The following is a 123,967-nucleotide window of genomic DNA, read 5'->3' as shown; positions in this document are numbered from 1 at the left end:
TATATATAAGAGAGGACCTAGGATCCTTCTTTTTGATACTCGGACAAGAAAGGCAGCAGAAATATCTACCCTCGTCACAATTTAGTAATAACTATCGATCAGGTAGGTACAGGTAATATTTTGAGAAGAGGAGAGCGTTCAATTTGAAGAAAAGCCCCATGGCACTCCCATATCGATGGGCATCGGCCCCTCTTGAATGGTGCTGTGATGTAACAGAAACCAAATTGCTGTTTTAGTATTTCTACCTTGGTTTCAAAGTTAAATTAGATCGATTATAACTACAGTTTTGGGAACTATTATATTTTATACTTATATTATACTTACTATAATCATAATTTTTTTTAAACAGAATAGAAACATTTTCTGTCGTATTATATATACTAGACGTCAAGTTACAAATAAATTAATAAAATTAAATTAAAAAATAATACATAATTATTACAATAATTAGTTTTTATTTAAATTATGTTTACTTAATTTCTTTACTAATACTTATTCTTGTTTTTCTACCCGTCGCGAATATATTTAAGCCAGGACAAAAATATTAAAAACCTAATATTTATTCTGACAGTTATATTGAAGAAAGAGAGGTTTTACGATATTTTTCCCTCGTCTTTGAATTGTCATATCCTTTGTTACTTGTGTATATTTAGATTTTAGATGTCGCAGTTGTTTATTTCATCCCTTTACGCGTTTTACCGGCGAGTTCCCTACTCTTCTTATTAATTTATTTGGTTTTCCCTATTTTTCTTGTATTATTCCGTCGTCCCCATTTTGTTTTTATATTGTTAACGATTATTTTCGGTTTCAAAGATCCTCGTGACCAATTTAATATAATGTATTTTACAATATTCCTCCGTACAGATCTTTTGTAAATCAATTCTAAAAGAAAATCATCGATATTAACAGTAGAAAAACCTACGTTTTATACTCTGAGTCATGTGAAATGCCACTGAATTTAAGAAGGCAGTTCTTGGCAGACAAGTTTTGCTTAAAACTAATGGCATACGAAGAGGGTATGTGCGCGCAGATATGTCTGTTGGCGGCACAAACTCTGACTCATAGATTTTGGTTAAAAAAAAAACCATTACTAGCGTCCAGTTGGTTGAAGTTAAATGAATATAGAAATAAGATATACTGCTCAAGAAATAAGGTACCATCCATTTTCGACACAGAGTATGAAAGTATCAACAATGAGGTGAAGGCGATTACTTACCTGATATCAAAAACATGAGCCATGGGGAAGCCGAAGCTATTTATAGGAGTGTAATTTATGAACATTGGCCAGGCCATCGAACAATTTTCACCGACGGATCCAAATCAGAGATAGGCGTAGGTTGCCCCATCGGTTTTTTGACCCATCGGCGAACTATGAATGCATGATTAGGCTGCCCAAAGAATGTAGCGTTTATTCGGCAGAACTCTACGCTATATCAAATGCCCTTAGTTATATTGGCTCAGTAAATGAAAATTTTTTTTTGATACTTACAGATTCGCTTAGTTCGATTCAAAAATTAGGACAAAGGAAATGGAAATTTAACGATAACCGTGTGATTTTTGAAGTACTAAAAAAGATACGACATCTAGGTAAGCAAAATAAAATAGTCACCATGGCTTGAGTAAGGACACACGCAGGTGTGTAGCGTTTAATGAACGGGCAGGGTGTTATTATGTTCAGGGAGTATAAATGTGTATAATTTGTTATTTAAATATTTCACTAAAATTCAACAAAGAATTCATTTTTTAATGTGTCTTTGTTTGTGATAAATTCTTAGGCCAAGTCCTTTTCCATACCAAGTTAAGAAGAAATTCACTAGTTTCGTGGTCCGCTTGACAAATTAATATCTTACAATTAAGTAAGATTTTCAGTAGAGATAAAAAAGTCGATGGCACGAGCGGGATTCGAACCCACGATCTTCGGCTTGATACGCCGCTGCTCTACCACTTGAGCTATCGTGACCAAGTACGCATTACGACAGAAGCGCAGAAATATTATAATTGCTGCAAAAGTGTAACCTTTCAATAGTGTCCGCCAGATCATAAATGAAGTAAAAGATGTTTTGGCAAGAACTTTACCAAACTTTGGTGAGAAATTAGTCTACAAGCGCCGAAGAGTCTACCTAGAACAGAGGATGCGTTGCAGAGACGGCTTTTCGATCTCCATCCGCAGCCAGTTGGCCTGCAACAACTGAGTGCAGCGTTGCAACATCCGTGGAGTGAAATTCCTTATGAAATTAGTGACAACCTTGCTAACAGTATACCTAACAGGTTCCCAAAAGTTTTAGCTAACAGGGGATAGTCCACACGGTACTAATTGTTTAAAAAATATTATTGTGTTCAATAAACAAAATTATGAAATTAAAACCTTTTATTTTTATTAAATCCCTTAATTAAATTTTCTTTCAGTAAAAAAATGCTCGGTAAAATAAATACTACAAAATTGGCACTATCCCTATTCATTTTGAGCAGTTTATTTGTTATTTTTCTTGCATAATAACAATATGAAAATACATAATTTTTTAGGGTTCACAATCTTTATTAAACGAATTGAGAGTAAAGGTTTTTATAATGCGCTTCGCCCAAGTTCATCCGATGCCTAAAATCTCCCGAGAAATTTTTGTTCGACATCCTCAGATCCGCTCTGTTCCATCACTTGCGTATTTCTTACTTTCCATTTCTCAATCTTGCTTCGGCATCTGTGAAAAGTAGAAGCATTTAAAATAAAGCCTGTTAAGTTCAAAGTACTGAATGTTCAAAGTTGTGGCCACAGGACTACTCGGAAAGGAAGAACAATGGCTAAATTTTCTTAACCATAGTCAGGCAAGGATTTGAACTGTAAGAGAGAGAAAGAAAGAAAGAACAAAAGAAAGAAAGAGAGAGAGAGAGAGAGAGAGTGAGAGTGAGAGAGAGAGTGTGAGAGAGAGAGAAAGAGAGAGAGAGAGAGAGAGAGAGAGAGAGAAAGAGAGAGAGAGGGGGAATGTGTGTACTGTGAGATATTTTAACATGGAACCAACATATTTATTTCACGGCGCACAGACCATTAGTTTTGCATGTACTGGCAGTCATGAGGGTTTAGTATAACTGTGCTGTAAAAACAAGGAAATAATTTCACCACTGCTTTCATTGCCATCATTTTTGAGCAGTTTATTACTGTGACTTAAAAAATTTGTTAGACCACTTGTATATCTATATATATATATGTGTATATATATATATATATGTATATATATATATATTATGCCTTCTACAAGTAACTTCCACTTTCGCATGTCGCCCAAACTTTTTTTAAAAATAATTTTTCTTTTGTTCAATCTTTCCTTTATCTGTCTTCTCTTTATACGAATACCACAGTAGCAATTTTGCTTCGACCTACTAACCCTTTGACTCTAATATAAGAAATCCCTTTTCAAATACATTCTATGGCAGGTTCAAGTGGACATTCATTTCTGTAAACTTTTCAATGAAATTGTTAAATGAATAAAACGCCAGGCTACTGATTACCGTTGTCCGCGAATTCGTGCATTCCAGCTTGTTGAGTAGGTAAGGTTGAAAAATAGAGATAGCACTCGTTATTGGCAATTATGTTAAAACATTTTTACCAGCTGAAAAATTGACCGAGCAATCATGTCCAGGTTTTTCCCATTAGGGTACTTTTTCTCCCTTTCCACTGTGTTAATTCACTCTCTTCATGAAAATCTGACCATTGTTATAAAAACCGACCGATCTATTTTCTATTATTGAAAATTGTATAATAAATTACGTGGATGTGTTTTTTTCTCCTAGCGATCTGTGTACTACTCTCTTTGATCAGGGTAAAATATGATCGGGCTTTATTCGAGTTTCGTGAAAGGAGGATTGGATTCAGAACGGTGTAAGAGATGGGAGACGGGTGTCTGTCTTTTTTTATCTCATCTCGTTTTGCTTCTGCGGCCGTGGGATAACATCTGAAGGGAAAAGGTGGAATTCTGTCGGTGTTTATCCTGTCCGGACATCCATCTACGTTGGCGGAAATCCGAGATGCTATGATGCTTCCGTTTATCCGTGCGATTAACCTTTTATCCCGGAATAAAAAGGAGGGGAGAGTATGGTGGAATCGGTATTAAAGGCGATAACCCTATAAGGAGACCTCCTATAATCTACTTGCATGTTCACAGGATATCTTACTATATCTTAATCTTCCTACGCACACTAACGTTTTACTAAATGCATCTCGATCGATAAAGTTAACAAATTTATAAATGTATGATGATTTTAAAATGTATTAATCCATTTGGTAAAGAATTTTTTTATTTGGTCAAAGGGCAGGAACTACTGAAGGTCATTATTTTCGTTCCAGTTATGCTGATTGTCATATATAATTGGTAAGTGACATTTACTGGGGGTTTTTACTCATAAAATCATAATTAGGGCTGTGATTTATATGCAATGAAAACAGACAAATATGCATATATATATATATATATGTAAATATATTTGGTAAAAAATGCAATTTAAAACTGAAAATATGCAAAAACTACCATGAGAACAAATAAGGAAACCTCAAATTAAAGCACATAATTGTATTGAAAAGAAAAACAGTGGCCAGAGGAACATAACATGGCTAATATAAAAAATAAAAACGCATTAAAAAAATTTAAATGTAAAAAATCCACCGTCTCATCCACCAAGCCCCAAATCGGTACATTTTCGATGAAATCTCTGATTTTATGGAATGTTTCAATGTATATAAAATCCAGGTGAGATTTCCGGAGGGTACTTTCGTGGGGAACTCCTTGTGTATTTATACAAAAAACACTTGGATTCAGGGTGGTAATTTATGGGCGGGTATGTCAGCTCTACCTAAAGCACGACATAAATCGGTATCGAAACCGGACTTTTAAGACGCAGCGCTTCTGGCAGCTTGTGCTGTAAAGGTTTGTTGAAACTTACACTTCCTACCTTTGTTTTCCTTGTGTTTTGCTGTCTTTATGTGCTGTGTTACAAAAAAACGTGTAGCTGTTGATACAAGTTTATCACAACAAACACAGAATAAAATGTCTGCATCGCCCTTAAAAGTCTCACTGGAAAACTCACTCGCTTTTGAACAAGATGTTTCATCTTTGCGGTGACTTTCCGCATTTTAGAAGTAGTCAGTTCACAACACACAAATAATGTTTCACGATGGAAAAACGAGAGACTGGGTAGAGCTGAGATGTATGATGGTAGGGAAAGAAGAGAACTGAGGTCGTAATATTTCCATGAATTTATTTAGTAGTTTTTTTATATCAACTAAAAACCTTAATTAATTATAATATATTAATTGGTCAAGCGGACCACGAAATTAGTGAATTTCCATGAATCCAATTAAACTATTCAAGAGAACATTTAGAGTGGTACAAACGCTATTCCTTTCTCCATTTACTCTAAGAGAAGCAAAGGCGACCGAAAGTTCGTGGAAAGCGGTGTAGACACAAACTTGTTCATTATGTGGAAACGGAAAAATGGGAGCCCGAATCTCTTTTTCGGAATTTTTTTTTGACTTCTCAGAAACATTAAAATTTGACGTGCCAAATACCGATATGCCGGATATGTCAAAAATATGCAATTACAACCCACTTATGCAAACATTTATGGAAATATATGCACAAATATGCAAACTAAATATAGTTTAAATTGATTCCAAATACTTCAAAACATACACAGTTAAAACTGGATGTTTATGCTAAACTGGAAAAATATGCAAATGCATATATTTCACAGCACTATTAATTATATATAATAATAACTTTTGAGTGAACATAGATGTGTTATAGAAAAACAGCTGACTCTGTGGCTTGTTGAGTTTCTTAAACCATTGGACATTTTTTCATAGTTTTTGTTATTACAATTTAGAAATTACTTGTACAGTGCACTATTTTATGAAATACATCAGAAAATACTGTGGACATTTTTTTCGTATTTTCTTGTCTCGAGCTAAATGATGCCAGATTGCTCCTCGCCATAGCTTCTTCATTTCTTTCCTTACTTCTTTCTTTCCAGTTATTGTGAGGGGGCCCTCTGTTTCTTTTGCAGTAATTTGGTGTCCATTGAATCAATCTTTCAGACTAACGCCGGTACCTCTCAGAGTATGACTTACCCAATTCCGCTTTTTTTGGCTATTGTGGCGGTTTTATACCTGAACCCAAGTCTACTTCCTTACCTACACGTTTCTTATGCAGCCTTGGTGGGTCATGCCTTGCAATACCACTACTTATTGGCGGTAAGGTAATGTCCCACAGACCTTTAGCGGAACATCACCTTCCGATCTAACGAAGTTGTTGTACCTAGCAACATCTTCCTAGCTAGAGAGCACCATCTTGTTATTTCTGACAATTGATCATGATCTCTTATTTTGTCCCCGTGGATCAGTTCGTCCTCTCTTCCCACTGTTTACATTATTCAGTCGTAGGTACTCTGGTTGGCATTGCACGGAAGTAAATTTGCACTTGGACTTATTCATTCTAAGTCATACTAAGGACCATTTCTCTTTACTTCTTCTAGTCTGGTCTTCAATCATTCCTTGTAGCTCCTCTTTAATATTTTGGCACTGGAGGCACAACGTCGTCCAATTCTAGGGGGTTTAGTCATACTCCATTTTCATTTGAATAAATCCTTTAGCATTAGCGTGAAAATCTGGATGGAACGAACATCGCCTTAGTCCTCACCTTTTTTAGTTTTTGTATTCAATGAAATTCCATTTAACAAAAATATGGAAGTAAACCTACTTTTGATAAATATTGTTTACATACAACATGGTTATACCTTAACCTATTTATGGTTTTCCCGAATGCTTTCGCTACATTGTCCTTTTTGAACCAACTTTCTGTACAAACATTTGGTTGAATCTGCTTGTTTTCACCTTTCGTCGATCCTCGATAACTTATCTGCCATTCTTGCCGGGCGAATTCTCTAATAATTGGGATTAGATCCTCGAAGTGAACTTTAAAAAGCGAGTACCGCCCCGATTCTGCGGCCTGTTTGGCTAGTGCATCTGCCCGTTTATTAAACGCTACACCTGCGTGTGACCTTACTCAAGCTATGGTGACTATTTTATTTTGCTTACCTAGATGTCGTATCTTTTTTAGTATCTCCAAGATCACATGGTTATAGTTAAATTTCCATTTCCTTTGTCCTAATTTTTGAATCGAACTAAGCGAATCTGTGAGTATCAAAAAAAAATTTTCATTTACTGAGCTAAGGGCATTTGATATAGCGTAGAGTTCTGCCGAATAAACGCTACATTCTTTGGGCAGCCTAATCATGCATTCATAGTTCGCCGATGGGTCAAACAGGGCGCAACCTACGCCTATCTCTGATTTGGATCCGTCGGTGAAAATTGTTCGATGGCCTGGCCAATGTTCATAAATTACACTCCTATAAATAGCTTCGGCTTCCCCATGGCTCATGTTTTTGATATCAGGTAAGTAATCGACCTTCACCTCATTGCTGATACTTTCATACTCTGTGTCGAAAACGGGTGGTACCTTATTTCTTGAGCAGTATATCTTATTTCTATAGTCATTTAACTTCAACCAACTGGACACTAGTAATGGTTTTTTTTAAACCAAAATCTATGAGTCAGAGTTTGTGCCGCCAACAGATATATCTGCGCGTACATACCCTCTTCATATGCCATTAGTTTTAAGCAAAACTTGTCTGCCAAGAACTGTCTTCTTAAATTCAGTAGCATTTCAAATGACTCAGAGTATAAAACGTAGGTTTTTCTATGGTTAATGATTAATGAATAAGATGATTTTCTTTTAGAATTGATTTACAAAAGGTATCATACTAATTTTCTATCTTTTATCTTTAATCACTAATTTATAATTAATTATCTTACAGTATTTACTATTGTAATATTTATTTGTGTTATAATTTCCGCGTGTCGCACGTTCAAATTGAGCGCCATTAAAAAACCAGCTGGTAATTGGAACGTCGCGTTGGAGGGAGTATCGGCGGGTACACTTTTGCAATTCATGTCGAGAGACGTGTTTGTTGAAGTCGTTCAACCTGATGATGAGCTAAAGGGCTCGAAATCCGGATATTTGCAAAACAACTTTCTGTGAGTAGGAACTATCTTTTTATAAAGGATTGAAGATTAGATAGTCCAAGTAAAATAGATAGAGAAAAAGAGATAGAGGAAACGATGGAAGAAGAGAGAGATAGATAGATAGATAGATAGATAGAGAGAGAGAGAGAGAGAGAGAGAGAGAGAGGAGAGAGAGAGAGAGAGAGAGAGAGAGAGAGAGGAGAGAGAGAGAGAGACGGAGACAGAAAGAAAGAGAGAGACAGAGACGGAGACAGAAAGAAAGAGAACTTGACAGAAAGGCGGCCATAATTAAAAAGTTAAAGAGAGAATAGGTAAAAGAAGGTGTTATGAAAGGAGCATAAATAAGTTGGCTAATGAAAATATCACGTCCTTATAATTGTCGCTTGAATGAGTTGGCCTCAATGGAAAGTGCGTACCTAACTAAACTCGAACTCATGAAATAGTATCAAAGGGAGAACGATTCAGACGGGATTGGTTATACTGACAGCTCGTAAAAACTTGGAAAGAATTGGGTGGGAAAACGACAAGAATGACTGAGTCTAGAATTGAGAATAGAATTTATGAAGGGATGCGGGTTTCAAAGCCGTCGATAGTATTATTGAAAAGGGATTGATTCTTGGTTTGGGATTGAAATCTTTGAAGAGATTTGTTTATTAATTTTAAACTAAATAAAACTGGAAATATTCTGCATCAAAAGTTAATTTGGCCATAATAAACCACGTGATTTTCAGTCTCTTGTGATTATTAAATGGTTTTAGAAGTTTTGCCAAGAAATTCATTCTACTGTACAATCAAAGAGAAAATAACGTATATGGGACATGCCTTTATCAAGTTAGTATGAACTTGGAAGGCATGGACAATTATATAAAGTACGAATTTTGTTTTAAACGAAGCCAACCATGTAAGTCGAAAAGGGCCAATTTGTTCATTTAAATAACAGAATAATGGTGCTCATGCATGACATCTGACAAACTATTGATTAGTATATGGCACTTCGACATCGAATTGAATTCCGTCCTTTGTGTTTGATTTGAGGAAAATGATAGGCCTCTGACAAATCACGCGTTGTTCTGAACATAACGAGACCTCGACAACACTTGACTAACATTTACGATCACTGGAATTGCTTGTTGCTATTTAACAAAATATTAGAGGATCTCTGAAATTAACTACATAAAATATATGAAAATGTAAAAATCTTGTGAATACGAGAAAATGTAGAAGAATCTGTTGATATAAATCTGCACAATCTGGATATTCTGAGTACCTATATTACTGTTAGAGATCTAACATCTACTACAATTTCCTTATCATTTTCCTTACGTTTTAATTTGCTTTTTTTTTTCAATTTTTTTATTTTTTTAGTTCCGTTTATAATTAAAATTCCAATAATATGAAATAAGTCACAAATAATCATTTTAATTCGACCACTATATACCGATTACAAACAATTCATTCAAAACCATTGTCTAAGTTTCTTTATAAAGATTTGACAGGTCCAATGAAGCATTAGTTCAATTAAGGCTCTCGAAAGATGACGGTTTCTTAGAAAAGTCTTCGTCACATTAAGAATTGGCGAAAACTAAGTGAACTAAAGTCACCAAAGGAATAAAACGTCCTAAGAAGCTAAGAATGGCAAAAGAGCTTGGGAAAAATCTGTTACCCTGAACTGATTATAAAGGCAGATATGCTACAGTTTTTCAGTAGGAAATTATTAAAATTGAACACTACTACATTAAAAAAAAAGACTTGGAATCAAAGGAAGATACCCATACTCTCTGAGGTGTGTGGAATTGCATGGAATCCTAGGCGAGATCAGGCTGGCATACTGCGAGTACTTAGGCACAACTAGAGAAGAGAAGGACTTCTACAACCACGTCTCTCGACATGAATTGCAAAAGTGAACCCGCCGATACCCCTGCCAACGCGACGTTCCTATGAGGAGCTGGTTTTTTAATGGACCTTAATTTGAACGTGCGAAAAGCGAGAATTACAACACAGGTTAATTATAATCGTTTCCATCAACTAAAAAGTCTGTTTTCAACCTAGTGAGTCCGAGAGTATTTCACGATTGGCCCCTTCGGGAGAATTGTGGTCGGGTCGTTTCCGACACTCCGGTCGGATCTAGTCATCAGCAGGAGCTGTCGATTTTCACTGTTGTGTTTGACATCACTGTTTTTCCCTCTATTCTATTGATCCTGAAGGATTCTTGAATTTAACCAAGACCAAATCATCTACCGTTCCACCGAATAAAACTATTTCAGTAGAAATGTGTAGAGATTAATGACCGTTAATCGATAGTTATTCAGATATCGTGAGATGCGGTCGGGTGTGATGTAGGTTTCAGAAAAACATTTTCTTTANATCTCAATAAAAGATCGAAACGTTGGCACGATAAAGAAAATGTTTTTCTGAAACCTACATCACACCCGACCGCATCTCACGATATCTGAATAACTATTTCAGTAGTATTTCGTGCTATATAATTTTATTATTGATCACTGTGTGGTGTTTATTGACAGTTAGTTGATGATTATGTGGAGATCGTGAGATGCGGTCTGGTGTGACCTAGGTTTAGAAAAACATTTTTTTACCGTGCCAACGTTTCGATTTTTATTGAGATCATCTTCAAGACCTGGGATTAATAAACATTGTTTAAATTATACAAAAACATGTAGGATGTGAAAAATGAATTGATACAAAGAATTAGAAGAGCTAGAAATTTTACACTCAATCAAAGTATTTGTACTCATTGAAAGTGTTTTTTTTCTGTGTAGATGTGTCATTATTGCGTGTCGTGTTGAGAGTGTCAGTGAGATATTGATGTTTTATGTTTATATTTTGTTATTTATCGTCTTTATATTAGTTAACGTCTTATATTAATTATAAAATCTTGATGGAGAGGGATATCTTGGATATAATGTCGAAGGTAGACGAAAGGACTGAGTGTTTCCTTCTAATTGACTACATCTAAAATAATTTTTTAATAACTATATAATTCAAATTAATTTCCTTTAATCTTAAAGCTACATTTTTTATTTGTTATCATATATGTTCGTTATGCATAAAAATAAATGCGAATTGTTTTTTTAAGTTTGATTAGGTGTTCACTTTCAAAAGTATTTTTTTGACAAGGTTATTTATGTAAATTATTATATTTTGCTCTTTCATTCTCTCTCTTTCTCTTTCTCTGTTGCTCTCTGCCTCTGTCTGTTTGTCTCTTTTATCTCTCTCTTTATCTCTTTTTAACACTCTTGTACCTTCAAACCTTACCTCATCTTTCTTTAGATATTTATCGTTTTCTCGGTCTTTCTCTCTCAGCTCTTTTCTAGAAAGTAGCCCGATTGGAAACGTACAAACTATAAGTTTATTTTGTACAGGTTTTTGGCGGACCTCAAGAGCAAAATCACACCCCTGCCTAGTATCTCTTTTTTTTTTAAATGTTCTCTTAAAAATTCTTTGAGAAACAGCTACGGTAGTTAGTCTTTCACACACAATATCTCTCTCTCTCTCTCATTCTCTCTGCCAGTATCTCTCTCTCTCAGTCTCTCCCTCTCTCACTGTCTTTTACTCTCTTCTCTTCTTCTTTACAAATAATATAAAACATTATGATAGCACTTGCTTGTTCGGTTTTTTAAACTTCCAATAATTACTTATTGATATTTTGATTTGTTGATTGATTATCAGCCAGGAACTATTTAAAATGTATTCATTTATTAAGTAGTTGATCTTTTTATTTATTAAATTTCAAGAAAATTGTTCTCTTTGTTTTAGCCATTTTTAGCTCTAAAGCTCATTTCTTGTAGTCGCAGATTAATTAAGATTATTTCTCCTTAACTCTTCAAAGATCATATCTTATACCTTGATAAAGTAAGCCGAACGATGATGATCTGTAAAGTAATGAGTTTCTCGTAAAATCCAACGAAAATTCTCTTCGGCGTCTTATTTTAGTCTTAATTAAACTCCTCGATTAGAAACGAAACTTGGTTACTCTTTTTAATAAGGTTATTACAGCTTAATACCGGTTCAAACGTATTTGAAGCCGTATGCTGTATGGCATAAATACGAAATATGGAAATATATCTTTCTGTTTCTTTTCAAGAAATTGCGTTTGTGAGGTAAGTGTCAACACGTTTTCATTTTTCTCCACTTTATCTCGGGGACGTTGATGGAATGTTGGGAATGGGATGTTGAAGTGTTTAAAGCAGGTGATAAACGTTGTTGTTTTGAGGGGAAAAGGAGATGGCGTATATTACATTATTTCTGTCACAGTCTATTTTTCAATTTGAAATTATATTGATTTAATGTAACTAAATACGTTGTCGTGGGGAGTTGGTAATTAATCACGTTTAGTGCATATCCCCAAGTTTATTTATTGATTATTTTTACTTCCCGGTAAACCGGCAAGTTTACAAATTGACGTATTGACAATGAGTTCAATTTTCGTTTTTTTATATGCAAAAAATTAAGAATATGCAGCTTTAAAAATGACGTAGTTGCAGTGTTAAAATATGCTATTAATTCATTCTGACTGAACTGATGGAGGGTGGAAAATCAGTGGCGGAAGATTTGGGAAATAGGAGGTTTCCACGATAAGGCCGGTTCAAGGGATAGCCCAAGGTCTGTGTCAGTGGGGCAGAAAGAAATAAAGTGATTATTTATGGTAAACGCAGAAATAAAATCTTTCAATTAATTAATCTTTTTGTAAGGTCTTGGTTGAGATAAAAACGTCAGTGTCACGAGCGGGATTCGAACCCACGACCTTCAGCTAAATACGCCGCTGCTCTACTACTTGAGCTGTCCTGACTTCGATCCACTCGAACACTTTTTTATCTCAACCAATACCTTACATAAAGATTAATTAATTGAAAGAAGACATTTGGTCAATCGGACGAACTCTAATGGGTAGAAATAAAAGAAAAACAGACTGGAGACCGGGATGGGATCCAACACAATATCCTGTGATTTTTCTACAGTAAAGTTAAACCAATTTTCATGACAGTCTAGTCTTTAGAGAATTCCAGGTGACACGTTTGTCCCTGAATAGTTCTAAGAAGTTACCAAGTTAGTAATACTCGTAAATAGTAGAATTAGAATAGAATAAACAGAACAATTGAGGAATACGTAAGGAAGGATATCTATCTCTACGTTGCGTGAAGACACTGGCATTTATTTTTGCTAACTTTTATCATTCTTTTCTTTTATTACCAATTCTGTAGTTACGTCTCAAGGACTACTAGGAGTAAACTCATAACTCAGAAATGGTTGATTCTATTAAAATTTTCCTTTCAGTAAAAGCGGCATAAAATAAGCTCTAGAGTCGAATTGTACAATAAAAATGTGGGATTTATTTAAAGTAACAAAGTTAGTGTTATTTCCCAATTAGATGAGAAATGTTTGCTGTTTGCTCCACGAGATTCCGAGCCAAAATAAATATGGGATTTGTATAAGACCATTTGTTGCTAAAGTTTATCGTTCCGAATTAAATGGGTTGACTATAGAAGTTGATGCACCCTTTATAGTAGGTGACGGTTAGAACCAAGATTCTGCCTTGAGAGACTCCTGCCCGTACAAGGTGGATGGGTGTGCGGTAAGAACTGTACATCCACCGAAAAGTAAACATTCGGAGGTAGGACTTTAGGATGAGATAGTAAGAAGGATTTCTTCGAATTTACTCAGCATCCTAGCATACCAGGCCCGATCGAGTGCTTGCTCAACGTCTAGAAAGGCAACCGGGCATTAGTGTTTATTTTCGAACGAAGAGGCGAAAAACGTTTTCAACGCGGTGTATGTTGTGTTATTGCTGTACTGTGGAGTTTCGGTACCTGTCGGAAACCGAATTGTACATTAAATTATAAAAATCTAGCAGTTTTTCTTTGCCTATGTGAATGCTTCATTAAGCAGCGCGAAGGTTCACCTGGCTACGCCGGGGTTAAAATCACATGAAAGTGGTTCAACCATACAGATTTACCTTGACATTTGTGTGTTATAATTAAAGTTTCTAAAACTTTTTGCTAACTCTCAGTGTTCGGGCGCGTCTCCGTCAACGAAACGCCCGATTTGCGAAGTACTTTGTACCCCTCTATCTACAACCCCTATCTTCTGGAAATCCACCAATCGTGATACACTTCTCACCTTTTTTCCTCAAAAACCCATCCCTCCCAGCCATCTCAGGCTCTCTTCTCCGCCAGCTCTCGGAGCGAGCACACGTTCTAGCGCCCTATCTCGCCAAAGTGTTGCGCCATAGTAATTCACCTCCGTGTAAGATCGCCGCTTCTTAAAGTTTTCCTCGCCATGCGAATCCCCACGGATTCCCCTTCAAATCGCCATACGATCTTCACCTCCGCGTGCGTCCCATTTCACGACCGCATGGTCCCCAAACCTCTCATCGCGATTTTCCCTTAATATATCATCTCCTTCTTCCATCTACCATCATTATAATCCCGCGAACGAATCATCCTTTCATTATCCCCCGAAGACTCCATCATCTCACTGGCTACTACCTGGATTGCATCGCCTCATTCTCATCGCCTCTGGGTTGCGTCATCATCATCAACGACACTGCAGGAACCAGGTCGGTATACCGGCCTAATCATCGCCGAACAACGCACGGTATCGCATTCAGGAGACATTCACCGCTTTCCGGTCTTCATCGCCTTCAGAGGGATTCATCGCCTTTAGACCGTCATCGCCTTCACATCTCCAATACGATCATCGGCCATCTTATAAGCCATAGAAATTTCACTAAACAGTGAGTCTTCAATTCCTCCTTTTGTTCATTATTTATTCCTTCATCTAACCATTCCTAAACTAACATCCCTTATTCAATCGGGAATCTTCTATTCCCGTTGCTGCCGAAACAATCTTCTTATTAACTTCATCTCCTCTCTCCGGCGGTGTTCGTCGGCGCCATTTTGAATTTGGCTGCTGGCGAACACTCAGAATCACCAACTTTTATCTCTTTATCTCTGCTTGTATTGCTATCTCTATCTTAATCTACCTTATTATATTTTCAACATCTGCATTTCTGTTTAATTACTTATCTACATTTTAACTGTACAAACTACGCAGATATCTTACACACAACCTTACCATATTACTATTGTTCTATCTCTTTCTCTTATTTCTCTATGTATATCCTTATTGATGACATTGATGGCCACCTTTCTCCAAACTTTCTGTTGATTGGTGGTTTCCGATCACTTCATTCTGACAGAACAACTTACTGAAAATATAGTGGCAACATCGTCGATGCATCTTTTAGCAAAAATTAACCAACATGACCATCAAACCTGAAGAAATAAGGCTAACAAAAACAAAGAATTGTTCCTTTTTATTAACTTTTTAAATAAATTCGTTTTAATTTTTGCAACGATTAGAATCTGCAGTTTTCGGTCTTTTTTTGTATTAAGTGAACGGGGTGTTAGGCTTTATTATAAAATGGACGATAATTAAGAGTATATAAAAGCTGATGCTACAGTTCTAATATCGTCGCTGAAATCTTTGTCATGAAACCAGTTTTCATTGTGCCAGCTAACCGGCTTAACCGGCCCATTACACGAAGGTTATTTTAGCCTGCAATCAAGAGAAAGGTGCTGCCAGTATCAGTAGAAGAATCTTATGTCGGTTTGACGAAATCATTATATTTTATTAGCTTAAAGAGTAAAACAAGGGGCGTCGGTGCCCGCAACGGTTTAGGCGTTGACACGGCGCTCATCACTGTAAGGTAAAGGTCCCGGGTTCGAATCCAGCGGCCCTGCATTCGAATCCGACACACTTACAAATGGGCTTTTTTTTAAAAACACCCGCACCCTGAAGGTTTATATCACTTCTGCTGTTAACTCTCGTTAAAAAAATTAAACAAAAAAGAGTAAAACGTTCTACTATTTCTTTTAGTGCTGTTAAAAGGATTTCGCTGTTCCTTTAAAACCAAAAAGTTTCACAGAACTAGTTTGTAAAGAAGTTGTTTTACCTTTTGTTCAGCACATTCCACTGAATCGCCAAGACGTATAAAGACCCTACGGTTTACTCCACAAACTTATAGGGCTACAATCCAAGCTATCGCGAAAAACTTACTATTTACAAAACGCCACTACAACCGATATGGACATACGCAATAGTCGGGCACCGCTAAGCCTTCCATATCCAACGCCTCAAATCCTTTCAGGCAAAAGTCCTCAGATCAATCATAAACTGTATTATATCTCCAACACTACCCTCCACAACGTCCTTGAAATCTCATTTAAACAATACATACTCAAAAATTTACTAAGTTCCACAATAACCTCTCCCAACACTCCAACAGTGTTGCCCAAGCCTTGTCCAACTAACCCTACAATCCCAGTCGTCTCAAAAAAAAAAAAAAAAAAAAGGCCCCGCGACTTCCGAAGCGAAGTGGGAAAATTATATTGATCATCTTCTCCCCCACAATGTAAATATGTAAGTCGCTGTAAATATATATACATATTGTTACCACAAATTGCAGACTGTAATAAAATATTGTAAAAAAATATTTAATAAAAGATGGCTTTTTCATGCTTCCTAAAAGTTGTCAAGACCTTTCATTAGGACTTAATTTTTCCCACTTATACATTTTCCTTGAAGCTACTTGTAAGGAGCCATAATTAAGATTCGCAATTTCAGGGTAGACACTCCTTCTTTTTGTAATTAATTTTCATCGGCATGAACCATTAAAACTGAAAGTAAAACGTAACACTGATTGCCCTTCATTCTTACATGAAGGGCTCAAACAACGAATAATGCTCATTTACACAAAAAACCAAATGGGCAGAATGAGTAATTAAATACGTAAACAAGGATCAAAAGAGAAAATTGGCGACTGTAAATTTACAAGTCTCAACAACTAATCCAAAAATACCCAGAATATCTTTTTTTTCATTTATGTTTAAATTGGATATTAAATTAGAAACTAAATTACAGCTAAAAAATTTTCCAACAAAGCACGTGGGAAAATGGTCTGCATTAAACGATTTAAATTTAAATTAGTGAAGTATGAAATACACTTGCACGATGGCTGGGATTAATACACTAAATTGATTCTACTAAATGTGAAAAAGGAAAATTTGAAGATAGTATAATTGATAGAGAAACATGTCCATATATTTACAACATCCATGAAAGATCCATATGTAGTTAAATAAGCACAGCTACATTAAAATAGAAAGGTAAATAAATAGATATACAGATGATACATATACAAGATATGTAGATGTAGCAAAAGAGAGAGAGAGAAAGAGAAAGAGAAAGATTATATATATATACAGGGTGAATTGCTACTCGTGCTACAAACTTCTCCAGTAGATTCTTCACCCTAAAATGAACAAAAAAGTTCATATTGTCCATGGTCCGATTNAAAAAGAGAGAGAGAGAGAGAGAAAGAGAAAGAGAAAGAGAGAGAGAAAGAGAAAGAAAGAGAGAGAGAGAAAGAGAGAGAGTGAGAGGGAAAGATAATTAAGGAAAGAAGGAGGACCTCATATAGCTTTTGGAAGGGTTGAATGATGTAGCTCATTAATTTTCACTTTGTCCGTTGTGGTTAAGCAATTACGTGCAAATGATCAGAGTGATAAATACCTCGACCGTTCTGTTGTACGATTGTTGAAAAGTTCGAGTTTTGTCACATTTTATATATTATTAATATTACTTATCTACATGGTCGACTACCAGCATTTTGCAATGAGATGTTGAGAAAACTTCTCTATTTGTTTTAAATAATACATGCCAGTTTTCCTTGATTGGAGTAGTTAGTCGAGTTGGAACAATGTTTCTACAGATCCGATTGTGTCCTTTCCACGAATTAGTTCATGGCAAGTTTTCTAACCCATCCCACTAAATGCAAACCCTAACCCTTCTTTGGACGATGCCCACCCTTAATTGGCCGTTGGGAAGCGGTTTGAATTCCCCAATGATTGTTGTCGAACTTTTCACTAATTGCTACTGTTTTGTCATGACAAACTTTTTAAACACCCTAACTAACAAAGTAATTTAATTATTTGATAAACAAAGTACGTTTTTTTATTTATGCTGATTGATGTCACGTTAATATTAATACTGCAAAACACTCATGTATTTTTAGAAATGGACATAGCGAAAACGGTCATTTTATGGCTTGATCATTGTAAATTATGAGTATTTACAGTAAAGATTCTGGCGATCAATAGCGTGACTCAGGATAGGTTATACGCGTCTCACATGAAGAATTACTTTTAGACCAAAGTGTGCAAACATGTCTTGTGTTAAACAACGTCAAATAATAGAAGTATTGCCGTGAATCCATTGGAGAATGAGTAACCACCATACCACAGTGGCAATGAAGACAACCCCGTCAACTCCATTAGAAACACTGCTAAACCTACCTCAATTGGAAATATTTATAAAAATTTTGGAAATACAAGGAGAAGCGAGGAAAAGCTCATGCAGACTCGAAAAACAATCAATATGGATCGGGACTAAACATTTCGGGCTCGCACCATAATTAATAAAATCAGAAAATGAAATCAGAAATCATTCCTAGAAATAGAAAATAGCTACATGAAACATTTTCATAACATCCTGTAAAGTAATTATTCAGAAATCGTGAGATGCGGTCTGGTGTGTAGTAGGTTTCAGAAAAACATTTTCTTTATCGTGCCAAGTTTCGATCTTTATTGAGATCATCTTCAGGGCCTGGAATTTACAAATATTGTTTAAATTTAACAAATACATGTAGGATGTGGAAAAAAGTGAATTTATACAATGCAAAAAAATATATTTTTTATATTCAATCAAAGTATTTCTACTCACTCAAAGTATTTGTTTTCTGCGTAAGTGTGCCATTCTTGCGTGTCGTGTTGAGAGTGCCAGTGAGATATAACACGTATGTAAACATAAAACAGCATTATCTCACTGGCACTCTCCCCCCCCCCTGAAGGCCCTGAAGATGATCTCAATAAAGATCGAAAGTTGGCACGATAAAGAAAATAAAACCTACATCACACCAGACCGCATCTCACGATTTCTGAATAATTATCGACTAACGGTCACTAATCACCACACATCCTGTAAGTCTGTATAGAATAATACAAAGAAGAATAAATCAGAAAAATGATATGAGTACAGATGGCTCCAAAACGCATGAAAGAGCCGGCATTTTCTATACAAATATGGACAGTCGAAAGTACACCTCGGTTTTTCAAACTAATATGAGTGTAATGAACTCTTGTGTCTTAGAAAATCTTAAAAGAGGTTACATTCATAAATAATAATAAATAATAAGATCAGCTGGCCAATAGGTATCACAACTTTAGCATGTACAAAATTCGAATCAAAATTAGTCAATGAATGCAACCAAAATCTTCAAAATATGGGGAAAACGGAACGTCCTGATGGTATATAGGGTACCAGGACAAAAACGATTTTTGGGTAATAAAAAGGCAGGCACACTGGCCAAAGGAGGACCTGCAAGACCATATATGAAGGCCCTGAATCAATACTTGAGATGACAATAACAAACATAGAATTTTCCATCTCAGAATGAAACCAGACATGCAAAAGGCTGCAGTGCTTAGGGAACAACATGCAATCCCTCACTTCTTATATGTCTGTCATCATCATACCACACGATTGTCACAGTTTCAAAGAATTGTGGATCTGATGTTTTATATAGAAATGATTTTTTCATGTAAATATATAAATCCATGTCAAAATGTTAAGTAAAACGTCCACTCTTTAATTAGTCACATTCATTATGTACTGTTACACAGTTTATTAAAAATAAACCCAAAGCAAGTAGGACATTGTCAATTAGTCAAATTATTGAATGTTTTGCATAATGGTTGTTAGTAATTTTTAATTTAAAAAATTGAGACTGAGGTTATAAGATTCAAACCAACCAACCATAAGTGGAATATTTTACCCTAGTTCATACTAACAACAAACATGATTGCGTGCACGCCTATACATTGACTCAAAACACAAGCGAGGTAGGGTTGTACAAGCCAGGTTTTGTGATATTTCCGTGAAAATTTTACGAACGTCGTATTCAATTTTAGTCTAAATGAACTCCCCATAGTTTCTTAAACATCTTTGATAAAACTTTATTATAATTAATTAATCGTTTGTTCGGAAACCTGATCATCGATGTAGGTTGTCTTTATTTTGATAAATAGGAATTTTGAAAAACTGATAAATGAACTGCTGTGTCGCCATTAATCGATTAATGATATCGGTGAGAATTAAAAAAAAAATGTATTCGAAGTGTAATAATTTTTTATAGAAGTATTTTCACCGATTCACTGCGCAGTCGACCAAACCGTACATTTTTAACGAGCTTGACTGGTTTTCTTCTTTATTTTTGGAATTGAACTTTCGTATAGCAAAAAGAGAAGAAGCCACGATTCTCCTTTTGTCAGAATAATCCTCAACTCCCGGAAAAGCGCTGTATTATAAATCATGAACTCTATTTATAATCTGGAAAAATTTTGCTTTTTACGACTAATGAAAATAGTGGAACATGTTGAATTTATTCGTAAAATTAATTCGTGGATGAGTTATTTTGTTCTAAGCCTAAGCAAAAGACGTTTCCGAGTAAGTTCAGTTGTGATGTTTTCATCATTGATGTGAAACTTTAGTTTTGCAAAGTAACTACCAACCACTCCAAACCACCAACCGCTTCCAAATTGAAGGTTTCTCTACTTATGTATGTTCTTGATATCGTTTTATAAGCAGTTCGTTAAACTGTAGACTAATTGTAATTGCTATAATATAAAAATTATTAGTGCTAATACGTAGCCAACCGGATTAATCAAAAATAAAATCCTTTGAGAAAAAAGAACAAAAAAATTAGGCAAGCACACCTCGTTTCTAAAGCAGGATCAATCATTGAACTTTTAAAGGAAGAAAATTACCATTGATAAGTCAGATTTTAACAAATGTTACTTGTTCTAGTCCAGAATAATTATTTATTTGCAGTTGCATATTTCATGTTAATTACATCCGAGATCCATTATATGTATGACATATCATATATTTAAGTAACATGTAAGTAGGTATTATTAAAAAAAATAAATCTGACAATTGTACTCTCTTTACTCTTTGTCCGAAATTAGAAATATAAATTAATCGTAACCACTCACAAAAAAGCTACTTGGTTTCCGGCCTCGCAACAGTTGCTAAAAGCGATAGCTGGAAAGAGGAATTTAATGAAGTGTGTAATGCTATTCATAAAATTAGAAACTTTCAACGAAAATGTAAACGTGAAAATATTACAAAACCTTATAAAATCAAGATTAAATCATCAAGAATGAAGACGGCTTTGGCTTAAACCTTTGTCACACTTATAAGCTCTGATCTCAATATCCGTAAACCCGGGAACACACTTACCCGATGCTACGCCATGCGACGCTACCCGACGCAAATCCAAAGTCCAATTTTCCATCAGATTGTATTACTCCTGTGCACATCTGCCCGATGCTACGCAACGCTACCCTTCTCTACGCTTTCCGATCTCCACTGTCCAGATTTTCGTCAGGTAGCATCGAGTACAGTCGAAGACAAAAGAACCGGACACTCATATTTTTATTCAAACTACATGTATTATTGCCGTTATATTAATTTCAACATACTTATTTTAATATAAACCAAATTAACCGAGATCAAAAAGTCATTAGTTTTTATTTAAAAAAAATTAATTTTAGTGGTTAGGAAGAAAATTGATCAAATCACCGGAATAACTTTGTTTATAACAATTAAATTTAACAAACAATTTATTGCTTGCTTCTGCTCATAAAATTTAACTAACAATTTATTTCATGGTTTTGCTCATAAAATTACACCATTTTCATTAAGAAGCTTCAGAACAGTACACTCATATTTTTTGTAGTTTATTTCAAACTAAGTATACATAGTTTTACTGTTATATTAATTACAACTTTCTTATTGTAATGTAAACCAAATTAAACGAGATAAAAATTCATGAGTTTTTATAAAAATAATTTTACTATGATGGTTAGGAAGAAAATTGATCAAAACACCAGAATAACTTTGTTTAACCTTAATTAATTGTATTATAAATAATATCGAAAACTTTTTAAAAAATTTCATTTTCTCTATTTTTCAATTATTAGCATCCTTACAACTGTTCGCTATCATGCAAATAATCTGACGCTCTTTATTTTCGTATTCAGGAACAAATTTAATAGTGTTATAAATTATGAAATTCTAATCCCAAACATCATTCTGTTCTCTTGACATTTATGTGTAAATTACTCTTTTTTAATTATATATTTTTCTGAGCCACCAAATATAACGTTCATTTTAACAGAGGTAACACGAGGCGAAACTAACCATAGAATATTTGCCAACAGATTTGCTATTTACATACTAAATTGGTTTAGACTTTAGGTTCGTTCAGTTTATCAGATTTCACAACAAATTTAACATTATTTAGAGATCGTGAGATGCGGTCTGGTGTGACGTAGGTTTTAGAAAAACATTTTCTTTACCGTGCCAGCGTTTCGATCATTAATGAGATCATTTTCAGGGCTCAAAATTGAAAAAAAAGACAAATGAAAAAAGAAAACATTTTAAGCCTTGAAGATAAAAATTGTAACGATTGCAAACGTTTACTTTAAAAAAAAGTTACTAATGTTGTGTTTACGATTTAAGGCAACTATTAATCTTTATACCTAGTTATTATAGAAAATAAAGAAATAAGTGCAAGAGTCCGGGTTTTTGTGTTTTAATATGTATTAGTACATTTAATTTGCCCTCCTATAGACTACTTACTTCGAGCATAAGCCAACTTACTCTGATATACGAATAAAGTATAATATTCTAATGAAAAAATATGTTTTAATTTATTTTTTTAATAATAAGTTTTAATTTCTCACTTAATGATGTACGTTCAAAAAACGTGATGAAATGTTGATAAATATTTATATTTAATACTATCATTCGAGAAAGCCATATTTCTCATCAAATTATGTATTTGGATAAACAAATTCTTAAAATTTTCAACCTTTCTTTATTTTTGTATGATTAAAGCAGTTGTACAGCAATCTCCGAGCAATGTTACCAGTTTAAAATACAAATCAATTTCAGGCCACCAAATATACTGCGAGTGAGTGGTTGGCTGTTACACATAAGCAAACAGCGTTTCCGTATTAATGACATCTGACGGATAGAGTGGTAGCGTTCTTGTGTTATATTTCACCGTATTTGAGATACTTGGTCGGTTTGAGATACTTTGAGATTCTTCAGGCGGAAACATCAAATAACGTCTAACCAGCGTAAAATGGTATGGTTAAACAGGATTTCACTACCTATTTGATCTTTAAAATATGTGTATCAATGTAAACGTATTACATTTTAATATATCGCCTAATATATAACAATATTTAATATATCTGTATAAATAACAAACTATATCTTTTAATTCTGAGTAAAACTTCCATAAAACAAAACCACACAGTGCTCTAATTAAAAAAATATACAATATAACGATGCGAAACGTTACTAATATACTGTTTATGTAAGGTATTGGTTGAAATGAAAAGCAAGTGTCACGAGTGGGATTCGAACCCAGACCTTCGGCTAAATACGCCGCTGCTCTCCACTTGAGCTATCGTGACCTCGATCCACTCGGACACCAACCTCCCATCTAAACCACACCTTTTGAATTTTCCATCCTTTTTGCCATTTTTGAAATGTCGTGTAATCAATTTGATTCTCGGCGACAAATGAAATGACCACGGAGAGCTTTAGTGAAGTATACTTCATTTTTTAATCCATTAAATTCACTAATGTCGTGGTCCGCTTGACCAATTAATATATTACAATTAATTAAGATTTTTAGTCGAGATAAAAAAGTCAATGGCACGAGCGGGATTCGAATCCACGATCTTCGGCTAGATAAGCCGCTGCTCTACCACTTGAGCTATCGTGACTTCTATCCACTCGGACACTAACTTCCCATCTCAACCCCACCTTTTGTGTTTTCCCTCCTTTTTGCCATTTTTTAATTTATATTGAATTTTTATTGACTTTTTTATCTCAACTGAAAACCTTAATTAATTGTAATATATTAATTGGTCAAGCGGACCACGAAATTAGTGAAGTTACAGTCTATTTTTTGAAAATTTCTTTCTAAAAACCAAAACGCAAATCCAAACATTCATTCTTAATTATTTCTAGAGGTATTAAAATTTTCCTTCAAAAATTGATATTTTGATATACTTACTTTAAATTTAACCTGTAACCGTTTTTTTTTACAAAAGCATAAATTTGTTGAAGTATTCGTTTATTAGATATTGCCAAATATCATCAAATTAAAATTACTTTTCGTTTCAATTGAATCTGAAGTGTGGAGCGAGTAGTAAAAAATCTATCCAACTCAAAATTGCTTTTTTATTTTTTATTTTGGTATCAAGTTTCGATGTAGAATTAATTAAACAATACCACGTTGGACAAAGGTCGGTTGTTAATGTTTATTTGATTTATTTCCATTTTTTGATATTATTGTGCCAATAACGTGAATAATTAAAGGTGTGTTGTTGTGAACGTTTTGTTTATTAAATGAAAGAGTAAAAATGATCTTTTTGAATGGTACACGTCGAAATTTTAATAAAAAGGTGTATAAATTTAATTTAACATATCAGGATTTTAAGTCCATTAATCGTTTTTACATTAAGGATGGTAACCGATAAAAAAAGATTATGCAAGCATGCATTGTATTCTTGTTGATGTCTTCAATTTACGACTTTTTTATACATACCCTTTTCATTTTAGCTAATACCCCTGTGTTAAATGGTAACAAAAGGAAGAGATTCTACTGAAATTTGTTGGGGTTCCCACTCACAAGAGCTTGTGGACCACCATAAATCTAATAACATATAATTAGATCCTGTATATTATTTTATTATCCTACGTAAGGAAGTGAATTGACTAATATTTGAAACCCTTTCTTCTTTTATTTTGGTAACGTGATGGGGGTATTTATTTAACCTCGCACCGGCTACCGGTTGTTCCCGAAATAGGATAGGTAGAAAAATGGAAAACTGATAAAGTGGTTGTGAAGTTGAATAAATACCCCATCTCGCGATGACTGATTTACCTATAATAAAATCGAAAAAAATGAACAACAAACGCACAAAATCACATTTGAAAAAAGTGTAAAACAGGGTTTTTGTTTAGGCTCTTAGGGTCCGCTGTGAACGCAAGAACGTTCCGTTCCATGTTTAATATTTTTTGACCTAGTATCGCCAACAAATTTTCATTGAAATCCTTGAATATGTTCCCAAAAGTGTGATGTGTCATTTTAACTCTATCTTCTGAGATGCCCATCCTAATTTAAAAAAAAAAAAAACTTTATAATGATTTATTTGTTAGATAAGGACGACATGATAAGTATAAGGTTTTAACGAATTGGTAGAGATATCAGTCAAATGCCCAGAGTTGTGTCACAATAGAAAAACATCATTTTTTAAATAAGCTCTTGAAACAGGGTTTTTGAAGCAAATTGGTGAGGAATAAATGACGGATAGGCGGCTACATTCATCCGATTCGCACATCTTGGGTCAAGTCGTGTTGATTATCCGGCGGATCCAAACCCAAGTTTCAAAGCTATAACTAGAATCGATAAAAGCCTCTTTGAGCCAAAAACAATTTGCCAAACTGTACTTTGACAGGTCAAAGTAGCCTAAGTAAATTTACGAAGTTCGGAATGTTCCGCCCCGAAGTATTGGGTTGTCCGGAAAATAATGCAGGATTTTAAGTTTTCATTAAAAAAAATCTATATAAAATATTCTGTTTACGTTTACAGGATTNGTATGGGAAATTATTTTGATTAAAGAACATTGCTTTAAAGTAACTAGTTTCTTTTTTTTTGTTTAATACCAAAATCCTGCATTATTTTCCGGACAACCCAATAAAAGAAATCCATTCGATTCGAATAAAGTGTAAAGGAGCACTGATAACGTTCTCAATAAAAAGGTATTTTTAAAAATCTAAGAATTTTTTCGGCTTGGAGATTTCAAAATGTTTTACCTTTATAGACTCATACTAAATATATCATTTTCAAAAAAAGTGGTTTTATTTCGAGCTGGCAAACAAGTGCTCGGAATTACCCTTATATCATACGTCAATTAGTTTTTTTATAAATCAAATATCAACTAAATAATAAATAAACAGGTTGTTTTAACATTTAGCCTTCTGTAATATAAAACAATTTCCGAAGAAAACTTGATTTCCAGTAATTAGTGTTATAATAATGACAATAATGGGGTGCATCGGTTGACGAAAAGGTTGGAGTGTTGAAACGGCGGGATATCAATGTTTCAAGTGTTCAAGGTGGTCTAATGCCAAAAGTGGGTAGGACCACAGATCAAACACTTAGTTCATACAGACCTATCAGTTATCGTTTAAGCAGAAAACATTAGAGAAACTGAAGGATAACCACATTAGAGGCACAGCATTGAAAACACCCGCACAGTGCTGAGCAATATGTATATCAGACAGAGAAGTTCACGGGCCCTGGTTGACTTAAACAGGTTATGACAAAGAAATAGCCTTGGCGTGTTCATGGACGTGGAAGGGGCATTTAACAATGCAACGACCAAATCCAAGCCCTATGTGCGAGGTAAAAAAGGTATTTGTCAAAGACTAAGGAAGAGAATAATTTTTTCTACCCTGGGCGACACTACAATAAGGGCGAGATCATCGAGAGGCTGCCCTCAGGGTGGCGTTCTGTCACCATTGGTTTATAATCTCCTGAAAAGGCTATCTCTGACGAAGGCTTTAATTGCCTAGGATATGGATATGATCTGAGGGGAGTCAAAACAAAATCATAGTCATTTTTACGAACATAAGGGCACTAAGAGGGCTTAAGCCGCTTATGCTAAATTAAGTAGAAATACTTTCGTGAAATCAACAACTAAACAAAATCACACAAGTGCAAAGATTGCCGTTGGCAGATGCAAACGCCTTTGTGGTGAAAGCTGAGGACAGAATCTAAAGATGTCCGTATGGCTATTCACAGCGGTTGTTAGGCGCATGATAGCCGACGGATTAGTGGTTTGGTGGACTAAGGCATTTCAGCTAAGGGCGGTCCAGTCCTCAGTACTGTTCAGAGACTGCACTGGAAGTCCTTCTGAGTCTACCACCACTACACATCTTTATCCATGGAGAGGCCAGAGCCACAATTCATAGGCTAATGCAAGGGCAGGCTACAATAGCCTAATCACACAACAAGGAGCAATTAAAGCTTCCAGGGGAGCTTCAGCTAGACAGAACTTTGGGGATGCCATGACGCCGAAATTAATTTTGAGAAAAATATTTCTAATCAAAATATCTCGTAGAGCAGACAGGGAGAAAGGGATATTTGGTTACAGATGGCTCCAAAACCGAATATGGGTCAGGAGCTAGCATTTCCGGAAATAAACCAAGGACTAGAATTCATATAAGCCATGAAAAATATGCCACCGTTTTTCAAGCGGAACCTACGCCTATTGAAAAAGGCTGGAAATTACCAACAGACGAATAGCCAGCTACTCGGAGTGCCAGGCGGCACTGAGGGCAATTGCCGCATCGACGATGAAGTCCAGAGTCGTTTGGGACTACATTGCATCCTGTCAGACATTGGAGAAAATAACAAAATTACCCTTGTCTGGGTGCCGGGTAGAGAAGCAACAAAGAGGCCGCTAAATTAGCGAAGGAAAGTTCAATGAGGACACCTATTGGCCCTGAGCCCTAATCTATTTAAAAGGACCATCGCAGAAGCTAACAGCAGAACAGCTAAATCTAGAACGTTCTAGGACTAGAATAATAGTTGAACTGTTAACTGGACACTGTAGACTCCGGAGGCATATGTATAAAGTCGGAGTGGCAGAAACAAGCCTGTGCACATATTGCCAAGTAGAAGAAACAACGGAAAAGGTCCTCTGTTGGTGCGAAGGTGTGAATATATAGGCTAATATCACAAATCCTGGGAGAGAAAAAGCCAAGGCCATCAAGGAATCACAGGGAGCCCTTGATAATACTTTGGTGTCTAGCAAAAAGCCTCAAGCTTAACGAGGAGCTCTAGATAAAAAATGGAGATGCACAATAAGCCAATAGTGGTCGTAAAGAGGCCGGCTCCTATGTAATATCTAATCTACCATTTTAAGAACTGATTTTAATAAAACATACTATTTGCTCAGAAATCACCGGCTTATATAAATGATTTAATTTGGATTAAAATAATGAGATTTCTTTTCTTTTAATAAAGCCGAGGTTGCTGAGAGTCTAAAGTGAATAATTGAATGTGCTCCTTGAATTCACAATTCTCTCCGGGCAAAGCCTCCAGGGAAAGAGATTCCGCTGTAATTCAAACTCTCGATTTAATTGGATAGATCGAAACGTCTAATTAAATGTACACAATTGGGAAAAAATCCAATTTTTTAAGCCAATAATGATGACTTGCCAAAAAATTGATTTACGAATTACGTTTAAAAATCTTTTGAACTTTTATTTATTTCGTAGTCTGAATGTATTGTTGATTTGATGAATGATATATGGCCTATAATATGGCCAAGTGATTAGACGCCCCAATCTCTCTACCATCGATTACTTTCCCCTAATTAAACTCACACTAAAATCGTAAAAACCTTTTTTCGTCCAACAACTTAAACTCCTTACATTATAAAAATCCATATATTTTTAGCGGTCATAATTGACCATATTAATTAATTATTATTTTTGTCTAAGATCGTGTGATGAAAAGTCCTGTGTTCGAATCCCGCTCATGACAATAATCTTAGATAAAAATACAATAATAATTTCTAAAAATGTTATAACGAGGTTGATGATAGTAATATGATCATTAGAAGTTAGAAAATAAATGTTTTGCTGAGCATATTAAATTCATTCGTGATTAATTTTTTTCTCTTATATCCCTGTCAGAAAAGATTTAGCAAGCAATATACTTAAAAATTTTCTGAAATGCACTAGTTTACGTAACCAAGTAATTTCTTTCAATTAATTAACGTTTTTAGTTGAAATAAAAAAATGGCAAAAAGGAGGGAAAATTCAAAAGGTGGGGTTGAGATGGGAAGTCAGTGTGTGCACGAGTGTTAGTGCAGCGGCGTATCTAGCAGAAGATCGTGGGTTCGAATCCCGCTTGTGACAATGACTTTTCATCTCAAGTAAAAATTAATTGAAAGATTTTCTGAAATTTTTTTAGGTAAGAATAGACTAAGAAAAGTTTATAAAAATCTATTCAATAGACGATGTAGACGATGCAAACTTCTTTTTAGACTCAGACAGATGATCCAAACTATCCCTTATCAATAAAACACTAATCTATAACACATTATTCAAACCGACATGAACTTACTGTAAAGAAATATGGGCTCTGCCAACGCTTTCCAGTCCAAACTCCTACGATCTCTGCTCCTTTCTAAGATTTGTCCAATCGTAACCTTCTTCATGACCTCAACATCCCTTATGCTTCCCACGGCATCGAGTAAGTTACAACAAATTCCACTCATCACTCACATGGACATCCCAATCCCGTAGTAATCCAACTTTCCTTTTTACTTTTGATTTATTTGTTCTTTGATCGCGTCTACGTTGTAGCCGTTGTATTATGCTATGTATTTTGTATTGTTTGTACTTCGTGTTTGTATTTTTCATTGGTTTGTGGTGAGTTTGTGTGAAACGAGTTGCTTAGTTTGATTTTCCGTCGTAGACCCTAAATAACCTGAAATTTTCTATGTAGTTTTATCTTTAGTCTATCATCTCTTCTATTTTATGTATTTTTCTACACATTCGATATAGCGTTGTCGTCTCAGAAATTATGAAATATTTTTTTTTATCTTTGATAAATATCGAAATATATTTGTTAGTTTACTAAGTTTTGTAGTTGTGCGCTGTTCTTTTATTGTCTATAATTTGTTTTAACGTGAACCATGTAGTGGCAGATTTTGAGGAATGGTTTTGATTTTGTGTCTTTTATGTAGTTTATTGATTGTTCATATATTTATTGTAGTCGAAAGTGTGTGTTATATTTTTAATATTTTTTTTAGTTGGTTTATTCATTAGTTTTTTGTTTTTTTTTTATTGGCCTTATGATCTTGCATATTAGCCATAGTACGAATTCTTGTGTGTTCCAATTGGGGGTTATCGGGAAAAAAGGGCCAGAGGCGACGGTGGGAATCGAACCCACGACCGCGGCGTGAGAGTCTCTCATGCTAACCACTCGGCTACCGCGGTCCCCGGTTCATTAGTTAGTGGCATTTATTTTGGTCTGTCATGGGCGGTTTGTGTCAACTCGTATATTTGCTGTTAAACAGGAGTTAGTTGTCAGTTTTTCTAATAACCTTGTCGATGAAGTTTATATGTAGTGAAATTGAAGAGATCCGTCTGAGTTTATAAAACAACAATTTTTTACTCCTATCTTAATCGAAAATTGATCTGTTGTCATTAATTATGCAGTATATTTCATATATTACTATTTATTAAGGCGAATGTATTACTTGGTGTGAGTTGTTTTATTATCCGAAAACGGTACTGATGTAGACAGTTATTTGGTAATCTCAGTGCGTAGATAGCATTTTGATTGAAATTGAGCTTTTGGACCGACTCTTCCCTTTGTCTCCCAATTAAGCTGGATAGGATACAGAGATAAGAGGTGAATGCTTGGGGCACAGAACGTGGCGGGAATCAGTATTCCACTTAATATTGACATTAACTTATCAACAATATCAGAACTTCTCGTCTCTGCGCGAACGCGCATTGTTATTGGAAAAAAGATAACGTGAATTGTTAAAGGAAACGAAAACTATATTAAATTTAAGCCCTTTTTCGTGAAAATTGAGAATTCTTGAAAAAATCAAACACAGAAAAGTTACCTTTTGTAAAACAAAAATTAATCTTGTTAGGTACAACTGTATTTTCAAACTTAGTCTAAATACAATACATACAAGACGTTTGTCAAAATAGAAAATTATAATAACCTTACCTATAAAGAATAAGTGATTTAGTTTAAACCCATTTTTTCATTGAAGATAAATTTCACAAAGCATGATTTATGAAATTACATCATTACTAAAGACTTTCAGGAAACGCTTCTCGCACTGCCATAGTGTACAGATTTTTAATTAATTATTTTCCGAAAAAAAGAAAAAAAATTCTTGTTAATCAGGATAGTCAGTTCTTGGCAATGTTGGGACTGAGTTGGTCTGAGCAGAAATTTGAAACTCTCAACTTCAAGATTCATGCTGAACTGGCATTGGGTCACTGATTGGGTCCGTCTTCACTTGCCTTGCGGTTTTGTTAAACTACTTAAACGCGTTTCGGCATTACGCCATCTTCAGTCAGGAACTTGAATAAATCACCGACTCGCAGACCTACCCGCATCAACAAGCTTTAAGTCCCTGGATGCAGATAAGAGCGATACGGCTTAAAATTGTAAGTCCGGAGTACATCTCTACTTTTATTTTTTGAAAAATCTAAAACCCTTCCGACATTTCAAAGAGAGGAATTCGGATTTTCGCGAAAAATTACAAATTACAGTAAAATATTCAGCTCCACGTCGAAATTACGCTCCCGATTTCTTTTTGCCGTAACTTTTTAAATTTTTGACCAATTTCAAATACCACCATTGTTTTCAGCGTAAAAATTCCTTTACAATGATGTGTCAGGATGTATTAGGTCGTATTTGAAATTTTGAAATTGTCCTGGGCCTGAGGATCCTGTATAATTTTTCTCAAAAGAAAAAAAAATTGAAACTACACTAAAAATATTAAATACAATGAACATGAACATCTGTTTACAATATTGGAACGATACGTGTACCTTGTAATCTTAACAAAGGAATTTAGCGTTTTCTTTTAAATTTGTCTAAGACATATTTTCAATATAAAATTATATATTGAAAGTTTGTATAAAATATATTTCCGCACAAAATTTTATTTTTTAACATAATTGTTTAATTTCAATTTAACGTTGAGATTTCTGATGATTTTTATTTTAGTTGAAACATTCTGTTGTTTAAATAATACTATTTATCCAAAAAACTGATTGCCTTAGGGCAATTCTTCCAATTTTTAAATCCATATTTTAAATATAATATCATAATATTAATAATTTGCATTAAATATATCTAGATAAATATTTCTGTACAAAAGTTTATTTTTTAACGTAATTTTTTATTTTAATTTAACTTTGAGCTTTCTGATTTTATGATTTGTTTTTGTTTGATCATTCTCTTGTTTAAACAATAGTGTTTAACAAAAAAACTGATTGCCCTAGGGCAATTCTACCAATTTTTAATATAAAATTATAATGTTAAAAATATTGAGATAAATATTTCTGTACAAAATTTTATTTTTAACATAATTTTTAATTCAATTTAACTTTGAGCTTTCTGATTTTATTATTTTTTTTTAGTTTAATCATTCTCTTGTTTAAACAATAGTGTTTAACAAAAAAACTGATTGCCCTAGGGCAATTCTACCAATTTTTAATATAAAATTATAATGTTAAAAGTTTGCATTAAATATATTGAGATAAATATTTCTGTACAAAATTTTATTTTTAACATAATTTTTAATTCAATTTAACTTTGAGCTTTCTGATTTTATGATTTTTTTTAGTTTAAACATTCTGTTGTTTAAACAATAGTGCTTACCCCCCAAAAAATGATTGTCCTAGGCAATGCTACCAATTTTTTAATCCATATTTTTAATATAAAATTATAATATTAAAAATTTGCTTTAAATATATCGAGATAAATGTTTCTGTACAAAATTTTATTTTTTAACGTAATTTTTTATTTTAATTTAACTTTGAGCTTTCTGATTTTATTATTTTTTTTTAGTTTAATCATTCTCTTGTTTAAACAATAGGGATTAACCAAAAATAGATTGCCCTAGGGAAATTCTACCAATTTTTAAATCCGTATTTTAAAATATAAATTTATAATATTAACAATTTGCATTTAATATATCGAGATTTAACATTGAGCTTTCTGATTTTATGATTTTTTTAGTTTAAACATTCTCTTGGTTAAACAATAGTACTTAACCAAATAAAACCTTTTTTAAATAAACTGTGTTAAAATTGAACGTTCTGGCGATCCGCAATGTTTTATTTTAAACACACATTTTTTAAAATGAAAATACTCGTTTAAAAAATCCATCTGAAGTAATTTGTCCAATTCTGTTACGACTTAGCCAGACTCAGTGCTGTTCAATTAAACTAAAAAATATATATAATTGAATTTTTTAATTTACATGATTGTTGATACAATATAAGAACATACGAAGCGCAAGCTTTTTGTCGCTCTTTTCCTTATGTGAATGTAACATAAAAGCAATTTAACTTTGCTTTCAATAGGATGAAGCAGCCTAGTCTAGATTTCCAACGATTTTCCAGTAAAGCAGGTTTTACTTATAAGTAAACCAAAATAAAACTTAAAATTTGAAGGTTTGCTGCATATTACGCACAAATGTGTGTGACTAAAAAAAATGCTACAAAAATAAAACTATTTACAAATCTGTGCACGATTTCCTTTTTCTGTTCAATTTTTTTACAGACTCGTGTTTCTGTGAGTGTAGTCACGGATCAATACGTGTTGTCGAACACGTACGTTCCTGTAGAGAAATGTACACTTTCGCCTGAGGACAATTGCAAACGATTTGGTTTTCAACACGGCTGTTCTCGCCCTGATCCCGGATACATCCCTGCTTCCTAATTGGCCTAAATTAGCAGGACAAACGGCCAATTCAGAAGTAATCGAACCTTCTTCTACTACTTCTAAAGAAAATTACGAAAGCAACTTTCAACAAGCAAGTTTCATTTGCAGCCGATGTATCGACCCTCTACATTCAATTAGGCATAAATGCAAATACGAAAAATGCAAAATTTGAGACACAGCGTTTATATTTTTAACCATTACTGGATTTATAAGGACTTAAGAGATAGAAAAATGTATCCCATAGTTAGTATTGATCATATTTAAAATTTCAGTAATTTAGTACTACCTACCAAAAATTCTTCAATTAGTTAGAATTGTTTATCATTGTGTAACAGCAAGTACATAAACATATCGACTGAACAAATAAAAGTGTATTATGTTTAAATACTTAAAAGCATTACTTAATACTTACAAATTAATATTTTTATTAATATTAATTTTGTCAATGAATGTCTTTTCATACCGCATTTAAAAAAATATTCTGTCCTTTTTTTAGTCTCTGTTAGTGTGAAAAACGTTTTCATCAAATAATCTCGTGCAAGCTTTGAAAAAAACCAAAAAAAACCCGGGAATCAAAATTTGAAGGGGGATGTTCAGGTGAAAGGACTTAATTCGCTCGGATTAAGATTTTGTTTTGGAATATTCCCCATTTAACCATTAACGACTGCTGAACCACGTATCGAGCTTGTTAAATTTTCCGGTGAATTTTAGTCTCGCAGAACAAATTTTATGAATTCAAACCATCTAAATGAAACACAATATCCATTTCAATTGAAATACAAGAGCAATAAAGGAAGAGAAATAGATTGGTTTCAGAAATTTTAAATAAAAAATGTAAAATTAAACATGGAGATAAATGCGTAAATAATACCACAGATTTTTATTTACCTCTAATTGTAATCATCTACTTAAGACATACAAGTTAATCACTAATTTAAAATTATTTTCTTACAGTATTTGTTAGAATAATATTTAGTGTAAACACTTGGGCCCCTTTATACATATTTTTTTTAATTTCCAAAAAAGCGGAGAAAGGTTGCACGATTTATCCTACATAATAGAGGCGTGTCATGCATTGGCTCTCTACAGAGAGCGTGTAGGCATGCCGCCGGATTTAAGAATGGTTCTCGAGCGCAGCAGTCTGTTTCTGGGTCCCATGTTCCGTTTTTTGGAGTTCGCGGATTTTTTTTACTGTACATAGTTACATTCTATGTGTTTTGTCATTATGAGTTTTGTTTGAACGCGTATATTTATTTGTGTTCATTTACACAAAGTATTATTATCTTTATTATTTTTATAATTTCTAATACTTTTGCTGAATTGTATTATTTTCACTATTGTGTGTTTTTCCCTAAATAAATGTCTACTTTTGCTATATTAGTAACCCATTTATGTTTTAGTGGTCCAAGGTGACCAAGTTACTTCATTCAATTATTTTTTTAAATGTAAGGTCTTGGTTGAGATAAAAAAGTCAGTGTCACGAGCGGGATTCGAACCCACGACCTTCGGCTAAATACGCCGCTCCTCTACCACTTGAGCTATCCTCTCGGACACCAACGCTCCATCTCAACCTACGACCGTTCGAATTTTCCCTCTTTTTGCCATTATCAAATGTCGTGCCATCAGGATTGGATTCTCTGTGACTTATGAAGTGGCCACGGGGAGCTGTTAGTGAAGTGATACTTCTTTTACTTATTAAATATTAATCCATTTATGTTTAAGTGATCAATTGACCAAGTTATTTCCTTCAAGCAATTATTCTTTTTTTTATGTAAGGTCTTGGTTGAGATAAAAAATTATAAAATTTGAAAATGGCAAAAAGAAAGAAAATTCGAACGGTTGTAGGTTGAGATGGAGAGTTGGTGTCCGAGAGGAGCTCAACTGGTAGAGCAGCGGCGTATTTAGCCGAAGGTCGTGGGTTCGAATCCCGCTTGTGACACTTGCTTTTCATTTCAACCAATACCTTACATAAAAAGTAGTAACGTTTCGCAGCGATATATTGTATATTTTTTAATTAGATCACTGTGTGGTTTTGTTTTATGGAAGTTTTACTCAGAATTAATTTAATAAGTTAAAGATATAGCTTGTTATTTATAGCGATATATTAAGTATTGTTATATATTAGGCGATATATTAAAATGTAATACGTATATATTGATATACATATTTTAAAGATCAAATAGGTAGTGAAATCCTGTTTAACCATACCATTTTACGCTGGTTAGACGTTATTTGATGTTTCCGCCTGAAGAATCTCAAAGTATCTCAAACCGACCAAGTATCTCAAATACGGTGAAATATAACACAAGAACGCTACCACTCTATCCGTCAGATGCCATTAATACGGAAACGCTGTTTGCTTATGTGTAACAGCCAACCACTCGCAGTATATTTGGTGGACTGAAATTGATTTGTATTTTAAACTGGTAACATTGCTCGGAGATTGCTGTACAACTGCTTTAATCATACAAAAATAAAGAAAGGTTGAAAATTTTAAGAATTTGTTTATCCAAATACATAATTTGATGAGAAATATGGCTTTCTCGAATGATAGTATTAAATATAAATATTTATCAACATTTCATCACGTTTTTTGAACGTACATCATTAAGTGAGAAATTAAAACTTATTATTAAAAAAATAAATTAAAACATATTTTTTCATTAGAATATTATACTTTATTCGTATATCAGAGTAAGTTGGCTTATGCTCGAAGTAAGTAGTCTATAGGAGGGCAAATTAAATGTACTAATACATATTAAAACACAAAAACCCGGACTCTTGCACTTATTTCTTTATTTTCTATAATAACTAGGTATAAAGATTAATAGTTGCCTTAAATCAAAAACACAACATTAATAACTTTTTTTGAAGTAAAGTTTGCAATCGTTACAATTTTTATCTTCAAGGCTCAAAATGTTGTCTTTTTTTTCTTTAGTCTTTTTTTCAATTTTGAGCACTGGAGATGATCTCATTACTGATCGAAACGCTGGCACGGTAAAGAAAATGTTTTTCTAAAACCTACTTCACACCAGACCGCATCTCATGATCTCTAAATAATGTTAAATTTGTTGTGAAATCTGATAAACTGAACGAACCTAAAGTCTAAACCAATTTAGTATGTAAATAGCAAATCTGTTGGCAAATATTCTATGGTTAGTTTCGCCTCGTGTTACCTCTGTTAACATAAACACGCACAGCATTAATAACAGGTCAGATACATGCAAACTCAATCGTAGCTACGCCAACATCATAAAGGAAATAAACTATTAAAATTTATTTTTTTATTTCCCTTTCCTTTGTTATCGTCCTTAACAATTAACTTCCTTTCCAATATTGACTAACCCCGAATCACAAATCCAATTAAGGAAATCACCATTCTCGACTTCCTTTGTGTTAACTTTTGATCAAAGAAAATTGTCCAGATTTACTGCGTCTCAAACGGTGTCACAATCACATAAAAACAGCACCACACTTTATGGGAATATGGAATATTTGGTTCAAAGTTTATACATATTTACATGTGTGGTGATGGTAATTAATGATTATTTAGAGATCGTGAGATGCGGCCTGCTATGATGTAGGTTTAGTTTAGTTAAATGTAGTTTACAAATTAATTTAAATTTATTAACCTAATAAATTTTAAAATTTAAATCTGTCTATGTATAATCATATCTGGCTATGTATTTTTTCCAATCAATATATGTTTCGTAATTCACCCAGGCCCTGAAGATGACTGGAATAAAGGTCAAAACGTCGCAAAAAAAAAAATGAAAAAGTTTTCTTCTAAATTACCTCATTCTTGACCGCTCCTCACGAATCCAACAAAGTATTAAACAACAGTCACTTTAAAAAAAAACTCAACAATAAAGTCTTGTAGCATAGAAAGCAAATTATTGCGCAGAAATAAAAGAAAAACGTTAAACCCTAATGTTAATTCAAAAGTCGTCGATAACAATTTTCATAAAACGTTATATTTGGTGGCTCAGAAAAATATATATTTAAAAAAGAGTAATTTACACATAAATGTGAAGAGAACAGAATGATGTTTGGGATTAGAATTTCATAATTTATAACACTATTAAATTTGTTCCTGAACACGAAAATAAAGAGCGTCAGATTATTTGCATGATAGCGAACAGTTGTAAGGATGCTAATAATTGAAAAATAGAGAAAATGAAATTTTTTAAGAAATTTTTGATATTATTTATAATCTAACGAAACCATTTGGCTGTTCCTAATTTGGCCCGCCTATTCTCGTTTTCTATTTTGTCATAGCTAAACAAATAGAACGCTTCAAATTTTTCCATTTGTCATAATGAATAAGAAAAATAGAAACACATTCGAAAATATAGACTGGTAGATGGTGCATGGTAGCCAAAAATTGCTCTCTTCTGCGAGTTGCACTAAATCCGAGTTTTGTAAGTTCATAGCAACTGAATTGAATTTTTCGGTTTACAAGTTACGTTTAATTTAGAGACAAAGATATTTTTTCTACTTTTATAATGTTTATTTTATATGATGGAATTTTGGAAATATATACATCAGTTTAAAATGATAGGTTTTGACAGACAGTTAATTGAACCATGTAATTAATCTATTTTATATGTACATTAATATACAATTTTTATTCTTCAGCAAAACTGTACAATTGATATGCTAACATTTATTGAAGAAATCATTCGAATAAATGAAGAGAAAAAGATAAGAAAACAATCTACACATTCTACAATTGTCTTTAAATAAACACAGTAAAGATTAAGTACAATGGAAAACTAGAAGACAGAACAAAAAATTAATGGGCATGTTAGAAAAATATGATAAAAAGTTGTATAACAACAGTAAGTAGCAATTGTTTTCCTGTTATTGTTTTTACGGCATATTACTCGTTATTTTGTGGTTGTGTTTTCCAAAATTTGATTAATTTTGTCTCTCTCTCTCTCTCTCTCTCACTCTCTCTCTCTCTCTCTCTCTCTCTCTCTCTCTCTCTCTCTCTCTCTCTCGATGTCTCAGATCGCATCTCACGATCTCCAAATAATCATTAACTAACGGTCACTAAACACCACACACAAATTTCACAGTTTAAAAGTAGACTGAAGTTAACGAACTTTGAATTTAAAGAATAGGAAAGAACCTCTTTTGGATGAGTTCCCTGTAGATTTTGTCAAAACAGAATAAACTACTGAGAGTGTAAAAGTTTGTCATCTTTAGAAATAAAAAATAATAGGTGAGGTATAAGTATATGACATAATACAAAAAAAAATCGTAAGGAGAATGGAGTTGAAGATAAAAGTGAAGACGTGCTCTATTTAAAAATAAAACATATTTCAAGATTACGGGGTTAATGAACATCTTTGAATCTCTGGACAATGGACAAGTTCATATAGAAAAGAATGTACTTTTCTAGTTGGGTTATAAAAGATGTAGTATCACGAATATTTTGAACTTGTACTATTGTAATATTTTTTAATATGATCGTACTTTTTATGTCTGAGGTTCACTGACATGTTTAGTTTAGGTCGCTATTGATATTTTCTTTCGGATAAGTACAACTCACCATCAAGCGAGTGCTGACTTACCACAGTTGAAATATTGCCTTTTGAAATTGCTTTCAGAACGTGATCGATCATCATTCCGCCCTTCCTGTCACCCCAGTAATGAAAGGTTCATGTCGTGTGCGAACTGTCTCATTAGATTTACCAAAAAGAACACGCTGGCGTCTTATGTGTAAAGGGTATGGTAATTCGCAAGATTATGCAAGGGTAATAACATTTTAAGGCGTTTTTAAGGGGTTGTTACGTATAAGATTAACTGTAATGGCCTCGCTGAACGGTCAATTTACCAGTGGACGACAGGATAGGATCAGACGTAATTAAAGTGTCCAGAGATTTACGCTCGTAATGGAGGGCGTACTTGTTTTCGTTTGCCGGATTTAGGACGAGCAGATAGATGTTAGAACAGGCTTCTTCCCACTGTCTTCCTCCGGCTCGACTTAATTTACGCGGGAATGTAAAGGGCTGGAGAAACTGGGGCGCCACGTGGCACGAGTCTTGGGGGGTCGGGGCGAAGAAGCTCTTCTCCGCTCGTATTAGACCCGAATATTTTAATGCCCTCCTCAGAAGCGAATAACAAAGCATTTTTTCCCCATTTTAGTCCCAGTTCCAGTCTATTTTTGTATTATTAACACCATCTCATTCTGAAAGCTATGCACTGCTTCGTTTCCTCGTTCGGATCAGCATTATTGCGGAGGATGTCCTCGTTTTTCGCCTACTCCACTTAATCACCGATTAGAGGAAATCACATTTTATCAGTGGTTATCGCAGAACTATTCAAACTCGGTTTTCTTGAATGTAACAATCAATAATCATTCTTTGCAAGACATTTAAATAAATTGTATATTTTCTACGTTGGGCAGGAGTTAGTGCAGTTTGTGATGGTACACATCAAATATTTTAGGAATAATTACAAATGATAAAAAACTTCTTTATACCCATAAATATAAACCACCATTCATACCATGAATATAATATTAATTCCGTGATAATTCAACTAGTGTTTTGCTTTTAAACAAACGTTAGTATACATTGATTTGTTCTTTTGTTTTAATTTTTTTGTTATTTTTTAGGTAAAATTATCATTTCAAGAACAGGCCGTCGTAAAATTTGATATTTTTAATCGTAAACGTTATTATGGGTATACCGGATATAATTTTTTGTCCATGTTGATTTTTAAATATTCTTGGATGACCAGCTTATAACAATAATAATCCGATAGACAGATGATATACTTTATTTTCAGCAAAGAAAGAAACACATGTTGACCATTTAGAAACTTTTATACGGCATGGATGATCCATCTGCCTGGATTTTTGTTGGCTATGAATATAACTAAATTAAATATCAAACTTGCAAAATTGGGCAGTAAATTATATAAAAACACTAAACACAAATAAAGCAATTAACTAAACATTACTGAACTCGTATCTATATTGCTAGGCAGTACGTGTTAGCGTGCAAGAACTAAAGAGTTTTAAACTTCTATCACGTTTGGGAGATCAAGCAGCTGAGACCTGGAGAGCGCTCTATGTCCTAGATAGAGGATTTGAAACTGTGACAATTGGAGTCACTTGACAACAAAATGGAAAATATCCTATTTACTCTTAGATTATAGAGCGTACACATGCAATTTCCATCGTCTTCCTTGCATGGTACAGATGGAGTGAGTGTGATGGTCAATCCTTATTAAAAAGTAGTAAGTACTTACTGTGAGTAGAAAGTATCTTTTTAATAAGGATTACAAAACACTTGTTTGCATCTAAGTTTAAATATCAAGTAAAGTAAAGAGAAAAATCATACCTACTGCTGTATATATAACATAAACTGCTCAAAAATCAGTAAGGATATTTGTAATTTATTCTTACTCTATTAATTTAATTAAATTAACCGATTGTTAGTTGTTGTTCTTGTTAGTTGGATAAAACAAAATAAAAAGTACTTGTTATGCGATCGACCAGTCTTTAATACGATGTTGATTAGGATTCGGGTTGTGGTCTTAATTCAACATAGAGGATGATGAATTGCTTTTATCCTTAGATGTGAAATCATTGTTTACAAGTATACCTCTAGGGATGATAAGTTACATCTTAATGAGGAGACAAAAAGAGTTAGATGCCCTTACCAATATCCCTTTTCACACGATACTGGAGGTCTTACAAATCACTACATTTAATGGATACTTCAAGTAAGAAGATCAAATATATACACAAAAAGAACATGTGGCCATGGGAGGGACTCTTTCACCGGTGCTTGCGGACCATGTAATAAATGAGCTACTGGATTGGATTGGACTTAATTTTGGATTTCACATAAAATTTCTTAAGAAATATGTTGATGATTTGTTCCTGATTATAAAAAAAAGAGTGAGCTGGTGGACATTTTGAAGGCGTTCAATTCTTTCCATCCGTCACTACAATTTACAAAAGAAAATGAGGTAGATGGGAAACTTCCTTTTCTTGACTTAGTTGTCATTAGAGATAATGGTAAATTAATAACTAACTGGTATTTGAAACCAACCAGCTCGGAAAGGATGCTACATTTCTCATCTATCCATTCTTTTCAAATGAAAGTTAACATAGTTTTTAACCTCATTGATAGGGCTCTGAAATTAAGTGATGATCGTTTCCACAGTGAGAACAAGAAAAAAGTACGCTCTATGTTAATAGATAATGGTTACCCAAGATCAATAATAAATAGATTAATGGAAAACAGGACAAGAGCAACAAGGAATGAGAATATACCTGTCGACCAAAAACTTTATCAACTAGTTACTTATGTAGCTGGAACATCAAGTAAGTTAAAAAAACTGTTGAAAGAAAAAAATAGATAATGTAAAAATTGTTTACAAATTTAATAATAAAGTGGGTAAGAATTTTTAAAACTTAAAAGTAAAGAACCTCTATTACAAAAATCTTGTATCGCATCAAATGTGCACAATGTCCCACTGTGTATTACGGCCAAACGAAACAATATTTATCGGAACGTGTGCAGCAACATAAGTATGATTGATGAAGAAAGGCCGGGAACAGCACTATCCAAACATACACATGCTAACATAATTTTGACTTTGATGGAGTCAAAATTGTGGCTTCAGAACAAAATACAGGTCGTAGACTTTTGATAGAAATGATATTTATTCATCAGGATAACACGGCATATAATTTAAACACAGATTTGAATAATTTGAGTGTAATATACAGTGGGATTCTAGAAAAAGACAAAGTTTCTCTCCAAAGATCGTAACAATACTTGCATACATATTTATTTATTCATTTATTTATTATAACAGGCTGTGATAATATAGAATTACTAATGTACTAGAAATTAAGATCTTGTTTTAAAAATTGTGGAAAATGATTGTTATCAGTAGGTGATAATGTGGGGAACCTCCCACCTGATTACGTGATAAACACAATTTTCTAGTCAAACGCCTGTGATATTTATGTACCTAAAGAATATTAATTGTTAAGTAATTGTTACTGTTTAAAAAAAATGCATATATATGTAAGAGGCTATTAAGAAGAGGTTTTTCTTTATTTATTATATATGTATATAGTTTGTATATATACATATCGTGAAATGTGTAATGTGTTTAAGTTATATAAAAAAAAAATAAAAAAAAGACCACAACCCGAATCCCAATCAACATCAAAATAAAAAATAGAATCCAAATGTTAATCTTCATTTTTAATAACGGATTTACTTAAGAATAGTAAACATAAAGATTACTCATTTTGTAAACAAACACCTGTCCTTGTCTTTAATCCAGTTCTATTTTCTTTTACCATGGAAAAGACATCATCTTGAACCAGAAGTTTGCAATATTATTCTGAGAATGAGCCATCGAGGTCACCGGAAGTGGTTGTCGCAGAGGCAGTTGGCGTTTCTCTCCAGGTGTTTATCCCGATTCCAAGAGTTTGGAAGTGCCAATAGGAGGTCTGGTAGTGGATCTCAGCGCATTACGACGCTAAGGAAGGACAGAAATATTGTCATTGCTGCAAAACCGAACCCTTTCCATAGAGCCCGTCAGGTCCTAAACGAAGTACAAGATGTTTGGGAAAGGCCTTAATCAACACAAACGATCTTTGTGGGAAGTGGCCTCACATCGTACGCTCCTTTGAGACGGCCTGCAGCAACAGCCCACCACCAGCAACTCAGGAGAATAAGGTGAAGCGAGCGCATGGAAGATAACACCAATTGGAATGTTATTATGTTTACTGATGAATTGCGTTTTTGTCTCCATAGAGATAGCAGGCGCCGAAGAGGCTACCGAGAACAGAGGATACGTTCGTGTTCCCTTCCGTCCAGTTTGGAAAAGGTGGTGTATTGGTCTGGGCTCGGATTTACACTGGAGGACGAACTCCATATTGTTGAAGTCCCTTATGTTCACGAAATTATCGAGGAATACATCCCTCAAACCAGGTATCTTATTGATAGGGATTTTCGATTTCTGGATGGCAATGCCAGACCTCATAGGGGCAGAGTTGTTCATCAATATTTGGAAAACCTGGGAATTTCCCATCTGCCCCTTCTTCCACTGTCTCCAGGACTCAATTCATGTGGGCCATGTGGGATGCGTTGCAGAGAGGGCTTTTCGATCTTCATCCGCAGCCAATTGGCCTCCAACAACTAGTGTGCTGCACTAGAGTGCAGCGTTGAAACATCTGTGGAGTGAAATTCCTTATCAAATTAGTGACAACCTTATTAACAGTATGCCTAACAGGTGTCCAAAGGTTTTAGCTATAAAGAGGACATTGTAAACGGTATTAGTTGTAATAAAGCTAGGGAAAGTAAATGCTACAAAATTGGCAATATCCCTATCCTTTTTTGAGCAGATTAGATTGGTGTGGAATCAGACAATGAAAAAAATACTTTCTAATAAAAACTCTTTTATCATAACACTGCAACCACCACACTTTGCATGGAACGGCATACTGAATTCCACAAATTAAACGTTTTAGAGATTAACTTCTGGTACAATAAAATCATACCTTATTCTATTCAAGGCAACTTTCGCAAGGAAGCTTTATTTTTTAGAAGTTGGAGCCAATTGGAGTTAGGACAATACCAAGATATTGGTTCACTTCTTCAACTCTTTCCCTTTGGAAAAACACTGGCAGGCTTATGTCGACAGTGTGATTCCACTTCTCACAATATGATTCCAGGAGACTAACATCTTTCTGAAGCGCTCAATTCTATCTTCTATTTGAACTACATCGTTCGCATACGTTAAACCTTAATAAAAGCAATTCCAACAAGAACTCCAAAATCCAGGATTGAAGACAGGTCGTCCCAAAACAAGGAAAAAATAATACACTTAGGACACATCCTTGCCTCAAACCACAACTCACATAAAAAATTCGTAAAACCTCCTGACCCCCTCAGCGCATTCTTTATTTTGGAAAAAAATTGCCTTTAAGTAACTTATGAAGTGACAGGATGCTCCCAGATTACCGAGTTCAGAAAGAGGGCTTTTCTGTCACCAAATTGGAAAGTTGTCTTGAAATCGACAAAGGAACAGTACACATTTTTTATGTTGAAAATGACAAATTAACAAGAATAGGTAAGGTAAATGAATTGGCAAATGTGGAGAAAACCTTACAGAAGCCTGCCTCGAATTCATTTAGACGATAGTTAGGAAACACAAATTTTTCTAGCCGCCTTAGAAGCATATAATAATATTCGAAAAACCTATTGTTGCGCATAGAGAATAGATTTGTTTCTGATATGTATAGTTCTTGTAAAAGGGCAGTACAATTATTCATTAGTACTATTAAATATTATTTTTACATTTTGTCACTTTACCGAACTGTTTTGAAGAGGGCATGTAGCCTAGGTTTTTAGATCTGAGCAAGGCGTTTGATTAAGTTTCGTATAAACTGTTCAAAACCAAATTATTAAAGTTTTATAACATTTCTGATTTTGTCAAGATCAACATGGGAGTTCCTCAAGGATCGGTATTGGGCCCTATAACTATTTGTTTTTACGAATGATCTCCACTTAAACTTTCCAAGAATACTCTGATTTTGCAGATAACAACACCACAACAGTTTTTAATATGCCTAGAAGAGGCACGTATAATAAATCAAAATACTTTGAACGGACTGAAAAAATGAATTATGCTCCTAACTTCGATAAAACGCAGGCCCTTACACTAGTTTAAGGGACGCGTAGGAACTCCCGTCAAATTCTGATCTAGTCTGCCTACAAGGGCTTTAAAATAGAACCCAAACTTAACGGTACTGTTGCGACGGCTCATTTCTGTAGTATCCTCCAGTTCGTGATAGCGACGGAAGGCCAATTAAATTGTCTTGAGAATGTTAAGTGCATGTGACCGAGGGCATCTTCCATCTTCCAGCATTGCTATGATTCTCGCTAAATCTGGGTTTTATAATAACTAAGTAATGAGTTCTGCACCAATTTCAATAAATCAAAGATTGACTATTGAATGATTTATGTATAAAATCCCATTATAAAAGTAAATGAGAGTTTCTATTTATGTCTAGTTTGTTTTCATCCTTTAAAATCGGTGAAATATTATTGTGAGATTTTCTAAAAAGAAGAAAAATATTGAGGGTGATTACTTTTTTTGCGAACCACGTAGTAAATCTTCGTTCTATTTATCTCAGGCATTTAAAAAAAATACCGTTATTAATCACAAGGTCCTCAAACAATTATTCAAAAAACTGAATAAATTTACTGATCCCAGTGGCACATTTAATAGATTAAAATCTTGAAAGGATGACACACACTGACACATACAATTACAGCGGAATCTCTTTCACTGGAGGATTTGGCCGGCGAGAATTGTGAATTCCATGAGCACATTGAATTATTCACTTTACCCTCTCTCCAACCTCGACTTTATTAAACGAGAAGAAGTCTCATTGTTTAATCCGAATTAAATAATTTAGTATTTTTTTAATCATTTATATTACTAACAAACTGGAAGAAATGTTTTGGGATGTATAATGTGACCATAGAAGAGCTTCAACCACTGAAACCGGGCCTATTAATCAAGTTTCTTGATGAAATAGGACTCATCGATGTGTTTTAGGCAGAGCACGGGGGATACAATAGCTCTTAAAGGGCGCAGTATACTATACCCTGAAATTACATATACATCTACATCTACATAATTTATATAAGCCGATGATTTCTGGGTAAAGAGCATGTTTTGTTAAAATCAGACCGTTAAAATAGTAGATTAGATTATATAGGAGCCTCTTTACGTGTGTACCGCGACCAGTATTGGTCTGGTGAGCATCTCCTTTTTTTTCGTCTAGAGCCCCTCGTTAAACTTGAGGCTTTTTAACAGACACCAAAGATTTTTCATGGGCTCCCTTGTGTATCCTTCAGGCTTTTCCTCTCCCAGGATTAGGAATCTCAGTCTACATAGGCCTTCGCACCAACAGAAGACGTGTTACGCTGTTCCTTCTTATTATTATTGGCAATACCTGCACAAGGCTTGTTTCTGCCACTCCGAGTCAATACATTGCTCCGGAATCTGTAGTGTCAAGTTAGCAGTCCAACTATTATTCTAGTCCTAGCTCGTCCTAGATTTAGTCTTTCTGCGATGGTTCTTTTGTTAAATTGATAAGGGTCCAATAGGAGTCCTCGTTGAACTTTCCTTGGCCAATTTATCGGCCTCTTCGTTGCTCCTCCGCCCTGGCACCCAACAAGGTAATTTTGTTATTTTCTCCAATATCCCTCGGTGCCTCCTGGCTGTCCGAGTAGATTAATATATTGATAATTCCCAGCCTTTTTGTCTCCCTGGCACAGTGTTCAATAGGCATAGGTTCCGCTTGAAAAACGGTGGCTTATATGACTTCTAGTCCTTGGTTTATTTCCGTAAATGCCATTTACTGACTCAGATTCGGTTTTGGAGCCATCTGTAAACCAAATATGGTATTAACTGGGATCCTTTTCTCCCTGTCTGCTCTACATGATATTTTGATTAGAGCTTTTTTCTGAAATCTGAATTTGGCATCAGTGGGCATCCTCAATGTTCTGTCTAGCTGAAGATCCCCTCGAAGCTTTAGGTGATCCTTGATAAGTAAGTAGACTATTGAAGCATTAGCCCATGAATTGTGGTTCTGCCCTTTCCTTGGATAAAGATATGTAGTGGTGGATTCAGCCGTGGGGATTGTTCTCATTGCCTCAGTGATGCTCAGGACACGCCAGTATGTGAACAGTACTGAGGATCTGAACTGCCCTTAGCTGTAATGTCTTATTCCATCAAACCACTGATTCGTAGGCCATCATGGGTACCGCTGGGTATTGCCATCTTTGGATTCAGTCCCCTGCTTTTCTCACAATGGCGTTTGCATCTGCTTTGTTCGCTCTTTGTATGAATTTCTTTAGTTTTTGATTTCACGAAAGTCTCTGGTAGAAACAACTCCCAGATATTTGGCCGAAAATAACACCCAGATATTTGGCCTCTTTGGACAAAGGAATTTCAACTCCATTTAGCGTAAGGGGCTTTCACCTCCTCGTGCCTTTATCTTGGTAAAGGGAACCAGGATGGTTTTGTTAGGGTATATAGAAAGTCCTTCCTTTTTACACCATCTGCTTGTTATAGTTGAGTGCGTATTGCGCCAATATGTAGTGAACTACATCTTCTCTATAGGCATTTATTTACCCAACAGAGTTAAAAATTACGAAGATCATACCAATTTTCAAAAAAGGAGGCAAGTCGGATTTATCCAATTACAAGCCAATTGCTTTGCTGTCGGTGTTTGACAAAGTCATCGAAAGGTACTCTGCATCAGAATGTCTGATTTTGTCCACGAAATTGGATCTGTATATGAAAATCGATTCGGGCTTAGAAACACACTTTCGACATAAGCCGCATAAAATAATTAGTAGCATATTTGAATCTTTCATCTTTTTCCTTCATGAACATATTCTTGGATCTTTCCAAAACATTCGACTTGGTTGACCATTAGTGTTTACCAGTGTTGGGCAAAAATTAGTCATATCTAATGATTGATCACTCAGACCGTTAGTCATGTTTGGTAGTAAGTGACTAATTTAGTCATTAGTCGCCATATGTGATTGATGACTAAATTAGTCATGACTAGTAATTAAATACGAGACATGACTAATTTAGTCACAATATAGTGACTAAATTTCGATAAATCATGTTCAAATGGGTGCTCAAAAAATGAAAAATACACTTCATCACTTTTAAAAAATATTCTAACAGAAATTTATTTCATCAAAACGAAAATCCTTCAACACCTTATTTAACAAAAATCAATCTTCCAATTATAAGTAAAACTCCGTCGTTATGAAAAGTATAATAATAAAATAAAATAAAAAATCCTATAACAAGCTACGCTTTGAAAAGTAAATATGTTTACATAACCGATCAATGGAAAAATATTTCTTTGAATTAAAATTTATTCCACTTAAAAGGAGGGATTTCTACATTATTTGAAAAATACACAATCTAGGGGTGTTGATTGTAATAAAATAGACATGTAGAATAATTATGTAACTTTGGTTTTCGTTTATGATAACAATTTTTGAAGGTTGGCCTTGAGCACGACTCTCATCTCAAAATTTTTATCCGGAGTCGGTTGGATTTTGGTAAGTTGGTCATTGTAGCCAGAGTTGGGCAAAATCAAACTAATTCAATCATGATTAAGAAGTTTGATTGAAGTTTATTCATGATTGAATTAGTCATGAGTAAATTAATCATTATATGATTTAGTCATACCTCATGATTGAATTAGTTATGATTTAATCATATAATGATTAATTTATTCATGACTAATTCAATCATGATTAAACTCCAATCAAAATTCTTAATCATGATTGAATTAGTTAGATTTTGCCCAACTCTGGTGTTTACTTTGCAAGATGGAAAATATTTGAATTCGGGTTGTTCCTAATGATCATTTTGCTTTTTATCTGGATGATCTCCCCAACAACAAAATTCAGTTGGGGGAAGTCTTCCGAGATAGTGAGTATTACATGGTTCCATAGTTGGCCCTCTATTATTTTTAATATATATATTTTACGATCAGTTCCGATTCCAAAAGTTTCACAACGACGTCTCGATCCATCCTAATCCTACCGCTTGTACCATCTTTACACATTTCCATCCCAAGAACCTGCCATATCTCCTTAATCATTCACACTGCATGCCAGCATGGCTTCTCATGGCCTCCGGGTGCAGCACTGGTATTAGTGTGAAAAAAGTACTTTGATCATACTTGTAATACGTACAAATATATGTAGGTTATATAAACAAATTATATTCAATAAAAATATTTAAACCTTTTTTTAAACGTGTATTACCATTTATAAATGACAATACAATTTTAATTACATCTCTAAACTTTTTCAAGCAAATTTAGTCGATATTGAGCAACCTATATAGATATACACACAACAATAAAATTATTTTAAATAATATCAATTGAGCAAATAAAATTTATTTCAGGCAGACAGTTAAAATTTGAAAATGAACCTTGCATGAAGGGGATGAGCCGGCACATAAAAGGGCCGAAGACGAAGTCCTGCAGTATGGATCCAATGAGGGTGAAAGGCATGCACAGCACACCGAGAAGGAGGTCGGAAACTGCCAAGTTAAGTAGAAACACGTTTGTTACAGTCCTCATGCCTCGGTTGCGCACCAGAACCAGGATGACGAGGATGTTGCCGATGATACCTAGGAGAAATATGACGGCGTACAGGGGAATCTGCACCGTCCACCCTTTCCACCACATCTCGTCGCGCACCATCTGTAACGAAACGGCAACTTAAATTAACAGCTAAACAAGCACAATGAAGTTTCCGTCATATCAGGCAATAAACTATTATTCGATTAAAAAAAGATAAAGTAGAAATGAAATGAAATTTTTTATTCAATTAGTAATTGATGATTGACATCATCAATTGTTAATCATCGCTGGTCGATAATTCTCTGTGTGATAGAATAATCAATTAGAATCGATTTACATTTGTGCTGCATCCCGAGATATCACCAAAATGCGAAAGCAATAGGGATTTTTAACGTTCAAAATGTTTATTCTGTATCCTTATTATAATAATTTTATTTACAGTGTAGATTAGTATAAAAAGTTCGTTCAAACTATCACTCCAGAAACCCTGGACCCCAGCCCAACCCCCTGTCAAAAATTCTCATCTTGATCCCTTCTTGACAATTCTCTAAGACTCCTAAAGTTTCAATGGCAATTTCCTTCTAAGTCAGGAATGTGAATAGTATTCAATTAATTAAGGTTTTTAGTTGAGATAAAAAAGTCAGTGTCACGAGCGGGATTCGAACCCACGACCTTCGGCTTGATACGCCGCTACTGTAATCGGATCGGACGACATTTAAAAAATGGCAAAAACGTTTTGAGGGAAAATTCAAAAGGTGGGGTTGAGATGGGAAGTTGGTGCCCGAGGGGATCGAAGTCACGGTAGCTCAAGTGGTAGAGTAGCAGGGTAGCATGCCGAAGGTCGTGGGTTCGAATCCCGTTCGTGACACTGAGTTTTTTATCTCAACTTAAAACTTTAATTAATTGAATGTTATTAGTTGGTCAAGCGGACCACGAAAAATAGTGAATTTAATGTGAATAGTGTTGCGTTTGAAGTGTAATTATTGGATTACTTCTCCACATGTACTGTTATAACATAAAATTCATAAAGTCAGTTGCTTGTAGCGCTCTACTACTGTTGTAACATAACAATTTAATGTGTGGTGTTTAGTGACCGTTAGTTAATGATTATTTGGAGATCGTGAGATGCACTCTCAACACGATACAGAAAACGACACATTTACACAGAAAACAAGCACTTTGAGCCCTGAAGATGATCTCATTAAAGATGGAAACGTTGGCACGATAAAGAAAATGTTTTCCTAAAACCTTCGTCACACCAGACCGCATCTCACGATCTCCAAATAGTAACAATTTAAAAAAATTCCTCTCTCAGTCAACCATCATTAGTAGATTGTGGGAACACCCCGGTTTATAGGGATATGGTTTGTAATAGTTAAGCTAAGTTTAGAAGGGCATAGAGAAAATTATGTGGCTTAAGGCAATGCGGTCTGTTTGTTGTCCGAGGTCGATTGTCCGTTTGGATGACATCTCGGTCTCCGAAAGGTTTGATGATACACGTGCACAACGTTCGCTCGGAGTTCGTTGTATAGGCTCTAAAACCTTGTTACCTCGGCGTAGCTCGGCGAACTTGGTCTGCAGTTTTTGGTTATGGTGGGAACGAAGGGGCTCATTAGTTCAGGAGGTAGCTCGAGGTGGCTCGGTCTTTCCTCTGTTTTGTCGGTAAATTCTCCACACGTTAAAGGCCTGGGGCTAGATAGATGGCAAGACTCATTACACGTTCCCATGATCTGTTGTGGTATGTTGCAGTTGTATCGTTATATTCAGAATTTAATGCATTTTTCAACATCTATAAATCATAATAGAACATTGTACTAACGTTGATCTTTAAATCAAAACTGATTTCAATAAAACAAATTACGCAATGGGCGACTAGTGGCCCGTATAGGTAGTGACGTGCGATTCCAGAAAATATTCAATACCAGTACTCGATACTGGTACCGAAAGGAATATTTGATAGTACTCAAGTATGGACAGAAATTATTCGATATTAACGAGTACTTACTCATATGAGTACTTTGTCGTTAATTCATAAATGATCAACATACTATCGACTTGTGGGTAAAATACGCTCATGCGTTAAAATAAACAAAAATTTGCAGTTTTTTCATATTTTTAAGTATTTTTTCATACAGTGGATACGTAGGTAAGAACAAGGAACGCTGTCAAAAAAATTGATATTTCAATTTTATTGTTATCTAGTTTTGGGAAAATTGATCAACGGGTATTTTCTTTTCAAATGTTTGAAAAGATCAGACGATTTCCCGCACAGTTTACAAGATGCCGACAATTCAGCTTTCTTAGTAAAATAACCTCATGCCTTACTTTTGGCGAACACTTTTTACGTACTTGATGACAAAAACTTTGCTGGCACATGCCGCTTGTAGGCGTTCCTAACAGTTACTAGTCAACTCCCAGTTTGAAGAAAGGTATGTTTCGAACGTAAAATAACAATTCAATATTACTTGAACCTCGATGAAAAATTTGAGTACCGATACTACAAAAAGTACTCGATACAGTACTTGTATCGAATGACAATATTCGATACCAAAACTACTCGGTATCGAAAGAAAATACTCAATACTTTATCATATCGATTGGTATCGCCCGTCACTAGGTATAGGTTGATCAAGCCACAAGCCCTGGTAACAGGGCTTAATATCGGCTTGTAAGTAAGGAAGAGTGGCCGGTAGTTCGTGAGTAGTTGAGTAGTCGTGCAATGGTCGGGGGAGCAGTCGTCCTTTCCACAGCTTTGAGTTTCTAACCAAAAGCTACTAAACCTACATGGCCAATGTAAAAAAAGAAATAAAAAGCTGTTCGGTTTATAACAATTCATTTTAGAATATTTTACATAAATTAAGGCAAACTCGGTGTGGTCATCATGATTTTTGTGTTGATTGATTTGCACTCATAACACTGGCGCTTTTAAAATTTTATATGAAACATATTGCTTTTGAACATTGTATTTTTCTGAACGATGTATGTGATTGGTTCTTGTAAGCTGGGAAAGATGGCTTCATTTTTTAACAGAAATGTTCACAATTAGCAATATTTTCAATTATGTCTATTAAGTTGTTTCCTTTTTTGTAAATTAAAGTTTTAGTCCTTTTACCAAAGATAACTGTTATTTTTTTAAAATTAGTAACTACGTGTAGAAATGTGTAGAGATTAGTGACCGTTAATCGATAGTTATTCAGATATCGTGAGATGCGGTCGGGTGTGATGTAGGTGTCAGAAAAACATTTTCTTTATCGTGCCAACGTTTCGATCTTTTATTGAGATCATCTNAAATGTTTTTCTGAAACCTACATCACACCAGACCGCATCTCACGATATCTGAATAACAATTAGTAACTACCTCACAACACAATGTTTTCGTAATTCTCGAGTCATATCCCAGTGTAGAACGTTCATCGGCTATAATTGTCTTGTAAGTCCCACAGGAAAAAAAATCAATATAAATCCCTGTTGCAGTGTAATAAAATATACTCAGTGTGACGAGCGGTTTCCCTTTTTTCTTGCGCGCGGCTCGCGGCTCGTTCGAATACCGTCGCTCGCTAGAGTGCTCCGAGAGGGTAGCGAGCTACTCCACTCTAGGCCCGTCAAGCCTTTTAGGGTTAAGATTTGTCAGGTTACCCGGCTTGACGGGTGAACACACTTTACTTACTACTAACTCTGGACAAGGAGGTTTGGGGGAAAGATACACCAATTCAGACAGAACAACAGGTCCCTTTATTTGATATGACTGTACAATTCCCAATATGTATAATCAACTAGTGAATAACGCCCTAACCCTGCTTATAAATAGCAACCCTTATTTCTTATTAAACAATTCATATACAAAACTTATTACTGGAAGAACTCATGCTCTTACTCTCTTTAACGAAACCTTAATACTAGGGGCTTAATTATTGGGATCGTAGTACAATACTAAAAGTAGCCCGAAATCGCCCAACTGTTCTCCAAATCTCCCGCAAACCAATTGACAATATTTGTACTCAAAGGACTGGAATACGTGCATCGATTTCGTCGGTTCGGTGGTACGGATCCTGCGAACTACGCTGAGTAATCTGCCGCACCAGTTCCCATTTTTACTCCGTTTGACAGACTCACTCGTCGTCTCCACGGGACACTCCGACTGACTCAACTGCGGATTCTCTCTTCGGGCTCCACCCGGATTCTCTCCGATTGTCCTTTTTATATAGATCCGTTCAGGGAGGAGGTGGGGAACAGTTGCATTTCGAAAATACTGCTATGCTTCCGGATGACCCGACTGCCCTTTGTCCTCTCCAGGTCATTGAGCTATTTCGGATGAATCCGGGCATCAGCTAATCCTCAGGGTTGAGTAATAAGGCCCCTCGTCAGCACAACATCCAATTTTTCTAGGGTGATTGCCCCGGGATCGAATTTCTCAATCGAAAACATTCACCTGTTATTTCGCCAGCTTTTTTTTTTTAGCTGCGTCTGGAGTTCTCGAGAAAGACCGGGTCGGCTCCCGCGATTCCAGGCCACCTCCGGTTACTCATCCCGGCACAATACGCTTTCCCAACAATTAGCTAACCCATTTCTACGTCTAATTTTAATATTTATAACAAACTTAAATTTTTCTGGGGATCTTCACACTCAGTTTGTTATTTGATTGCATATTAAAAAATTACTGCACTATATAAAGGGTTTTCCGTTTCTTGCGATCGATCGCCAAAGCCTGACTGGAATTTCTTTCACATGCCTACTTGCTCATCTCGTCGCATTTCATATGCGATTATCGTTTGGCCGGATATTTCTCCATTCTCACCATTCCAGAAAAAGGTATAAAAAACAAATACAACTGAAAGTAAAAAAAAGTTATTTTTACTTTATCTTAGAGGAATAGTTGATTATTCATCAAGAATCAATCAAACCATTAATCATATTTTTATTGTATCATTGAATAAATTTTCAGGTCAATCTTAAATAAGTACGATTGAAATAATCGCAAACCTTTAAAGCAATTTAAGTTACTTTCAATATCGGTTTGCAAAATATCTTTTCGAACAGAGTCTTTTTCATTTGATATTCATCACAGCAAAAAGCTTTCAGGTAATGTTCTTGTAAATAGCAAAAGGATGAACGTTACACACTTGGTTTTCCTAGATAGGATTGTTTGCTATAAGAGTCCATCCGCCAGCTAATCTGATATTTGCACTTACAGCTTTGTACATTCGTACATTTTTTATCTTCTGTATATTTACAATTTCCCTGTTTGAACAGTACAAATTGCTTTCAGGTTTGTTTAGGTATATTGGGATGCTTTTCGTTCCAAGGCTTCGGAAGAAATACTAATCCCTACTCGGCTTTTTGAACTTTAAAGTATCTCGTGGTTAATAGCTTTTGCACTTGAGCTCTTCATTAATGGCGTTGTTGTTATGCTGTTCTTCCGATTGATTGGCCGTAGAGCTTCTAGAAATTGTACATTAAAGGACTTCTGTCTGATCGTAATGCAACGGTTCAATGGATACCTAACAATCAACCTAATCAACATTCACCAAATAGTTTTCAATACGGTTTTATTTTATCGGGGATTTCATATCGGATACGAATATATCAAACATTTTCGTTAATTACACTTCTAACGCAACACTATTTACATTAAATTCACTATTTTTCGTGGTCCGCTTGACCAATTAATAACATTCAATTAATTAAAGTTTTCAGTTGAGATAAAAAAGTCAATGGCACGAGCGGGATTCGAACCCACGATCTTCGGCTTGATACGCCGCTGCTCTACCACTTGAGCTATCGTGACCTCGATCCACTCGGACACCAACCTCCCATCTCAACCAAAATTTTCGTTAATCATTTGTCTGTAATCGTTTAACTTTTTGTTTGAAATTAAAATTTAATATATATAGCATGTTCCTATTCATCCACCACTGGCCATTTTTATATGAATACAAAATGGACACGACCAAAATTAAGGCTACCTAGACATCAAACTGACGTGGGATACAATCACAAAACTTTGGCTACAAGAACATTGACAGAAGACCTAGACAAGTACGAAGACTTCTAGACCAAAAATCTATTATGGCTGATGTATAAATAATATTTGCTGCTGAGGTGGGGGGGGCTATGGTAAGACTATTGTGCTTCGTCACGTGTAGTCTATAACTCACTATTTAACATCGGGCTTCTATATTCTGGCTTTCTTCAGTACCTTGCTGTTCTTTCATAGTAACGTACAATCTTGAAGTTACTTGATGCTATAAAAAGTCGAATAATATTTTCTAAAAGTGTGGTGATTAGTGACCGTTAGTCAATGATTATTCGAAAAGAGTGAGATGCGGTCTGGTGTGATGTAGGTTTCAGAAAAACATTTCCTTTATCGTGCCAACGTTTCGATCTTTATTGAGATCATCTTCAGGACCTGGGATTTACAAACATTGTTTAAATTTAACAAATACATGTAGGATGTGGAATAAGTGAATTTATACAATGCAAAAATATTTTTTTTATATTCAAAGTATTTCTACTCACTCAAAGTGTTTGTTTTCTGCGTAAGAGTACCATTCTTGCGTGTCGTGTTGAGAGTGCCAGTGAGATATTGCTGTTTTATGTTTATATATTTTGGATTTTGAAGGGGTGCGGAAGGAAGTCGGTATAGAAAAGACATTTTTGTATAAAGCGTCGGCTTCTTAGAGGTGAAAAGAGCCGACGATGGAAAACAATGTGTTGGTAATGGTTAGGCCAGATTATCCTTTCAGGATTATATAGACGGGGATAAATAAGAAAAGGAAAGCTAAATTGTTGAAAAATTAGACTATGTAAATATGTTTGATGTGTGGAATGTGATGAATGTTTTTATGTTATAGTATATGTTTTGTGTGATGAGATAATATATGTATCCTTTCTATATTGAATTTGATTAATGATTTGGCGTAACTGAGACTGAGTTTACATGTATCTGTTCTGTAATTGATGCTGTGTTTATCTCTGTTGATATAAACCATTTCTAAGAAATTACGTTTAGGTTTGTTTTGTTCTGTAATTAATGCTGTGTTTATCTCTGTTGATATAAACCATTTCTAAGAAATTACGTTTATATTTGTTTTGTTCTGTGTCTAATATTTTTGGATTGTTGAAGTCGAAATTGTGTTGGTGTTCAAAATGGTGGGTAGCGAGTGCTGTAGGATTTTGCTTGGGTTTTTTGCAATCATAGATATGTTGCTTTACTCTCTTGTCCAGATATTGGGATATAAGACCGATGTAAGTCGCCGGACAGTTTAAACGATTTATTTTGTAGATTACGTCAGATTTATTTGTTATTGGCGTGGGATCTTTAATTTAGGAAAAAAGTGTTTGAATTGTTAATTATTAACAATTTTTTAAAGCTATTTTAAAGTTATCGGAAGAGAGAAATGTGTTTAATTTATGTGATAGGCCGTGAATAAATGGCATGGAAATGTATATTGATTTGTTTAAAATTTTAAATTTTAATTTAAAATAAAAAATAAAAACAAAAAAGTTGTGGAGGGAACAGGACAGTTGTTTCAGGTCTTTGAAATGAAATAAAAATAACCACAGCAATTAAATACAAATGAACACCTTTTTTTTCTATTTTTTGAAAAAATAAAAATGAGCAAAACAGAATAAATTCCCTTTTTTTAAATTAAAATAAAATAATACAAAATATATATCTTTTCTATATCTAAAAGTGAACAACACTGATCAAAGCCTTTTTATAAAAAATTAAGAAAACAAAAAATATTGTGCCGGCAATAATAAAGAAAATTAATTGACAAAAGTGAGCAAATGAAAATAAAATGTTCTCTGGACAAGTGATAACCCTGCCGCTCGTTGAAAGTTCAAGGCAAATAGTTGTCGAACTCGTATGAAGACGGTTGTGCAGTCCGACGTGCAGAAAGACCTCTTCCCTCCGTAAAAAAGGCTGCTGAATCCAGAAAACGTCCACTTGTCGTCCCCGGGGAAAAATAACGAGAGGGCAAACCACAAAAAAAGACAAGCCACCTTTCTCGTCGCCACGCGTTCCTCGTCTGCCGGAGCCGCCGCGCATCAAGCGAACTCTCGTGCACTCGCGCTCCAATTTGAATGAGGTTATATAGTAATAGTGGATGGTGTCAGCGTTGAGTTGTAGTTGTTGATTATTCAGTTAATTATGTGTTGAGGGTAGAGATTGTTATGGAGGATCTGTTTGTATATCTTTATATTCTAGTGGTGAAATGATTCATGGCTTACGCTCAACACGACACGCAAGAATGGCACAATTACGCAGAAAACAAACACTTTGAGTGAGTAGAAATACTTTGATTGAATATAAAATATATTTTTTGCATTGTATAAATTCACTTTTTTCCACATCCTACATGCATTTGTTAAATTAAACCAGGTTTGTAAATCCCAGGCCCTGAAGATGATCTCAATAAAGATCGAAACGTTGGCACGATAGAGAAAATGTTTTTCTGAAACCTACATCACACCAGACCGCATCTCACTCTTTTCGAATAATTATTCGAAACATTACTTCACTATTCTACCAAGCCAAATAATATCCACCATATTCAATCCCTCCAATCAAAATTCTTCATAGGAATAGTCAATTGCTTCTTTCCGTGCCACTGCTCTGACTATACACAATAACCTGAACATTGTTATTGATTGAACTGATCCATTCTCGCTTCGTAAATTCCATTTTCAAGTTTAGATTCATCCTAACACTACTTAAACCTTGTCTTAACCCTTCACGTGGCTTCGAGTATGTTAAATATTTTATTACAAGTGTTCTCCTTGTGCAGGGATCAAAGTGTCATTGTTGTGACCGGGTACAAATAACGACATGAATACACTGTAGTAATACAAGCTTTGAGTAAATTAACAAAGTAATTATCGATATAACGTTTTGAAGTTAAATATACTTTATTTAATTTTAATCCATATTTACAGTTTTTTTTTGGGGGGATAAGGGGTGAATTCCAAGCTAAAGAAATACTCTACATATCGATAAGTAAATTATATAGGGAAAGGGAGTTAAATCGGAACCAATCTCGTGAAAATCGTCGACAGGCGCCTTCTTGAAATCCACTGAGGCCCACAAGCATTATTCAGCTCGTTTCCATCCGGGCGAGGGAAGGGTCGATGTAATCATTCCGAGAATTTGCGCACCCCCAATGCAGCCTAGAGCCGCCTTAAAACAAAAAAGGAACAACTGAAATAAATGAATGGGAAAGAAATCCAAATCCACTTTAATTAAACTAGAAGCAGTTGTATAAAAATTGATGATCCCTGGGTGCGACCAATTTCGTTTTGATTACGCCCCAGCAATATAGATAAAATTTTCGTTTTCTAAACATGATGATACATTTGCAAATTGATGAACGATAAATGTTTTGACGTTTAATCAACTCGAAAAAAATTAATTACCAATTTAATTGGATAAAAAACTCTATTATCTTATCTTGATGACATTGTTATTATTATTTTATTATATAATTGTAATTAAAAGTAATTTTTATTTTAACATGTGCTATTTCACAAACGAGACAATTTGATTGATTTCGGGGTGCTCCCCTTCTCTATCTTCAGCTGTTATGACTGACCTAAAAAAAAAAAAAAAAAAAAAAAAAAAAAAAAAAAAGGAACTTACATGTCCAATTTGTTCAAGGGCTGGAACCACAATGGCTCATAATTTCCCGATAAAAAGTCATTAAATTAATTTAAAGTCAAAACTTTATTTTTCTTTTAATAATAATTTCAGCAAATGTTGATTAGTTTTATATAGGCGAAGTAGACATTAGAAGCATGGGATATTCCTACAAAGATTTATTTGTTTATGATTTTAGTGTGAAGGAATAATCGGGCTAGAAGCAGCACAACCTCTTCCTTCAAATTATGGAACAATCGGATTAGAAGAAAATAAACTTCAATTTACAAATATTTTTTGCTTTTCAGTTTTAGATAGTCGAGCAACATTAAAAGCATGGTACTCATTTTCCAAAGATTTATTTGCTTACGGTTTTAATGCGAAGGAAAACTCGGGCAAGAAGCAGCAAAATTGTTTGAATCAATTCATAGAAGAATGGGATTAGAAGGAAATGGACTACAATTTATAAATATCATTTTGCTTCTGAGGTTTAGATAGTTGAAGCAACATTATATGCATGGAATCTCAATCTTCAAAAGATTTATTTGTTCATGATTTTAATATAAAGGAAAAATCAGCACAATTACTTCATTCAATTTATTGAAGATTCGGATAAGAAGAAAATGAACTGCATTGTAAAATTAACATTTTGCTTCTGAATTTTAGATAGGACAGACAGCATTAGAAGCATCCGACCTCATTCATTCCAACATTTATTTGTCTATGCTTTTAATATTAGGACAAAATCGGACTAGAAGCCGCATAATTCCTTTGTTTAAATGATGGAAGAATGGATAGCGATCCGCCTCTTAACAAGGTGGATGAACTATACTCTCTGATGTATAGACAGACTCTAAGGACAGCACATCGCGGAGTGACAAACCTTCGTGGTGAAAGACCGATAACTTAATTTTCTACATGTAACACTGTTACAAATTGAAAATGATCTTACATACTAAATGTACCTTACTTTAAAATCTAAATAAACCGTCATTACAGCTAAACCTTCCTGAAAGTTAGAGAGACTAGTGTCCATTTACGTTTCTTGTTTTGAAAATCCCCGCGTCCGGATTGAGGAACACCGTGTCCAAAACTGGGTAGGTCCATTGTCGCATTAATCGATGAAGGAATTGATTATTTTCTAAAGATCCGACAAGGCTGCAGAGATATCAGCATTCACCGTCATACTTGTCTCCCCTAGGCCTCTGTTCCGACTCACCCACGTACACTAGGTCCTAAACCTACCCTAGGCCGTTTTAAAAGAAGTCGACACACCGCTAACTTTAGTTCATGAGGCATTATAATTTTTGAGGTATATCCGGTTAAATAATAATTCATGCATATTTTTTTACGAATGTAACATGATGTGCGTTTGTGTGCAGTGTGGGGATGTTCGACCAGTGGTTCAGTGGTTGGCTTCTCCCATCAAGCTTTATTGGGCTTCTGTAAATTTACTTAATGTAACTAAAGATATATAATTTTTTATACTCATTGGAGGATTTTAACCTCCAACGTTTTTCGTTAGTTTCGTTAATGAAAAATGAATTGATATTCTTATACTAGCTCCTTTGGAAAGAAGCTCTAGATGAAGAACATCATTTGATTTTGATTTCACGTTGCGTGTAAATAGAATAATAATTTGTTCGATTGTTTACTTATAGAAAAAAATCATTGAAGGGGATCTCGTTAAATAGGCCGTTTATAACGCAAAATTTCACTTTGTGTGTGACTGATAATATCATTTGAGAACAGATGGTTCGGAGAAAATTTCGCAGTGTCGATTTGTTTGCGAAATGGAAAAATGTCAAAAACCTGTAACGATCGTCGTTTCTTCTGCTCATTTAACCTTAAAACCTCTCTGGACTCCTTTTTGTGAGATTTAGTACGTCGTGCTTGGTGATTTAGTGATCTCAGCTAGCCGGTCTCTTTTTCCCGCAAATGAAAGGAACGGGCTATTCCATTACAACGGCCTCACCTGACAATAAATATCGCATTTACCGGTATTGACCATCTTTTTGTCGGGAGGAGAGGTTCAATTTCCGCCTGTACGATTAAAAAGCATTAACAGACCGACATGATTCAATTTTCAATGATATAAACCTCCCAATTTGGTAATGAAAGACATTTATTTCTATTTATTCGTGTTTTTACTTATTGTACAACATTTGCATCGTGTTTTCATAATAAACTTAATTATAGTACGTTTAATTATTTTGCTAAAGAATATTTCAACATCTACCCTAGAGGAAAATTTTGAAATACTTCAAACGGTTGAGATGTTCACTTTTGTCGACATAAAATCGATAAAACAAGATGCTTTTATGATTTCCGGCCGTCTTATCTCGATGGTAATATGGATAATTGAAATTCTTGGCATTGACATTGCATTAAGATCGATAAACATAACGTGAAGGCTAAAAGTCATAATTACATCTTAGAATTGCACTCTAATCGAGTAAAGTTACATACATTTTTCTCATACATATATTCTCTCTCTCTCTCTCTCTCTCTCTCTCTCTCTCTCTCTCTCTCTCCATTTATTGCAATAAAAAAGCTTCCATTATTTAGTCAAATGTGAACCATTATTTGAAACCTTGTGCCTACAAATTTATTTTTCTACGACAGTGTTTCACCACACACACGCGCGCGCGCCCATACACACACCTACACACTCACATTGGGCTATCTGAGATAGAAACAAACCAAAAACATTTAACTGATTCACATGAAAGATTTCTAGATGGACATTTTATTTTTTATATGTCGTAAAAACAATGTTATTTTATAATTCCACACTATTCTCCACGGATGAAATCTTGTCATCTTCCTCATGTATATATTTTTTTAAAATTTGTTTGCGAAGGCATAAAACCACTTTAGTTACAATTTTCCTTGAAAAGAATACTAATTAGGGTGGTATGGAAAACAAAAACTGACGCCGGCAAGAGGGTCAAGCAAACGAGTTTTTTTCTTTTATTCTTTCTCTTCAGTATAATTGTCCTTCTCTGTCTGTTTCTCTTTATCAATCTATATACCTTTTTATCTCACTTCACCTTACTCTTGCATATAATATTTTTTAGTCATCGCTTTCTTTTAAGTTTCTTTTTAGTCTCATTCTTTGCCATCGCTTTCTTTTAATGTTCTTTTTAGTATCATTCTCTCACTCTCTCTCTCTCTCTCTCTTTTTCTCTCCCCACCCTTCCATTATTGCCCTCTAATAATGGAGGGCATTTTCCCCCTTTTTTATTATTCCTCTTTCTCTCTCTATTCATATGTTTCTATTTCGTTTTATTACTACTTTTTCTCTTCTTTCTTGCTCTCAACCTATACCCCAAGTAAATTTTGTCGTGGACATGCACTTACGATCGGCGATCAGCTACCATGATGTAAATGTAAACACTTTAAAAAACCGCCGATGAAGTTACAAAGTCTAGAAGTCGACCGTCCCTGATTCATAGTCAAACAATTTCAGACAGACCGGGTAAAGACAAACAAGACCTCGGTCGTCGATAGTGAGACCCTGACGGAAAGAAATCCTTCAATCCCAGTCTACCAGGAGTTTTCTTTCGTACAACCAAACAAATAATGACAAATTCTGTGTGTTGTCACGCTAGAGAGAATCGGACCTAGCAGGAAGCGGCTTAATTAAAGTTCATACGGTCTCATCTATAATTACATTATAAAGGATGAAATTAATTAAAAAAATAGCTCTTTGTAAATGGCGTGACCATCCTTTAAATGTATGCCCTGACATTTTTATTTACGATCGAGTGTGAATTCCTAATTGCGCTTTGCCAGTTAAAAAAAATATTTATACGATGTTCAACTGTTTTTTCCCATATCAGCGTATAAATTGTCTAAATTTAGTGTCTGGTTCAGTAATGGCTAAATATTTTTTTCTTTAGCCCTATTTGATCAAGTTGAAAAGAGCTTCCAAATTTTTTTGGATTTAATAAATTTTGTTGATGTAATCTTTTGATAATCTCTTCAGGAAGTCACCTTCAGAATCATCAAATTGTGTAGTTCGAATAATTTTTGTTGTTGCAAACAGAATTAGCCGATAAATTTTACCTGAACTATAAGGAATATAAACTTTATAGAAGTTACAGATCATGTTTTATCTGGTTCTACAATTCACATATTAAATTTCATCGTATATAAAACTACAGGTGTAAATATTTCGAATGGATGTTCATATTTGTTAAACTTTAAATTAATAAAGCTATAATAAAAGATATTATTTGATAAAGGAGGATACTACTTGCTCGAAGACGGAGCTGAGTTTATACATCTAATTGTCCTAATCTCTGATCGATTTTTCATGTATAGTTATTTATAAATATGCTAATCCACTAATGTTACAATTGAACCATTTTGGTCTTCCTATCCTGTCATTTTGGAAATTCGCCATCTTCAGTGTCGGGTATTTTGTAATGTAAAGCCTCTTTTATAAGGTCGTCAGGGTACAGGTGCATATGTCATAGTGGTTTTGCGTATTGGTGCCTTTAGTGGATTAAATCTTTATTGTTTCAGACGGCCTTTGTGAGCGTCAGTTCTTTTGTTTTCATTCAAAATATGCCAACTGAAGAAAATTGTGTTTAATTTTAGTTTTATTTTCTTTTCGCTTTGTACTATTTTTGTATGAAAGCAGAAGCACTTTCTTTATCTTTTTTTGCTTTTGAACGATGATGAGACCTAACATATGTTACCCGTTGAGCATATTCGCAAAAATTTCATGTAAATAACTAAAATAGAATTATATCACACTTGACCTCATTCTTGGAAATACATATAAAAATAACAAGCATGAAATAACACCAAATGTTGGTGAATATATANCTTGAGATAGAGAATAGCCATTTCGATTCTGCTGGTTTCATTCCACTCCCTAAGGAATTGTTTCATGCCCCAGTTATTGATACTCTCTTTCGCTGTGCTCAATATATATATATATATTTGGATAAGGAACGCATAAATATAAACACAAAATTACAGTAGATAAATACAAGCGTTTGTCGCTAGTCTAAGGAGGCCGAGTCGAGAAGGGAGAGGGTCATACTTATGAGCTTATGCATAGGCCTTACTAGGGTTACTTAATTATATATTTTTGAATACATGGTTTCAAATTTCTTTGAAGATCGATTCAGTCCCAACATTGCCTGCTATGACGAGTATGTCAACGCACCTGTGGTGTTTACTATAATTTCGGGGATTATTCAACCCTTCCCCAGACCACCAATTCGACTTTCACCCTCAACAACATACCATGTGCTTTGCTTATTACACCATTTATGATCATCCTTTGAACTAAAGAATATTGAATGATTAAAACAATGTTTTGTCCGGAGTTAGTTTTTTGAATTTTTAAATTTTGAAAGAACAGTTATTCTTTGTGAAGTGATTTGATTGAATGGAAACTTTTATATTAAAAAAAAAATACTAAGTATAATGGCATAGCTAATGTCGTCTGCCAGAAAGTAATATTCACTAAGAATAAATATTAATAGGAATTATGTGGACGATAATAAGCAATGAATAAATCAAAATTAAAGAAAAAAGAAAAAAAAACAATTATTTTGCATTGTACAATTTATATTATAACAAAATGTGTAATTTCTCTAAATAATAATAATTAAAAGGTAAGGAAAATAACAATAATATAAATAGTTTTCAACTAGCAATAATCGCATCTCAGAAGAACTTCATTGATTATGATATTGCCACTGCGCCATCTTAGGGTTAAATGCAAAAGTGCAGGACATAAAAAGTGAAACATGTCCTCCCTCACTCCTTTAGTGCATATCCCGCTGCCATTCGATTAACAGAACGCCGTCCAAACTTAGCAGCTCGCATAGCAGTCTGGAAAGCAAAGACGCTTCACCTTTAGAACTTTGCCTAAAGAACACCCCAAATTCATCTTTATTCTACATTAATGGACACTTTCTCCTTGAAACGCTCATAAAATGAGCAACGAGGAGTTAGGGTTACTCCTAAATATTTCAGGCTGTTTAAAGACTGGATTTCTTTCTCCTGAATTGTTAGATTCAAAAATATTAAATTTTTGAAGGTTTAACCGAAAATTCCACTGTTCACATGTACTATCAAAAGTTTTTATATTTCTTTGCAATTAGCCGGTATCAGGACTATGTCGTCGGCGTACATCAAAACATTTATCCTTATGGAAATGATGAATGATGGAGTGAGTGTGGTGTTCAATTCTTTTTAAAATTTTTAAAAAGAGTTCCGACTTGCAGTAAGTTTTTTTTTCTCGATTTAGGCAAGTGTTCTTTTACTCAGTCTTTACTAAGAGATGGTAGTGAATCCTTATTAAAAAGATAATGTCTACTCACAGCAATTTGTTTTCAACGATCCGGATTTGTTGTATTTAAATTTAAATTGTATTTTGCTTCTTTAAATTCCGAAAATTTGTTCGATTTAGGCAAGTGTTCTTTAACTCTCGTTTTTATTTCTCTACCGCTTTGTCCTATATATTTAATGTCGCAATCATTGCAATTGAGTTGGTAAACCCTGCTTTTTTCCAAGTTGTCTACCTTGTCTTTAGGTTTTGAGAGGATGTTTTTAAGTGAACCCGTACTTCTAAAAGCTATTCTCAAACCTTGCTTAACAATTTTACTAACTTTTTCCGATAATTCACCAATGTATGGCAAACAACAGAAACCTAATGATTCATTTATGGTGGGGTGGCTGGTCTTATTGTTGATTCGTTTAAAGTTAATTTTTTATTCTTTTAACTAGCAACCTATCAATAAATATTTCTAGATGCCGGTTGTTTTTTTGCTAAGGTTTTAATAGTTTTCAATTCTTTTTTATAGTTAGCCGGTTTTAATGGAAGTTTTAACATACGGTCTATGAGCCAAATGAAACCAGCAGCCTTTTGGGACCATAGCTGGGAAGAATCCGCTGGTATCATAGTGTCTGTAGTTATGGGTTTTCTATATACGTCTATTTCTATTAGGTTGTTTATTATGGACAATTTTAGGTCTAAAAAGTTTAAACCAGCATCTTTGTTAATTTCCAATGTAAAATTTATATTACGGTGTAGAGGATTAATTAGTTGGAGGAATTCTTTGAGATTCTCTAATGTTCCCGACCATATGCATAAAATATCGTCTACATGGCCTTTCCAAAAATGAACAGATTTAATTAATTTGATCTTTGATTTGAAAAGGTTTTTTTCGAAATTATCCATGAATATTTCGCCACAAAGTGGTAAAATGAAGACCCCCATTGGTAACCCTTTCATTTCGTAAAATTTATTATTGAATTTACAATAATTAGATAGTAGGCATATATTTAAGAGGTCTATTATATATTTTTTTACAAATTCGTTAACAGAATTCTCGGTACGTTTTTGCTTTATGAGTTTAGTACGTTTGTGAATAAATTAGTAACGTCAAATGACACTAAAACACAGTTGTTGGGTATATTGATGTTATTTAATTCTTTTATCAATTCTAAAGAATTGTTAATACCGAATGTAGGTTTGAAATTAGTGTGAGTTTTAAATATTTTGTCAATTGTACTTGCAAGTTTATGGCATGGGAAATTATTAAAGGATACCACTGGTCGTGTAGGTTTGTTTTCCTTACGAAATTTGACTGTACTGTATAACATTGCGGGTTTCGGGTTCGTTGGTATTATATATTATGCAGGGTGGGCGACCAAGACTCGAGGGGTTAAATGCCTGGGTAGAGTCGTATCCCATCCCTAAAAGGTCCGGGACTTGGTCGGTTCACGTGTCCTGCATAAACCTCTTGGACTTGTTCACAAACCCCAAGATTTTGGACCATTTTATCTCAGGGAGTGGTTTGGTGATGTCCTCTCCTTCAAAGATTTCAAATCTAGACCTAGCATACCTGTCACACTCTGCGAGGTAGTGCCTTGCCGTTTCTTCTTTTATTTCGCAGAAGCGGCAAAAGGGATCTGGTAGGATATCCATTACGAAGAGGTGTCTTCTCAGTGGGCAGTGGCCCGTCAGAATACCTATCAGCCTCCTAATTCCCTTCCTTGAGATAGAGAATAGCCATTTCGATTCTGCTGGTTTCATTCCACTCCCTAAGGAATTGTTTCATGCCCCAGTTATTGATACTCTCTTTCGCTGTGCTCATAGAGTGAGGTAATACCGGTTGTGGCCCGACAAACGCAGTATTAGAGCCTTCTTTGGCTAGGCCATCCGCCTTTTCATTGCCATGGTGTCCTTTATGTGCTGGTATCCAAATAAGGGTCACCTTATTCTCAAACCTGACTGATAAGATCTATAGTTTCCTCCACCAGTCGTGAGGTTGACAAATCTTTTTGTAAGTTCATTGGTATTAGTTTTTTAACTGCATATTGGTCATCTGGGAATAAAAAATCACTATTTTTTTATGCCTGTTTGAACTCGAGTTTTTAATTTTAAGGTGGGATCTTTTTGTGTTTCTTTACACTCATTATTATTTAGGAATTCATCAACTTTAGGAACGTAATTCTGATGTTCAATGATAACTATACTATTTCCCTTATCGGCTTTTAAAATAACGTTGTTGTTACTTTTTAACTTTTTGTCAATAGACTTAATTGTATTGGGATATTTAATTTACTTACTGTGAGTAGAAACTATCTTTTTAAAAAGGATTAACTCTTATGTTCTTAACACTTCTAATAAGTAAAGTAAATCATTTAAAAAGTTGGAAAACCAATAGAGGACTGAGCATACAACCTTGTCTGACTCCACTGGCTACGTGGAAATTTTTTTCCAGCCCATTACGCTCACTTACAGCGGAGGCCGCAAGTGAGTACAACCTTTACATGACAGCTTTAAATGTAGACGAAACGCCTTAATTCTGAGGAATTATGAATAAATCAGTTTCGTCGTCCTGGTCTTAACCTGTCGGACTAATTTCAGTGGTGGGGTTGTATGCTTCTTTCCCTAAATGATCCAATATGTTTTTCCTTTTTGTCTTTTTATTGAGGAAACGAATATGATGGGCCAAAATAGCGATCAGGTTGTTTATGAATTTAACGATGGCTCCGCCTCATCCCGCTTATAACGATAACGGTTTATTTATGACAATAGTATTAAATGAAACGCTATTGCTCTACTAAATTATGCGTTTGACATCAGCTTTATTGTTAACCAGTCCGAATCTTCATTTTAATGCCCTTTTGCGACACTACCCCCTTTTGATTAAAAGCTGGTGGGAATCGGATAAATCCGCAGGAGTTCTCACTTCTATTGAGTTATCGTAAGCACCTTCGTTAGTCGAAAATCCATTTGGTGCCCTGTCCGTCCCTGGACTAGATTGGACATTGCAACTTATTTATCGATTCAAAATCAGTACTGAAATCCGGCGAGCCCGGATAGAAAATGAGCTCTCACTGGCCAAAGTAGCTGTCATTTTCACTTGTACAATACAATATCTCGAAAGCCGGAAAAATCCCTTTTAAGAGCCCTTACTGGATATGTTAATCCAGTTTTAGTCCAGTTTAATCGTTACTTCACTTTTAGGGAATACCCGACTGAAGTGTTTCAACCCATTTTTCATGCCACGAGGCTCATTTCTAAATTTACAGTTTACATATGGCAATTAGGAATCGTTTGTTTGACATATGTTTGGACTGTTGTGCTGGTATGGACTAACTTAAACTATAAAATGTAGCATAACAAACTTATGAGAATATTTAATTATCGAATAATTAGTTTAATTTTGTCGCCTCTCTGTGGAAAATTAAGTGTTCCTATTCGTGCTGGGGCTCTACAAGTAAAATATTACTTGCCCCAGAGGTTCAAAGGAACAATTTTATACTTACTCGCATAGTATGTTTTAAAATGAAAATATTGATTGGTATAATTGTTATAATTAATGCCTCCAAATAATAATATATAATAGAAATAAGGATTAGTAGTATTTTTAATTATTTATTTAATTTAATTTTTTTCATGGTAATAAAATCACAATAATAATTTAATTTTTATGATTTTTTAAATTTAAATGTTTTTACATTACAACGCAATTATTGGAACTTAAAATGTTTCAAATATGGATCCCTGATATATAAATAATTTAGCACGTGATAAATCTTTAAAATGAAGACAGTGAAACGATACGAGTGTAGGAATAATGTGAACTCTGAGTTTCCTCCTGGAAAGACAAGTAGGGGTTAGCGAAAAAGACATGATCTCATATTTTTCATTTCACTCCAACATTCGTGATAATCATTCTCCCTGTTGCGTTATATTATTTTTGAACATATTTGAAATGGAAGAGTATGTATAGAATTGTATTTATTTAAATAATAATCGAATGTTTTAGGGAAACGAAGATACAAAACTAAACACATAATTCTGTTGGTTTTCAAATGTTTGTTGTTTTCCTGTATGAGTCCACATTTAAATCCATACAAATTATACAGAAGAAACATTATCACAAAAATCTGGGATAAGTTGAATTTGGAAGAAAACACTCAGTTCCTTTCCCGAACTTTCAAGAAATATGTTCCCTCTCCTAAAGGCTTGAAACTAATAATTTAAAAGGTTAAACTACATCTATTCATATTTTTGACCGTAATGGTTTGATATACAATGGTGTTAAATACTTTTTTACATCATAACCTGAACTATAAAAATATAGCTTGGTATAAGAAGGATGTGATCATGTGGAAACTGTTGCTATATACTCACAGTATTGGATGAAATAATTTATATTACTTTATAAATTACTTACGAGGTTAAAAAAATATAAACGTCCATTTGCAATAGTGAGAATAATGGTTTCAAACATAATGAGATTAAGAATTAATCATTAATAATTTACTTACCGACATCAAACAAGATCCCTTCAATCTGTATTGGAAATATAATCTCCAACCAGTTATTCTAGTACAGCTGTACAGCTAGTCCACCTACTCATTCATCGTAAATTTTCTCTAATAGCTTTTTTAAGAAGAGAGAGGGGAGAGAGAGAGAGAGAGAGAGAGAGAGAGAGAGAGAGAGAGAGAGATGATAGGGATGGAAAGAAGGTGGAAAAGTGAAAGAAATAGATAGATAGATAGATAGATACATATATAGGTAGATAGATAGATAGATAGATAGATAGATAGATAAATAGATAGATAGATAGGTAGATAGATAGGTAGATAGATAGATAGATACATATATAGGTAGATAGATAGATGGTTAGATAGATAGATAGATAGATAGATAGATAGATAGATAGATAGATAGATAGAGATAGATAGATAGATAGGTAGATAGATAGATAGATAGATAGATAGATAGATAGGTAGATAGATAGGTAGATAGATAGATAGATGTTCAATAATTTTCATGGGTGCATATAAGACATTTTGAATATTTTTAGTTTCTGAATAATCACACAAGCATAAATAGTTGTATGCTTTAGTTTTTAAATATATAAAAGTAAACTTCACGGAAAGAAGTCAGTGGACGAAAAGTACAGAGATGCAAGATTAGAAGAGATTCTGTTCGAGTAAAAACTACATTTGTTGTTCTCTTCGCATTGTCGATTGGCTGTTGATGCCGCTGCTGATAAAAACGTTCCAATTGATTAAAAGCTGATCAAAACCAACGCTGAGTAATGAGAACGGCTTAGGTTACTTAAGAAAATCCTTTAACTTTGACCTTAAATCTAAAAAGGACTAATGGGTTTTTCCAATATGCCGGGAGAGTCAGAGTGCCTGCACATTACTGCTGTAGCAAATTCTTAAAGCATTGGACCAACTTTTTCTAATGATCTGCAGCTCGAAGGAGGAGGGACAATTTTTTTTCTTTTTAAGTGTGATATCATTAATCCAGCCGAGACAAAACAATCCATTTAAAATAGCCGTCCTTCCTTCTGGGAAATGGTGACTGTTTAAAAAACCTATGTGAAAATTTTTGTAACTATGATATTTCTAACAAACCTATAAGCTATACGAAATCGTTTCCTTCATTTATTATTATTTTTAAAATAATATGTACATAAAAAACCACTTATAAAAAATTGTAAGAGTATAATATAAACAATCTAATTAAGGGTTGATAGGGTATTCAATATTCAACCGTCGTCCATTTCAAATACCACGAATGACACCCTTCAATTTTGAAGGTCACATCGAGCAACTTTTCTCTACATGCCGGACACATACGCAAGCTTTGACCCAAAAGTAAGGTCCGTGTGTCAACTTCGACGGCCTATTTTTAGTCGGGAAGGTCAGATCACTCACCAAGATCACTCTTCTTCGATTCTGATGGTTACATATTGTCTGATCGATATAAACATATACGAACACTCTGGATTAAGGCATGGTCTTGAAGAAGAAAGCGAATTTAGTTGTTACTTCCAAGTTCGACCTATTTTAAGTCATCATCAGGCCCGATGAGAGTATTCACCGAGAATCTGTCCCTTAAGTACACCACAAAACCACAGTATTGCATTTCTCTCAACCAATTGTCTATTGTCTTCCTCCTATAGTTATATTGCTTGTAAAATCAATTGTAAAAATATGTTTTTCGTAAGGCGAAATTAATATAGGCCCTGATGATGACCTTAAAATAGGTCGAAGCATGGCAGTAGCTAAGTTTGCTCTCTTCTTCAAGACTATACTTGATCTACAGTATTCGTAAGTGAAAAAGTGGTCGATACTTCTAATACTGATAAAAAGATATCAACATGTGAGAGCAAGGATGCTAGCATTACTTTTGAATGGTCAAGAGGTACGACTATATTATCAAATATGTTAAAATCAATCTCTAAATTGTAATCAAAATTAAAAGCTGTTCTCAATAATAATGTTAATGAATCTAGATGAAAGGTCCACCACATAAATGTAAATATTTTCTTTGGTTTTATGAGCTCGGCGTAGATGGTTGCAAGATTTGATTTGATTCAATGTTATCATAGAAAAAATGTAAAATTTAATTTTTCCATTTATGTAAAATAAGGTAAAAGAGGTTGAAATATGAAAATGTTTTTTGTCCGTACTACCCCCAGCACAAAAATGTAAAATTCGACTAACGTTACCATATAAGAAAGAGAATTCTGTGATAGTACAAAGATAATGGTGAAAAACACACGGAAGACTGCAACACTCTATTTTTTTTACCTGTCGTATTGCGGACTGAGATTTGAAGGGTAAACTCGATCGGCCAGACCCGTTTCATTGAAACCACTATATCCCCGATAAATGGACGAAAAATACAAAAGGACGAGTGTTTTTTTTTCATCCCTCTGAAAGAAAGACGATCCGGCGAATTGCAAATCGTGGTGAACTAGTAATATAAAAAATTGGCCGCGGTCGTTTCAGCTGTAGCGAAATAATATAAACGGTCGAGGGTGGTTGTGTGAACGACAATAGACTATTTTTTTACAGAAATGCAATGGTGCGGTTTTTGAGGTGTACTAATTAGTATCTAAAAAGAGGCAGCAGATTTTCTAAAGAGGGTTTCTCGGAAAAACTATGGCCACATCAAAAAAGAACTGAAAACTTAATCAAATAAAGAACATAACAAATAATGAGAAGAAAAATCAAGCTTAAGGCAAGCAGAAAGTCTACTCAGGAAGACAACCCTATGGGAGAAAGAGGATATTCTTCAGAACAGAAAGAAATAAGAACTATCACTCTATATTTGCAGGACATGCTACACAGCCACGTTAAAAAATGGGAATCCGTGGTCAATTCATCCTTCCTCGTTTGCACTGATTCCCTGAGTGCGTCGTAGGACTTAATTGACAGATTGTCGGTGAATCCTCTCGTCGGGATGGAAGGGAACGAACGTGAAAATGATGAGACGAGAGCCGAGACGGCTCACACTCCGACCATACTATGACACGCTGATGAAAAATTAGAAATGGGCGTCTTGATTTCCGTGTTAAGAGCAAGGTTGGTAGGTGGCCCTCGTAGAAGGATCATCCTAACCCGACTCAGAATTGGCCATTGGCGGTTGACACACGCACATTACTTTTGGTCCAAAGCCCGCTTTCTTGCCCGGCATGGATAGAAATGTTGCTTCATGTGTCTCACATAATTGAAGGTGTCATTCCTGGCCGCCTCCATGTAGTGAGCAAATAGGAATGCCGCCCGATATAAAAATTGTGCTCGAGCACGACAACCAATCTTTACGCCGCTAGGAATCTAGGTAATTCTGTCTATTGATTCTGTCTGATTTGTTAATTATAATTTTTGATAATGAAATACAATAACATGGACCAAAAAGACCGAAAACAACTATGATTAAGGGAGTGGGAAGCACCGTGAAATCGATACTTGTTTAAAAAAATAAATATAAAGACTACTTTTTATTATGTGTGTTTTTGGTTATCTCCGTCTGTGAAATAGAGTGGGTCAAGATAAAAAACATAAATTTTAATAACAACGTATACGATAGAATAACAACAAAAATATTATCGGTATAAGATAATATAGTTTTTATGATATTTAAAATGTTATTTGGTTTCTTATTATACTTTTTCTTTTGCTACTTTATTGTATAGGTATACACAGTTAATGTAATTTCAATATAATGTTAATTTGATTTCATGTTTGCTTTATTTAAGTGGTATGTTGTATTAAATAAACCTCTTCTCTATGCCTTAATTGGCTAACAGAGTAATTATAAATAAAATAAAATAAATTAGTAGCCGGGAAAAATGATGACAAGTTAAAAAAAGAACCATAATAATTTTGAATTATGATAAAAATATCCTTATTACAGGATTGATCATATTAAAATATCTCCGAAATCATGACAAACAATGAAAAAATATTTATCTAGGAAACATCGGTTGTTCTTTTATGTGAGTACATAAAGAGCTAGTCATATAAAAAATGGCTTTGTACTTAAATTTGAGTTCGGTCGGTAATACTCCCAGCTCTGAGTGAGCTGGTGAAAATATTTGTGTACATCATTAGAAATTCTTAATTTTGAATATGTTTTTTTTTAAATTCAAGATTTTATTATAAAAAAATTATTCACTCTTTCGGTTACAGAAAAAGGTCGGACAATGCGATACCACAAAAAGAAAGGCTGTCTCCGTTCAATATAAAGTGTGAGTAGGCATGACAAACGATATGAATGATTGATCTTTAAACGATAACACTGTGTTTTTTCATTGCATGTAGTTATTTTATTGTTCAATTATATGTTAAATTTCATGTCATGGAGGAGGGTTGACTGTGATGTGTTAAATACCCTTTCCATAATTTGAGTAAATGGTAATGGTACAATATCTACTCATCAACCAACATGAGCACATAGTAATATACATATTAACGATGTATTTAAGGATGAACGGTAGTATTTGTCAATTTGCATGTGTTTTGAACCAAAATGTTTCAGTTATCTATAGCCCCGGGCAGCCAATAACGGCAGGTTCGCTGTAAAAAGTGTAATTTCCTTTTCATTATAGTGTAATTGGCTATTCCTGTTCTTTTTATTCATTCAGAGTTTGATTAACATTGAAATTATTTCCTGAATAAAAATAGCTAGCTAACGGATATAGCCTCATTGTAACACACTATCAGTGCAAAATTTCATTAAAGCAATACCGATTACAGGATCAAGGTTATTATCAAGGTTGTTAAAATTTTTGTTGCATAAAACCTCTTTTTTTAAATATTTTTTTTTTAGCTTGGAAAAAAGGATCTTCGGTGAGTTCATAACAGAACGACAATTCTTTACGTTTCTGCCGAGCTTTCGACGATTATATCGTCATAATCAGAGCCTATTTATTTTAGGAAAATATCGTACTTAGAACATATTATATCATTAGAAAAAATTACAAAACAGTTATTTTTCTTACTTTAACTCGATGAGTGTTGAAATATCTCTTGAGAACAAGAAACTGCATTTATAATAACATTATTTGGGGGCGTCGGTGGCCGCAACGGTTTAGGCGTTGACACGGTAAAGGTCATCACTGTAAGGTAAAGGTCCTGGGTTCGAATCCAGCGGCCCTGCATTCGAACCAGACATACTTACGAATGGGCTTTTTTTCAAAAACACCCCTGAGGGTTGATATGACCTCTTCTGTGGCGAACCCTCGTAAAACAAAAAGTACTCAATAAGATTATTTAAAATTAGGTGAAGCTCAGTATCTAAACATCAACAGTATGGAATTAATTAAAAATAACAATATAAAAAAAAAACCAACGTGGTCGTATAGGTTACCTCGGTTAAAATATACATGTAAGTACATGCCTCTTTTTTTTATTTTTTTATTTTTTATTATTTTTTTTTATTTATTTATTTTTTTTTTNTGCCAACGTTTCGATCTTTATTGAGATCATCTTCAGGGCTCAAAGTGTTTGTCTTCTGTGTAATTGTGCCATTCTTGCGTGTCGTGTTGAGAGTGCCAGTGAGATTTTGATTTCAAAATCACGAGAAGAACGAAGAATATGGGATTCTATGAACAAATTTCAACTACATACGGACGCGCAGCTAAAAGTATTCTGAAGGACATCACCAACAATGAGAAGAAACTCGCATTAACAGTTAGTATATAAATTTGATTAGAAATTGTATTAGTATTTAAATTTGTTTGTTAAAAATTATGTTAATTTCTAATTGTTACTTAAGGTATATTTGAATTAGCTTTTAAGGAACGCGGTTTGCATTAACCAAGTTACATACAATAAACAACAGACTGGATGTAATTGCTTCGGAATTGCCTTTCTCCTGGTGAACATTTCGCGTTCTCTCTCCTCTCGTTCTCTCTCAACTATATGTAATTAAAAATTCTCCACTAACGTTTAATCCTTAGTTATACTTTAGTAATTATACTTTTATTACGTTTGCTGTTAGCATTTGGTTCTGACCATCTTAGTGGACTTTTCTTGTTCGAGTTTTGCAGGATCATGACAATCGACTTTCAACCCCATGGGGGCGTGCTTTACACTCAACTGTACTTGCTCATTTCGCATTAGGGCAATAATGGCACACGAAAATCGCCCACTAGGCACACCGAACAGGACGATTTTCTCTCGTTAATTGTATTCGCGACAAAGCTTTGTTTTCAACTGTCACCTCGAAAAACGTCAACATATAATTAATTATTTGTTTCGTGCTTTTTATACTGACAGCCTGTTGGTGACATTTCTATTTTGAAAGTGGACTATTAATTTTGAAAATTATGCATAATACCTAATAAAAACAACGAAAGTACAAAATCACATTTATTATAAGAGATAAATGTTTACAACTATTCAGGCTAGAATTGGCCACCTTAGCAGTTTTCACAGAAGTTCAAGATTTCATAAATGATTTGCCTTTAATTGAAATAAGAGAGTTCTTGTCTTTCTTTGTAGATGACACAATAGCAGTTAACAAAGGAGAAAATTTAAATTAAGACAATGACAGTCAAAATAACAGGTAAGAGGTAACGAAGTGGTTAAATTGGAATAAATTAGCATTAAACGAACAAAAACGAACGCCTTAATATAAATTTATATTAGAATGTGAATTGAGTAAAATTATGATAAACTTAGCTCCATTGTATACCTACAGAAATCTCTAAAGGACACAGGTTCACACCAAGTCCTAATTAGTTGTTATTATGGGTGCTTTTAAGCCGTAGCATCATATCGAATCTTTATTTGGGGGCATACTCTATTCCTGAAATCTATCTTTGCTCGGGGTTAGAGAGGACTGCCGTTCTGCGTTTCAGCAATTGAGAATTTTAACTGTACCCAGAATTTTTATCTTTCATCGCGAGTTATTTGTTCACATTTCTGAATTGAAAGGTTCTATGTCCAAGTATATCTACAACCTAACGGATGATTATAAGTTGCCAATAAAATAAACAGATTACAAAAATCCCAGTACTCTGCGATACCAGCTGTGGTATGGTATGGTATGGTGAAAAAGGATACTAGGAAGCGGGGTTTGCACTCCCCAGACACTGCAGCCTTCAGGATTATTGTTCCTTAATTCAGTGCAATAAACTCAATCTTTCTCCTTAGAAGTATCAGGTCATTGACTGTCGCTGCTGCAATTTGATTCCCTAAGTTTTTTCCGAACGTTAGGTTAAATCTCCATTGAGCTGTTGCTTCGCATTCGCAGATGATACGAGTGGCTGTTTCCTCCTCCTCATTACATAATCTGTAAATGGGATCATCGTTGTATATACTCATGTTGTGTAGATGTTTTCTCAGATGCCAGTGACCGGTTAGTAGTCCTACCACTCCTCTGAGTTTGGCCCTCTCCAATTGCAGCAGTGCTTTTGCCAGTCTCGGTGAGGGTTGTTTGCTATGTCTAGCACCGCTAGAGTTTATTCACTTCTCCTTTTGTTTTGTTTGGATCCATTCTGCGATGGAGGATTCTATATTTGTTCTTGTTATCCCAATAATAGGTTCGGGGACTATGTATAGTCTTGCAGATCCTCCTCTGGCCAGTCTGTCTGCTTTCTCGTTACCCAAAATTCCCCTGTGCCCTGGCATCCAAGATATCAGGTTGTTGTTTTCCCAGGTTTTGGAGATTTTGGATGCATTCACTGACTAATTTTGATGTGATTCTTTTACATGCTAATGCTTTAATGGCTTTTTGACTATCTGATCTTATGAGGATTTTTTGTCAGTGTAATTAAGATTTTCTAGGGTACTTGCATTGATGGCATGTATTTCTGCTTAAAAGACCGAAGAGTGCTTCCCTAATGAGTTTGATTGCTCATGTTTTGGGCTTGTACAGAAAACGCCTGATAAGGTTCCTTCGTTTGTTTTGGAGCCATCTGTGTACTATATCATTGTATCTGATGCTCTCCTGTGTTCTTCCTCTCCTTTATAGTCCGTTGAGACTTTATAGGAAGTTGTGAAGATTATTCCGTGATCATATAAACGTACCTTTTTCTAACAATGGGTGTCTGATTTTGTTGATTGTGGCTATATGCCCGAATTGTTTAGTTCCTTTCGGCTGTGGTAAATCCCACTGGTGTGATCAATTATACATATAATAAATTACTTGACACATTCTTTAATTTCCCTCTAAATCCTTTGGTACAAAAATACATCAAATATTAACAAATCATTAATAATTTCTTTCAATAGAAGAATATGAGAACGTTAATTATAATCGTTCTAACGCTGTGTTAACTAATAAGTAGTTGTTTATACATACAAATTAACAAATGTTACACTATGTTATTTATTTGTTATATTTATAAATTTATTTCTAAAATTTAGACATTTTTAAATTACGTTTAACTCTGTCAAAATATTTATTATGTGAAAAATTATAAAATAATATACATTTTTTATTGAATTTAAAAAAATTACCAAATTGTGTGTTCTAAAATTGTTTTTAAATTGTAATTGATATTAATAAGCATAGTTTAAGTCACGAAGTAACTCTATTATTTACTAAATTCACTAATTTCGTGGTCCGCTTGACCAATTAATACTTTACAATTAATACATTAAGGTTTTTAGTTGAGATGAAAAAAAATATTATTCTTATTATTCTATTATTATCTTATTCTATTATATATTCTATTATTTACGTAAGATTCATGTAAATTAAAAACTGACGTTTGTATTGTCGATGGAAATTTTTCAATAAATTTCTGTCTGTCCGTCAATCTTTTTAAAAGATTGAGCAACACACTTCTCCGCCATTTATCTTTTCTATATGTCTGTCTGTCTTTTCTCTCTCTCTCTCTCTCTCTCTCTCTCACTCTCTCTCTCTCTCGTACAACCTGAAGAAAATACAACCAATTTTGAACATGTAGACTATTTACCAAAATTAACAGGACGGTATTCTAATAACTCAGGGCTTAAGCAAATTTAAGGTACATACAGGCATACATTGTCCACATCGTAGACTTGCACGTCCCTCGTCGACACCCGAGCACGATTCCGACACGACTGTCTTTTTTAATTTAACTAATGTTAAAAAATAAATCTCCGTCTTCTGGAAGGGAAAAAACGGCCACTTTTCGGCGTGGGAACGACTTTGTCAGCTGTATCCCAACTCGGACGTCGAATGAATTAATAATATGCTTTATTGTACAATAAATAATTTTTTTTTACACGATATATATTTCAAAGCATGAATGACAATTGAATAGGCCGTCTGTCGAGTTGCTGCTAAAGTACTAAATCAATTTATATATTTAATTATTTTTTTTTACACTTTTTTAATAATTAAAATTTGCAATCATACATCTTCTATATTCCAATCCTCGTGCGAGAAATTTTATTTTATGAACCCAATAAATTCCGCGATTAAGGATATTTACTACCTCGGTTGTATCTAATTGTGCTTTCCGTAAATATATTTTCCTAAACTCGCCTAGCACTGGACATTTACACAAAAAGTGCACAGTGTCCTCTGGAACATTGAGATTGCACATTGAGCAAGTAAAATTCAAATCGCTCCTCCAAAGCTGGCAGTTCAGTTGCAAGAGTTCTCCTCTCGCTCTAAACAGTAATGATTTTTCCATAAATATTAATATTTTTGTTTATACAGGGTGTCCCAGTTCCTTCTGACGAAACTCAGGGAATCGGTTCTACTCTTCGTTTGGAGCAAAAAATGCTCGGGAGAAAATTTCCGGAAAGTTTTCTATTTTGAAGATATTCGTCAATTTAGGATTTTTCAACTTTTCACTACCTTACCACATAAAAACGCTTACAACTTCCAAAATGTTGAAACTACAACAAATCCAATTACACCATTTGAAAGAACGCTAAATTTGCTGTAAGATACTTCTTCATCTAATATGATTTACATTGATATATCCAGGTTTTTAAATAACGTTGTAGTAGAGTTGAAAAATAACAATTGAATGTTCGAAAACGTGAGCTAAGGTAAATTTGAAGGGGGGTAGAAATTCAGAAAGTCAGTTATGCATTCGAGAAGAGGGAAAACACTTTGAGCATTTCCTCTGAAATGTTCGTCCTTTGTTGTTAGGTGCTTGCTACAAGAAGAAGCATTGCATTTTATTGTATGAAGCTTTCTGGTATGGTTTTTGTGAGATTACAGATGTGTCATTTTTATTTTACAAAGCGAGTTCTAATTGATTTATTTCTACCCTCCCTTCAGTCCCCTGGATATATCACCGTAAAGTATATTAGATGAAGAAGTGTTTGTAAAAGTTGACAAGTTGTAGGTATTTTTTTGTAACCTCAGTAGAACGTGCAATCATGACCAAAATTTTAAATTTTGTAATTTTGACATGTTCCATAATTGGCAAACATTTTATGTCATTCAGATTATTGCAAAGAAGTATCTTACAGCAAATTTAGGGTTCTTTCAAATGGTGTAGTTGGATTTATTGTAGTCTCAACATTTTGGAAGTTGTAAGCGTTTTTATGTGGTAAGGTAGTGAAAAGTTGAAAAAACCTAAATTGACGAATATCTTCAAAATAGAGAACTTTCTGAAAATTTTCTCCTGAGCATTTTTTGCTCCAAACGAAGAGTAGAATCGAATCCCTTAGTTTCGTCAGAAGGAACTGGGACACCCTGTATATTGGCTATCTTCATCAAGATCAGTGGTTCCCAAAATGGTCCCTACGGACCCTAAGGGGTCTTCCCCGGTATCATTCAGGGGGTCCGTGGAAAATTAATATTGATTGGGGGTCTCTGAACAACGTCAAGGGTCCGTGTAAGGTTTAATATAAAACAATATAATATAAAACAAAAGTACGTTGGTTATCTAAAAGTGCATGTTTAAATAGATTTTATGTGCTCTTTGATTCAGGGTTGGAATTCCTGGAAACCAAAAACAATGATTTGCGACACAATTTAACTAACTCAAAAAATGACGTAGCCTATAAGTCTTATTTATTTGCCAAATTTAACGAAACTAATTTGAAACTACAAAGTGACCAATTAAATTTAATCAAAACTAAAAGCGTAATATCTGCGTGTGTTGCAAAACTTTTTCTTTACAAACAAAACTTGGGAAGAGCAGAACGCTCTCAGTTTCCAAATCTTTCCAAGTTGCAAATTAGGGATGAAGATTTGCTTGCTTACTGTCAACACGCTCTTCATACAGACCTGAACCAAAGATTTGAAGACATTCTTCACTTGGATATTCCCGACTGGGTGTTGAACCCTTTTGCGCGTGGACAAACTCAGATCCCAAACACAGATGAATTCATACTAATACAGGAGCAGCTTATTGAAATATCCACAAATGAGGAACTTAAACCAATGTTTGAACAAGGATAGCAAAATTCTGGTTACAAAAACAGATCCCAATTTTATATCCTGTATTATGGATTATTGTAAAGAAGTTGTTGATTGCTTTCCCGTCTTTCTATTGGGTAGAACGTTGATTCAGTGCCGTTATGAACCTCATCACAAAAGAAAGAAACCGATTAGAAATTATACACTCATAACAGCAAGTAATATTATAATTTATATATTTATTTATAATTTCACAAATACTTCTTCAACAACACTTTTCTTTTAATTTTGTAATTTTTATATTATGCATTTATGTGGCTTTTTCTCTTGGGGGTCCGTGGGAAATTTTTGACTATAACAAGGTCTATGGGTCAAAAAAGTTTGGGAACCACTGGTCTAGATCTAAACTTGCATATAATCTATGGTAAACATTATCCCTAGCTCTAGTCACTATACCATTCCTTAGTTCCGCCTCTAGATTGTTTAGCAAATTTGTACAACTGATCTTCATTAGAGTGCTTCTATTTATTTCAATACTATACTGCCTTCTTATTTCCGACAGATATTTAAACCATGATATTTGTTTTGTTATTTTTTTTTTTTTTAATTTACTGGGGCTTCCGACTCTAGGTCATTTCAGCCCCAAACTAAGTCAATAATCTATTTACACTTTCAAACACTACATTCATACAATACACTCATTCCGTTTGGTCGGTGGAGTGCTTGATATTCCTCCACCGACCTATACTCAAACTAATCTAGATTGGGGTCGATGGAGTACTTTTATAAATATTCCGCCATCGACCCCGAACACACACTCTTACGCTCTCATCGTTCGAGGGGCGATGATGACGTTATATTTCACCCTCACTCCTCACCATTCACGTTAATAAATACATGCACTTAGACACACAACACCTAAGGCATATTACATATATATTAAAAAAACCCAATTTCCCCTAAAAAGCGGGACAGGGGACCCTGAAACTCGCTGCAGTGCTCGAGAAGCTTTCTTAAGTCCAGCGGCATACACGCTCTCTGTACGGCGCAAAGGCATGACAAGCCTCTATTATGTGGGGCACATCGAGCAACCTTTGCATAAGGGGCACCTGCGCGGGCTTTGGCCCAAAAGTAGGTGCCCATGTGTCAACCGCGTATGGCCAATCCTCAGCCGGGTGAGGACGATCCCTCGTCTCCTGCTCAGGTTCTCTGAGGGCCATCTACCAGTCGTGCTCTTGACTCGCAAGATCCTCTCCGACGACCCCGCCCACTGATGCTGCCATCTTTCTTTTATCATATTTTTTACTGCGTGTTTAGCATCAGGGGGCCTGATCGCGATGGTCCGATCCGGAGGGTGGGACGTACCGGCTTTCGCCGCCTCGTCCGCGCGTTCGTTACCCTCCAGGCCGACTTGTCCGGGAATCCAGACAACTACCACCGTTTTTGTTTTGTTATTATCTCATTGGCTGGGAAATTTGTTAATCTACTTGGGGTAATTTAAGATCTTGCTGATGTACTGTAAATGCAGGTTCATTGTATGAATATAAAGTGGAGCGATTGAAGTCTCAATATAAATCATATAATCTGGATTGTTAGCTGGAAGGTAAAACAATTTGTTGAAAAAATAGTTCTGAATCATCTCTACTTCCTTTATACTTAAGAAGCCCCATAAAAAACGTATTGTACTAAATGCATCCCTAAATTAAATGATGGTGAACTACTAATTCTTAAGTACTTGTATTTGTTCACGCAATTTCCTCTCTCGCCTGTAAAAGATCACTTTTCGTTTTTCTTCAATCTACCACCTCCTCTTCGGTTACCATAACCTAAGATTTAGTCAAGTTCACATTTAGGTTCTATTTGTCGCAACAGACTCGGACGTTGCTCGGACCCCGAACGTACTGATTTTGTTGGCATTATTTATGTTGCCCAAGTCCCGATCCTTGCAGTTTATTATTATCCATTGATGATCGCAATCAGGATTAGGACCGTTACCTTTCGTCAATAGACACCTTCCAACATTATTTAAAAATCGATTTATTCGAATGGGAGAACAAGTCTTTCTTTACGTCTTGTCGATAATATCTAAGAGATTAAGTAGGGATTAAGCGGAGAGTATTTTATAGACGGATGAGTGTCGGACTGGGTTTGTGAGATATCCGTCGTAAAGGGCGACCCTTCAACGAGTCATAACCCGGGGCCCTGGGATTTCAATCATCCCTTTCGTGCCTCGAGTCAATATTGTAGGGATGCTTGATTCTGTCTCTCCGATTCCTTATTATTGTACAAACCAGAGTCGAGGAATAACATCGTTATACAGTTTGAAGACGGTTGGTTTAATATTGCTGTAATCATTCCAAATCGGATTCTTTCCAACAGGCCCTTGACAGTAAATGGTTAAAGCGTTTCCTCACTTAACGCATTATGTTGCTTACTTGTATAAAATAACATCAAGATTTAAAACTGAATAAAATAGAAATACCATTTAACTGGGTTTTATGCAATGGAATAATATAAGTTTTATTTCATATATACTAAAGTCTTTAAGATGTGTTTTTTCGTAGTTATTCCTTATTTTATTTTTAACTTCAATTCATAGTTTTGTATATCAATCAGTTTCCTTAATGCTACGTTTAATGTCATGGTGCTGATTTTGTAATGATCCTAGCAGTGTCCAAAGTGTAATGGCGATCGACTATGTCCAGCAATATGTGGTTAAATTTATCCACTTTCTGACTGATGGAATTGTATTCACATACCAAGATTGTCAGACAAATAATGTATTTTCAATAAATGTTTCGAATATCTGTAAGTTACACTTTTTTGTAGGAACCTTAATTTTTTATGTAAGAATGTATTATAACATGAAAGAATACGTTTGGCATTTCTTTACAATAATTAGGACAAAAGTAGATCTCCCGACGGCTCATGTGTAAGCATAAGCGATAATTCACTAATTTCGTGGTCTGCTTGACCAATTAATATATTACAATTAATTAAGGTTTTTAGTTGGAATAAAAAAGTCACTGGCACGACAGGGATTCGAACCCACAATCTTCGGCTAGATACGCCGCTACTCTACCACTTGAGCTATCGTGACCTCGATCCACTCTGACATCAACTTCCTATCCAACCCCACCTTATGAGTTTTCCCTCCTTTTTGCCATTTTTCAAATGGTGTGTAATCGGATTGGATTCTCGGCGACAAATGAAATGAGCGATAATACTTTCGCACCTTACATATCAATTATCATTTTGAGTTTTGATTTGTATCGGTTGTTTGAATCATGTCAGTTCTTTTTGAAGTCATCTATAATTATACATTTTTTATTGTTCAATACCATCATTGCATTGTATATGAACACTCATCGATGTCCGGATTTGGGAGGTCACATAGAACAAATGCTTAAGAATTTATTTTTACCTGAGAGCAAATTTATTCATACTTTCTTCTACTCAGTTCTTTATAACACTAAAATTGATGTACTTAAGTATACACTGCAACTGCCACACATACTAGGATAATTATAAATATGACGATATAGATGGTTCCAGAAATATTTTTTGATTCAACATTGATGTTTTTATGTAAGGTATCGGTTGAAATGAAAAAAGTTAGTGTCACGAGCGGGATTCGAACCCACGACCTTCGGCTAAATACGCCGCCGCTCTACCGCTTGAGCTATCGTGACTTCGATCCCCTCGGACACCAACTTCCCATTTCAACCCACCTTTCGAATTTTGTCTTCTTTTTGCCTTTTATCAAATGTCAAGTAATCAGGATTTGATTCTCGGCGACAAATTGGAATTAATAAATTTTCAGCGGGCGTGCTGTGCCACAAGTTAAAATTTGTAGTAAAGTCGACGTTGAGGAGGCGAAAAATCGCAATGAACTTAATTGGTAAGAACTGGCAAAAATCTCTTAATTTAAATTCCAAGCAATTAGAGACTTTACAACACGAGTCTCACGCGTGGTGAAAGTTGGTTTTACACCGAAATCTAGGTACCCGCGGAAATGGTTATAGGTCAAACGGCTTTTCTAGTTGCTGGAAGGCTTCAGTGAAGAGGACAACAAATACGGATTTTAAGCAAGACTATTTTTATTTTAGTATGTAGATTCATTTTCACCTTCATTTTAAAAAAACAACAAACTTGTGCAAAAAATTTAATTGTCCTAAAAGCTGGGTAAAGTACGTAATTTTATTTTTATAATGTATGTATATATGATGTGTTATGTAACTCTGTTCATGTAAATTTTGTTTTCAATAAATTAGGCACTGAAGATGGCGGAACATTCGCCGAAAGCTTGGTGAAACCCAATAGTGTTGTTCTTTATTCACCTGTAGAATGACCTCAAGAACATCAAATACAACATCACTTTAAACTACGGAGGTCGATCAATGTCAACTAGAATTCTTTTTTTATGGTATTGAGATTAATTTTTTTATGGAGAGGGAAGGTTACAAACATAATATTTTCTTGTGAGTTAAATATTCAGTAAATTATCACGTCATTTACTAATATATATACTTCATTATGCTCATATTCCCGTAGAGAGCAATTTAATGTTTTATAAATACTTATTAATTTTTTAATGTTAAAGGACTTGATTTATTTAATGGCTGTCGCCTTCGTCGAAAACGCAATATATTTTATTGTTATCGGATCTTTCCGTTGTTTTAATTTAGTAAATATTTTGTAGTTTACACTATTAGTACATTTTAGTAAATCTTACAATTAATTAAGGTTTTCAGTTGAGATAAAAAAAGTCAATGGCACGAGCGGGATTCGAACTTTTATCTCAACTGAAAACCTTAATTAATTGTAAGATATTAATTGGTCAAGCGGACCACGAAACTAGTGAATTTTAGTAAATGTTTTTCACAATACAGTGGACAAAATCCACACATGTAAGGATCCGTGTAATCCAGGGATTAAACCGATTACATTTGGGATAGCAGATGTTTATCTCATTCTCTTAAATCTCTATCCCCATTGAGGAACGAACTTCTGTAACAAAATCTTTAATATTTTAACTTTTTAAATGTGCGAACTAGGTGGATTTTAATGTTATTTATGAGAAGTTTCTGTTCTAAAACATTATTCTTTGTTGACTTTTTTATCTCAACTAAAAACCTTAATTAATTGTAATATATCAATTGGTCAAACGGACCACGAAATTAGTGAATTTAATTATTCTTTGTTTCGAGAGGAAATCAAATTTTTTGTTTAGGACTTGGTATGGTATAGTAAAATGGATACTAGGAAGCGGGATTTGTGCTCCCCAGGCACTGCAGCCTTCTGGCTTATTGTTCTTTAGTTCAGTGCAATAGACTCAATCCTTCTCCTTAGAAGTATCAGGTCATTGACTGTCACTGCTACAATTTGATTCCCTAAGTTTTTTCGTATGTTAGGTTAAATCTCCATTGAGCTGTTCCTTCGCATTCGAAGAAGATATAGGTGGCTGTTTCCTCCTACTCACTACATAATCTGCAGATGGGGTCATCGTTGTATATGCCCATGTTGTGTAGATGTTTTCTCAGATGCCAGTGTTCGGTTAGTAGTCCGACCACTCCCCTGAGTTTACCCCTCTCCAATTGCAGCAGCGATTTTGCCAGTCTTGGTCTTTCGTTATTATTATTGCTTTTAACTACGAGTGATGAACACTTGTCCATCGGATCTTTAAGCATCTCGTTGAGTATGGGGTCATAATTTTCAAAGTATGAATTTATTTCGTGAAATAATTTGATAACTACGTCCGAGTATGCACTGCGGATCGTCATCTCTTCCTGGCAAGATTTATTCAATTCCGTACCTACTGCAATAACACATTCATTTCCCCTTGTACATAGTATTCTCTTGAGATTTGAATACAGTCTATATGGACGACACACATACATTTTACAAATTGCAGGCGATATGTCAAAGCCTTTTACGCATCGCGCACAGAGATGGAGAGTGAGAGGGAGGGCGAAGGGTGAGAGGGAGTGAGAGAGTGAAAGATAGAGAGTGTGACAACTTTGATAACTTTATATAGATGTGATATTGGCGGGAATGAGTGGCTTATTAGTGCGGTTTCCAAATGGGCACATACCATCGTTATCCGATAAACACCGATGCTGGGCCCAAAAAAGATGGCAAATGTTGTAACTTAAGATCTCAGATTGTGTTGTTAAAAAGTTAAAATCGTCTTTGTTTCGCGTTAATGAGAAACAACACGATCTGAGATTTTAATTTGTAATTGGTATACCATCAACAGCTATGAACTAACTGCAAAAAATCTCAAGTTTCCGTTTAAATCATAATGTAAATAAACTGAAGGACAAATTTAACGCACCATTCAATTTATTTAGTTTGAAATTAAATCAAAACGATTATTTTTCTACATTAATGACAGGTAATTAGAAGATATCGTTGTCAAAATAAACAGTAAATAATGTTTTGTTTTCTTCCTTTATTTACTTTTGTACTGATTAACCCATTTGCACAAAATGTAAGAATAAACAGTAAATAATGTTTTGTTTTCTTCCTTTAATTACTTTTGTACTGATTAACCCATTTGCACAAAATGTAAAAATAAACAGTAAATAATGCTTTGTTTTCTTCTTTTCTTCCTTTATTTACTTTTGTACTGATTAATCCCATTTGCACAAAATGTAAAAATAAACAGTAAATAATGCTTTGTTTTCTTCCTTTATTTACTTGTGTACTGATCGCTTTCAGTTAATCTTTTTCCTTAAATGGTTTAATTTCATATTATTCTTATTCTTAAACCTTTTTCAATGGCTCCAGTCAGGCATTTAAGTGGGTATAACAGTGTTAGGGTCATCACATTATTAAAGAAGGTGCATAGTCGCCAGGAGGCTAAGGCATTCTACAATAGGAAGTGTTCTTCGGCGCTTCAGAGAAACAGGGCTTCACTGGAAGGCCAGAATAGGGTCGACCTAGGTTTACAGGGACGATAGATTCATCCGTCATCAGACTGTGCGAAACAGCAGCATTACGGTTATCGATATAAGAAATCTGATAAGCCATTCCGAAATGTTTCGATTTCTTCCAGGACTTTAAGAAGAAAAATAACCTCAGGGCTCGGAACCCGGCTCGAGGAGCTTACAACAGCTCAGAAAATGGGTTTGAACATTGGACGATTAGGTACGAGTTCTCGAGTTCTCTTTACAGATGGCGTTGGCCTCAACTTTTCAGAGGGGCGCAGTTTGGTATAGAATCGCTCCGTAGAAAGGTACGCCCTGTGCTGTATGGATCCACTATGGGTCAACGATGGTCTGGGGTGGCATTTCCTTGGACAGCGACCGAATTGGTTGTTATGCGAGGAAGATTCAAGTTCAAAGAGGTACTTGCAGACATGATCAAATAAGATGAAGTACCATTCCCCCCGCCGGTGGGAGATTCTTGCCAATGTAGGGCAATACCATAGATCACGTATTACCTGAAAGGGGCTGAAATTGAGTGCTTGTCGACACCAGCTAGAAGTCCATATTTGAACCCTATCGAATACATTTTGACCTACTTAACCGACGAGTACCACGGCGAAACCCAAGTCTTAACACCCTAGAAGAGTTAAAAATCTCTGTTCTTGATGTATGGGAAAGAATACCTCAGGATTTGATCAGAAATCATTTCCAAGGAACACACACACACACACACACACACACAAACAAACAAACACACACACACAAACAAACAAACAAACAAACAAACACACACAAACAAACAAACAAACACACACACAGACACACACACACAGACACACACACATATATATATATATATATATATATATATATATGGCGAAGGGGCACCAAGTTGGATGACTAGGCTTTTGTTTACTACCTGTCTCTTGATAAATATAGACTTCCCACTTTTCAACATGATATATCTTGTCTTAAGCAGAATTTCGCTAGAAATAATTAAACAATGATTTTGAGGATGTATTCAACATTGAGACATGCGGGTATGATCAACGATGAAATTGGTGAAACGTCGTTATTTTTTTATTACGAATAGTCAATGTTTATGTTAAAAGCCGTAAATTTCAACTAATTTATAAGACCTTACAATAAATTTATTGATTCATTAAAAGTAAACTAATGAATGAAATGTATATTTAACTCTGTGATCAAATATCAAATTAAAATAATAATTATGCTACCTTTATAAATGATTCTAATTAGGGTTTATACAAAAAAAAGTTTTACGAGCAGGCCAGATATTAATGACCTTTGTAATACAATAATGGAAATTTTTGTTAGTTAATATTGATCCGTTTTTATTCTGCGCTGTTGGCTAACCTAATCGCACAAGTAATTTTATAAAATCTTGATCTCCTCCTTGCTCCTTCTATACTTGAACTTCCTAGAAATTATGGCAAAGCACAACTAATTGTTGACATACTAGCCATAGTAGAAGATAAACAACAATAAAAACCCATACCTCACAGATCTGAATTCCATACACAAAAACATACAATTCACAACAGAAAAAAACCGTTATAAATTTCCAAGCCCTAACATTTACGAAAACAGGACAACAAACTACAATTGACATAAAATGGCCACTATAAAAATATATATAATATATTATTGTATNATATCGAGATTTTCTGATATAATATATATAAAATGGCAAAAAAATATAAATTACGGAAATATTAAAAACAACGACATCACAAAAACAGAAAATGGAACACAGTGCAGAAGATAGCATGTACAAACTGATAAATCTATTCAACATGGATCACCCTCCCCTGTATAAGGATAAGCCATGCAAGTTTGACACACTGACACTTAATTCTTGGCCAAAGCCCGCATATGTGTCCGGCATGTAGAGAAAGGTTGGTCAATGCGTCCTACCTAAATGAAGAGTTCAGCTCCTTGGCTCTATATAGAAAACGTGTAGGAATGCCATCCGATAAGAGAATCGTGGTTGAACAGCCAGTAAGAGGTTCCCTATCAAGTTTTTGGAGGAAACAGGTTGCTTTATTGTACATAGGACAGATAGTTTTTTGTACCTAGCGTGTGTTAAGTGAATGTATTTCCACGGCATTGGGTTCTGATTTGACCTAGCTGCTGACATCACCCGGAGCCCAATCCCGGTGGCTGGACGGACGAGGCTGAGTTTTGACTCTGTACTGCAAACTCCCCGGATGGTCATTCTCAAAGTCTGCCGATAATTTATTCTAAATTGTAAAAGCTAAAATTGCCGATCGACTGTGAGAAGTGATAGGCTCAACTCTGTACATGTGTGTAATATGTACATGCATATACAGATTTTAGCTTATATACATCCAAATCCAATCATATTCAAAAAGAATTAAAACAGCACATAAAACCACAAACACAATCGAAAAGCTCGTAAGACAAAATGTTGGCAAAAACATGATAAAAATGAATTTATTCACTATACATTGAATTACTTTACGATAATTTTGAGAAATAAAAATTAAATGATAACGGTTAATAAAGTAATGTAATATAATGTAAAATGAACAGCCTGCTCTCAGTAAGTTTAACTTGTGCTTGAGGGCTGAAGTTGCTCACAAATACATAGTTTTATGTATTATACAATTTATTTGACTACTGTCATTTATTATTTTTTAAATAATTATTTTTTTAATATGTTACTCATAAAAATTTCTCTTCTTTAAATATATGTTTAAAAAAATTAAATTTTTCATGAGAGGAAAAATAATTTAAATAAATTTTTTTATGATAAATGAATCCTAATGCTACATTATGCGTATTGTTATAATGGATGGTTTATGTTAGGACCAATAAACTTTATTAAAGCATTCGATCTTGTATTATACTTGAAGTCCCAAGAGAAAGAGTTTAATCTAATAAATACGAAGATATCATTTTTTGACTTTTAACACCTTAAAATCAATGTAAAGTTGTATGTGCAGTGTTCTACCTTCTATATATATATATATATATAAAAAGTGGAAGGTTTATGGGCCGACAAACAGCTGAGATCATCGCCGGCCCTCCGCGTGTATTCCTTCTCTTTCCTGTCTTTCTTGCGTATTTTGTATTGAACTGCAGCGATTTGAGCATCTCAATCTGGTTACTGACTGTCTGCTTTTACTTGTATATTACGTCGTTATTTTAAAAAGCTAGCCTCTTGTTAGTACCTCAGGTTGTCAATTTAAGTACAGATAAACAACATACAATACATAACATATATATCGCCACAAACATAGAAGTCTGGTCACATTCACTCCCCCAGAGTACTCGATAGTCCTCGGGGCGGGGTAAATAACCCCTTCCTTTCAAGCTTAAATTACATTCATTCCAATAGAGTAAAATATAAACAACATACAATACTAACATAGAAGTCTGGTCACATTCACTCACCCCAGAGTACTCGATATTCCTCGGGGCGGGGCCAAACCCACTCCATTCGCGCTAATAACTTACTTTTGCTCCTCAGAAATCACACACTCACCCCAGAATACTCGATATTCCTCGGGGCGGGGTAAATAACCCCTTCCTTTCACGCTAATAAATTACATTCATTCTAATATATTAACATAAACACCAAACAAACACGACACAAACACTTCAGACACAACACAAGCACAGCACAAACACACATAAACATTTGAAGATCGCTATAGCCCTGAGGTACCGGTACAGCGATTGGTGTCCGCTGCCGTGCCCCAAGACTACGCACAGGTCCGATGATATTCCAAAATATTGCCTATAAACGTCGAGCCTTCTACAATTGAATAGGTGCTCAACTATTACTCTATCCTTGCATAATGGACACCTATGCGGTCGCTTTCCTGCTAGAAGGTGCCCGTGCGTAATTCTTGTATGACCTATGCGTAGTCTTGTCAGTATGACCTTTTCCCTTTTTGACCCATTTTCCGTGAACCAGGGACCGACGTCTTTCTTAACCTGGCACAGTTTGGCAGGGTTATTTCTATTTTTCCGAGCCCAGCGGTTTTTCGATTCTTCTTTTATCGTATTTGAAATTACTAACTTGAGATCCGCTGGGCGTGTTGGTTGGGAAGCGTCGTGAGGTCCTCTGGCTGCTTCTTTGGCCGCCCTGTCAGCTGCTTCGTTCCCGGCTATCCCTATACACCAATACGAACTTCTTCCCAACTGTGTCGATCTCTTTTAATTGTTGTTTTATTTTGTTTACTAATGGGTCCACGGAGCTTCTTCTTCTGAGCTTCTGGACCGCACTGAGCGAGTCGGTATATACTACAAATGATTCGTGACGCTTCTACCTTCTATTTAGTACTATTTATATTATAAAATTTTGAGCAATAAATATTGGAGAAATTGAACATTTTGCGGTACTTCCTCAAACTAAGATACCATTTAGTTATTACAGATTAATATACAGATTGTGCTAATACAAAATAAAAACACCTCGTTAAATCTGGCAGAAGATTTTTTTCTTTTCAATTTTAAATTTATAAAATAATGTTTTTAATATTTTTTATAAAGCATCAATATTAAACCTAAATTTAAATTCATTATATCACAAATTATTCCAAATATTTCACTTGATTAGAAAAGTGTGTAATCCAACAATTACTATTACATTATTTTATTTACGCAAACTAAATTACTATATAATCATTTAAATAATTTAAATAGATGATTTCAGTTTTAAGTGTATTTAAAAGTAAGAAATTATAATCTAACCATTTTTTCCTACTATTATTTTATGGTTAATATTTTTACTTTAACATCATAATTCTTGCAAGGAAAAAGTATAGTTGTAACATCAAATCCAACCCACTTGACGAAAATGGAATATGTCAAAACATGCGAATGCTGAGACAGATAGATCGGACAGGAATGTCATAAAATAAGACAGATACAAAAAAACATGAGATCGTTTAGGGACAATGACGGAAAATCAAATCTCGCGACTCACCTCACAGAACACAATCGCGAAGATTGGCATACCAAAAAACTTGATCTAAGACAATCATGTACACAAATTTTAACTTCAGCTCATGTACATCTTTTACAACTTTCAAAACAAGAAACCAATTATAAAGAGAAAGGGCGTACGATCAGAAATTCTCACCGGAACAATAAAAAACTTAAAACACCAAAGACACCGAAAAAAAATATTACGCACCCACCTCTCACGTTCTTATAAAAGAAACATGACCTCACAGAAATGTCAGAGTCACAATGAAAATGGCTAAACGCGCCTCTCAAAACCGATCTAGCGAAGATAAGCAGGCCAAAATGATCAGTAACGACCAAATTACAGAATATTGTTCGGCTGAAAAATATTTGATAACATTAACTTATGAACATCATGAGTGATGTTTCGATGTCGTGGATTTGAAATCATATTAAACAAGTCGTCAAAGCATCGTTTCACTGAATGATTTTTAAACTCGGCACGATAGTTTTTTTTTTAAGGACAAATAATTTCAATTAGTGAATCGGTCAAAACCGACAAATTAGTTCGGCAAAAGGTTGGAAGCAGAATCTTAATATTGGTCCGTATGTGTTTCTTTTCCCTTCCGTTTAAATTCGTACATTACAACATTGTTGTATATTATAAATCCTTTCAATGGATAATTGAAAATATAAACTTAAATCCAACTTATAAAGTAACCAGGTTTACGAGCTGACCCCACCATTACCAATCCAGAAATAAACGAATTTATGTGAATCGTAACTTCAGATTTCCTCCTTTCAGTTTTGTAACTCCTCGTTGAGTTAACAGTGGAAAAGTTATGGGAACTTGTCTAAATGAAAATAAACTATTTAGTTGTCTTAACGAAATGCAGGAAATAATTATGTGCTCGTTGTTTTCTAACACCGTGGAACTTTAAAATCTGTTTAAGACAGAGTAACTATTTGTCAACTATATTATTTATCCTTTTCTTCCCAGAAATATTTTCCATTCAAAACTTTTGAGGGTGAAGTTAAAATTGAACCCTTTTTTTGATAATTTTAAAATTTCAAATGGTAAATTGATGTTAAACTGTATATTTACACCATAAATAGAAATACCAAGAGAAAAATATAACCGGACACTTCTATTTATTTCAAATTTTATCTTTTTAATAATTTTAACATACTTTGGTAGTAAAACTATTGTTCAAGTGTCTAAGCGAGATACTGATTTGTGAATAGTCTCTTTCCTCCTTGACACCTTTCCAATGCTAGAGAACCTTATGCTGGACATTTAGGGATAAATTTATTCTAACGAAGCCTTCTGATGATTGTTTTTGAGCTCACCCTTGCATTAGGACGACGGTTCCGTAATGCGGCATAAGCAATAAAGCGATCTCTAGTGGTCGTACTTAGCGGTCGACCACTACCATCTCAATAGAAATGACGAATGGAGGAGTGAGTGAGGTGTTCAATCCTTTTTAAAAAGATAGTTCCTACTCACAGTAAGTTGTTTTCAACGATCCGGATTTCGAGCTTTTAGTTCATCATCAGCTTGAAGGAGTTCTACAACCACGTCTCTCGACATGAATTGCAAAAGTCGTTGGTTTTTAAAGCCGCTCAATTTTGAACTTGTGAAAAGCGGGAATTATAACATAAGTAAATATTATATTAATAAATACTGTAAGAAATTAATTATAAATTAGTGATTAAAGATAAAAGATATAAATTACATTAAAATAATACACTTTTTATGTAAGGTTTTGGTTGAAATGAAAAAGCTAGTGCCACGAGCGGGATTCGAACCCACGACCTTGGGCTAAATACGCTGTTGCTCTACCACTCGAGCTATAGTGCTATAGTACATCTATAGTAAGAGCAGCGGCGTATTTAGCCGAAGGTCGTGGGTTCGAGTCCCGCTCGCGGCACTAGCTTTTTCATTTCAACCAAAACCTTACATAAAAATCAATTAATTAAGGTTTTAAGTTGAGGTAAAAAAGTCAGTGTCACGAGCGGGATTCGAACCCACGGGCTTGATACGCCGCTACTCTACCACTTGAGCTATCGTGACTTCGATCCCCCCGGGCACTAACTTCCCATCCCACCTTTTGAATTTTCCCTCCTTTTTGCCATTTTTTATCTCAACTTAAAACCTTAATTAATTGAATGTTATTAATTGGTCAAGCGGACCACGAAAAATAGTGAACTTACATAAAAAATTAATTAATGGAAAGAAGTAATTTGGTCAATAGACCACTAAATATAATGGTTTTAAAATAATACCTTAATGATGGATTAATAAATTAATGATAAAATTAATGAAAATTAAATTAATTAATTTTATTATTTTGTACGTCTAATATTATATAAGTAAATATTTAAAATAGTAGGTAGATCAAAATCTATTATATTATTAACGCATTTATTTCCGTGTTCAATTTTACATTTTTTAGTTTTAAATTTCTCAAACCAATCTAGTTCCCTCCCTTTGTTGAAACATGTAACACTGTTGTTTTTAAATGTTTCTGATATTTTCATATGTATGTTCAGTAGACATCGGTGTACTATCAGAAAAAGTTAGTAAAATTCTTAAACAAGAAGGTTTTAGAATAGGTTTTAGAAGAACGTGTTCAATTAAAAATATCCTCTCAAAACTTAAAGACAAGGTAGATAACATGGCAAAAAGTGGGGTTTACCAACTTAATTGTATTGATTGCGACATTAAATATATAGGACAAAGCGGTAGAGAAATAAAAACGAGAGTTAAAGAACACTTGCCTAAATCGAACAAATTTGCGGAATTTAAAGAAGCAAAACACAATCTAAATTTAAATACAACAAATCCGGATCGTTAAAAACAACTTACTGTGAGTAGAAATTATCTTTTTAAAAAGGATTCACTACCATCTCTTCGATCGAGACTTCCGGTGGCCCGAAACCACTGAATGTGGACTGAAACCACTGTGGGTATGTAACTGACGCTCCATCAGTCGTAAAAAGATTAGTAACACTCAATAAAGGTAAACAACAAGTTATTAATTTTCTGTGTACGTTTGGAATCTTTCATTCATAAATCTTTCATTTATGGAGGAAAATGAACAAATAAATATAATTAAATATACAATGTTGGTTTTTTCTTATTGAACTAAACACACCATTTATAACTTTTGGCGTTTCAATTTATTCAGAGTTGGCCTCGTTATTTAAAAAAAAGAGAATTTACAAACGTTGTTCGTATTTGTCTAGAGTTCATATTTCAAAGAAATAAGTTAACGGAAAACGTTTTACATTGAGCTGCTTTCCTTAAAAATAATATAAATTATTTTATTGTATGGAGCACAAGTCTCAACGAGCTACCTATTTCCCACACAAAATTTGAAATTTTTATGTAGTACTAAATATAAAATAAATAAAATAAAAATCTATAATAAATTATTTGTCAGATATCGGACATAAAATATTCAGATTAACGGTCATTTTTTTAAGCTTCTGTCGAAGGCCATGTTATAAAATGTCTTCGGGACAAAATTCCAGTTGTCGGCTGGACTTTACTTACATTTTTCAACACGCAACTTGTTGAATGTTGTTACGCTACGGGTTTGGCGGGGGCGGAACGTCCGGCGGTTTTGGGCTTCGGCGACTGACTGGAGGGGCGGCGGGCTTACAGGGTTGCCAACGAGCTCCCGCCTCCCGCATGCTTCCCCATAAAACTCATCAAAAAACCGACGACGAAAAATGCAATTTTGGGATACGACAACGAATGGGTTTTATACCTGCGAGATTTCTTTATTGGTTGAGCGTGATCAACTAGGAGTTTGATCGTTTTCGTTTGTTTAATATATCAAAGCCTTTTGCACTCTCGCCGTTTTTATAGCTCGGTCTAATGATTTTTGTTGTCTAATGGTGTTTTTTAAATTAAAAGTCAATGTAACGATGAACTAGATTATCGACCTGCTGGATACAAGAAGTCTTTTCAGAGGATCTTCGGAAGAGGTCAAAACAGAGAAAACTTCTTTACGGTTTTCGCCGAGCTTTCGACAGTTTTATACTGTCATCTTCAGGGCTTTAAAACCTTAATAAGAAATTAAACAACATGGAGTTTCGGGCACAGAAGTACATTATGTTTTTTTCGGCTCAGCATCTCATATAAGTCTAAAAAAACCAATAAAATCCACCTTTTTTTAGTTTTTCAGGTACAAATGATCACAGTACGTTCCCCAATATATATACATATACAATTAACTTATTTTAAAAACAATAAAATAGGATCACAGATCAAATTTCCCCTCGTCGTAGAGATTGTTTTTATCGGTTTTTATTGATTTGATCTGTGATCCTACTTTATTGTTTTTAAAATAAGTTAATTGTATATGTATATATATTGGGGAACGTACTGTGATCATTTGTACCTGAAAAACTAAAAAAAGGTGGATTTTATTGGTTTTTTAGACTTATATGAGATGCTGAGCCGAAAAAAAAATAATGTACTTCTGTGCCCAAAACACCATGTTGTTTAATTTCCTATTAAGGTTTTAAAGCCCTGAAGATGACAGTATAAAACTGTCGAAAGCTCGGCGAAAACCGTAAGGAAGTTTTCTCTGTTTTGACCTCTTACGAAGATCCTCTGAAAAGACTTCTTAAAGGTCAATGCGAAACAAGGACCAACTGGAAAACTCTATTGGATAATTCGAGATATTTGGGGTGAAACTCGGATATCTGCGACATGAATGTTATTTTTTTATGAAAATGATGGTATAGTGAACGAAAAATTTCTAAAATCTCGAATTTAAGATGCTTCTATTATTTTACAAAAATAGCTTTAGACATTTTTTGGACCTGAACTGGTCAATAATTATTAATTTTGTAAATTAGCATTTGCTTAATTTTCTCGTATTTCAACCCGATTTATTCGTTGGTGAAACTTTCCGCCGGGTTTAACCAAAATTTTTCGATGGTTGATAGGGTAGGCGACCGCTATCACTTCAGAATTTTTTTATTGTAATTAAAAGAATACCTTTTTTTCTATCTGGTATGTTGGTATTTTCTATCTCTGTTTGGTACCGGTTTTGCTGTTCGTGCGGTTTGTTATTTTATACGGGATCCCGTTTAATGTAAATACGAGAATTTTGACGATGAAAAAAATGTCTCATGGATTCGATGAGATTCGTATCTTTTCAGAACTTATTATCTTACGTAGTTCGTAGAGGTTTTTGGGCTATCTGCGGACTGGAACTTAGTTCTAAGTTAATGTTGCTGATGATTGCTTCCAGCATTCTGTGAGCGATGTGTTGAGGTTGGTTTATTTAATGATTTCCTCATCGTAGTAACGAAAAGGTTCTAAATAATTTTCTTTCCGGAAGACCCTCAGCTATCAGGCGGGCTACCCTGGACATAGATGTTACGGATCGATTAATAATCCTGCTAATCGTCTGAGAAAAGGATTGGCTTGAACACGACAACGCATTTAAAAATTTCTACAAAATCGGTGTTTATTTAGTTTATTTGGTATAATTTGGAAAGGAAAAGTATAAAATTGAACAAAGCTTGTAGTGTCAGAGTCGTGGAATCTTTTAGCTTGAAAAATATTTTATGGTAGATAGAGGAATATCTTTAATTTCTTCAGCATTGAGATTTAAATGAGTTGGTAATTTGTTGTTGACAGATCTTATATGGGAGCATGGTTGTTTGAGTTTTTTGAGGGGCGGGATCTACCCTGGGTGTTAAAGGGTTAATATTTGGATCAATTTGGTCAAGGTGTGAATCTGTGAAGAAAAGCGATCAAAGTCGGACTATATACCGGTCTGGATTTGAGTGTTTTGTTGTTTGGTCTTTTCTACGGTTGGCTTCATATGTTCTATGGAATTATTCATAGAATCTAGTCTTTTTTGTCGAGGGTCTGATGTCTAAGAACAAGAATCGCAAATCCATGATTACTTCCAGTCCTGTGGGAGTTTTATCCAAGTCTCTCTAAATTTAAGTCGTGTGTACTCGAAATGAAAATTGAGCAGGTGGAAAATTGTTCCATTCTACATTGCTCGATATTATGCTTTCTTTTTCGCTATTAACATTTTTTAATGTTTGAATACTTTCCTCTTTCTAGATCTGTCCAACATGCATTTCATCTTCTTTCCTAATTCACAGTTGGGAATAATGAAGTTAGATATTATATTCAATTTTAAGTACAATTTCCATCCTATAAATAGCGTTCAGGATTTGAGAAATCTTTATTAACAAGAGAAGGCTACCGACGTGCATTTGTAAATGTTAATAAAATTTTTTGGTCATAAATAAAACATTTCAATGGACATAAGTAGACATTTTTTGGCTGGATTAGCCGGGTCCATTTTTGCTCACCGAAGTTTGATGTTTCACATAAAAATTCATAGCATTTCTGGATTTTATCTAAATTTATGGTTATCCCAACAATTAGAACACTTAATTTTTCTTCTGTCAGGCTTTGTGAACATTGTTTATAAATCATTTAGAAAGCAAAATTCAAATGCAATTTGTGAGCAAAAATATTTTTTGGTTTTTCGCAACAAAAAAAGTATTCAGGAACATTTTGGGTGCATAAAACAAATATGTGTAAAATTTTTCTCCCAAAAAATTTAACATATTTTCCAAAACAGGAAATGAATCATTCTGCGTGCGAAGCAAATCAATTTGTGACCGAGCTACATACCAGATCTATCTACCATCGTACATCTACATCCCCCCTCATTCACGAATCACTCATGGGCAATGCGCTCACTGTTTCAACTTACTGTGCAAAATTTACGAGCTGCCTCGGCCGCCCCTTAGTGCCGAGCTTATATTTATCCATTAAGCACTCACGAATTATGGTTTTGAAGCCACTAGAAAGATAATCTAAAAGAAGCTTACACTTTACAATGAAATGTTCAAAACATTCTTTGTTTAGGAACTGGCGTATTATCCTCTTGGTATTACGGTGTGTAAACACTTAATCCTTCTGTGTAAATATAATGTTGATTAACGGTATTTAAACAATAACAAATGAAAAACAATATCAAATTGTCTGGTTACCTGGTAACAAAGTAGGGTAAAGTATTTTTTACACAAACCTGATTTGGGGAGTGTTGAATTTATCGTAAATTTATTTCCTTGTAATAACGTATAAACCAAAGGTTCAATGAAGAGAAATGGTGCTGTCCAGTGGTAGCAATGCCGTCGACATTGGATAAAGTTTAGAATAGTTATGAATTATCAACAGGAACACAGGAAATTGGAGAAAAAAATATCCCCAAGCTGATTAAGCCAAAATTGTTTAAATTAATTATTAACATAAAAGCTTTAGAGGTTGCTGCTTAAAAAGATCAAAATTGTTTTTGTATTGTTAAAAACAGTTTTCTCTTAATTTACTGGAAGTCTCTTTTGTTTTTTGTAGCTTTTTATACAGCTAATCTATACTAAAACAATCCGGCATAATATATATTATCCTGTCTAGAAAAATAAACCGGCTAAAAAAATAATAATAGTTAATAACGTTGAAATACGAGCACAACAAAGGCACGACCCCTTAAAAATATTACCTGAAATATATTTGTAAGGTTCCTAAGACCCATTGCCAAGGTCACCAAAAAAGTTTCGTTGAAATCGATGATTAATTATTGGGCACCTACTTAAAATCCTCTTTTATATTCAAGTGGGGTTCAGGCTGTATAAAAGGTGTTTGGCTACTCGCGTTAAAACTTTGCCAGTAGATTCTACATTAAAAATGGTCCATAAACCAAAAGTCCTAATTAAATATGGTTCAAATGCCTACAGTTTCGGAGTTATTCTACTTCATCTGATTTTTAAGATTTCACGACCTTGCTACAAATAAACAACGATAACTGCGAAACTAAAAGGTTTTGGGCAAATCCGTTGATACCATTGAAAACTACGTTAAATTTCCAATAAGATGTGATCAATCCTAAACGTGTAAACGTTTGTGAAATAAGCGGTTTAGTAGCGAGACTTCAAAAATAATTTTTTTCTTCAAATCGTTAAGGTTTTTAGTTGAGATAACAAAGTCAATGGCACGAGCGGGATTCGAACCCACGATCTTCGGCTAGATACGCCGCTGCTCTATCACATGAGCTATCGTGACCTCGATCCATTCGGATCCGCTCGTGCCATTGACTTTTTTATCTCAACTAAAAACCTTAATTAATTGTAATACATTAATTGGTTAAGCGGACCACGAAATTAGTGAATTTTTTTCAAAGTTGAAAAATTTACAATGGTGATTCTAAACTATTATTTCCAAACTTACAGATCAGCAAATTTCAGAAAACGTACTTCACATAATATCCCTTTCAGTGGTGTAATTTCTTCTATAATTATTTTTTCAAAGATAAACATATTGATGGTGGAAAGGCAAAAACCGTGGCTGACGGATTGGTAAGGTAGAAAATTAAACAAAAAACTTAAGGATATTTTAAATGAATTTATTAAACTTTTTTTAAAATTTGGGTTGGAAACCAAAATAGTGCAAGTGTTTACTTATTTACCAACACGACTGCAACTTTAATTAACGGATTATTGCAATATTATTCTCCGGAATAAAAAAGTTTTAAGATTCAAAACGCTTGTAGTTATCTTTGTGATATCTTGTTCACACTATGGCTACTATTTCTGATATACATCTTATGTAGAGGTTTTGCGGGTTTTATGCGACGGCGGCGCATCAAAAATACATTGCGGAGAGTGGAGAGCATTTGGAATCATAATTAAAAAACGATTAATAAATTCATTCAAAATTTCCTTAAGTTTTAATTTTTTATTATTATTAATCTTTCCGCCTTAACAACCCTTCGACCACGGTTTTTTTTCTTTCATCAATTTCTTCATTTTTGGAAAAAGTAATTAAAAAAGCAATTGCACCACTAAAAAGGACATGACAAAATACCTAACCAACGTACTCAACAACATCACAGATAACACATATAACGTAAAAGATTCTTTTCCTTTCATTAACAAAATTAATAATATCCACATCCCCTCACACTACTCTCTCATATCCATAGATGTTTCACCATTGTTTACCAACATACCAATAGACACAATACTGACCATTATTAAAGATAAATGGCCCAACATAACACCACACACACACAAGTCTATCAAAGAACACGTTCATTACAATGGTCCGACACTGCTGTGTTAACGGATATTTTACATACAATCAATTTTACAAACAACTATTTGGTATAGCCATGGGTAGCAACCTAGGCCCGATACTTGCAGACATAATCATGACACATCTATTAAATACAGTCATACCACAACTTCCTTTCACATTACCCTTCCTCACTAAATACGTAGACGATATATTGACAGCAGTTCCCACAAATCAAATTTAAACTACATTAGATACATTCAATAGCTTTCACCCACGCCTACAATTTACACATGAAATCGAAAACAACAAAACTATACCATTTGTAGATACACTTGTAATAAAACAACCGGATGGCACATTAATCACAGATTGGTATCAAAAACCAAAAAACACAGATCGCTACCTCAACTTTCCATCTCACCATCCTCTTCATACAATAATAAACACGGCCAAAGGGTTATTTCAAAGAATGATTACCCTAAGCCATGAATCATTTCACCACAAGAACATAAATATATACAAACAGATCCTCCATAACAATCTCTACCCTAAACACATAATTAACAGAATAATCAACAACTACAACTCAACACTAACACCATCCACTATTACTAATAATACTACATTAAGTCTATCAAATACAAACAAACCAGCATACATTTCCATGCCATTTATTCAAGGCCTATCACATAAATTAAACACATTTCTCTCGTCCGATAACTTCAAAATAGCTTTCAAAAATTATAAAACAATTCAAACACTTTTTTCCATAATTAAAGATCCCACACCAATTACAAATAAATCTGACGTAATCTCAAAATCAACTGTTTAAACTGTCCGGCAGCACAGTTACGCAGAAGACAAACACTTTGAGTGAGTAGAAATACTTTGATTGAATATAAAAAATATATTTTTGGCATTGTATAAATTCACTTTTTTCCACATCCTACATGTATTTGTTAAATGTAAACAATGTTTGTAAATCCCAGGCCCTGAAGATGATCTCAATAAAGATCGAAACGTTGGCACGATAAAGGAAATGTTTTTCTGAAACCTACATCACACCAGACCGCATCTCACGATATCTGAATAATTATCGATTAACGGTCACTAATCACGACACACTTTTGAGTAACACGTCCCTTCATCGGGACGTTGAAACTAAGTCTAATTAAAGGTAAATTATTTTCTTACTTTCTTAGTTTGGGTGATCGTAAATTTAACTGAATTAAATCATTGAAAACGTCTTTATTCCTGGAAAAGATGCTGATATTCTTTTATGTGGTTAGAGTTGGGTGACTACACTGATTTTTTTTATACATAATTATAATATTAAGGCAGAGGATGTCAATCACAAAAAGAAATAAAAAATAAAATAATACATTTATTATTATGGATTTTCTGGTGGCAAGTTAAACGAAAATAAATTCCTTATATAGATCCATTATATTTAGTGGTCTGATTGACCAAATTACTTCTTTCAATTAATTAACCTTTTCTACGTAGGGTTTTGGTCGAAATGAAAAAGCTAGTGTCACGAGCGGGATTCGAACCCACGTCCTTCGGCTCAGTACGCCGCTGCTCTATCCACTTGAGCTATCGTGACACTAACTTTTTATTTCAACCAATACCTTACATAAGAAGGTCAATAGATCAATACATAAATTAATTGAAAGAAGTTATTTGGTCAATAGAACCACAAAATATAATGGATGTAATAAATAATGCTTGAAATCCATAAACAATTAAAAAAACTGAGCTTTATACTTATTTCTTTCCAACCTTGGCCAAATTACCAAAGTAGTACATTAATTTTATGATGTACTGTAAGAAAAAGTCAATATTTAAAACAAAGTCAAGTGCTGAAGTAAAATGAAAATCCATTATATTTCGAGGTCCGATTGACCAAAGAAGTCAGGATAGAGGAGCGGCGTATTGAGCCGAAGGTCGTGGGTTCGAAACCCTCTGGTGACACTAACTTTTTCAATTGAACCAATACCTTACATAAAGATTAATAAAATGATAATTTTGATTTATCATAAAAATTTACAAAATAAAACTTTAAAAAATATATTTTTAATATAATAAAATTATAATTAGTTTCGAATGTAAGATCCTTACTCTTTGAGTGTCAATTCTAAAAGATTTTGACAAAAATCGAGTTGAAGGATTGATTCTTTTTTCGATATATTCACCCTCGGCTGGTCACAACAGGGATCCAATTATAAGAATGTTCAATGCACAAGTAATTCAGTTAGGGGGAATAAAATTAAAATAATTCTTTTTAAAAGGGAACTTCCGCGGTTTCGTTACAGGTTAATTTACCATAAATAACGAAGTTGTAAGCCTTCGATCTTCTGAACAGACCGGGGAAGAGCAGGAGGTTTTTGGAATCATCAATAAAATTAGAAACCCACGTACTTTATATAGCAGCTTCTAATTAACGATTAATTAATGAGATAAATTAGGTATTAAATACTAAAGACGAAGAATTATTGAAATCTTTTTAAAAAATTTGCGGCTTTTGGAAATAAACGTGAAATATCTCAATTATAAAAGGGCTACTTATACATTTATTGATTAAGAATGGTTTTATATCTGATCAATTAAAACAATTTTTTTAATTTCTAAGTGAAACATTAGAAAAAAAAGTTTTGTCGTACGAGTTTTATCATCGGTTACCTTTGCAATGTTTACGGTGTTTCTTGACTAACGAGTCTTTCCAAAACACATTGATGCACTTTTCACATGCATGAACACCATTACTAGTTTTCATATTAAGGATATTGCCATCAATTAAAGAGCCTTTAATGTCTATGGGGTTTGACTATTTGGCTGGCTAAATGTGACTTTGAAGCTGACGTTTTTTCGCATGTAGGACAAGTGATTTTTGGATGGCCCTTATGGTTTTTATGAACGAGTTTCCACAAATGAGATGTCCTCCCTTAATACTTTGCACATAGGTCCCACGGCATGACTTCGTGCTTTTGTAGCCTATGTTTTCCTAGTGCTTCTACGCTTTCAAAATCTTCGGTGGCTCCTTGACCAAGATCGCACGTCAGTTTCGGTGGATCTTACAGAAAATGTTGGTCGCTTTCTGTTATAGGATTTTCCAATAAAAGTTGAATTTCCGGAGAGGTGTTGAGTACATAATGGACTTTAAGATGACCCGTCTTTTTTGACACTTTGGAATAAGGTCTTCCGCATATGTCACAACAGAAGTCGCCACCAGCAAGCGGCCAATGCTGGCCACGGACGTGATTAACTAACGAAGAGATAACACAAAAAACTTTAAGGCAAACACCACAGAGAAAAGATAAACAATCTGGGTGAACGCCCATCAAGTGTTTCCAATATTCCACTCTCGTTTTCCACATTTTACCACAGACTTCGCAAGTATTTGGATATTGCCTTTGTAGCATATGGTGACTTGATTCGTGCTCCTTCTTAACTGCACTCGTCGGGAAAACTTTCTTTTAATTCACAAGTGAGCGAAAGTTTTCCGGTATGTACTGTCGCCATGTGATTCCATCTTTCCGATCGTGACATGCGAATGGCCACAGAGTTCACACGCAAAATAAAAATGGTAGCTGCCTAATGACGACATATTGATACCGGCTGAATCTCTGTGTGAATAACTGAATAAATCCTCTCTGATCAACCCCCACAACATCTGCTCATGATTGCTTCTACTGCGCCAATTTTATACAAATGATTTCGGAGTGTCCAGTCAGCAGTTCAACTATCATCATATGTTGTTATGTATTTTTTCCAATCAATATATTTTTTGTAATTTACTCAGGACCTGAAGATTACCTGAATAAAGGTCGAAACGTCGGCAAAAAATTAAAAACCTGTTTTCTAAACTACCTCATTTTTGATCGCTCCTCACGACTTCAACAAATTATGAAACAACATGTCACTAAAAAAAACATTACCATCATTGACCAATTTATCGGCCTCTTTGTTATCCATCTGCCTTTTATGCTCTTGCGCCCAAGCAATGGTAATTTGGTTGTTTTCCATAATACATTACTGGTCTTTTGGTTCTATCTTGCGTACTATTTATACTGTCCACCTATCGATCCATCCCAACATAACTCTTACAACTTACGCATATACTTAACCAAACAACTCCAGCCACGTTAATAACAAGGAACTACCTACATCTACACAGGTTAAATATTTAGGAGTTTAAAAAGTACACTGTCGTGGAATTCCCGCACAAGACTCAAGCTACAAGAATTTTAGAAAAATACGAAGATTTATAGAACCGAAATCAGACAACTGTTAAGACCAACCTGACAGTACTTCGATCTATTTGAACATACACATTTCAATATATAGTCCTCAGAAGAATTCTACATGCTTCTTACCAAGTCTCTAACCTCAATATTCAAAATGGCCTTAGCGCTCTTTCGTTGCCGAATTGATCCTTTCCCACTTTTTCATGTCTCATTGAATCTTTCAATCCATACTAACCCTCTTACGTCGAGAATTTGCCGGCTTCGCTCCGTGGAGACGGGCGGGGTTACATAATGATTTAAGAATATTGAACTTAATATTAAATAAAATAAAAAAATTGGCGCCACGCTGTTTATATACACGGAAACAGCGAACCGTAAAGAAAAAAAAATAAATAAAACAAAGAAAATTCAATAACAGTAAAATTAACTTAAAAAAAAAGAACACAATATTTACATAAGGAAACAAAAGAAACACATTTATTCCAATGGAAACTAAAATATTAAACATAGATTAATCTTAATTCTCTACGGGTAACATTTTAACAAACTTACACACTAAATGAACCTAAATTATCATAAAATCTAAATAAACATTCCTTAAAAACTAAACTTTCCTGGGAACCAGTGTCCAGATATGCTTCTTTTCCAGGCGATTGAAAATCCCCGCTTCTAGGAATGTGGAGCACCTTCTCTGAAGTTGAGTGGGTCCGCGATCGCCTTCGTTGATCAAGGAATTGATGATTTTCTTTGATCCGGCCAGGCCGTAAGGATATCCGTCTCGACGCACACTGTCCTCTCTTTTCTTCACTCCTCTACCCTCTCATAAGCCTATCCTAGGCCGTTTTAATTTTGATTAACCCACCGCCAATTTTAGTTTAGGTGGCAATACAATTCAGGAGGCATCCCTGGCCAAACAACAACAATACACTCATACTATATTACGTTTTACGAACGTAACAACCCTAATATGCATGTTCTTTCCACTACCTTTAAGCCTAAGCGGAAATTATGATTTATAATCCTACATTCGCTATGCCGCAGCAAACAGCATTTTTGGCCCAATTCTCTATTCGGCACTCAATGCTGACAAAACAATAATCCTGATAACAATCCAAAAATATTACACACAGAAGAAAAAAACATAAACGTAACTTTTTAGAAACGGTTTACATCAACAGAGATAAACACAGCATCAATTACAGAACAGACACATGTAAACTCAGTCGCAGCTACGCCAATATCATTAATCAAATTCAAAATCGATAACATACATATATCATCACGTCACACAAAACATATAATATAACATACAAAACATTCATCATTTTCCTATTTATCCCTTTCTATATAATCCTGAAAGGATAATCTGGCCGAACCATTACCATACCATTTTTTCCCTTCGTCGGCTCTTTTCACCTCAAAGAAGCCGACGCTTTATACAAAAATGTCTTTTCTATACCCACATCCTTCCCCACCCACTTCAAAATCTAACGTATATAAACACAAAATAGCAAAATCTCACTGGCACTCTCGACACGACACGCAAGAATGACACAATTACACAGAAGACAAACACTTTGAGTGAGTAGAAATACTTTGATTGAATATAAAAAATATATTTTTTGCATTGTATAAATTCACTTTTTTTCCACATCCTACATGTATTTGTTAAATTTAAACAATGTTTGTAAATCCCAGGCCCTGAAGATGATCTCAATAAAGATCGAAACGTTGGCACGATAAAGAAAATGTTTTTCTGAAACCTACATCACACCAGACTGCATCTCACGATCTCCCAATAATCATTAACTAACGGCCACTAATCACCACACAATCCTGATAAAGTACTCGTCACATAGTTCATAAGGCCATCCTTTCAGCACATCCAGGACCCAGTAGGAGCCTTTAGAAATCCCCAGGATCAGAATCAACGACTAAATCCCAACGACAAAGTTGAAAGCTTCCCTACTGAGGCAAGTAAATATTGCAGTGTTAGGAGTGTAATCAATGGATTATTTCTCTACTAATATAATATACAATTGATAAACACAACAAAGTTGCTTGTTGCAACTGCAGGGTCATCGGATGCGCACAACTTTCTGTGTATCTAGTGAGTTAATAAAGTATTGGCCCCACCCCACTTTTCTTAAATGTCAAAAATATAAAGATTAATTGATTGATTCTCAATTTATTTAAAAACTAACGCCAAACTATTACCTTTGTGGTAATTAACTGACCGAATTAAAAATAACATAAAAATAATAAATAAGAGTATGATTTTGAAGTGTTAAAGAAGTATTAGCACAGTTGTTTGTTGCTTAATTTGACTAATTTGAATAATAATTTGAATTATTCTATGTAAAACGTTATACTTACTTAATTATCCATTTCAATCTGGAATAAACACAAACAGGGATGAACATCGTTATTCTAAATTATTTTCTGACCACTTCAGAGGTAATAATAATGGCTAATATATGAGGGCATTGTGTGTCATTACGCATTCGAATCGTTAAATTGTGTTCTAGTGGTTTGAGTTATCGTGGAATTGCAAATCCACTCGATATGAGTTCCAGTTCAGTTAGAAACATGATAAGGAAGAATAATGAGATGGATTCCGCCCTAAACAAACGACGATCTGGGTGGCTACAAATGTCTTCTGAATGAGAAAAAAAAAGAAGAATCCACAAAACAGTGAGAAAACTAAGTCGTTAAAAATCGTTAATAAAGGGAGGTAGCGATGACGTCAACAATGTGTTTAAAAACTTGACCACACATAAGAAGATACATTGACATACATGGACGGAAATAAGAAACGTGATGATCCATCATACCAATCTCTATAAAAATATAATTACAGAAATCTTCTTAAAATTACAAAAATAACTATTGGTAATTTACTTGAGAACTCAAAAAACAGCGAGAATAGGCTGACCAGGATGATCGGTACAAAGACTAGAAAGGATACCGACTTTATATTACTATGAAATTTGAAAAGACCAAATTTATAATAGTTTCATTTAAATCTAACGAAAAATGAAGCCCACCCGCCTATACTACAGTTTCTGCTCCGGAATGGCCAACTGTTTCAAAACCGTCGAATAATAAAACTCCCGGAGTATGAGTAAACGGTTATTTGATAAAAATTTGTGCTCTAGTCTTCTTGATCTGATCGCTGAAAAACGACAACCCATATGGTTTTTCTGAGTTGATTTACGAAGGCCCGGCCTACATGGGCCATAAACCGAACCAAATGTTTTTTCATCTCCATTTGTTTTCTGATAAACTCGTTTGGGTAAAAGTCCTCATGTCGTTGAAAGCTTCGATGTGCTTTCTTTTTACCCCTGGTTCTTCTTGCTGGACTTTACCGTGTAGTACAGTATATAAAAATAGCATTGTTACTACTATCCACTAACTGTTGCCTTATTCAATATGTATTTGTAAATAATATCATTTACAAACTAAAACAGTGCAAGAATAACAGAATATAGTTATACAAAGCTTCAAAAAATTGTGACTCTTATAAAAAGGACATAAATTCACTAAGATGAATTGAATTAAAACACAAAAAGGACAAACATGAAGATGAAGAGCAACAAGCATATATGAGTGAATAACAAATTAATAAATGTAACATTCCAATAATGTAATTTTATTGCATTTGTGGATATGTGTGGTGATTAGTGACAGTTAATCAATAATTATTCAGAAATCGTGAGATGCGGTCTGGTGTGATGTAGGTTTCAGAAAAACATTTTCTTTATCGTGCCAACGTTTCGATCTTTATTGAGATCATCTTCAGGGCCAGGGATTTATAAACATTGTTTAAATTTAACAAATACCAATAGGATGTGGAAAAAATGAATTTATACAATGCAAAAAAAAAATTGTATTCATTCAAAGTATTTCTACTCACTCAAAGTGTTTGTTTTCTCCGTAAACACTTTGAATGAATATAATTTTTTAATTAATAATCTCACGATTTCCGAGTAATCATCGACTAACGGTCACTGATCACCACACAAATGCTAACATTTATGTAGTACAAAAAAGCAGATTTGTTATAGTAGTGTATTTGAGAGGAGAAAGGCAATCAGTGCAGAAATAGGAGACGGTGCTGAATTGCCAAACTAAACTAATCATATTAGGTATGCAAAATAAATTCACCCTCTGCTGAGTCCCAGGGCATGTCGAAGTAGAAGGCAACGAGAAAGCGGACGAACTTACAAGAAAAGGGGCTGCTATAACGCTGATAGGACCGAGCCCGTCTGAGGCATAGAAATGCGCACTATCTATTAGCAGCTCAGGCTGAAGAATAAAAAGAAAATAAGGGAACAATGGAACTCATTGGACACATACAATCCAAGCACCCCCTAACAATCTTTGGAAGGAAAGAGGTAACAAACAGCATGCCTTAAAGGAAACAGGAAAAAACTACCACTCGATCCACTCGGACACCAACCTCCCATCTCAACCGCACCTTTTGAATTTTCCCTCCTTTTTGCCATTTTTCAAATGTCGTGTAATCGGATTGGATTCTCAAGTGGTAGAGCAGCGGCGTATCAAGCCGAAGATCGTGGGTTCGAATCACGCTCGTGTCATTGACTTTTTTATCTCAACTAAAAACCTTAATTAATTGTAATATATGAATTGGTCAAGCGGACCACGAAATTAGTGAATTTAATGATTGAAAATGAAGTATACTTCACTAAAGCTCTCCGTGGCCATTTCATTTGTCGTCGAGAATCCAACCCGATTACACGACATTTGAAAAACGTTAACTAAATTATATAACACACATTAAAACAAAAATAAAATGGATTTCTTAATTTTAAAATTAATTAGTTTATGCAATATTATTACTAATAAAAATATCATTTATTAATGCAATTCTCTTTTCACATATAAATATGTAAACCAGCCTTAGTAAGATGTACATCCTTTTAAGTGGGCGAAAAAATACTGCGGATACTTTTGATCCGGATCCGGAGCAATTATGTGGGCGCAGATGTGAACTTATAAAGATCAATAATCTGTAAATTCCGTTGAAAAAGTAGTTCATTGTTAACATTTGTTGAAAAAGTCACCCGTTAAAATAGTAATAAAACCGACTTTCTTCTTTAATCGAATATGCCGACGAGTCGATACGTATATGCCAGAAAGTGTGGACAAGATCAGACGTTGGCGGAGCTGAACGAAAAAAGGCAAGAGAGGCCGAGGGCATACAGAATTCTTCAAGATGAACGATTCCTGGGGATGAAACCATATTTACAGTAGAACTTCGGAGGACGGTTGAGAATGTCCTAAGTGTTTCGCGTCGAGCGTACTCGGTGGGCATAAAGCAGGGTGTACACACGATACAGCAAACTCCCAGATACGCTTTTGTGTTGAAACCTTTCGGCTCAACTCACGGTTTTGCCGACGACAAACAAGCGACATAAAGATCGCTTCGACCCAGCATTCGATGTTTTTCAGTGGTGTTGTTCAGTGTTTTGCTTTCCGTTCATACCACGCGCTGGCCTCGTGCTCTTGAAGCTTGGGTAAAATAAGCGATTTTGAACTATTTTATTTTTACTTTTTTTAAATTAAATTTTGTTACCTGAAATGGATGCATAAAATGAATAATGAAACCCTTATACACTCTGTCCATAAAAGGCCAGCAATGTGGGACATCAAAAATTCCGCAGAAATTCAGTCCAAGAAGCTCATTAAAAGATAGAATGGACGTGTTTGTAAAATAGTAAATAAAATTCTTCCTCCTTCTTTAATTGAGGCCACAACGAATTGAAAAACCTTTTCTCCGAATGTTCTGATAACATGATATGAATCCAGATATACCTTTTTTTTCTTGATTTTTTTTCTTCGGCGCAATAATAATAATAATAATAATAAATTTGTTTAACTCGTGAGGAGCTGTCAAGAATGAGATAGTTTACCAAAAAACACTTTTTTCAATTTTTGTCAATGTTTCGACCATTATTCGGATCATCTTCAGGGCTTGGGCAAATTACAAAACACATGTTGATTGTAAAAAATACAATTTAAGATGTGAATATAAATTTTGAACCAAGTATTTCATACGCACATAAAGTGTGGTGGTATTCTGTGGTGCCTTATTGATGTTGTGTCAAAACGTTTGAAACGTGAATTTGTAATTTCCAATTTAAATGATTGTGTCAGGGTGGGGACGCTGTAAATTGGAAAATTTTCGTTAATCATAGGCGGTTTTATTTAACCACAGGAAGTCGTGAATGGGAATTTTCTGGATTGGATTTATAATACCGGAAAGGATTTTATTAAGGACGATAACGAAGGAAAGGAAAATATAAAAATATGTTATTTCAATTAAGTGGTCTTTTATGTAAGGTCTTGGACCTTCGGTCGTGGGTTCCAATCCCGCTCGTGACAATAACTTTTTCCTCTTAACCAAGACCTTACATAAAAAGAATAATTAATTGAAATATGTAATTTGATCAATTAGACCACTAAACATAAATGAATTTATAAAAGGTTTAATAGTTTATGGTTTTATGATGTTGGCGTAACTACGGCTGAGTTTGCATGTTCTGTAATTAATGCTGTGTGTCTCTGTTTCGACGGGCCGAAACATGGGAAAAACAATGATAAAAAGGTGTTTTTCTGAACTATCTCATTCTTGTTCGCTCCTCGCGACTTCAACAAATTATGAAACGACAGGCCAATAAGAAACAAACAAATAATAATAAAATTGAAATGGGCACATCATTATCGAGGTTCATGTTTCGAATTGATGCAGTTTGAAACTGCCGAGGAGGGTCGAGCGAACTGGTGACCTAAACCGACACTTCATGAGCTCGAACGTTCGACATAATTTCAAGTGTGAACATTTTGAAGTTTGTGTGGTGTTTAGTGACCGTTAGTTAATGATTATTTGGAGATCGCAAGATGCGGTCTGGTGTGAGGTAGGTTTTAGAAAAATATTTTTTTTTACCCTGCCAACGTTTCGATCTTTATTGAGATCATCTTTAGGGCTTGGGATTTATAAACATTGTTTAAATATTATAAATACATGTAGGATGTGAAAAAAATAGAAATACTTCGATTGAATGTAAAATTTCTAGCATTGTATAATTTTTTTTTCCAGTTTAAAGCTTTTCGATTGGAAGGCCGAGTCGACAGAAACCGCCCCGTGTGAACTTACCCTAATCCGCCCAATCGTGGCATTATTAAAGTTTTCATAGTTTATCAAACAATACAAAATCATCTCGCGGTTTTATTAAAGAATTCCTAATCCGGATTGTATTAATACAGGCCTTTCGGCTAATGGCAAGGAAAAATTTAATTTCAGTATGGAAGGAATTCACCTTTCTATTATTTCCTTACCAATACTCCAGATATTTGAAGACTGGAAGTCAATGAAGTTCGCTTTACGAAACAGGGAACAAAAAGCATGAAAGCGAGCATAATTTATACGAATTTTCGACAATAATGAAATTAACGTTCTTTTTAATTTTTATGTACTATTAGTTGAATTGTAAGTTGAAATGATTTTGCAGAAAAGGTGAAGATTTTTAATTTTTCTATTACTTCCCTAGATTTCGTGGTCCGCTTGACCAATTAATAACTTTCAATCAATGAAGGTTTTTAGTTGAGTTAAAAAAGTCAATAGCACGAGCGGGATACGAACCCACGCCATTTTTGATTTTGATGAAAATATTTGTCGCCGAGAATAAAATAGATTACACGACTTTTGAAAAATGGCAAAAAGGAGGGAAAATTCAAAAGGTGGGGTTGAGATGGGAAGTTAGTGTCCGAGTGGAATGAAGTCACGTTAGCTCAAGTGGCAGGGCAGCGGCGTATCAAGCCGAAGGTCGTGGGTTCGAATCCCGCTCGGGACAATGACTTTTTTATCTCAACTAAAATTAATTGAAAGTTATTAATTGGTCAAGCAGACCACGAAAACTAGTGAATTTATTAAGTTAAATGAAGTATATCTTCACTAAAACTCTCCGTGCACATTTCATTTGTCGCCGAGAATCAAATAGATTACACATTTGAAAAATAGCAAAAAGGAGAGAGACCTCGATCCACTCGGACATCAACTCAAAAGGAGGGAAAACTCATAAGGTGGGGTTGAGGTGGGAAGTTCCTGTCCGAGTGGATTGAAGTCACGATAACTCACTGAAGTGGTAGCGCAGCGGCGTATTAAGCCGAAGGTCGTGTGTTCGAATCCCGACGTGGCACTGACTTTTTTATTTAATCTAAAAACCTTAATCAATTTTTCAATAACGTTGACCTTATCAGTTGACAAACATTTTTTCATTCCGATTAATTACTAGCAAAACATTGCTCAAATGTTCGTTTAATTCACATTTTAATCGTTTAATGCTGTGAGGTCGGGACGAAAACCGGCTTACCGCGATGTAAGTTCCAAGAACTAAGCTTTGTAAAGGTATGGCGGAGAGACGACTTAGTTAACAAAGCGAGATCGTCCCAGACGAGTACGGCCCGGAGGACCCAGTGTGGAGAACCGGTTGCACAGATCGAGTACCAGTCCCGGTGCCATCCCAGCCCTCCCTAAGGATTCATCCAAGCGTATGCTCGGATATTGTGCTTTATTGGCATCTAAGGACCGCACCCTAAATCAGATGTCTCGGGCTGCCCAGGAGCTGAGGGTAGCTGCTCTCTCCGAAGTTCGGACGGCAGTACTCCCAGCTCACCGCACAACAGACTGGACAAAGGGCTTGTTATAAACACACTGGAGCCCATTCGAAGACCGTTTTTTCCCTTCACATCGACGGCGTCAATGTGAGGCTGCTATTAAATCTTTTGATCAAACGTGAGACCGAGGAATCCCGCCGACTCTACATACCTTATCACAGCCCTCTTCAGGAAGGCTGTAGGCCCTCCTCAGTCTGCAAAATCGAACAGGGTTTTCGACGCAGAAAAGGCGAATTCGGTTTCCTTAGCTCTTCCACCAAAACTTTTATCGCTGACTGCATCCTCTCCGACCTCTGCTAGGTCTTTCACTGAGAGGTAAAAAAGCAAAGATCATCTCCGTACTGACTGGTCTGGAGACACCGTCAGCCATACTGATCATTGTAATTGAGAAAAGTGTAACTCTTAGCCCCTGGGGGAGTCAATTCTCATGAACAAAATCACCAGAGAGCACCACCAATCTTACACGGAAACTTCGGTACCCCAGAAAAACCTCGTACATGAAGAAGATCCTCATCCGATTAAGAATAGGCCATGCTGATGCCATGAGGTTGACACAAGTCACTTTTTTCCAGCATGCAGAGAAAGTTTGCTCGATGTGTCCCACCTAATTGAAAGATGAAATTAATTGGCATCATCTAGTCCTCTGTTCCGATTCTTGGAGGAAACAGGGTTGTTACTGGAGGTAGATAGTAATGATAGTTTTGTGTCGGTGTCGTGTGTGGAAAGTCAATGAATTTATTGACGTGAATGTATAGCGTGAGAGAGCCGATGACAGAACAAGGAGTAGCTTGCTCCAGCGCTTATATAAATGCATGATAAAATGCCGACACCTCGTTTTGACATATTTCAGAGTGTGGCTCGTTGATATTTTTATGAATGCGTTTTTATGTATGTTCTTTTGGAAATAATGTAGGAATCCACGGAATCAGATTTTTTTCATTAATTAGAAACTATTGTTTCCATGTTTAAGGAGGTTTTTTTGGCACAGCCGAGCTGACGACCAACTTTAAGACTTAATTAGCATAACCCACGCTGCTTCACGTTTCACAGGAATTAATTTTACAGGGATAAGAAGGTAGAATTAATAATTTTTCTCTAACGAAATATTGAAAGAACCTGAGGTCAATATAATTTCTTAATGAAGAAAACTTTTCTCTTAAATTCCATATTCAACCCTTCCAAAATAATTAATCATTATTAATCGTTTGAATTATTTTACAAATATTTTTTTTCAATCTGCTTTGTTCAGTAGTAGTCATCAAATTATTCAGCCAGGTTGTTTTGCTTGTATTTTCCTTTGACTTCCCAAATGAGCAAGAAAGGCGGGAGGGCATTTTTCGTATTGTGCTGCTGTTGTTTTGCTAAGAAGCGTTTGTTTTGAAGATCCGGAGACCTTTTCTCAAGTGGGCCAAAAAAGCAAAAAATGCTTTGAGACACCGAAATAAAGGAGAAAAGCTGCCGCTTTAATGCAACTGGAATGGGTTTTCTTCTTCCAGTTTAGGTAAAATGGAAATAAAAGTAAAATTCTTATGCAGCACAGTCATCGTTCATCGCTTGAAATTTATTAGAATAGTAATTAACATGATAAATTTTAAAATGGTAAAAATTAAAATCAAGGGATTTATTAAATAGAACAATTAAATATCTGATAATAAAAAATTGAACCATGCTTAGGTAATTTGTACTTGAAAAAATCAAAAGAAACAAATTTATTTTATAAAATATTTGTACAATATCACTTTTATAAAAGGATTTAAAGTCTGAAAAAAAACTGTAAAGATCTAAGAGCATATAATTAATTTGAAAAGCAAATTTCAAAAAAATATAGTTTTATTACATTTTATTTATATTTATAACCACTATTATCACTTTGCAATTAATTCTCTGACCTGTCAAAAACACAAAAAGCAGCGGTCTTCACTTAGTTTGGCTAGACACATTGTTATATCTTCACTATCAGGTTGGTGGCTAAGGGGTAGGCCTCCTGCTCGTATTTGAGATTCTAGCGGTCCTGAGTTCGAATCCCGGCAGAGCTCATGGTTTTTTAATTGATTATAGAAAAAAATGTATTGCAGAGTTGTTTGACCCCTCATCCGCGATACCTGAAGGGTAGCTGGACCCTCTTATACGACAAGAATCGCTTTTTTAATTTTTTATTTCTTTACACCTGCGCCAATTTGATTACACCTTACAGCGTACAATGAAGTAAATGGATAGAAAAAACATTCATAAAACTTAAAAAAAAAGAGGAACTACTCATTAGTAGTCACTCCTAGAAATTAGCGTTAATCACTTTCACTATCATTCACTGTCATTTAGGTGGTCTCGAGGAGAGTGGGTTTCAGCCGTCGGGGAAAATTATTTGAAAGGATGAGGGATGAAAGGTTTTTGACCTGAAGATTTGTGTGACTGGATAATTGTGAAACTTCTTGTAACGGTATTTCGTTACATTGGATATTAAGGTCATTGCTCTACGTCGCCTCGTTTTGCTTCGAATATTCAGTTTCATGGATGTTTTTTACAGGAGAGTAAACATTGCGCCTGTATCGTTTGCAGTTTTGCTTCAGAACCTATTATGAATATAATTTATGTATGCAAAAGTATTTATGATCATGTGTGAATGCTGTCCGATCGATATCAAGCACTTACAGTAAAATAACGGACACTTGTATCTATTACTTTATTTCCCATAATAACTAGCTATAAATATTAACAGTTGACATAAAACGTAAACACAGAAATAATAACTTATTTGACAAGATCTCGCCCGGGCAGATGTTTTGGCCAACGAGGACGTGAGGTCCGATAGATACCCCAGGTTCTGGGTGTGCCGCGCTCTACGACGGTTTACAGCGAAAACCTTCGTAATCGAAATAGGACGACTTGAGACGATCGTTTTAATGATCTTACCACACTACACAACAGTTTTTCAACGGCTTGCTTTACAGGCAGTCAACTCCAATATCCTAGCCTCTAGACTTCTCGCATCAGGTTCACTACTACTGGAGAAGCATCGAGAAGAAAGGGGCTGCTATGTTAACAGATGAGTGCCGGTTTTTGGCAATCAGATGACCGGTATCGTGTGGGTAGTAGACGTGAAGAACGCTTTGCTTCATGTGCCTTGCGTGAGTCCCAGTCTTTTCAAAGACAGTCCGTTATGGTATGGGGTCAAATCAACGTCCATGGCCGCACTGAACTGATTATAATAGAGAATCGATCTTTGACTACAGTCAGATACGTCGACAAAGTTCTTCTGGTAGCTGTGGTCCCATTCGCAACTTTTATTGGGGGACAACTTCGAGATAATGCATGATAATGCTCGACCTCATGGCAACCCAATATCTGGCGTGGACACTTGAACAATAGGGGCTGCTTTCTTAACAGATGAGTTGCTGTTTGGTTTGTGGCAATCAGATGACCGGTATCGCGTGTGTAGAAGACGTGAGAACGCTTTGCTTCATGTGTCTTGCGTGAGACTCTGTCTTTTCAAAGACAATCCGTTATGGTATGGGGTCAAATCAGCGTCCATGGCCGCACAGAACTGGCCATAATACAGAATCGATCTTTGGCTGCACTAAGGAACGTCGAGGAAGTTCTTCTGGAAGCTGTGGTCCAATTCGCAACTTTTATTGGGGACAACTTCGAGTTAATGCTTGATAATGCTCGACCTCAGGTAGCTCGAGTTGACACCCATTAATTGGGGGATGAAGGGATTACCAGAATGAATTGGCTAACCTGTTCTCCTGGCTTGGATTTGTGGAACACATTGTAACTTTTCTATTAAAACTCATGGATTTCTGATTTCGTAAAATTTGGTTTACATTAAAATAAATAAGTTTCCGATTTTGTTTGTCTTTGAATGTATAATTACAATGTAATTTAAGTAAAATACCAAAAGGCTGGGGCTCTTTGCTTTTCATGTAAAAAGTTGTTTAAGTTAGAACAACATATTTAGCGTCTACGGGTGGATTTTGTTGAGGAGACCGGTCCAGATTTCGTAAAGTATGCTTTTCATGAAATAGCCTAATGGAATACTTCGGTTGTGAATCGATTAAGAACTTTTGCTATTTATTATCCAACCTTGAAAAAGGGCGTGGCTGCGTAGAGTTCCTAAGTAGCAGCACTCCATGTGGGCGGCTTTGTAGAGATTACCCGAATCTATTTGAAGGGTTTTGTTTTTGAATGATTTAATATATTGTAGTTTGGTCGTTTCTAATCTTCTGGCCTGGTAGCGGGTTTAGCCTGGAGTTTCGGCTTGTCGCTATTTTCAGTGGTCGGACTTTTGATTCCTGTTCAGTCGCGTTTGCCAGACTAAAACATGGAGGATAGGCAGATCAAAATGATCGGACAAACTGCAAAGTGAAGTAATGCTATTTTATAGAGTATTATTGTTAGTGAATGAGTGTTAGTGAGTGGTTTCGCTCAGGCATAATTTTTTCTATGCATCTTAATTATTATTATGACGAAGTTTCACCGCTGAAAGCTTAAAAAATTGCGGACACCGATTCCAAAACTCTCTGAACCTAATTTCTCAGGGAATTTTCTGGTTGAGATTTTGATCGTCTATTGTCGAGAAAGTTCCAGGTCATCAGGGAGAATCCCGTTCCCGTCATATGTCACAACTTTGCCAGGGGGCGGAGTTTTCTGGTCAAGAATTGTTGTTAAGTTTATGTGTAGAGTCAGCCACCGACGATTTCCTTTATCGCAGAACCCTCCAAATAATTGTCTGATATGAAGTGCAGAATAACGTATATTTTATACAATTATGAAATTAATTTGGAAGAGATATGTTGGGATGAAGCATGTTTAACTTTTTGAATGTCATAGATATTTTTTTTAATTTCGCCAAAAGATTTGGCAACACCACGCATCGCAACGGTTTAAAAAATGCAAAAACAAATCGTGTATCTATAGTACATATGCATTACAGTTTATTGAATAGAAATAGAACTGTAAGTTCTCAAATAATTTTATCCCTTTTAAGCCTAAAAGCCTCTGACCGTCTGATATAGAGAGAAAAGGCGAATCGGGCCAAACGTTGATGTTGTTTTGTAGATTTCAGTTGAGTCGATAAATCATAAGCCTGAATACTTCCATTTTGCAATGAATGCGTCGACAAATGCTAGTAGATAAATCTTAATTCCAAAACGCAAAATAGTCACTTTTTATAAAGGATTGTTATACTCACAGAATTGTTGTTATCCACTATTCGGATTTCGAGCATTAAACGCGCATCATCAGGTTGAAAGAGTATATAACACTGTCGTATTTAAATTGAAATTGAAATTGTGTTTTCTTTCATTTAAATGATCTTTAAATTCAGAAAATTTGTTCCATTAGGCAAGTTTCTGTAATTCTCGTTGTAATTTATGTACCGCTTTGTCCTATATATTTTATATCTCATTTATTACAAGTAAGTTTGTAAACCCCGCTTTTTGAATAGTTGTCAACCTCTAGGTTTGGAGATGTTTTTAAGTGAACACACACCTCTAAAAGCTATTCTAAAACCTTCTCGTTTAAGAATTGTACTACTTTTTCCAAGCAATGATTAATTTTTAATGGTGTGGCTGAATCCGATTGTTGCTCTTTTTAAAGTTAATTTTTTTAAATTCTTTTTTTGGCAACCTATCGATAAATATTTCTTGATATCCATTGTTTTTAGCTAAGGTTTTAATTGTTGGTAATTCTTTTTTATCATTAGCAGATGTTAATGGGAGTTTCAACATATGGACTATGCGCCAAATGAATCCAGGAGCGCTCGGGGCGTCGGTGGCCGCAATCGTTTAGGCGTTGACACGGCGCTCATCACTGTAAGGTAAAGGTCCCGGGTTCGAATCCAGCGGCCCTGAATTCGAATCCGATATACAAATACGCTCTTTTTCAAAGACACCACCCCCGAGGGTTCATATAACCTCGTAGTGGACATACCCTCGTTAACAAACAATTTTATTTTGCGAGTATATATTTCAACTATTCTAAAAAAATGGAAAAATTGAATTCATTTGTTATTTGATTTCAATAGAAATTTTTCAACGTGAACATTTCTACACAAAATTGGTGAGGATGGAAAAATCATTGGTAATCCTTTCATATCATAAAATTTGTTACTAAATGTACAGTAATGAAATAGTATGCATATATTGTGTTGTAATTCACGTTTTTTGCACGTTCAAAATTGATTTTCATTAATGCCAGCTTCATAGGTCGCATTGGCGTAGGATCACTCTTACAATTCAAGTCGAGAGACGTGTTTGTAACACCTTCAACTTGACGATGAGGATTTAACGCTCGAAATCCGGATAGTAGCTAACAACATTTCTGTGAATAGAACAATCGTTTACAAATAGCAAATCGACATACTCACCCCAGGGTTAATTTAGGAAAACTATTAAGGAAAAAGATTATTCTATTAGAAAACATTGACCCAGGGGTTTGAATCTTGAATAACCCTTATCTTAACCAATTTGGCACTGGAATGTTGCCAACCAGTGTGAAAGTTTGTCCACAGTATTCGGACGAGCCGGAGACGAAGTCTCTAGGCAATTTAGACCCCGCTTACACTAATGAAAGTTGGCGCAGTTCACAGAGATTCTTGTACAAGATAGTTAAGCTGTTTTTCAGTAATAATTATTGTTCTCAATCGGTGACTGTCAGTATCACTTATATACACTTATGATTAAAACAAAAAACTATTATGGGTTTGAAAAATATTGTGACACTAATGGTTATATGCGTAGGGGGTTTCCGTCTTTGTTGTGCATGTATTTTCAGGTTAATGCATATTAATCTATTTGTTTTTTATGCAGAATAATAAAATAATATGTCAGGTCGTATTAAATGAAATTATATAATCAAAAGTTGTAAAAACCACAGACGCAATCAGTATAGTACGCTAAAACATTTTTGTTGAAAAACCTGTATTAGTTTTAAACCCCCTTTAAGACCATATATGAGATTTTTTAATTCCATTCCAAATTGATTTAATTTCTAAGACATTTTTTATCTGAATTCGCCTGGGGATTTTTTTTTTTTTTTTTTNTTGGCACGATAAAGAAAATGTTTTTCTGAAACCTACATCACACCAGACCGCATCTCACGATTTCTAAATAAATATCGGTTAACGGTCATTAATCACCACACATTAATAAATTAAATAACAATCATATAAATTAGATAAAAAATAATTTAACTGGCAAGAAGACGACCCGGTTCGTGTGTCACAGATTTGGACCTAACTTGTTTTCATGACTCTAAACTCCAAAGTATCGGACATGTATCTGCCACTTCATGTGAATCGGCCCTGGTTTCGAAAAAAAATTATTTGAAATTTTCCGTTTTTAATATTTTTATTTCGCCGTTCTACTTGCTCAAATCATTTAAGTGAATATATAATTTTACAGTATTTATTTGTAGATTATAATAAAAATGTAATGAAAGCTATGACCAAAAATGGATAAAAAACCATATGTTTTTCAAGCAAAGGAGGTCATAATTTTTGTTTTTTGTAAAACTGATATGAAAGTACGTTTTATCACCTTTGGCGTTATCGGAATATCTGACCGAAACGGCTAAAAAACTTTAAGTTCAAACATACTATTTGAAAGTAGTCGTAGAACCTCTAGAGACCCCTAAATATAAATTTTTGTTTCAATTTAAATTTATTGATTTTTTGACCCCCAAATTTTTCCGATTTTTAATAAGTCGTTATCGGAATATCGAAAGATCGAAACGGCTATATGTTTTCACCAAAAAGTGTTTTTCAAAGTTGAAATTTACCATTTATGAATATACATTTTATAGCATTTTTTACGTAGTTTGCAATAAAATATAGTAAAAACTATCAAAGTTTATCAATAACAAAAAAATTCTAAAAAAACAAATTTTTTTCAAGTGAACTAGTCATACATTTTTTTTTCTTAAAACTAATATGAAATTGCGTTTTACCACCTCTACAGACTTAAAGAAATCTTTGTTTGAATTTTTATTTATTGAAGTTTTGACCATAAAAGTTTTCAAATTTTTAAGAAGTCGTTATCGGAATATCTGATCGAAATAGCTAAAAGGATTTTAACTTCAAAGATACTATTTGAAAGAAGAGAAACATAGCTGTTTAACGACGTATGTACCACAAAAATGTATAAAAGATTTCTGTAAGACAATATTCAAAATAGGAAAATTATTTGTCATATTAAAACATTTCCATAAGAAAAAAAATCCAAATAGGAAAATTAATTGTCACAAATTAACCTCGTTTTT

General features: G+C 34.7%; 1 protein-coding gene, 1 non-coding gene and 1 pseudogene across 2 annotated transcripts; all 3 read right to left on the bottom strand.

Annotated features, from left to right (window-relative positions):
• Positions 1-2,546: 2,546 nt before the first annotated feature.
• LOC106670045 (cholecystokinin receptor type A-like) lies at positions 2,547-79,488 on the bottom strand. Its single transcript, XM_014400039.2, has 3 exons — positions 79,410-79,488; positions 49,833-50,106; positions 2,547-2,696 (listed from the first exon to the last, which is right to left on the bottom strand). The coding sequence occupies exons 1-3, from the start codon at positions 79,413-79,415 to the stop codon at positions 2,665-2,667; spliced, it is 312 nt and encodes a 103-aa protein (XP_014255525.1). The 5' UTR covers positions 79,416-79,488; the 3' UTR covers positions 2,547-2,664.
• LOC112127284 lies at positions 65,227-65,358 on the bottom strand (annotated as a pseudogene).
• Positions 79,489-104,296: 24,808 nt separating the features above from the next.
• Positions 104,297-104,370, bottom strand: Trnas-acu. The gene has a single exon. It is a non-coding gene; the product is annotated as a tRNA-Ser (tRNA).
• Between the last annotated feature and the right edge of the window lie 19,597 nt (positions 104,371-123,967).

Source organism: Cimex lectularius, unplaced genomic scaffold (assembly GCF_000648675.2).
Source record: "Cimex lectularius strain Harlan isolate CLEC.00 unplaced genomic scaffold, Clec_2.1 scaffold38, whole genome shotgun sequence".
Taxonomy (NCBI): domain Eukaryota; kingdom Metazoa; phylum Arthropoda; class Insecta; order Hemiptera; family Cimicidae; genus Cimex; species Cimex lectularius.
The sequence above is the reverse complement of the archived record's forward strand: the minus strand, read 5'-3'. Positions and strand labels throughout refer to the sequence as shown.

Bases quoted from the DNA above. Each gene is read 5' to 3' on its own strand.
- LOC106670045 (XM_014400039.2), bottom strand. The intron at 2,697-49,832 runs GTTCATTTTCAA...TACTTTTCACAG, and splicing joins GCTCATCCCCTTCATGCAAG to ATGCCGAAGCAAGATTGAGA.